The sequence below is a fragment of the Arvicola amphibius genome, chromosome 2 (assembly GCF_903992535.2).
Source record: "Arvicola amphibius chromosome 2, mArvAmp1.2, whole genome shotgun sequence".
In the NCBI taxonomy this organism is placed as follows: domain Eukaryota; kingdom Metazoa; phylum Chordata; class Mammalia; order Rodentia; family Cricetidae; genus Arvicola; species Arvicola amphibius.
In genome coordinates, this window is record NC_052048.2 from 1459597 (window position 1) to 1590201 (window position 130605).

Genomic DNA, 130605 nt, shown 5'->3' on the forward strand with positions numbered 1-130605 from the left:
AGCTACCGAAGGAACAATAGGTAGTGTTGGTTGAAGACAAGGAACAGAATTGTGTCAACAAGCATAGTAGGTCAGAGGACAAACTGGAAGACAAAAAGCAGAAAAGGATGTGTAGTCTGCAAGAAATAGTTCAAGAACTAAGGGACGAGTGAGTTGAATAGGTGTAGTGTTTCTAAGGGGAAGATAGAATAGGTGATGTGGGGTTACGAACAAACAGCCTCCACCTAACAAACAGGTTTTATGTAGTAAGGAGTACATTGAAGTGAGGCTCAGGATGGGAATATCAGCACTGGAAAGACCGAAGCAGCAGGCTTGCCAAAAGTTTGAGACCAGCTATGAAGAGAGATCGTGTACCAAAACACAGGGAGAAAAGTCTCTTAGAGTTAAGATTTCACAAGTAAGGGAAATTGAGGGTTGGGGTAGGAAAGGCAGTGTTTCAAACTGAAAATGCGTTTTCATTCTGATGGCTGAGCGGATAAAGGACTGAGATGGGAAATGCTGAAAGCAGTCCCCATATCGCACACACTCTCTCTCATTTTGTATCTTCTTTAGGTTTTTCAAGACACGGTTTCTTTGTGAAGCCTTGGCTGTTCTGGAACTCACTTTGTAGACCAAGCTGGCCTCAAACTCAGAGATCCACCTGCTTCTGCCTCCGGATTGCTGGGATTAAAGGCGTGTGCCACTACTGCCGGCTTTACTGCCTCCACCTTTCCCCAAACCCAGTTAATTGAACCAATATGTCTTGATTATTGCTCCTGGGAGGATCACGGCCTCTCAGCAGTATTTGCCCACAGTCATCTTTACTGTGTGTATTTAGAACCGTCTTTTGGGTTCACCGGAAGCAAATTTTGTTGATATTTGTATGTGTTGCAGTTGCAGATGGAAATAGTGTGACCTTTCCTGCCTTTCACGTTGAAAGTTTGGACAGTTTTTAGCACTCTTAGTCATAAGGTTTTTCTACATATGGATATTTGATTACCTTTCTATTAGATTGTGAGTTCTTCCATACAAACTTGCAATTGAATTTCGATATCTGAAAATTATAGTATTCTGTTTGTAAACACATTTTTAAAACATGTTCAAAGAGCGAATGCAGGATGAAGGGTGTCTCTCATACACTGAAGGAACCTTTTCCGGAGGTTTTATGATTTCAAGGTCCCAGCAAGTTTGTCTTGAAACAGTTCAATTGTGATGCCCAGAGGTCTTGAACAAGAGGTGCCTCTCCACTTAAATATGCCTAATTTGCAGCATCTGTAAGTAGATGCCAGGCCAAGTAACTTACCTTGATTACACTGGTGGGCGGGCAGGCTAGGGTTTCCGTACAACATAATGGCGGCCGTCTGCGGGAGTTCAGGGGGCGGAACGAATCAGAGCGCCTTTCTGCAAAGCCATGTCAGCATCCTGCAGGAGCACAACCATGCTATGTCGGCTACTGACAAGCGTAGAGCGTTTTCCGTACAGCATCATGGCGTCCCCCAGAGGAGCCGGTCAGCGTAGCACGCGCCAGGGGAAGAGGCGGTCGTAAAGGAGTCGCCACTTCCTCTTCTCCCACCTCCCACCGGCTGTCGTAAAGGGTGAATGGAGAGAGAGTTGTGGGGGGGGGCGAAGGAGGGAGGACAGGGGGCGCGGAGTCAGAGTGGCGCAGCAAGTAGCTGCAGGCGGCTGTGTTGGCTGCTGGGGGTTTGGGTAACGTGGTTTCCTGTGGCGTCCGGGACCGAAAGGGGCAGGAGATAGCCCGGCTGCTACCCGGCCTGCTGGCCCTGGGGCCGGAGTCCCCGCCCGGGGCCATGGACCTCAACCGGATCATCCAGGCGCTGAAGGGCACCATAGACCCGAAGCTGAGGATTGCGGCCGAGACGGAGCTGAATCAGGTGAGCAGCGGGCCTGCTTTTTCCTCCTCTTCTCCCTTCCCTGCCTCCCGCCTCCCACCGCAGCCTGAGACTCGGACCCCTGCGGAGCTGCTGGAGCACCTGTTGGGCATCCGGTCCATTCTCGGTGCGCTTGTCCAGCCCACTTGGACAGCACAAAGAAGCTATGAAGCCCTTGCCAGTGTTCTTTGGGTGTGATTTCTTTTAGCGCGCTTAACGCGGGGACGCGGTGGGAAAATTCACTGGAGCTGAGCTAGCTTTTCTCCGGACCCGCCCTTTTCAGGTGTTGCTGTTGGAAACCCGGTCCCTCGCCTGCTGCTGGCGTGGGGCAGAGTTTTGCTGGAGCTCTGGGCAGTGCTGTCAGGCTTCTAGGGAGAGCACGCGGGTTCCATGTACCACGTACCCTTTCAAAGACCGGGCTATAATACATATTTGAGGCATTTCTTTCCAGTGCTGAAATGTGTGTTACTTTCCTTACTTTACCTTTCTTTCCTTTCTTCTTTTTGATTTTTCTTTCTTTGCGGGGACAGGGTCTCACTATGTAGTTAAACAGGCTGGCCTGGAACTCAGAGATCCGCCTGCTGCTTCTGCCTCTGCCCCTAGACTTCTTGTATTAAAGGTGTGTGCTACCACATCTGGCCCAACATTTCAAGACTGTAATAGTCATAAGCTCTGTTTCTGCACATAGAAGAGGGACCATGGGCCCCTTATTAAAAAGTACAAATTAAAATCTCCTTGCATGACTTGACAGTTGTTTGAGGTTGCTACAAGTGTGAGTGATACTACTTAGTCTATCTTGAGGGGTCGCCAGGACCAGTAGCCTCGGCTTCTCTGAATTATGGGGCTTCATCCATGATGTAGACTCTAAAAAGCTGGGAGTGGTAACAGGTTTGTATTTTTACTGGCTCCCCCAAGGTGAGTCTGTGCCTCCTAAAAGTGTAGGCCGGTGTGTCTGTTCTAGTGGAGTTTTCAAAGCATGTCTATTCGAATCTTTGAAAGTAATACTATTAACTGAAAATCTGTGTGAAGTTTGAGGTACATGTGAATCCAGGATCCCCAAGAGATAAGCAGGAAAGCTGAGATTCTGTTACTATCTATTTGGCTCTGCTGTAGAATGTTCAAGAAATTTTGAGGGAGGCCCTATTTGGTTTCCAGCCCTGCTCAAGCCTGTAATCCTAACACACACAAAGTTGTGTTGAATGAAAGGCTAAGAAGGATGCTTTGATGTTTCAAAAAGGAGCGTGACAGTCACCATAGAGTCACTTAAAGTCAGTGCCTGTCTCAGACTTTGTAGAGTACTGTCTGGAGCAACAGTCGTTAGGTACATCCTAGTGACTGTTAGTACATCTTACTAGCTACGTGTTAGAAGGAATGCCATGAGGGCAGGACTTGCAGCTTGCTGGTGTGCACACGGACGGCTTCTCGTTTGACACTGCTCTCACCACAGAGCAAGAGGTCCTTTGATAGTGATAACAGGGAACATAACTTTCATGTTATGTTATGCTCTTTGCCCATAGCCTAACCTTGCCTTCCGATTTGCCAGCATATAAGTGCAGCTTTGTTTGGAAAGCAGAAAAGGCTTGAAGCCTGCAGAACCGAGAGAGGTTTGATCCCATGCTCTCTTCATAGTATTTTAATCCAAATTCTGTCTTTACTCTTCCCTGCCCCATACCTGTTCTCACCAGAGACCATTTTCTCTGTTACTTTTATTTTAAAGTGTGATACCCTGGGCTCATCCCTAGCACCACAAAAATCAAACCAAAACGAGGTAGCATTGTTGTATCATTCATTGAGCATCTGTATCTTGTACCACGTTTTGGATTATAATATGCCTTCAATAAGTTTTTGTACTTGGAGTAGAAAGACTAGATGTGATGTTATTTTATTGTTCATAAGATGTGATTTTGGTATTGGGTTTCGCATCCTTGTCCCTTAGTAGCCCTGTGTCATCCTGTCTTGCTGCACGGATGAATAAGTATCTGCTGTAAGGGATTAGAGCTTAGCTCTTTCACATCCTCCCTCCCCGCAGTGGGGCGTCTCATATAGCCTAGACTGTCTCCACCTTGCTGTGTAACTGAGAATGCTCTTGTACTTCTGATCCTCCTGTGTTCACCTCCTGAGTGTGGTTCGTGTGGAGCTGGCTCTGGAGCTTGGGGCTTTGGGCATGCCAGGCAAGCACTGTGCCAGCTGAGCTACACTCCTCCCATCTGTTTTTTCCTTGTATATTTACTCCTTCTCTTCCTCCTCCTCTTCCCTCCCCCATCTCTTGAGATAGTGACTTGCCATATAGCCTAGTCCTCCTACCTCAGCCTCCTGTGTGGTGGGATTATTATAGGTGTGTACTGTCAGGCCTGGCTTTTTGTTTCTTCTGGTGGGAGAGGGGTTTGAACCCAGTATTTTGCTCATGCTAGGTTAACCGTTTACCACTGAGCTCTTATTCTCAGCCTTAAAACATTTACTTTCATTGCCAATTTCTGGAATCCCTACTTTATAGATGTGTGTGTATGTTTTTTATCTTTTTGTGGTGGTGCTTATTGAACCCAAGGTCACACAGGTGAGACATGCCCCAAGCTGCATCCTCAGGACCCATCATTTTTTTTGTCCTTTAAGGGAGTTTGCTTTTAGGAATAACGAGTTACATGCTGAGTTGTGCTCTTAGGCATTGGAGCAAGACTCTGCTTAGGAGCTCACACGCTAGTTGGAGACAGGTTATGAGTTCTGTAGGGAGCAGTCTGCAAGTGTGCTGGGATAAATGGATGGGATGGTCACTTTCTAAGGGCGGCAGTGCTGGAGACTGGGAGGCTGGAAGAAGAGAGGCTGGCCAAGCACAGGGCAGGAGCAGAGGGTACAGCAGGTTGAGAAACACTTCATCCGTCCATCCCACCAGCTGGGGTTTGAGGGGTTAGTAGGTCAGAGACCAGGAATCTCAAGTCTTGGCATTGTATGAGTTTTCATAAACCATAGGATTTAAGTAAGAAACACAACAGTTTATGTTCAGAAGTCTTCACAGATACAAAGCAGATAGACCCACAAAGTCGTTGAGAAATGACTCCTCTTATTTGTTAGAAAACTTGGAGCCCAAAGAGGAACAGTGATAGGGTGTGATTTGTGAGGGACGTCACATGGGAACGCATCTGCATTTGCCCTGAAGTTTTAGCTTGCCAAATTAACATTAGTCAAATCAACAAAGAAGTCCATGTCTCAAAGTTCCTTAAAATGGTCAGCGGTTGCAAAATAGCAGTTCCGAAATGTGTACAGTGGCCACAGTTTTAATAAGAAGTATTAGTCTAAGTGTGCAGGTTATTTTCTGTGTGTATAACAGGTTTGAAGAATTGTGGGGTGGTGGTGGCGCACGCCTTTAATCCCAACACTTGGGAGGCAGAGGCAGGTGAATCTCTCAGTTTGAGGCCAGCTTAGTCTACAGAACAAGTTCCAGGACAGCTAAGGCTGTTACACAGAGAAGCCCTGTCTCCAAAAACAAAACAGAACAAAAACAAAAACAAACAAACAAAAACCCCCAGCAAAAAACAAAACTAAAAAACCGAAGTCAGTTTTTATGATTATATTAAACTATAGATGTTTATTTTTGATTTGATCTTTTTTTCACTTTTCAAAAAGCTATAAACCTGAATTATTTTTATAACATATATATTGAAACTATAGAAGACTGAGTTAAATTCATATATTAAATTTCCCCCATAAAAACTACTGTTAAGCTGTACATGGTGGCACACGCTTTTAATCCCATCACTCAGGAGGCAGAGGCAGGTGGGTCTTTGTGAGTTCGAGACCAGCCTGGTCTATGGAGCGAGTTCCAGGACAGCCGGGGCTACACAGTGAACCCAGTCTCAAAAAACAAACTGCTGTTAAAAGCACATCTTTTTTCAAGTCAAGACTTTTTTGAGATCAAGTCTCACTGTATAGCTCTGATTGGTCTGGAACTTGCTAGATAGATCAGATCCACCTACCTCTGCCTCCAAGTGCTGGGATTAAAGTCATGTGTATATGCATAAATAATGTGTATGGGTATGTACACGTGAATGCAGGCTGCGGAGGCCAGAGCCGTCAGTCTCCTGGAGCTTGAGCTACAGGCGGGTATTGGAACCTGAACTCAGGTTCTCTGCTCTGTAAGGGCAGCGAGCACTCTTAATGCTGAGCCACCTCTCCAGTTCCCATACCTGTTTATTTTCAGACAGGATCTCATGTAACCCAGGCTAACAAATCTGTTTTTATTTAATCTTAGTTTAAGTTTATATATATTTTTAGTTCTGTGGATGTATATGGGTATATGCAGGTGCCTGAGAAGGCTGGAGTCGCCAGAACCCATGGAGTTGGAGTTACAGGCACCTGTGAGCGACTTGATGCGGGTGCTGGGAACTGAACCTGGATCCTCTGAAGGAGTGGAAGCTGCTCCTACTTCTGAGCTCGCTCACCAAAGCTGTTTTTAAACATGTTTATTTACGTGTGTGCTGTGTGTGTGGGTCCTGAGAAGGCCAGAAGAAGGTCTTTGCTACCCTGGAGTTGGAGTTAGGGATGTTTGTGAACCACCTGATGTGGGTATTGGTGACTGAGCTTGGGTCCTCTGGAAGTTAAGAGCAAGTGCTCTTAACTACTGTGCCATTCCTCCAGTCTCCCATACCTGCTTTTAAAAAAACTACTTAAATTTTTTTTGTAGTTTCAATTATGAATTAAAAGGAATGTATCTTTTTTTGATTGATTGATTTATTGATCGATTGAGATAAGAATAGCCCTCCGTGGCCTGGAACTTGTAGGCTGCCTTAAAAATGACAGAGATCTACCTGCTTCTGCCCCATGAGCGCCAGGATTAAAGTGTATACCCCTGCATCTAATTGGAAAAGTCGTTTTTAAAAAAATTGAGTAGGGCCTGGAGAGATAGATTAGCAATTAAGAGCTGTTGCAGGATATTTGATTATGCTGTGAACCCTGAGATTATATTTACTGGAAAAACCTGTTTTCTAGTTGTGGCGTGGCTCAGCCCTAGCACATACCTTTAATCCAAGAAATTTTCTGCTTCAATACTGTAAACAGGATTAAATAAAATGAACCATAGATCAAGAGATGGAGCAGGCAACCAGTTGACAGACAGTGAATATAGGAATATTAAGAAAAACTGTAGAGGGTAAGAGGGAGTCAGGAGGACAGATAGACTCACAGGAAGTAGAAGGGAGGGACATTTAGTTTAAAGAGTTATTTTGAGATGGAGTAGAAGGGAGAGGCTTCTGGGACTTTGGCTGAGGAGGAAGGTCACCTGGGTGCGTTTTCTGAGCTAGAAAACTTTGACCCTAGCATCTGGCTCCCAAGTCCTTGTTAAAATTGAATGGTTGACATCTTGTTACAAACAACACTGGATGCTTTTCCAGAGGACCTGAGTTCAGTTCCCAGCACCCGCATGGTGGCCGACAACCATTTGTAACTCCAGTTCCAGGGAATCTGACTCCCTCTTCTGACCTCTGTGGAGACCAGGCACATACGTGGTACACAGACATACATGCAAGTAAAGAATTTATACACATAAAAATAGATTAAAAAATTCGAGTGGGCTGGCAGCAAGATGACTTAGTGGGTAAAAGTGCTTGCCTTCCAAACCTGATGCCCAGAGGTTGATCCCTAGAGCTCATGTAAAGATAGAAAGAGAGATTAGACGCCATGGGTTATCTTCTGACCTCTGCATGGACGCGCGCGCGTGCACACACACACACACACACACACACACACACACACAGAGAGAGAGAGAGAGAGAGAGAGAGAGAGAGAGAGAGAGAGGAGAGAGAGAGAGAGAGAGAGAAAGAGAAAGAGAGAATATACATTTTTGAGAAAAATGGAGAGGCTGTACTAACCTCGCTGTGTCTCAAAGGGTGATATTGCCTGTATAGGCTTTAGAAGACGTCAAACTGAATGGACCCTGCTGAGTGTTCAAGGTCTGGTTTCTCTCCTTGAGAATTTTTGAGGCTTCTAGGAATGTCAGTGGGCAGGTCAAGCAGAGCTGCAGGAATGTGCAAGCTGTGGGATGGTTCGATAGTAGACATCTATGCAAAAATATGGTCAGAAGGAATGGGGTTCTGTGTTGGTTGTGCCCATGGCCAGACCCAGAAGCAGATCAGACAACAACCTACGGATTAAACAACCTACAGATGAAATGGCCCAGGCAGCGGGCTGAACAGGAAGTTGTTAGCATGGACTCTTGAGGCATTGTGATATTGAGAAGACGGTGCCTGGGGATGCCTGTCCTCTGTGCTGTCCATGGTTCACGGTGCCTCTGGACCAGCCTCTCTCTACAGCACGTGGATTCACTGTGCCTCTGGACCAGCCTCTCTCTACAGCCCGTGGATTCACGGTGCCTCTGGACCAGCCTCTCTCTACAGCCCGTGGATTCACGGTGCCTCTGGACCAGCCTCTCTCTACAGCCCGTGGATTCACGGTGCCTCTGGACCAGCCTCTCTCTACAGCCCGTGGATTCACGGTGCCTCTGGACCAGCCTCTCTCTACAGCCCGTGGATTCACGGTGCCTCTGGACCAGCCTCTCTCTACAGCCCGTGGATTCACGGTGCCTCTGGACCAGCCTCTCTCTACAGCCCGTGGATTCACGGTGCCTCTGGACCAGCCTCTCTCTACAGCCCGTGGATTCACGGTGCCTCTGGACCAGCCTCTCTCTACAGCCCGTGGATTCACGGTGCCTCTGGACCAGCCTCTCTCTACAGCCCGTGGATTCACGGTGCCTCTGGACCAGCCTCTCTCTACAGCCCGTGGATTCACGGTGCCTCTGGACCAGCCTCTCTCTACAGCCCGTGGATTCACGGTGCCTCTGGACCAGCCTCTCTCTACAGCCCGTGGATTCACGGTGCCTCTGGACCAGCCTCTCTCTACAGCCCGTGGATTCACGGTGCCTCTGGACCAGCCTCTCTCTACAGCCCGTGGATTCACTGTGCCTCTGGACCAGCCTCTCTCTACAGCCCGTGGATTCACTGTGCCTCTGGACCAGCCTCTCTCTACAGCCCGTGGATTCACAGTGCCTCTGGACCAGCCTCTCTCTACAGCCCGTGGATTCACTGTGCCTCTGGACCAGCCTCTCTCTACAGCCCGTGGATTCACGGTGCCTCTGGACCAGCCTCTCTCTACAGCCCGTGGATTCACGGTGCCTCTGGACCAGCCTCTCTCTACAGCCCGTGGATTCACTGTGCCTCTGGACCAGCCTCTCTCTACAGCCCGTGGATTCACTGTGCCTCTGGACCAGCCTCTCTCTACAGCCCGTGGATTCACTGTGCCTCTGGACCAGCCTCTCTCTACAGCCCGTGGATTCACTGTGCCTCTGGACCAGCCTCTCTCTACAGCCCGTGGATTCACTGTGCCTCTGGACCAGCCTCTCTCTACAGCCCGTGGATTCACTGTCTCTCTGGACCAGCCTCTTTCTTTCTTTCTTTTTTTTTTTTTGGTTTTTTGAGACAGGGTTTCTCTGCAGCTTTAGAGCCTGTTCTGGAGCTAGCTCTTGTAGACCAGGCTGGTCTTGAACTCACAGAGATCCGCCTGCCTCTGCCTCCCGAGTGCTGGTATTAAAGGCGTGCGCCACCACCGCCCGGCACCAGCCTCTTTCTATAGCCCATGGAATTCACTGTCTCTCTGGACCAGCCTCTCTCTGCAGCACGTGGAATTCACTGTCTCTCTGGACCAGCCTCTCTCTACAGCACGTGGAATTCACTGTCTGTCTCTCTGGACCAGCCTCTCTCTATAGCATGTGGAATTCATTATCAACATGTTTTATCTTTTTCTCCTGTGCTGGGGCTTCTGGTTTCTGAAGATGACATTTTATTTTGTTTTCTGTTTGTCAAAAATGCATATCAAGAAAATTAAAGCTCAGATAATCTGGGAGGAAACATTTGTGGTGAGTGGGTTATAATAGTTGCTTTTCTTCTTCTAGTAACAGTATATGATAAAAGAAACTTAAGGGAGGAAGGGTGTATTGAGGGTATAGTCCATCATGGTGGGGAAGGCCTGGCATTCAGAACTTTAAACAGTTGGTCACATTGCAGTCCACAGTAATGAAACAGAGAGAGCTAAATGCTGGTGCCAAGCTGGCTTGCTTCTTTTTCTTCAGTCCAGGACCCCAGCCCTGTAAGGGTGTCTTCCCATCTCCATTAACTCAACCACAGGTTCCTTCAGATATGTCCAGAGGCTTGTCTCTGAGGCAGATCCTGTCATGAAGACAGCCAATATTGACTCCACAGAGGTCCAATAAAAGATTGAGATTGTAAATCCATTAATAACTCTTAGAGTTGATCAATAAAAAATGAAATACCTCCTTTCAAAGGATAAAGGGTATAAGAAATTTGTAGAGGAAATGAATGGTCAACAGAGGAAGTATCTTTTAAAGTAGTAATAAGATTTTAAAGTTTTAAAGGCTCCTGAGGTAGGTGAATGAGCACTCCTGTGCAGGTGTTAGAGACTGCTGTGCAGGTGTTAGAGAGCTACCTAGACTGCTGTGCAGGTGTTAGAGACTGCTGTGCAGGTGTTAGAGAGCTACCTAGACTGCTTTGTGGAGAACATTATAAAAGTATTCACATTTTTGTTAAAGTATTTTCACAACCTTCATTTTACCCCAGAATTTCTCTAATTGTTTATAGTTTCTCTTTCTTGTATTCTGTAATTTCTTGTATTCTGAGTGCCCTATTTTTGTTTTTTTTTTGGTTTGTTTTTTTTTTGTTTTTTTTTTTTTTGTTGTTGTTTTTTGTTTTTTTGTTTTTTGTTTTTTTGTTTTTTCAAGAGTGGGTTCAGAGTGCCCTATTTTTACAAACATTTCTTTGTAATTTCAGTCCTACAAGATTATTAATTTTGCCCCCAGCTTGCTTGGGATCATAGTCTCCGACCATGTGGAGTTCCCAGTGCGTCAGGCAGGTAAGTTGCCTTTTCAAGTCAATGAGAGTTCTACTTTAAATCTAAATAGTTAAATGTACTGTACAATACCTGCAAAATGAAAACATTTACTTAATAATCATTAAAAAACCTTCCAAAAAAGAGAGAGAGAGAGACTTGTATAAGATCTTGACAGTCAGAATTCCAGCATAGATGCAGGGATGATCCTTAAAGCCCCTCCCCTAGTGGAAGAGCTGCCAGCAGTTGATGGCTGCTGAGGAGTCACTCTCCCTTGGGGATGTGGCTCTGTTAAGTTGCTCGTGCCTCCCTGGATGTCCACACACCCATGCTCATAGAGCATCTCTAATTAGACTCAGGGCTAAAATAACAACAGCAAAACATAAAGAGGACACGAAGATGGGAGGGCGATGCCATCGTGGTCCCCGGGGGAGCTGAAGGGAAGTAGTGGTGGGCAGATATGAGCAGTTCACGTTATCCATGGTTGGACTGCTCAGTACACGTTATCCATGGTTGGATTGCTCAGTACACGTTATCTGTGGTCAGATTGCTCAGTACATGTTATCCATGGTTGGATTGCTCAGTACATGTTATCCATGGTTGGATTGCTCAGTACATGTTATCCATGGTTGGATTGCTCAGTACACGTTATTCGTGGTCGGATTGCTCAGTACACGTTATCCGTGGTCAGATTGCTCAGTACACGTTATCCATGGTCGGATTGCTCAGTACACGTTATCCATGGTCAGATTGCTCAGTACACGTTATCCATGGTCGGATTGCTCAGTACACGTTATCCATGGTTGGATTGCTCAGTACACATTATCCATGGTTGGATTTTTTTCGTCGCAACCCATCAGCTCCTTAATAATGACATGGAGATATTATTAGTTATGAAAGCTTGGCCAATAGTTTAGGCTTGTTTCTAACTAGCTCTTATAATGTAAATTAACCCATATCTTTTAATCTATTCTTTTGCATGGCTAGGTTACCTTCACTCTGTACTGCGTCTCCTGGTGTCTCCACCCTTGTTCTCAGTGTCCTCTGCCTAGAAAATCTACCTACTTATTGTTCAGCTTTTTAATTAAACCAGTCAGAGTGGCACATATTCACAGTGTACACTAAGATTATTCCACAACAATTTCCTGATGTCATGTGTTTATGCTCATTCTGAAAACGTTTATGATTTCCAGGTCATTTCTGTGTCATTTAGGGATGTCCTCCAGCTTAATGTTGCTGCTTTGACTCCCATATGAAACTCTTGGATTCTTCCCATCTCCCCTTCCCAAGTTGGCTTTTTGTACCTGTAAGGTTTTTCATCTCTGTTGGACATTGCATTCCTCATGGAAGGCTGTTTAGCCTTTGAGCTCCGTGAGATTGAGTTGAAGTGGTCTTTCTGATTCCAACACATCTGCTTTTCTCTTAAACTCAGCTGCCATCTACTTGAAGAACATGGTGACACAGTACTGGCCGGACAGGGAGCCTCCACCAGGAGAAGTGATCTTTCCATTCAATATCCATGAGAACGACCGACAGCAAATACGTGACAACATCGTGGAGGGGATAATTCGGTCCCCGGATCTGGTGAGGTAGGCCACGCCTGTCTGTGATTTGAGGGGGCATTCGGCCTCCTTGGTTGGGACTGACTCTTGGGTGTAGTTTTCCGCTCGCTCTCTCTGTCTGTCTGTCTCTCTCTCTGTCTCTGTCTCTGTCTCTGTCTCTGTGTGGTGTGTGTGTGTGTGTGTGTGTGTGTGTGTGTGTCTGAGAGAGAGAGAGAGAGAGAGAGAGAGAGAGAGAGAGAGAGAGAGAGAGAGAGAGAGAGAGAGAGAGAGACAGGTCCCTTGTACCCCAGACTGGTCTCAAGTGTGCTTTGTGACCAGTGCTGACCTTGAGCTTCTAGTCCTCCTGTCTACATTCTCAAGCACTGGAACTACAGGTGTACGATGGATATATGCGGAGTTGGAGCTTCATTCTGGGCAAGGTTTTACCAACTGAGCTACGTCTCCAACCCAGGAAATAAGTTTTTAGTGCCGTGTATTGGACAGCTTAGCTGTGGAATCATGCATCTTGTAATCTTAAAATAGAAATAAATTTACTTCAGCATATGATCCAGTCATTAAGTTTTCTCTGCAAATGGAGGGGAGGTCAACAGTTGAAATGGTGGTGAGGCATAAGGTTGTTTAATATCAGATATTAAGAACAATCATGATGAAAACAGGAAAAGAAAGGAAACTTGAGGGAGGCGGTAGCAGGAAGAACAGGTGTTGAGTTGTGGTGTGGTTATTTTCTCAGCTAGGAGAACACAGGTGTGTGCGCTAAAGAAAACCTCCTTATTCTCACTGGTTGCCTACAGGTCAGTAGTGTTCCAGGAACCTCTCAAAACCATTGTATGTTCATCTGTGAAGATGCTTGTTTCTTGATCTCCAGAATCTCCCAGTGTTTCTACAGCAACACATAGGAGTAGCTTCTCCTGCCAGTCTTACACTTGGCTGGGAGTGAGAAATGGATCATGAGGCCCATCTCAAGGTGAAATCTTAAAAAAAAAAATGAAAACTTTTAGCTATGCTTTACATCAGTGTTGTTTAAAGGAACAGCTGCTGGTAGTGGACAGGGACCCCTGTTTGCTGAGACAGTCCTCTGTGGCTTTGCTCTTCCGATGCCCTAAAGACCCCTGAAGACGCTTGTTCTCATTGTCTGATTTTGTCTGAAAGTATTGCAGAGAAGACTGATTTGGTACCATAAGGAAGACAGAATATGCTGTTTAAGTTTTCTGGGTTTTGTGGATCTAAGTTATTGGATGTTCAACTGAACACCAGTTTATCATTTTTTTTTCAGTCTGGAATCCTGGGACTGAGGATGCAGCCCAGCTGGTGCAGGGCTCTCCTAGTATGAGGTGCTGGGCTCGTTCCCAGCACTGTGTACAATGGTGTGGTGCAGTGGTGCATGTGTGGATCCCAGCACTGCGTACAATGGTGTGGTGCATGTGTGGATCCCAGCACTGCGTACAATGGTGTGGTACATGTTGGTGCATGTGTGGATCTCAGCGCTTGAGATGTAGCAGCAGGAGCGTCAGAAGTGTAAGGTCATCTTCAGCTACATATTGCATTGGATGTCAGTCTGGGGTACATAAAACCTTCTCACAAGTAAACAACCCACCAAAAACTACAGTTTGGAATGCTAATTTTGTCAGGTTAATTTTCTAATCAAACAGCCTCATGTGGACATACTTGGTAATAACAGTGGTCATTTGTAGAAGGGACACTTTTTCCCCTTCGTTATCTTCTCAATATTAATCACAAATGAAACCCCACTGAAGAAGTGATGTCTGCACCAAGTGCCGTGGGATAGCATCTTGCATCTTTTTTGCTAAAGCGGAGGAGGTATTCCTCTCTTTCTGTTTTATTTCTTTGGTTGATTTTTTCCCCCACTTATTTCTTTGGAGGTGCTGATTCCCCATTTGTAGAAATTCCCTAGCAAATCCATATTTGTTTTATTCAAAGTACAAAATTTAGTGTGTGTTTTCACTTTGTTTATCCACTTGATAGATATGTGTCTATGTATACATAAACCTTGTACTTAGAGAGGTGCTCTACCAACAAGCCACACACCAGCCCTAGGCTTGCCCATTGGGGAGATATATGTGTATCTGTGTGACTGCCTATCTATCTGTATTTGGGTGCCTGCCTGCCTGCCTGTCTGTCTGTCTTTCTGTCTGTCTACCTATCTATCTTCTATATGTTTGCATGTCTCTCTGTATATATTTATGTGTATGTATGTATCACCTATCTATCTCTGAGTGTGTATACATAATCTATATCTTATTTCTTCTCTCTGTGTGTCTCTGTCTCTCTATTTGTCTTTCTCTCTCTCTGTGTGTGTGTGTGTGTGTGCTATAGATCAGACCCAAGACCCTATACATGCCTCTCCTTCTGGATATGAGGAACCAAATATAAAATAAGTAAGAATTTTTACAGAGTTGAGATAGATTTTCTGCATACTGTGATTTTTTTTGATAGTCTTTTTAAATTAATGAATTTTTAAAATTTTATTTATACTTTTATGTATGAGTGCTCTCCTTGTATAACTGTGTGCCAGAAGAGGGCATCAGGTCCTGTTATAGATGGTTGTGAGCCACCATGTGGTTGCTGGGAATTGAACTCAGGACCTCTCAAAGAGCAGCCAGTGCTCTTAACCACTGAGCCATCTCTCCAGCCCTTGAATTTATTTTTAAGTTCATTAGAAAATATCTTTAGATAAGATGAAGGTTTCATATATTTGAAGAGTTCCCCAATTCTGTTTATTTTCAGTAGATTGAGCCACTGAGGTTTTTAATAGGATCACTTTTCCTTACACCCCACCACGTATACAGTAGTTTCTGTTTACAGTATATACATTGTATCCCATGTGATTACATCCCTCTAGATGCATCTAGATGAACATCTTAGGTTATGAAGATACACTCTGGTGTTCTCACAAGTTTGAACTTACTAATGACACATTTCTCAGTGTTGTTCATGTTCAGTGGTGCCTCACTGTAGGTGAATAACAGGGAAAGGGATTTACAGAACTTGATAACAGTATTGTAGTTCTTTCGTGGACGATGCTCCTGATTGCTTGCATGTGGACATTTTCTTTCCCGCCCTATAGAGTCCAGTTAACAATGTGTCTCCGAGTCATCATTAAGCACGATTTTCCTGGTCATTGGCCTGCAGTGGTTGACAAGATAGACTTCTACTTACGGTCACCCAACAGTGGGAACTGGCTTGGCAGTTTGCTGTGCCTCTATCAGCTGGTGAAGACCTATGAGTAAGTTCATCCCTCCTGGCCAGGGGCCGGGCTCATAGAGTGACCGTCACTGTGGGAGATGCTGAGCCAGACATGTGAATATGTTCCCTTGCTGCAATAGCTTGGTGGCTCTCAGGTGTACACTGATGATTTCTGAGGATGATTTCTTAGTTTTTTTTTGGGGGGGGGGGTTTAGAATGAATGTTGCTTTTGTATGTGCAATCCTGTAGTTTTCCTTTGTTTTGAGACAGGCTATTACTTGGTAGCTCCAACTGGCTTTGAACTCACAGCCATCCTCCTGCTTCAGTTTCCTGAGTGCTGACATTACAACCCAGGTAGTTTTCCTTCTTTAAGCTTTATAGGATTTCTGTTTAGAAAATATTTTAGTTTGGCAGCAATAGAAGTGATTAGTGAGCACCCAGGCTTATAAAGTACATTCACTCTCAAGTAGGATGATACGAGAAAGTTTTCTCTGTTGTTTGCTATATAATATCACGTTTAAACTGGCAGATCAGTTTTCATTTTATAGAATGAATTATGGTTTGATATTAATTACTAGAAAACTTCCCATATAAAATTACTAGATAGTTGGACTTTTCTTTCTTTTCTTCTTTCTCTCTCTCTCTCCAAAAAATATAATTAACTGCCATCCAAGTCTTATACCTCACCCCAACTTTCATGGAAATGTCCCGACGAACTTTTACATTTTCTACCTTTTCCTACCAGAAAAGTATCTGATTTCTGTGTCTGAGGTCTATCTACAGCAGCTGCTAAAGAAAGTATGTTCTACTTCATGATATGCGCTCTCTCTCTCTCTCTCTCTCTCTCTCTCTCTCTCTCTCTCTCTCTCTCTCTCTCTCCCCCTCCCTCCCTCCCCACCTACCTCTCTCTCCTCCTCCTCTCCATCCCTTCTTTTTTCACTGATGCACAGCAAACCAATCCAGGACCTTTTACTGGAGCCACATTTCCAGCCCTTGGCATTGAGACAGGGTTTGCTTTATAAGTTCAGGCTGGCCTTGAAATCGTCATCCTTCTGACTTTACCTCCCAAGAACTGGGATCGCAGGTGTTGAGTTTGAGACTCTTAAACTAGTCCGAACCTTTTAAGAAGGATTTTTTTTTTTTTTTTTTTTTGGTTTTTCGAGACAGGGTTTCTCTGCAGCTTTAGAGCCTGTCCTGGAGCTAGCTCTTGTAGACCAGGCTGGTCTTGAACTCACAGAGATCCGCCTGCCTCTGCCTCCCGAGTGCTGGGATTAAAGGCGTGCGCCACCACCGCCCGGCTTAAGAAGGATTTTGTGTCTGCCTAAAGCAAGACCTTATCCTTCCAACCTTATTGCAGCAACTACATAGAAAATTGAGGCTCGCGTTTTGCATGTTTCTGGTTTCATGAGGTTCATCATTGTTTATAGCTCACTGGGAAGGAGAGAAGTCATCACCTTCTTTATTCTGTCTTCCTTCACTCATGCAGATATAAGAAAGCAGAGGAAAGAGAGCCTCTCCTGGCAGCCATGCAGATATTTCTGCCTCGAATTCAGCAGCAAATCCTGCAGCTACTCCCCGATGCCTCCCATTACTCCGTGTCGCTGCAGAAACAGATTCTGAAAATCTTCTATGCGCTCGTTCAGGTCAGTTCTACTTCAGAAGATAAACTTGGAGCCTTGTCATTATTTAGAATCACATATTTTAAGGTTTATTTATTTTTATTTCATGCGCATTAGTGTTTTGCCTGCATATATGTTTGTCTCAAGGTGTCAGATCCCCGGAATTGTAGTCACAGACAGTTGTGAGTTGCTATGTGGGTGCTGGGAATTGAACCTAGCTCCTCTGGGAAAACAGACAGTGCTTTTAACAACTAAGCCACCTCTCAAGCCCCAAGAATGGTATATTTTTACCATAGGAGAATCAGGCTCCCAGAAATTAACTCAGCCACGATCACTGAGTATCCAAGGTTCAGTCTGGTGTCCGTGGGCTGTTTTCTCAGAACCCAGGTGTTGCTTGAGCTTAAATTCAAGGTGCCCTTCTGCAGGTCAGCTGTGTTTAGAGGAGGAGGAGGACACAGTCCTTCATGGGAAATCACACGGATTGCCTTCCTCTTCTTCAGCCAACTTTAAGCCAATACAGATTTAGCTGGTTATTTTTGTGGGAGGGTCCCTGTAGGCTTTACAGCAGGCAGGGTCAGAGACAGTCATGGTGGTAAGAATAAAACTCGGCTCAGCCGGGTTTGGTAACCAATGGTGGGCCAAGACTTCTTGGAGTCTGACCCAGATCATTTGACTTTTGTCATATTTAATCACAGCACAATTTTGGAAAAAGTATCCAGATAACAATTAACTCAGCCCCATGAGTATGACAGAGCTTAAGACATGTTTACCTTGAAGTTCTTAGCAAAGTACATATGACTTAATCCACAAGATGGTTTCTTGTTGTCTTAGAAACAGTGCTCAGGATAAGGGTGTCTGAGGTAAACATAACACCTGCAGGAGTCAGGATAACGTAGAAGTAGAAGTCACACAGGCTGTTGTAAAGTACAGATGACGTCTGTCAAGAGTGTTTTCCTGGTTTCAGGGGGAAAGTCTGGGATAAACAATAGTCTGGGGCCTACAGGCGGAGCCGGCCTCAGCAGGTAGCAAAGGATTGTCAACGTGTAAACTATATTTGCCTCCAGCATTCCAGAAGAAACAGAAGGAGAGAGCAGCTATGTGTCTAACTTCCCTGTATTTCCAGTGCTTATCTGGGTGCACAAGGCCTTTCTGCTCTCCACGTATTTTCTCTGATTTAAGCCAATCCCCTTTTCTTATGTGGAAATTATAAGGGATACTAATATGGTAATTAAAAATAATTAGAAGATAAAGATGGAATGTCTTTAAAATTTGAGAATATTTAACAATGAATCCTTGAAAAACTTGAGTAAATGATTTTGGCCTGGGAAGAAGCATTGGGGTCAGCCTAATTGTGATGATGGATTAAAGGCTCTTTTCTGTGCTTTCTTGATAATTTCTTGTGACTTGAGGGTGGTTTAGTTTAGCTAGGGAGGCAGGGGAGGTTGGAGAAGCTCATTTCATTTTGACTTGGGTGTCTTCTCTCATAAAATTAAAAAAAAAATTTTGGGGGGGGTTTTCTGAGATAGGGTCTCTCTGTGTAGCCCTGACTGTCCTGGAACACAGAGACCTGCCTGCCTCTGTCCCCCGAGTACTGGGAGTAAATGTGTGGCCACCTCACCTGGCCTCATAATTGTTTAATAAAGGCAGATTTTTTTTTTCCAGAACAAAAGGAAGGAAGGTGATCTCACAAGAGAGAAGAAAGTAGGCTATCATCAGGGAAATAGATTCCCCCATATTTCTGAAGTGTTGGGGAGGAAAGCTGCATGTCTGTCTTGTAGAGTTAGTGTTAGAGCTCTCTCCCAGCAAACCTTCTTTATGCTTGGGCATTGTAACAACAATAACAGTCCATGTGCCTTTCCTACTGGGTAAACAGAGCCCAGGCACTGGTCGGTACCGTGAAGGCTCCTGGCGTGAGTTTTCTGTGGTGGTTTTATCTACTTGGCTCATTAATAGGGCAAAAAAAAAATCTTTTAAACACATAAAAAGAAAACAAAAGACTAACCACCCTAACATCTTTAACTGTTTTGGTAATCTGTCATTTATAAATACAGCAGTGTGCTCCTTTGCAGACAAAATTAAAATAATTGAGACACGAAACTGCAATCATGATGTGAGAGAGAATTGCCTGGCAGGAATATAGAAGGCCCAGATGAACCGCTCTTAAATGTCTAATTCCGTGAGGCTGGTTTTGTCTTACACAGCATTTCTTTGTGCAGAGGAACTCGGTTCCTCCAAACATTTGCCAGGAGTCACCACTTTGTGCCTAACCCCCTCCACAGTGTAGTCTAGGTGGGCCTCAGACTCACAGTCTTCCAGCCTCAGCCTTCTGAGTGATGGGATTACATGTGTGAGCCACCATGCCTGGCTTGTAAATATGAACTTAACATCATGGTCACCTCTCTCCCCTTCACTATTTGCCCCTCCTGCTCTTGTCTCAGGTTCTCCAGCTGCAGTGTGAGTTGTGTGGGGCAGCAGCGATATCTCTTTTAGGGTAATGTCCTCAGCTCTTAGCTAGGGCTGTGGAACAGTGGACGTGGAGGTGGGTCCCCACAGCTCACGACATAGCAGGGGTGATGGGAGCCTGAGCAATAGTCATTCTCAGTGTTGGGCCACACACTAGAGGACGGGAATTGAAAAAGAGCTTCATGTGTGTTCATGAAGGGAAGGTTTTCATCAGAGTGCTTATAATTACAAGTTGGATACATGAAGTAAAAGAACTCAATGTTACGTGAAATAAATGGGACATTATTGATAGTAAATCTTTCTTTTTAAAGGTAGACAGGGGAAACAACTAATGTGTGTATTTCTAAATTTAAAAGATTTATGTATAAAATACAGGGGTGGGTTGTACGTGTCTGTGATCCTCCTGTTTGCTGAGTAGAGGTGGAAGATTAGGATCTCAAGGCTCTCTTTGGCTCCGATGAAGCCTGCTTGGGTTACAAGAGACCCTGTTTCAAAACGTATCCAACCAGCCAACCTGACAGACAAAAAAAGAGGCTGGGGAGTAGCCCATGTGTTAGAGTTCTTACCTAGAATGTAGGAACCCTGGGGTCAGTCCCCTGTGCTGCATAGAACTAGGTACAGTGGCAAACACCTGTAATTTGAGAACGCAGGAGGTGGAGGCAGGAGGGTCAGGAGTTCAAGGTCACCCTCCTTGGGTGATTTTGAGGCTAGCCTAGGATGTGTGAGCACTTGTTGCCTCCCATCCCCCAAAAGTATATATTTGATTATGGATTTTTTAAAGGTAAATTTTAGGTTGAATCACAAATTGCTGTTTTTTGTTCAAATATTCGATATTTTGTATATTTTAACCTGATATAAAGCGCTGATTTTACGGGCAGGAGGGATGACTTTCTACTGCTGCTCTGTTTTCCAGTATGCACTGCCTCTTCAGCTGGTGACTCACCAGACCATGACAACCTGGATGGAGATCTTTCGGACCATCATTGACAGGACGGTCCCTCCGGTATGCGGGGCTCCAAGGAAGCCTGCAGATGTGTTGGGGTTCTTACGCTGGCTCACTGTCTGGTTTGCTCTTTGGAAAACAAAAACCACTGTCATATTAACTAATAAAAATAACATGATACATAATTAATAATGTTCACTTTTAGAAGGTCAGATCAGCAAGAATATTAAAACAGTAACTGTTTACTTAAACTGGCTAAAACATTTTAAACCTTGCTACATATCTCTCTAGTCTTTTTTCCTGCATGTATGTTTAGAATTTTACTTATGTAGCTATACCTTCATTTTTTTTTGCCAAAAGTGAAATATAAATATTAATACTTTTCTGGTTATAACTTATTTAAAATTAATTTTTATTTTACATTTAAAATTTCTTTTTAGTGAGTGTGTATATAGGTGGTATGTTGTTTGGGAGTACACCATGGTGTATGTGTAGAGGTCAGAGGACCCTTGTGGGTCTTTCTTTCCACCTTGTGGTTATTGGGCTCAAACTCAGATCATCAAGGTTGGTAGTAGGCGCCTTTACCTACCGAACCATCTTGCTGGCCCTCGACTGTTTTTAGACTGTCATATTTATGGAATGCCTCATTGCTGGATATTTGGGTAGTTTTAACGTCTAAGCTTTTATCTCTAAGAATGTAGTTTCGTGCTTGGCTGGAGTGGAACTCAGTGGCAGAGTGGTTGCTTCCTGAAATGTTGGGCTTTTGGCGGGCTGTGCAAAGCAGAAACAAGGCTTAGGTGTGTACTTTGATAAACAGTGGCTGAGAGCTTGCAGCAAGTGCGCACTTGGTTCTAAGCCACCTGTATGACAGGTAGAAAAGGTATCTCAGTGTGATCTGTGGTAGCAATAATAGTACCTTTTCATCTGTCAAATTAATCTTTGTATTTTAAAAACTTGAGTTGGCCTGAGGATGTTCACTAGTCTTTTTGCATCGGTATCTTTTATTTATTTACATATTTAGGTTGAGCCCAGGGACTTTCACATGCTGATCATACTGCTCCTTGTTGTCCTTATCTTCTCCATTGTCCATATCTGAAACAGGTTATTTCAGGTTTTAGTGTGTCCATAGAGGCAGGACCCAGTGCCTCCGTGTTTGTGTTGCCTCCGTCAAAACTCAGAACCTTCTCATCCTCTCAGAGTTCATCCAGTAGTTTGGTGCTTGTGTTTTGTTTCTGCTTCCTTGCTTCCCTGAAGATCAGTGGGAACACCAGCATTGCTGGGAACGATTTACTTAGCTTATTTTATTCTTAACTAGCTACGGCTTGATCTGTACCAATATTTATGCTGTTTTTGTAAACCAGCCTAGGAAAAAACAATCTGATTTGGATGTTCCCCCAGGAGACGCTTCAGATCGAGGAGGACGACCGGCCAGAGCTGGTGTGGTGGAAGTGCAAGAAGTGGGCTCTGCACATCGTCGCTCGGCTCTTTGAGCGGTACCGCCCCCCCCCTTACTGTATTGATGATGCTGAGTGGTACCGTCCCCCACTTACTGTATTGACGATGCTGAGCGGTACCGTCCCCCCACTTACTGTATTGACGATGCTGAGCGGTACCGTCCCCTTCACTTAACTGTATTGACGATGCTGAGCAGTACCGTCCCCCACTCACTGTATTGACAATGCTGAGCTGTGCCGTCCCCCACTTACTGTATTGACGATGCTGAGCGGTACCGTCCCCCCACTTACTGTATTGACGATGCTGAGCAGTACCGTCCCCTCCACTTACTGTATTGACGATGCTGAGATGCTGAGCGGTACCGTCCCCTCCACTTACTATATTGACAATGCTGCAGTTGGCGTCTTGGTGTTGGGTATACTAGAACTGAGTGGCTCCCTGGTGTTCTACAGAATACGATTTTCTTTTCCCAAAGACCCAGAGAGTAGCTGGGCATACTGATGTATACTTCTATTCTGAGTCTTAGGGAACTGGAGGGAGGAGGATCACAAATTCAGAACCATTCTCAGCTACATAGTGAGTTGCAGGCCAGCCTGACCTATAGGAGACCCTGCCTCATAAACCAAAAACCAAACCAAATCAAAAAACACACAGAGGGCAAAGCTTTGCCACCTGTTCAAACTAGGCTTGTGCCCACTGTCTTAGAAATCATTACAAAGTGGGCAGCCTTCTCTGGCTCTTTTTTACTCTGTGCAAAACATGGAAAGTGTTTTGTTTTGTTTTTTCCCATTGGAAATATCCAGAAATTATCTAAGAAGGTGCATATGGATACTTGGCTCCATAAAAAAGCAAATTTAATTTTAAAAGCTTTTATTGAAAAGCATGTTAGGTATAACATATTTTTATTCCTTCTAGGTTTAGAAGTTAAAGTTTCTGTCCGAAATGTTACCTGTGCCGTGGAGTCCAGGAGTTCCTCCTGATATGTATTGTGTCTAGTAGAAAAAGAGAACATGTTAGTTTTCTGGCCCAGTAGAATACATCTCTTAATATCTGTGTTTAGAACAGCAAGGATGTTTTGTTCTTAAACTTCACAGTACTTAGATGTGTCTTTTTTCGAATTTTAAGGTATGGAAGCCCTGGAAATGTCACAAAAGAATACTTCGAATTTTCTGAATTTTTTTTGAAAACATATGCAGTCGGGATTCAGCAGGTAATAAACTTATGGTTATTACCGAGTGCTATTTCCATCTGTTTTAAAGTAGCTTGCTAATGGTGATTCATTGCACACTGAAAGAGGACGAAATGGCAGCTATGGGGGCTGACACAGGACAGCTAGCTCGAGAACCCAGTGTCCTCTGTCCGCTGACACAGGACAGCTAGCTCGAGAACCCAGTGTCCTCTGTCCGCTGACACAGGACAGCTAGCTCGAGAACCCAGTGCCCTCTGTCCGCTGACACAGGACAGCTAGCTCGAGAACCCAGTGCCCTCTGTCCGCTGACACAGGACAACTAGCTCGAGAACCCAGTGACCTCTGTCCGCTGACACAGGACAGCTAGCTCGAGAACCCAGTGCCCTCTGTCCGCTTCCACCTGGAAGGAAGCCTCAAGCCTCAGATGCTGATGTAGCCTCTCTGTCTTCTTAGAAGTTTTGTATTTCTTTCAACTTTCCCTTGTTTATTTGAGGATTTATATAATATGAGTAAATCTATTTCAAGAGTAGCCAAGCTTAGACATTAATGAAGACTTTCAGGTAAGAACATACATGTGTTTATAGAAGTTGGAGTATCTGTTCCACATGAGGAAAATGTGGAACTCATGAGACTGTTGATGTTAATATTTAAAAATTAAAAACTGACGGTGGACTCTGGTTCATCAACTATTGCTAACTGAATCATGATATGTTTGCTATTTTTTTAAAGTGAGAGTTGGTAATTAGCTGTGCCAGGGTCTTTGTAGGAAAGCCAGGACTGTTTAGTCACACACAATCCAAGACTTGAATGATACAGAAAGTGTCTATAGATTTTTCATAATATCTCGGTAATGTGAAATTAAGAATTTCAGGTGAAAGGGTTTCTGAAAAGTGCTTTGATAGGGTGCCTATAAGGTACTCTGTAGAGGAAATTAGTAAATAAAAAATGAAATTTTCTGTCTAGATAGTCAAAACAGATACTAGCCTGATCCGGAAATGGATCAGTTGTGTCTTTGGCTCTATTCTGCTGCTGTTAAACTCCAAGAAGTGTCTTAATGTTGATATCTCTTGAAGTGTGTTTACAATTTTCTCATCTAAGCATGCATGTGTACATACATGCATATATTTGTATTTAAAAATAAATGCCATATGGGTTCATGTGTCTTTGCCAGAAATGTTACCTAAGACATATCCTCTTGATATTTAAAATTAGTTTCCTTGCCAAAACTGTCAACTGCTGCTGTCTTGAATCTCCCCTATTCTGCCCTGAGGACCAACCCACAGCAGCACAGGAATTGAGGGGGATCCAGCGGGGTTGGAGAACTAATCAGTCTTCTTGACTTTTCTGTCTGAGGGAGTAGAACTTAATTTTCAGGGAACAGCAAAAAAGGGAAACACAGACACACATACACAGATAATACGCACACAGACACACAGAGACACACACGACACACAGATACACACACACAGTCACAGACACACAAGCAGACACACACACACACACACACAGACACAGAGACACAGACACACAGATACACAGACACAGACACACAAGCAGACACACACACACATCTCCAGTGTGTCAGGCTCTCACCTAGACTGCTGATGAAGAGAAAGCCGTCAGCAGGTCAGAGACACTGAAGCAATGCGGAGCAGGTGAACGACTGGATGGACAGACAGGCACGTGGGGACTTTTCTGAGAACCAGAGCTTAGTTCTCCATCTTACTGTTCTTACTGTTGTTTGTTCTGCTGTTTTCCTACCCTGATGCTCCCCTTCTGTCTGTCCTCTAGCGCTCCTACATCTTTCCTGCTGTCTTCCTTTTCTCATGTCTTTTTTTTCCCTTAAAGCTCATATATCCCAGCAGAATCTTTCAAGGAATATAAAAATTACTGTGTGTTTATATACTGTTTTTTAAGTGAATGATTACAATGAATACACATAAAAGACAACATGTCTTTCATATCCCGTACATGTTTAAACAAATTGTTCCAAGAACTCACATACATTCATGTCCAAGCAACTTGTTATAGATTAACAGAGTGTAACCAAGCAAGGTATTTTTCTCAGTCAGTTCTTTTGCTAGCAGGTTGCATTTTGTGGTTGCAAAGAAAGGACCAATTATTTTATTATTTGTCTTAAAAGGTAATCTTGTAAAAAATATTAAAGGAACTACAAATCTAAACTTTTATACATGGGAAGCAGTCGGCTCTACTTTAAATCCTCAGGGTGCATGCCATTCATCAACAGTTTTTTATCAGGAAGCTGAGGGCAGAAATGGGTGTAAGGAATTAATCTTACCCTTGACTACAAACCCATCCTAGGAAGAAAGGTGCATCAGCCAGCAGTAGCCAGGCTGCGGTTGTTCTTGTTTCCTGACCTCAGTGAGTCCCTCGCTTGGCTATTTAAAGTATGCCTTTAAATTGTTTGTCAAGATTCTTTTTTAACCTCAAAACCATTAACAAAAACATGTTAATATAACCTTAAATTATTTTTTTAAAGCTCCATTTCAGCTATGATGCACACAGAAACCTGTGAATATTCCCCCCGCCCCCACCCCAAACATTAAGATTAAAAGAACTTGAGCTAACTGGGCTTCTGGGACTCAGCTGTTTTTCTTTTTCTTTTGTTTTTTTTGAGACAGGGTTTCTCTGTGGCTTTGGAGCCTGTCCTGGAACTAGCTCTTGTAGACCAGGCTGGCCTCGAACTCACAGAGATCCGCCTGCCTCTGCCTCCTGAGTGCTGGGATTAAAGGGGTGTGCCACCACCGCCCGGCTTCACCTGTTTTTCTTAATCATAAATCTTAACCACAGTCTATATGGCTCCTCAAGAAAAACTGGCTGTGTGACAAACATTTACTTGTTCTCGTTTTCTGTCCTCTACAGCCTCTGCTTTATCAGGGCAGGGCAAGGGCAACACCATATCTTGCTTTTATCTATATTAATTTTCCCACTAAGATAACTTTTGTCATAATCCCTTACTATATTTATTAAAGACCCCCCAGTCATCAAAGTCTTTTTAAACTAATACTATTATTGTATAAAATCATTGCTTCAGTTAAGCAGTTCAGCTTAAGAGGAAATCATCTTCATAATAAGTCAAAGGTAAAAATGTAAAATGGGATCATCCATGTTATAAACCCACTACGTTAAAGACAGTGGGGATCTCCCCACATCCATTCACACCATGGCAGATACCAGAGAAAAATGTCAGTGGCAAACATGCAAAGACACAGCAGGAGCAAGAGACGTTCTGGGGCTGAGGTGCTCAGGGCCTTGCCTACCTGAGGTTTACCCCTCAGTGCCTTGCATGCTGGTGGACTGATCCCCAGTGTCAGCTGTCACCTGCTGCTCCTCTGACATGGCCACCACACTTGTGTGCACCCAGCTGTATCAGGACAGTCCTGTTCCTCAGCTGCCATCGCTGGAGCTTCTAGGTGGCAGTTGGCCTCAGACCAATTTTGTTAACCTAGATTTTAGGTAAGTTGGGTAAAATTCACATTCTGGTTTATAAATTTTGTACATGTTTTGAAAGATTTAGCAACTCTCTCATAAGCTTGACACAGTGACGTGGTGAGGACCAGGAAATAGGATGGGAGGAGCCTTGTGCTGTCTCTGTAGGCCCTTGAGTCAGTCATAGACACTTTTCAAGGTTCTTATAAACGCAATTGTAGCCGGCCCATAAAAAATCTAGGAACTCCGTGCCTAGGGTTTTTAACTGCTGAAGTGTTTACCTCTCTGGAGTTTATTTTGGTATGAAGGTTAGTTAGGGATCCAGTTATTTCAACGGGTAATTGGTGATAAGAGAACTGTTTAGTGTTTATCCTCCGATTAAGGTCTGAGCTTTGGTGCTGCTGTTATATAAAATTTTGAAATGTTTATTTACTCAGTCAGATCTGTAGTTTTACTGAAACTAGGAGAAACTAGCTGTCTTAGTCAAAGTAAAAAGACAGCATACCATGGCAACTCTTGTAGAGGAGAGCATTTACTTGGGCTGGCTTACAGTTCAGAGGTTTATTCCATTATCCTAATGGCAGGGAGCAGGTGGCACTCAAACAGGCATGGTACTGGAGAGGGACCTCAGAGTTCTACATCTGGATTGGCAGTCAGCAGGAAGAGAGAATGGCACTGGGTCTGTCTTGAGCATCTGAAACCTCAAAGCCCACCACCAGTGACAAGTTCCCTTCGACAAGGCCACACCCCTAAGAGTGCCACACCTATAAGCCTGTAGGGGCCATGTTCACTGAAGCCACCAGACTAGCCATGGACTAGAACACAGACTTATTCTGAACAGCATATAGTTTAGAAGAACAAATGCCTAAAGTTCAGTGTGGCATCTCTTAGCTCAGTGTAACATACAGACCTATCTAAAAAGTAAAAAGCCTGCGTGAGCTTCCTCACAATATCTCCCCCGTCTACACAGTATTTATGCCATGCCTCAAACATTCATTTGCCCTTTAACATAGTAATTGCTCTATCTTCATCCCTTCCAATCCCCACCCATTTTCCTACAGGTCCTACTAAAAATTTTAGACCAATACAGACAAAAAGAATATGTAGCCCCCCGTGTTCTTCAGCAAGCATTGCACTATCTCAACCAAGGGGTTGTCCATGCTGTGACCTGGAAGCAGATGAAGCCGCATATACAGGTTAGTGTTGGTGGCTCTCTAAACCATGGCCAGTTAAGTTGGGTTTTTTAGAGAAAGCAGGTATTGTTTATACCTGTGTTTCTGTTTAATCTCTGTTTCCGCTAACAATAATTTCTAACAAGTGCATTCTTACATTACGAAGGGCTTCCAAAGTTTAAGCATTTGAGAAGAGAGAGATCTTCAGGTTTGTGAATTGGGAGGGTTGGTGTCAGTTGTCATTCATTCATTTAGCCTTGGTTTCTGGTCTGTTAAGGCAGATTGTAATGTTTTTTTTTGACCTTTGTGTGAAAACATTTTGAAAGCTGCCAGCAGGGCTTTACAAAGGGAGTATTATTTTGCAGAAGATGAAGCCTGATGAATGACTTTTTAAAAAATATTTATTTATTTATTATGTATACAATATTCTGTCTGCGTGTATGCCTGCAGGCCAGAAGAGGGCACCAGACCCCATTACAGATGGTTGTGAGCCACCATGTGGTTGCTGGGAATTGAACTCAGGACCTCTGGAAGAACAGGCAATGCTCTTAATCTCTGAGCCGTCCCTCCAGCCCCATGAATGACTTTTCTTTTGTGGATAAGCACCAGAAGGCTGGCCTGCCTGCCTGCCTGCCTGCCTGCCTGCCGTCCTTCCTCCCTCCCTCCCTCCCTCCCTCCCTTCCTCCTTCCTTTCTTCCTTCCTCTCTTCTTTGATTCAGAGAAGTTGAAGTTTTGTTTTATTAAAAACAGCTTTACTTTTTGTTAAAACTGGTAACAGCTAACCCTGCTTTTAATACCAGCTGGTTTTTTTAGATAGAATTCAGCATTGTCATTTGTTAAAATAACGAACAAATCGGAATGGAAAATGATGGGATATATACACTTTATTTGCACATGAATATCTGCGTAATTTAAAGACATTAAGAACTGGCTCTCCACTTCCAATAAACTCTTGAGTTCTTGGTATAAAACATTTTTTCCCCTTTTGAGACAAGGTCTCTCTCTGTAGCCCTCGCTGTCCTGGAACTCACTCTGTAGACCAGGCTGACTTTGAACTCACAGAGATCCACCGGCCTCTGCCCCCTAAGTGCTGGGATTAATTCATGTGTCACCATGCCAGGTTTAATTTAATGACCTTGAGCTTCTCATCCTCCTGTCCCTACCTCCTAAAGTTGAGATTGCAGGCATGCACCACTGCACCTGCCATATCTGATCTGTGGGGTGATGGGGATTGAACTGAAGGCTTCAAGAGCCTCATGCTAGGCAAGCGCTTTGTCAACTAAGCTACATTCCCAACCCCTTGTTCTTAAATTCTGTAAGTTGGTTATGACAAGAAAATCAGTTGCTTTACTTTCATGGTATCTAGGATAGAGTTTAGGTAGTATTATCTTTTTGTTTTATTTTTTAACAATGTCTTGCTATACAGTCTGTCCATGAACTCATCGTTTTTCTTCTTCTACTTTCTGAATGCTAGGACTGCATTTGTTACTATACCCAGCTTTGGTTAGCATTATCTGAACACAAGTCTTACATACGTAAGACTTTTTAAAAAATAATTTAACTTTATGTGTAGTGGTGTGAGGGTGTCAGATCATCTTGTCCTGAAGTTACAGAGAGCTGTGAGCTGCCTTGTGGGTGCTGGGAGTTGAACCCGGGTCCTCTGGAAGAACAGCCAGTGCTCTTAACCATTGAGCCATCTCTCCAGCCCCCTGTAGGATCTTTTAAATTTGTGAACTGTGGGCTCTTTGTAACTATTTGCCTATGTACTGTCATCAAGTAGTGGTAATTTCTTTGCAATAAAGGTAATGTTTTCATTTTGCTTACTCTATACCTGTAATTGTAAAGGTGACATGAAATATGAAAAAGCATCTTTTCCTTTGGCCTTATTTTTACATTGCTCCACATAGAAAGTTTCAGGAAAATACTGACCTTTAGGCTGAATTTCAACTAAGTGATAAGAAATGATCCTTTAAAAAAAAGATGTTTTTATTTTTATTTTGTATGTATGGATGTTTTGCTGCATTTTTATCTCTGAATTGTGTGCATGCCTGGTGCCCAAAAAGGTCAGAAAGTCTTTGGGTCCTCTAGAACTGTGGGTGTTGGGAATAAATCCCAGGTTCCTTCTAGCCCAGGCCATGTTTTTATGTGAGTAGTCACTAGAATACAGAGGGCCTGCTTCAGCTTAGCTGCTGTGCACAGACTGCTTAGGGAACTTCTCTGAAACACATGGCTGTGGAGTAGAGCACTGGGGCTTGGGAGATGGAGCAGACAAGGAACAAATGTTGCTGTATTGATGCTTGGGGCCAACATGGACACACGAAGCATTTTCAGAATGAGAACTATAACAATAGTAAATATAACCCTGGTGACATTTTTCTTCCACAGGAAATCAAGGTGTATTTAATGTTGGTCTGTTAGTGAAGTTCTTTTGTTCCTGTCCTTACTTCAAGGGACATCACTGGTTTTCCTGCTTCTAACCTCCGGCTTCTACGTGTTCAGTCTGTCTGAGTCTTCAGCTATGGCTGTCCTTGCTGATGTGAATGCAGGCTGAGCAGGATTACTGTAACTCTGGAAAATCTAATGTCATGAGTCTTGCTGGAATGGCCGTACTCAATTGTGTTGTTTGTTTCTCATCTTAGACTATCTCTGAAGATGTGATCTTTTCTGTGATGTGTTACAAAGACGAGGATGAAGAGCTGTGGCAAGAAGACCCATATGAGTACATAAGGATGAAATTTGGTAATTGAGATGAGTTTTCCTTCATCAGTTCCTTCATACAACACACACACACACACACACACACACACACACACACACACACACACATAATTAAGACTAAATTTATATTCCCAAGCAGTCTGCTCTGTATGGTGAACTCTGAAATTCAGCAAAGTTTAATGTTATCTTGCACCAAGGAGCTTGATGCTTTTGAGTGCAGGTGATGAAAAGAACCCTTACTCATCTCTTCCGTCAGGGCTAAGGCCCCTGCCGAGTGGTTTGTTACCCAGACCGTGGGAGTGAAACGGAGGGACTGGCTTTTCTGTGCTGTGTTACCACATAGCACTCATTCTGGGATAATTTTGGGTTCGTGCTGTTTTCAGAAGCACCTCCGCTTGATTTGCTTCCCTTCCTTTGCACCTTTCCTATTCCACCAGGAAACAGGATTTCCTTCATCTGCCTCTCTGTATGTGGCCCAGGTCCTTTGGGGATCTTTTTGATTTGCATCTTTCTAGAAGCTGTAGTACTGAGTAGGTTGCCTGATAATGACTCCCGCTTTCTCTGGGTAAAGCCTTGTGCAGATGTTGATGTGTAACTCTGTATCCATAGCTGAGGTATGTGGGAGCAAGAAGGCTGCTGTATTTATTTGCTTTATTTTATATTCTTCTTTCCTTTCTCATGTCTTTATTCTCCTGGTCTTGATTGGCACAACTAAGGTATGTGAGGGTGCTGTGGGAAAGTTGTTTTACTGTTTGAGTCAGGTGTATAAAGTTCCATATTGCAGCTTAAACTCCTGCCAAGGCCCACCCTGTGGGACCTCGAGCAACAGAGCTCAGCGTGCTTCGACTCCAGGAGAGCAAGGGAAGGAGCAGCACTGACAATCTCCATTCTCTCTCCATTCTGCCTTTTCCTTTGAAACGTCCTTGTCCTGTGCGGGGTTTGTTTCCTCCTCCTCCGGTGTCCACCCCTCTCCTTGTTTGCTAAGACAGCATAATGAAGTCATTCTCCCTTCTGTTTAAGGCTTTGTGAGATAAGTTCTCACTCACTTGTCCAGTCAGGCCCAGAACTTACTGTGTAGGCTGGTCTCAGATTTCTGACAGTCTTAATGGCTCAACTCTCTGAGGGCAGCATTTATAGGTGTAGCCATCTTGCCTGGAAAGGTGTGCTGGGATTGAGTGTGGGGCTCTGTGTGTGCTAAGCAAGTCGTTTACACTGAGCTAACCTCCACTCTAGCGCATTCTTCAGATGCTCAGCATTTTCTATTTTATTTTTAAGACATTTTTTCTATGAATGTGTGGATGCCCGAGAAGGCCAGAAGACAGTGTCGTATTCTTCCTTAGAGCTGTAGGGAGAGGTCATCGTGAGCTGCAAGTGTTCTAAACCACTGAGCCATCTCTCCAGCCCCATGTTAACTGCTCAGCCGTCCCTCCACCCCGTGTTGACTGCTCAGCCGTCCCTCCACCCCGTGTTAGCTGCTCAGCCGTCCCTCCACCCCGTGTTAGCTGCTCAGCCGTCCCTCCACCCCGTGTTAACTGCTCAGCCATCCCTCCACCCCGTGTTAGCTGCTCAGCCGTCCCTCCACCCCGTGTTGACTGCTCAGCCGTCCCTCCACCCCGTGTTAACTGCTCAGCCGTCCCTCCACCCCATGTTAACTGCTCAACCATTCCTTCAGCCCTTCTTTTTCTTTTGACTTTGTGAGAGTCTCTGTGTTCTCAGGCTTGCCTTGAACTTGCAGCAATCTAGCCACGGCCTCCCCACCACTGGATTATATGTGTGCCACCGTGCCCAACGTCGTACCTTTTCCTCCAGCCCCTGTTTGTAATGTACAGCGTATTTACTTAACTTTTAGAAATCTAACATTATTTAATTTATTCTTTGTTTTGGTAAAATGGTATCTTCATTTTTTGTTTTGTTTTAGTTTTTTTTAAAAATATAACAACTAATAGTTCTAGTATCTTTATGCTGTAATACAATAAAAAAACAAACCCTTTTATGTTTGCTCTCAGCCTGCTTGCTATAGTGAGTAGTTCCAAATTTCACCAACTGGGGCTGGAGAAATGGCTCAGCAGTTAAGAGAACTGGATGCTCTTCCAGAGAATCCAGGTTTAATTTCCAGCACCCACAAGGTCACTCACAACTATCTGTAACTCCAGTTTCAGGGGGTCTGACACCCTCTTACAGCTTCCCTGGACAACAGGCATGATGGGTATCCTGACATGCATGAAGGCAAAATCTCATGCACATATAATTTATTTTTTAATTGCAAGTTGGTTAGAAGAGTATTGGCAACTGAAAAAGTCACCGAGGAGCTTTCCCCTTGCTTATTCTCTCCTGGCATGATCGAGAGGTCCTGCCAGTCATTTGACATAGGCGCTATGTTTCCAAATGACGATAGGGAAGAAGATCACTACATTCCTGTCTAAATGTATTGATTAATATTGAATGTTGATGGATCTATAGATGGAGCAGTGGGGCTACGTCCCGCCACCCGGCTAGCTTTACCTGAAATAATTACACAGAAACTGTATTCTTTTAAATACTGCCTGGCCCCTGGTCTGTTATCTGTAGCTTCTTATTGGTTGATTCTCATATCTTGCTTTAACCCATATTTAGTAATTTATATAGCACCACGAGGTGGATCGCTTACCAGGAGAGATCCTAACCTGCGTCCATCTTGGAGAGGAGAGGCATGGTGACTCACTATGGCGACTGCCTGAAGCGTCTCCCCTCTCTTTCCCACAATTCTGTTCTGTCTACTCCGCCTACCTAATTTTCTGTCTCTTAAAAGGCCAAGGCAGTTTCTTTATTAATAAATGAAAGTAACACATAGACACTCCTCCATCAATTGAAACTGATGTGTTTTTTTTTTTTTTTTATCATATTCTGTAATCAGATTCATCCAGTTCCCAAGAGTAATGGTTTTAGATTTGGTAGAAGCTGATCTGAGCTCGGGCTTTGATGCTGTGGAGGTGTGAGGTGAGCGCCACAAGCTTGCATCCCTGTGTGCCTGTGGCTCAGCCTCTGTGAGGGGCAGTGTTTTCACCTGTGAGCAGGGTACAAAGACAACTGTGAATACCAATTAAGGAGCTGGAATCTTAGTGTAAAATTGTAGTACAGTACTCAGCATGGAGTGGTACTGAGTGGGGGAGGTGTAGGAGGGGCTTTGAGACAGGGTTTCTCCGTGTAGCCCTGGCTGTCTTTGAACTCACTCTGTAGACCAGGCTGGCCTCGAAGTCACGGAGATCCACCTGCCCCTGCCTCCTGAGTGCTGGGAGTGAAGGCGTGCACCAGCAGCAGGTTTTTAGATTCTTAATGACACAGCCTGCTGTGAAGCTGTGGAAGTCTCCGTGGTATTACGTAGTACTTAAGAACTTCCCCTGTTCAACAAGGAATCTGTCGGATGCTGTAAAGGGCCAGGCCCTCCTAGAATTCTTCCCCCACTGTTTCCTCTGCCTACCTGCTGTAGTCCCTTCGTGTAATCTCTATCTCTTTCTTGACGTGTAAGCTTCTGTGTTCAAACCTTTATCCCCAGAGTCTAGAGCAGTGCCTGGCATAGAACACTCTGAGTAAGTTCCTGTTGCATTTTGATAGAGGTGAAGTACATTCCCTGTGTTCAGGAAAATAGATACCTGAGACATATTGCTTTTCCTTAGTCTTATCTCTTGAAAGGTTGAGCACATGGTGTTTGCTAAACATGCTAAATCATAAATTAGATTATGCATCAAAACCGTGGGATCTTTACTCTGCAATCCGCTGCACAGGCTTAAATCTGTATAATAAAGAATTGTATTTTTATTAACAAGATTTACTTTGACATTTTAGATATTTTTGAAGATTATGCATCTCCCACCACTGCAGCCCAAACCCTCTTGTACACAGCTGCGAAGAAAAGGAAAGAGGTATGCAGTCGTTCTTAACCGAAAAGTAGCTTGTATTATTTGGCGTTCTAACATGTCCTCAATATTTATCAATTTATATCATTATTACTTACAACTTATCACTTTAAATAGTTTTTTTAAAGTAAAGGATTGAAATATCTTTGATACCTTTCTTTTTGAGCTTATAGTTGATGAATAAAACACAGTAAATGGCTTTAATTTTGAAAATTAAATTTGAAAATGCACATCGTATTTAACATGGTGGTAATAAGATGGAGATTCATGCAGATTGAAATGGATTCTTCTGTTTCTTTAGGTGTTGCCAAAAATGATGGCGTTCTGTTATCAAATACTAACAGACCTGAACTTTGACCCTAGGAAGAAAGATGGAGCCTTGCATGTGATTGGTTCCCTGGCTGAGATTTTGTTGAAGGTTAAGACTATCAGTTTCTTTTTTTTTCTTTCATATGTTGGAAGGTATTTGTGTAGTGTTTGTGTGATAGTGTGTGTTCATGTGATTTGGAGGCCAGAGTGAGGTGCCTTCCTCTATGACTCCCCTTATTTTTGTTACTTTACTCACTTTTATGTGTATGGGTATCTGTCTGCATGTGTGTCTGTGTACATATGTGTGCCTGGTGCCTGAAGAGCTAGAAGAAGGTGTCAGACTCACTGAAGCAGGAGTTACGGATGGCTATGAGGGGCCGTGTGAGTACTGAACTGAACCGGGGTCCTCTGGTAAAGGAGCCAGTTCTCTCCACTGCTGAGCTCTCTCTCCAGCTGCTGTTTGTTTATTTTTAGACAGGTCCCTCATTAGCTTGGAACTTACAATTGCTAGACTGGCCATTGAGCTTTGGGAATCTCCCATGCTTGGATTACGAATATGCACGGGTACACCATTACTCTGGCCGCTTTGAGAGTTTCAGCTCAGGTCCTCGTGCTTGTGTGGCAGAGAGTTCACCAACTGAGCCGTTTTCCCAGCTCGGATTATCAACATTTAACTTCAAGCTGTGACTCTCAAGTCAATATAAGCATGAAAGTTCTTGGTGACCAATTCTGCTGATTGACTTTTCTGTAAATATCCTTTCCATTGTAGCCTATATACATTTAAAAATATGTAGTTATTATTTTTCTGTTTGGGATTTAAAGTATTTTTATTACATCTTCCAACATAATATTTTTATTGATTATATGGGAATTTTACATCGTGTACCACGATCACACTCACTTCCCAGTCCTCCGCAGCCCACCGCCACCCTTCTGATTTCCCCCCGACAAAAGGAGAGTTTTTATTGCGTTTTATTTACTGATTTTGAGTGCGTGTGCCTGTCCTTTGCATGTGTGCCCCATAACACAGGCATGGAGGTCAGAGGAAGATGTGTGGGGGTTGGGAGTCAGTTCTTGCCTGTCTCTGTGTGGGTTCTAGGGATCAAAATCAGGTGATTGGCTTTGTGGCAGACATTTTTATTTGCTGAGCCTTCTCACCAGCTGTTTCACACTTTCCTAACTAAAAAGAAAATTTTCTTTTGCCAGTTTTTCAGTGTGGAACTATAGCTCTGTAAAAAAGATCTGAAAGGATTTAGTATAATTTCTTCTTTGTACAAAAATCAATTAATACAAAATCGTTCTAAGATACTATTTCTGACTTGCTTTAATGATGTAGATCAGTTTTACAAAACTGGACATTAACTGCAGGTCACTATAAACACACTTTTGGGACGTGGCTCTTACGTATGGTGGAATCATTGGCCACTGACATTGACTTTTTGTTTTTTTCACTTTCTGTTCTTAACAGAAGAGTTTATTCAAGGACCAAATTGAGCTGTTCCTACAGAACCACGTATTTCCATTATTACTGTCTAACCTGGGATATCTGCGAGCTAGAGTAAGTTTTCTTCTTCTCTTCCCTGTTACGAATCTTGAGATCTCACCTGTAGTATAGTTTGTGAAGTAGTGTGATGATTCAAAGACTTTTCACGTGTGCACTGTTCATGTGTGACACTGTTCATGTGTGCACTGTTCATGTGTGCACTGTTCATGGGCGACACTGTTCATGGGTGACACTGTTCATGGGCGACACTTTTCACAGGGTGCCATCACCCTGTCTCTGTCCTGACACTGTCACAGAGTACCGTCACCCCTCCCGGCTCTGTCCTGACACTGTCACAGAGTACCGTCACTCCGTCTCTGTCCTGACACTGTCACAGAGTACCGTCACCCCTCCCGTCTCTGTCCTGACACTGTCACAGAGTACCGTCACCCCGTCTCTGTCCTGACACTGTCACAGAGTACCGTCATCCCTCCCGTCTCTGTCCTGACACTGTCACAGAGTACCGTCACCCCGTCTCTGTCCTGACACTGTCACAGAGTACCGTCACCCCGTCTCTGTCCTGACACTGTCACAGAGTACCGTCACCCCTCCTGTCTCTGTCCTGACACTGTCACAGAGTACCGTCACCCCTCCCGTCTCTGTCCTGACACTGTCACAGAGTACCGTCACCCCGTCTCTGTCCTGACACTGTCACAGAGTACCGTCACCCCCGTCTCTGTCCTGACACTGTCACAGAGTACCGTCACCCCGTCTCTGTCCTGACACTGTCACAGAGTACCGTCACCCCTCCCGTCTCTGTCCTGACACTGTCACAGAGTACCGTCACCCAGTCTCTGTCCTGACACTGTCACAGAGTACCGTCACCCCTCCCGTCTCTGTCCTGACACTGTCACAGAGTACCGTCACCCCGTCTCTGTCCTGACACTGTCACAGAGTACCGTCACCCCGTCTCTGTCCTGACACTGTCACAGAGTACCGTCACCCCTCCTGTCTCTGTCCTGACACTGTCACAGAGTACCGTCACCCCTCCCGTCTCTGTCCTGACACTGTCACAGAGTACCGTCACCCCGTCTCTGTCCTGACACTGTCACAGAGTACCGTCACCCCGTCTCTGTCCTGACACTGTCACAGAGTACCGTCACCCCTCCTGTCTCTGTCCTGACACTGTCACAGAGTACCGTCACCCCTCCCGTCTCTGTCCTGACACTGTCACAGAGTACCGTCACCCTGTCTCTGTCCTGACACTGTCACAGAGTACCGTCACCCCGTCTCTGTCCTGACACTGTCACAGAGTACCGTCACTCCAGTCTCTACCCCTTCTTTTATTGCAGTCCTGCTGGGTGCTGCACGCATTTAGTTCTCTGAAGTTTCATAATGAGCTCAACCTCAGAAATGCTGTTGAACTAGCGAAGAAGAGCCTGATTGAAGATGAGGAGATGCCCGTCAAGGTCGAAGCTGCGCTTGCACTGCAGTCCCTGATCTCTAACCAGGCCCAAGGTGATACTGCCTTTTTTTTTTTTTTTTTTTTTTGGTTTTCCGAGACAGGGTTTCTCTGCAGCTTTAGAGCCTGTCCTGGAGCTAGCTCTTGTAGACCAGGCTGGTCTCGAACTCACAGAGATCCAAAGCTTTTTTTTTTTTTTTTTTGGTTTTTCGAGACAGGGTTTCCCTGTAGTTTCTAGAGCCTGTCCTGGAACTAGCTCTGTAGACCAGGCTGGCCTCGAACTCAGAGATCCGCCTGCCTCTGCCTCCCGAGTGCTGGGATTAAAGGCATGCGCCACCACCGCCCTGATGCTGCCTTTTTAAATCATCCGTTTCTTCCCTAAAGGAGATTTCTAAGTCTGAGGATCCAGTTTAGATTTCTTGTCCTATTCTGAATTTTATAGGTACTTATTCTACCTGCTTTAGGAGCTCTGTTAGTGTGGTTTCCAGTTAAAAATTGTGGATACTGGGGTAAGCTGGGCCTTAAAACACCTGGACCATTGGTGCTCTCTTGCCTGGCTACATGAAGTGGGGAAGGCATCTGATGGCTTCTCTCTGAAGCTTAACAAAGCTGACAAGGCTCTAATCCTTTCTCCTGTTTCAGTTTAAGAAGTTAGCGTGGACAGCACCAAGATTCAGCTCCAGGGTCTCTATGGTTCTACCAGTTCAGAAATTAGCAAGTAATATTTCCACTGGGCAGTGACATAGGTGTTTTGTTTGTTCACAAAGATCTAAATAACCTTTGCAATTAAGTTCAGCTTCATGAGAACATGAGCTTGTGTCCTGTTTTAGTGGGAAGACTGGATGAGGTGTAAAGATCTGCTGGGGGATGGGGTTGGTAGAGATGGGTCAGCATAGCGACAGCCCCATCAGAGCTGACCATGGCATCTGTGGGTAGAGATGGGTCAGGACAGCGACAGCCCCATCAGAGCTGACCATGGCGTCTGTGGGCAGGAGTTCTCATACTTGTCATGTGGGTACAGTCAGGCTGATGACACAACATTTGTGTAATAGAATTTCTTAGGGTGTAGGACAGCTCTTCTTAGGCAGAGCACACGTCCTGATGCTGTGGGACTCTAGGAGAGTCACAGCTTTGTCACTGGCTCAGCACAGCACAGCACAGCACAGCAGCGTCTAGAACCTTATCTGGGTTACAACGTGTGAGCGTTCAACTCTTGCTGACTTCATTTACCTGCCTGCGTTAGCCAAGGAGCACATGAAACCATACGTGAGGCCCATCATGCAGGAGCTGCTGCATATCGTCAGAGAGACGGAGAATGATGATGTCACTAACGTCATCCAGAAGATGATCTGTGAGTACAGTCATGAGGTGACCTCCATCGCTGTCGACACAACCCAGCACTTGGTAAGTGTCGGATGACTTCCGCTGGGAAGGTATGAACAAGCCTCTGTGCATCCCAAATAGGGCACTGATGACAGACTAAAGAAATGATTCTATTCAAGCCTAGCTTAGTGAACCAGTGAGTTTATTGGGGTTACTTAAAGGAGAGTGGCAGATTCAAGGCAGTGGCGTCATTGAAAAGCCTATCCTGACGTGGGTGACTGGAAGCTGCATCCCTGGAGCTCCCTGTGTAACTTCCAGGCAACTCACTCTCTTCCCCAGTACTTACTGTGTTATGATTTGGAGAAGAGCCTTGTGAATTCTGTTTTGTGAGCCTTGTAAGGTTTGTTTGCTTCCTGAGTCTTCTCTTCACTCCCTTTAAGAAGAAATAGCCACATAGCAACAGTAAGAATGAGCTAAGTGTATACTAGTTTTGTAAAGAACCCTTAATGGGGGCTGGAGAGATGGCTCAGTGGTTAAGAGCACTGACTGCTCTTCCAGAGGTCCTGGGTTCAACTCCCAGCACCCACACGGCAGCTCACAACTGTCTGTAATTCCAGATGGCATCAGCCATGTGCGTGTTTGTTGTACAGACATATATGCAGGCAAAACACCTATATACATTAAAAATAAAAGCCCAGAGGAGTCTAAATAAGGCCACCCTCCTAAATAAATTAAACTCCAGAATTTGGAGTTGTTTTATTTATATATAAAATCTTAACATGACAGCATTTGCCTCGGTCAATAAGGTATTCCTGAGTTTGGGTTGATCAGCCTTAAATTAACCCCATTGAAGATAGTCTTTTCACCTGTAATATATAGAAATGCCCTAACAACACTTTTGATATGAGTCATTTGAACTCTTACTTTTGTACTTGAAATTGGAATTTCATTTCCCTTCTTTGGAAAGTTTAAAATTTATTTTTATTGTATATGTTCTTGGTGTGTGTGTGTGTGTGTGTGTGTGTGTGTGTGTGTGTGTGATGCAGAACGTGGGGGTTCAAGGACAATTCTATAAAATTGTTTTTCTTCTTCCATCTTTATGTATGTCCTGGGCATTGAACTCCTGTTACCAACCTTGTGTGGCAAGTGCCTTTGCCCACAGAACCATCTTGCTAGTTCAGGAGAATGTTTTTTGTTGCCTCTTTGATAAAAATGTTCCTATTGTTTTCTCCCCTCTCCTGTGCTTCCTGATGTGGAATATCAGACCAGAACTGGGTCCTCCCATAGCTTTTCTTCTCTTTTTTTTCTGTATCTGTTTTTGTTTCATTTTCTGAGTGATCTTTGGTTTCATCTTCTAAATGTTCTGTTACATCTTTCCTTTTAGAAACACTTATTTTCAGTGTTTCTAGAATTTGATTTAGTCTAAAGATTACTAGAAGTTAAATATTAGTCAATGGTTATAATAGCTCATGTGTGTTTTATGTCAGTGATTATAACGGATGCAGAAGGGTGTTCATATAAGCATGACATGATCTGCCATTGCAAGAGAAAAGGTGATTCAGTCAACAAAGTGTAGAACATAGTGTCTGAGAAATGCTTGCCTTTGGGTGTGCAGCCCCTCCTCCATGGTGCAGTGATACCAGATAGTGAGTGTTCTGATGTAATTTTTATACAGGCTGAGATATTTGGTAAAGTTCTTCAAAGTGATGAGTATGAAGAAGTTGAAGACAAAACTGTCATGGCTATGGGGATTCTGCATGCTATCGACACTGTCCTGACAGTCGTGGAAGACCATCAAGAGGTGGGCCTCCCCGTGTTCTATTATAGGGGTTTTATTAACTAAAATTTATATGACCTGTGGTTATGAATTCTTGTCTTGGTGTGTGTGTGTGTGTGTGTGTGTGTGTGTGTGTGTGCTCACCGTGGCGTGTGTATGGAAGAGGACAGCTCTTGTGTTTTCTTCTTCCATTGTAGGTTTTGGGGACTGAACTCAGGTGGCCAGGCATTTGTGGCAAATGAATTTTTTTCCTTTAATCTATTTTTAAAATTTGTATTTGTTGTGTGTATATTGAATGTATACACATACCTGGGTATTCTTAGAGGCCAGAAGAGGGCCTTGGATTTCCTGGAACTGGAGTTATCCGCAGTTGTGGGCACCTGTTATGGGTGCTGGGATAGGAACCCAGGTCCGCTGAAAAAGCAGCATTTTTAACCATTGAGATATTTCACCTCCTGAGCCATCTCACCAGCCTAAAGTCTTGGTGTTAAAGAGTTGTATTTATTGTATTGGTAAGTTTTAAGAATTGTCCTCACCAAATCACAATCCCAGAGAACCTAGACAACAATGAGGACCCTAAGAGAGATATACATAGGTCTAATTGATATGGGAAGTAGAAAAAGACAAGATCTCCTGAGTAAATTGGGAGCATGGGGACTTTGGGAAAGGGGAGGGGAGAGGAAAGGAGGAGAGCAGAGAAAAATGTAGAACTCAATAAAATCAATAAACTTAAAAAAAACCAGGCTGAGCAAGACATAGGGAGCAAGCCAGTAAGCAGCATTCCTCCATGGCCTCTGCATCAGTTCCTGCCTCTAGATTCCTGCCCTGTTTGAGTTCCTGTCCTAACTTCCTTCAGTTAGGAATCAGTTATATCCTCATAATTGAGCATTTATACAGGAACCAGGATTTGGTAGTGAAATCCTTTGTCTAAACACACAGAGAAATAAATTGAATTTCTCTCAAGTTTTAAAGTAATGTATTCAGATGATTGAGGAGGGAAGTTACACATTTATTGAAAGTGACCTGCATACACCTTTGTATTAACCTGAGACTAGGTCATCATATCTCCTGTGTGTCAGGCTAGGTTTCTGTGAATTCCAGATTGAAAAGAACAAGGGACTTGCCCGCTAGGACCGCACAGTCTAATCTTAGTGGAGAGAGATGGACTCTCAGTTACAGTGGCAGGTGATGTGGGAACGCACCTTCAGGCAGGTTTAGTACAGGAGCAGGGTTGTGGTGCCAAAGGCACAATAAGGATGGGGAGGTGTATCCCAGAGGATCATTGAGCTATAGAATTAATTTTTTGAGACAGGGTTCATGCCACCTGGGCTGATCCCAAACTTACTCGTAGCCAAGGATGGCCTTGAACTCCGGGTCCTCCTGCCCTTACCTCTTTACCTTGTGCTGGGACAGAACAGGTGTGTTTCATCACATGCTTTTTATGCAGTGCTGGGGGATGGAACCCAGGGCTTCGTGCTTGCTAGGCAGTCACTCCACCAACTGGCCCAGGGACAAGAGTTTAGACATTCTGTTCAGTGCTCACCCCTTCGCTGGCTAAAGAATGCCAAGAGGTAATGGAGTCTCCTTTGCAGAGGCAGAAATGTGAGGGTCAGGGGGACTCTTGTACCTGGTCACAGCTGGTCAGGTATAGGTTTAGATTTGTCCTTGGGATGTTCTTGTCACACATCACCCACAGTCCACCTGGGTTCTCCTTTCCAAGTGGTGCGTGGTCTTTCCTTAGTGAAGATTAGCCACGTGTTCGTTGCATCTGTGAGCACAGGCTGCTGTGTTTAGCAGTGACAGATCTGCTCGGTGAGGGTTTGGGAAGCAGGTGCCAGCTCTTTACAGTGCACTGTTAGCCACGTGACTACAAGTTCATCCCATGTTCGTAAGGCACCCAGATTGCTGAGACCTTCCTGCACCTTAGGACTTTATGTAAAATTTTAATTTCCATATTCAATATTTTAGTTTTGTGTTTTCATGTTGAAAATCTGGTCTTCTTGGTGACAGTGAGTTAATTAACTTAGAATAGCTGTACTTAAGCTAGCTATACTTCTTTTACTCTTGTATTTTCAATCTCATGAGACCTAAGAAATCACTAAACTCAGTTTTTCCTAATATGGATATGGTGAGGAGAGGAAACCGCAGGATTATTTTAGAAACAATAGCTCTTTGTCTTTTGCTTAATCTTTCTGATCTTGATATTAATTTTTTGAGCTTCAAGTAATGTTGAGCATTCAAAGTTAACTATAGTCATCAAAGGAGGCATGAGTTAAAGTTGAGACACATTAAGCAAATCACATCTGGCTTCCTGCCTAGAGATGAAAGTATAAAACCTTCAGGATAATTAGAGGCAAACCTGGCTGCGATCTGGCTTCCTGGTCACCTGTTCTTACTTTTATTGTTTCTCTGGTCCTTTTCCTCCCTGCAGACCCTCCCATATGCTCCCCTCTCTTTCATCAATTGTTGCGTGCATATGTGTATATCTTAGTTATATATGTGTGCATGTGTCTACACATGGGTATGTGCACATAGATGTATTGAATCCCCAGGAACTGGAGTTACTACAGGCAGTTGTGCTCTGCCCAGCATCTGTGCTGGGAGCTGAACTGGAGTTCTCACACACTCTTGACTGCTGAGATCTCTCTCCTGCCCCATTCATTAACTTTGAACTTTCATGTAGTGAAGGTGAACTCTGGAAGCCAGACTTCTCTCAAAGAAGAACACATCTATGGTTGGTTAAAAAGGGCAAAATTGGAAATCCAGAATGGGTACTCAAGCAGGTTCATTTTTATTTGATGTTTTAAGGATATTGGTAGAGTCCAGATTTTGGATTATTTGAACTTCAAAATAATAGTTTAACATATATCAAATTATCAAGCCATACCTACAAATTATTTTAATTAAATAAAATACCCAAAATGAAATTAAAATTGAGTGTTAGAATATGTTCTAAGGTTGAAATATAAATTTACATGAAAGTGTATTTCAGCACTGATTTTAACTTTTATTCACTTAAAAAAATACCTGATGCAAAATAGTATCATACAGGAATAGTATCGTACACTTTTAATCCCAGCACTTGGGAGGCAGAGGCAGGCAGATTTCTGTGAGATCAAGACCAGTCTGGTATACAGAGTGAGTTCCAGGAACAGCCAGAGATAGAGTAAGACCCTGTCTTGGTGGAAAAAAAAATCTGATACAACAGCTAGTTTCTGGAAGCAAAGACGGGAAGGTGATTCTCTATACATTTGAGGCCAACCGGGTCTACTTTAGTAGGTCTACTACGTAGATAGTGAGTCCTAGGTCAGCCGGGTCTACTTTAGTAGGTCTACTACGTAGGTAGTGAGTCCTAGGTCAGCCGGGTCTACTTTAGTAGGTCTACTACGTAGGTAGTGAGTCCTAGGTCAGCCGGGTCTACTTTAGTAGGTCTACTACGTAGGTAGTGAGTCCTAGGTCAGCCGGGTCTACATTAGTAGGTCTACTACGTAGGTAGTGAGTCCTAGGTCAGCCGGGTCTACTTTAGTAGGTCTACTACGTAGGCAGTGAGTCCTAGGCCAGCTGGGTCTACACAGTGAGACTGAGCATGGGTGCAGTCTGAGTATATGTTGAATACTGAACAGTTAAAGTGTTGAAAAGGTCCTTGTCAAACTCACTGCTTACTCAGTTCTCCAGTTACCGTACATTGCTCTTCTCAGAGGTGTAGTTTTTATCAGTTTTTTCTTTTGCCATACTAGCAAAACATGAGTACATGTATATGTCTTTCATGAAGATGATAGTATATTTTGCTAGAATTCCTTCCTGGGGGAGGAGTATGAACAGCACCTCTCTCCCTCCCTCCATCTAAGGTCCCAGTGACACCAGAGTGTGATTCCACCACAGTTACCCTGCAGAATCATTGAGTTTATTGAGCTTAGATCATATGCTGTGTAATGTTTCCTTACACTGTGAAAAGATGTATCATTGTGATTGATTAATAAAGAGCTGAATGGCCAATAACTAGGAAGGACGAGGTTAGGTTGGACTTTGGGGACAAAGAGTACTCTGGGAAGAGCCAGGAGATGCAGAACAAGCAGAAAGTACAGGAGGCCACGAGCCATGTGACAGAATGTAGATTATTATAAATAGGTTAATTTAAGTTATAAGAGCTGGTTAGGAACAACCCTAAGCTATAGGCCAAACTTTGGTAATTAGTAAGAAGTCTCTTATCCGGGGCTGGCATGACAGAGGAAGACTTGTTACAATGTGGGGAGCCCAGTGTAGCCACACTGGAACTCAGCACGGATGCTGGCTTCCTCACAAATGGAGTTCTCTTCAGTTACCCCTCCCCTACTTCAACCTATGTCCTTAGCCCCTTCCCAAGACCCCAAAACCACGTGCATTTAGGGCAGAATTAAATATATATGGCTAGAAGGATTCTCAAGTTCCGGTCCAATGACTGCCCCATACCCTCCTTTGAGGAATGTTGGTAGTTGGCAGGTCCACTCCTGGTGGACTCTTGACTCTTAGTCACTGCTGATCTGATGAAGATGGGAGTTGTTCTGCTCAGGAGGTAGAGCTGCATAACAACAAATCGTGCAGTAGTTTTAACTGACATGTTCTACTCAGCATCTCGTGATTCTTCCGTATCAGTCAGTAAGCATATAGTTTTAGTGGTTTTAATAGTATTTGTAGAGGTAAGAACTAGTAGCTGGCTGCTCTGCTTCTCTGATCTTTCAGCATTTATCCCTGTATCTGACTCAGTTTTTATTATTAAAACAAGTTAGAACATTAAAAAAATACCAGAAAAAGTAAAAGAATTATTGTATAACCCTAAGGAAGTAAAGAAAGTCACAACCAAAGTAAGAAACCACCTGACTGCAAAACTGTCAAGCATGTGAGTGTGCAATCCTGAGATCAGAGCGCCTGTCCTCCTGCCCCTCACTTCTGACACAGCCGTATCGTGTCATACTCGTCATGTGTGAGGGTGACAGTCTCTTCGTGAGCTTGAGGCTCTTCTTTATTATTGTTTTATAGGCTTAGTTGCTTTTCTGTCAAGTTGTTAGAGTTCATGTATAAGGGGAATTTAATGTTGTTTGCGATACCACGGGACTGTTTCATTCTGTGTGCCCTTGTCTTGGTCTTCTCCTGCCCCTGGGCGGGAGTACTTGACAGTGTTGCAGTCAGGTGGTTTCTTACTTTGGCTGTGACTTTCTTTACTTCCTTATGGTTATACAAGAATTCTTTTACTTTTTCTGCTTTTATTTTTCTGTTAAGCTTTTTGCATAGAAATAGTTGATCCATTAGGAATAATTTGCTGTAGAATATGAGGTAGGAAAGTATCTAATTCTCATTTTCCATGGATTTAACTTCCATTCCTATCATTGGTCTGCTTTCAGAATTCTCTTGTATTTTTACGTATTTAATTTTCACATGGAGATTATAACTTCCCTGAAAAATATCTGTGGATATTTTATTGGTATAATATTAATTTAGAATGACTACAGTAAATTTTAGACTCTGTAAAATTTGTCTTTAGATCATACAGCAGTTGGAGAACATCTGCCTGAGAATCATCGACCTTGTTTTACGGAAGCATGTCATTGGTAAGTTCAGAGGTCAGAGAAAAGGTAAACTGAGATTTTTTTTTTTCAATTTGATGAACTCAAAAAGTACACTCTTTTAGCTCTTTAAACTTAGGCAGACAGTTTTGAGAGAGTGGAACTTGCGTTCCTTAAACTTGAGGCTCAGCTTTCTGATATTAACGAGGTATATTCTCATTCAGTGGTGAACTCCTAATGTGTCCAGAGAAGAATTTTTGTTTTTAGGAAATTTAAAGGATGGTGAATGTAGTGTCTGCATTTTCAGTAGAACTGTGGTGGGGCTGGGGATGCAGGTCAGTTTGTACCCAGCACCAACAGACCCCGATGTGGGTGGGACTTGCCTGAGTTCTCAGCTTCTCAGGAGCTGGAGGAAGATCAGAAGTTGGCTACACAGTGAGTTTGAGGCCAGCCTGGGCTACTTGAGACCCTAGTGTGGAGGGGCAGAGGGAGAAGGAAAGAAGTGGGGGAAGGAGAGAGAGAGAGACAGGGAGGGAGGAGGGAGGGAGGAGACTGGGGTGACGTTTATCTGGGATTTGAAAAGTGCACATGACTAGACAGCTGTTTCACCAGGAGTATACATTAACCAAAAAGCTGTGAGCTTCCAAGGTACACACTAGGAAAAGCAGAGTTTAGAAGTTAGATATCTCTGCTTGGAAGTAAGAGTCGTGCGTTTTCTGATGAAATATTTAGATACAGTTTTCTTTTGACCAAGAGTCATGATAGTGCGTATGAATACATAGCATTTCTTTGGGCCTCTTATGGTGGGTATAAAGTGTTCTGGGGTAAATAAAGAATATTGTAAGTTCTATAACTTGAAGAAATGCTCTTTTATAATTATTAGTAAAACTATAAACGAGATAGTAATGTATATTATCTCTGTATCATTAAGCTCTCCAAAAAATTACTAATAGTTTATACATTTTAATCTACATGATAGAGGTATGCTAATACAGTTATCTTATATACTTGCAATATGAATTTATAGATAGAAATTCTATTTTATGCTATAAAATAAAAATTTGGTTCTCTTGTTATTGGTTTTTTTTTGTTTTTGTTTGTTTTTTTTGAGACAGGGTCTCACTATATAGCTCTGGCTATACTGGAACTCTTCTTTGTAGCCCAGGCTGGCCTCCAGACATCCATCTGCCTCTGCCTCCTGAGTACTGGGGTTAAAGATGTGTGCCACTATGCCTGGCTGAAATTTGATTTCTTTTTTTTTTCTCCACAGGATTTCACTATGTTGTCTTGGCTTTGCCTGGAACTTGCTATGTATACCAGGCTGGCCTTGATCTTAGAGATCTTCTGCCTCTGCCTCCAGAGTGCTGGGACTAAAGGCCACTATACATGTGCCACTATACCTAGCCTGAAATAGAAATTCTAGGCTGTTGTTGTTTTAGCAGTGTGAGCAGATTGCCGCTTTGCCTTGTTGAGTAGAGGATAGATTTTAGAGTTGAAGGAGCCTCGCTTATGCTTCTGAGGAAGCTGTTCAGGAAGCTGGTGGCTCATGGGAGCAATGTTTTTAGTCCTCTGTGTGGTCCCTTTGATCTCTTGTTTCCTCCCATTCTAACGAGAGGTTTTTCCCTTCTAGAATTCTATGAGGAAATCCTCTCTCTGGCGTACAGTTTAACCTGCCGTGCCATCTCCCCACAGATGTGGCAGCTCCTGGGCATTTTATATGAAGTTTTCCAGCAGGATTCCTTCGAGTACTTTACAGGCACGTAACGGTCACACTGCAGCTCTTCTTTAGACACACTCCCTTAGCGACTGATGATTAGTACTAACCAGATGCGGGGTGCTTGTAGCAGTGTTCCAGCCCTCAGGCAGGTAGAGGAGGTGGCTTTGCCTTGTTTCTTATGTTCGTTTGCAGCCAGAGCATATATCCATGTGTTAATCGAGTAAATATTTCTGAACACAGCTATGTTCTAAGCACTGCTTGCAGCCCAGCCATCTGGCAGTGAACAGCTGAGCCCTTCTCTAGTTTTCATTCTTGTGGAAGCGGGGGTTGGCAAGGGTGAACTAAAGGCAACCACTGAGAACCTTGGCAGTGTGTCGGGTCGTGCTGCTAAGGGAGACGCGGTGTCTGAGTGCTGCAGCAGTGCTGCGGGAGACGGTGTCTGGGTGCTGCAGCAGGGCTGAGGGAGACGGTGTCTGGGTGCTGCAGCAGGGCTGAGGGAGACGGTGTCTGGGTGCTGCAGCAGTGCTGCGGGAGACGGTGTCTGGGTGCTGCAGCAGGGCTGAGGGAGACGGTGTCTGGGTGCTGCAGCAGTGCTGCGGGAGACGGTGTCTGAGTGCTGCAGCAGGGCTGCGGGAGACGCGGTGTCTGAGTGCTGCAGCAGTGCTGAGGGAGACGGTGTCTGGGTGCTACAGCAGGGCTGAGGGAGATGTGGTGTCTGGGTGCTGCAGCAGGGCTGAGGGAGACGGTGTCTGAGTGCTGCAGCAGGGCTGAGGGAGACGGTGTCTGGGTGCTGCAGCAGTGCTGAGGGAGACGGTGTCTGAGTGCTGCAGCAGGGCTGAGGGAGACGGTGTCTGGGTGCTGCAGCAGTGCTGAGGGAGACGGTGTCTGGGTGCTGCAGCAGTGCTGAGGGAGACGGTGTCTGAGTGCTGCAGCAGGGCTGAGGGAGACGGTGTCTGGGTGCTGCAGCAGGGCTGAGGGAGACGGTGTCTGGGTGCTGCAGCAGTGCTGCTAAGGGAGACGCAGTGTCTGAGTGCAGCAGTGCTGCAGGAGACGGTGTCTGGGTGCTGCAGCAGTGCTGCGGGAGATGCGGTGTCTGAGTGCTGCAGCAGGGCTGAGGGAGACGGTGTCTGGGTGCTGCAGCAGGGCTGAGGGAGACGGTGTCTGGGTGCTGCAGCAGGGCTGAGGGAGATGTGGTGTCTGGGTGCTGCAGCAGGGCTGAGGGAGATGCGGTGTCTGGGTGCTGCAGCAGGGCTCTAGTGGGAACATTCATTTCTGCTCCTGTTGCACACATCTCAGTGGGCTTCTGGATCTTTCCCCAGACATGATGCCGCTCTTGCATAATTATGTGACAGTAGATACCAACATGCTGCTGTCCAATCCAAAGCACTTGGAAGTCCTGTTCTCGATGTGCAGGAAGGTAGGTGCAGCCTCAGCTGTCACGTGAGTCTTGGCAACATCTGGTGTTTAGTTTACCGGAATAGACTTGTCAGTTTCATTTTAAAAATTAATTTGTGATTGTTGTAATTTTAAAGTTTCACAATATGTGTTATACGTTTTACTTACGAGTGTCACTTCTGTATTTATGTACTTTGAAAATTTTAAGTAAATACAGCCATCTCTCTGTACCCATGGAGACCCTGTGGATGTCAGACTCTGTGGTCCTCCAGCCTCATAACTGACAAGTATGGTATCTGCCCATAGCCCCCGTGCACATCCCGCTGTGCACTCAACCCACCTTTATAATAGCACCCAGTACAATGTGATGTACAGGTGTTAAACAATGTGGGCCAGAGAATCAGGACCAGCAGAAGAATCTACAAAGTTAGTGTAGACTGAGTTCTAAGAAAACATTTGACTTATGGTTGGCTGAACCCATGGATAGAGACTCAGCCTCCTGTGGCTGTGGAGGGCCAGCACTCTACTCTTCCTTCCATTCTTTTCCTTTCTACAGTATAAACTTGTGGGTGCTGGAGCGATGGCTCAGTGCTCAAGAGCCCTGTTGCTCTTGCAGAGGACTCAGAGTCAGGTTTGGTTCTCAGCACCCACGTGGTAGCTCACAGCCATCTGTAACTCTAGTACCTGTGGATTTGAACGCCTTTTTCTGGCCTCTGTGGGCACCAGACATGTACATGATGCACATACTTACATGAAAGCCATACACTTACATAGATAAAATTAAATAAATCTAAAAAGAAAATTTAAAAACATAAACTTGTGGATTTAAAGTGATGGGAAAACTAATGATACAGTTTGCCAGTCTGTGAGAGAATGGCACCAATCTTTACCTTTAATTAATTGTATATTGAAGCCACCTGTGTACCTAGATGTAGTTAATTTGAACATAAGCAGCATAAAACAATGATAAAAGTTTCAAAAGCATACTTTGTGATAATTCATTGATGCTTATGCAGAGACATAATTGTCCACTATGTTAACTTAATCCTCATTTGGTTACATCCTAAGAAGTTTTTGATGACTAAGTCATGTTTACCTCCTTCAGGTAAGTGTGTGTGTGTAAATATCAAGCTGGCAGGCAGATTGTGGAAAGTTCAACTAGTCAGAAACCAAGAAATTTAGCTGTGGAATTAGAGGGAAAGTAGCTATAATGCAGCCCATGTTCTCATTAGCAGGTAGGTGTATTGGGGCTGGTGAGAGTGCTCAGCTGGTAACTAGTGTCTCTGGTTTAGGTCCCAGCTAGATTATAAACAGCTTACAAAGTTGTGCAGATGTCTTATCCATCCGAGATTTTAAACCTTCTGTAGCTCTGTGATAGCCCCTTGATGGAACCATTCCCACCTGTTGGTCTTCAGGTTTAAGCCCTGGGTCATGGGGTGTTGAGGAAAGGGGGACGGAGAGCTGCAGTAAATCAGACAGTTGTGTCCCATTGCAGTTCTGCTCCTGCAGCAGACAAAGGCCAGGCAGTGTTCACAGCGGGGTTCTTGTCAAGTAGGTGACATGTAGCTCATTTTTAGTTCTAATACTAGCTCATATTTAAAGAATTCTTGCAATGCATCAGGCATTTCCTGTGTGCTTTAAAAATATTTAAGTGTGTGTGTGTGTGTGTGTGTGTGTGTGTGTGTGAGACTGTATTGCTCAAGGAGGCTAGAAGAAAGCATCAGGTCCCCCGGAGCTGGTGTTACAGGTGGTTATGAGTGTCCCAGTGTGGGTTCTGAGAACCAAATTCTGGTCCTCTGCCAGAGCATTCTTAACTACCGAGACATCTCTGTAGGCCGTCCCCCACCTTCCCTCCCCAATATTCTGTTGAGACAGGGTTCTACTGTGTAGCTCTGACTGGCCTGGAACTCATTTTGTTTACCAGGCTGGTTTGGAACTCACAGAGATCCACCTGCCTCTGCCTTCTGAATGCTGGGATTAAAGGCATGTGACACCATGACAGACTCTTTTAAAAATGTTTTTGATAACATGAATTAATTATACATAGTAATGTTTCATTATAACATTATTTTCATACATGCACTTGTATGTCAGTCATAATTACTCATTATTGCCCCCACTTGTCTGGCTCCAACTCCCCGTGACTCCTTCTGTCCCAGACTGGTGTCCTGTGTCCTCCCACACCTCAGTCCTATGAACGTTCATGCCTGCTCCCCTTTCTGTGACCCAGTCAGTTTTCTTAGGGTTGTGTACATGAGCACTGGCCTCTTGCCAATGGCTACACCTGTGAAGAAAAAATCTCTTGTTTAGCAACAATTCTGGGCTTTTTGATCCTATTTAGCCCTAAGACATTCGAGAACCCTACTTTTATCACTGGGCTGCTGCTTAGTAACCAGGTTTCAGAGCTTCTGTGTTGGAGCCAAGTTTGAACTCAGGTGTGTGGCTCCACAGCCTGTTTGTAAATTACCTTTTTGCAAACAAAGATCAGACAGGCTTTGGGCTCAGAGAGAACTGCCTGCCTCTGCCTTCCAATGCTGGGATTAAAGGTGTGCACTACCACACCTGCCTAGCCAATTTCTTTTCTAAAAACTGTGATCCCTGCAGGGTTGATGGCACAGGCCTTTAATCCCAGCACTTGAAAGGCAGAGACAGGTGGAGTTCTCTGCGTCTGATGCAGGCAGTCCACACAGTGAGTTCCAGGCTAGCCAGGGCTACATAGAGATCGTGTCTCAAAAAACAACAAAGCTTATTTCTGTGACTGAATTCACAGGGGTTTGCTTCCTCTGACACTCATGCTGAGCTAACTTGTTACTCTAGGTACTGTGTGGAGACTCGGGAGAGGACGCCGAGTGCCATGCTGCCAAACTCCTGGAAGTCATCATCCTTCAGTGCAAGGGAAGGGGAATTGACCAGGTGATACACGTTAGGAACGCCTCCTCCTGGACACTTATGTAAACATGTCCATGCCTGACTGATATTCTACTTATATTTTGATGGAAAGGTAAAAAGGCAGCCATAGTTTGTGTTTGCTGATGCAAATCCTATTTGAATGATAGAAAAAAAAAAGACTCAAACATTTGTGGCAATGTTAACAATAACGGAAGACAAACAGGAGCACGTGCAATAGAGGTCAAATGTGGCTTGCAGCGTAGGAATCGTGGGCTAGCTCCTGCTCTGAGCAGTTAAACAGAGCCCGCGAGCCGAGAAATGACAAGGGCAGAGGCCAGGGTTTCGGTTGCTGAGTGTGCTACCAATGAGCTGGTGTTCTGTAGATGAGCGAGGAGGGAGGCTGGGAAGGGAAGAGCAGGATCTGCAGCAGGAGCTTCTGTAGAAGGCATGAGGTGGGAGAGCTGGGTAAGGGCAAACACCTCGGTTTGCCTGCGGAACCTGCCCTGGGTAAGGAGGCCATGGGCAGCAGCTGGTGGGAGCAGGGCTGTGCTACCCACACTCACTGCCTGCAGGTGGTCATAGATGTTCATTAAACACGTTTTCTAGGGCCAAATCTAGGGAAATGAGCCACACAGAAGCCGACAGAGTCCCTTGCTGTGCTACTGACGTGTGTCCAGGAAGCTGGGTTTATATTGTTTTCCAAGTTAACTGTGGGATGTTTTCGCTTCTGAGCCCTAGGGCCTATTGATTTTTGTCTTGAGATAGAAAGATGGGATGTGATGACTTCATCTCGTCACCAGCTTAGGAGAGTTGTATTGGGTGGGAAACGGTGACAGCTTCCGTTTGGAGGGATGTGGTTAGTAGGAAGAAGCTGGATAAGTGCCGTCATCTGGACCAACCTTGTATAGTCAGCAAGAGTCTGCAGCGTGATACAGTGAGTGTGTGCTAGTCCTGGACTGTGGAGGGAAGCTCGTGACACTGTGCCGGCCAGCTAGGACTGTAGGTGATGGACACCGCATAGCACCCCCCGCTGTAGCCTGGACAGAGCTCCTCTGGGCTTCCTGTCGGCGAGAGGAAGCCTTGTGAGTTATTTCTACCAGAAGGGCTGGTGTATCTCGTCTGGGATGCCAGTGCTGCTGCTGCTGGTCTTTCATTCATTTATTTATTCATTTCTTATTGGATAATGTATTTCTGTGAATATATTTTCCTAAGTTGTCAGTCTTCTTTTTAATTTAACAGAAGGGATAATTGTTATATTAATTTTAAAACCTAAAGGTTTCTTTAACTCTTGGTGGCTTTACATATGATAGAAATTCATTAACTTTAGTTTTTAAACATGTCAGAAAGGTTTTTTTTTTTTTTTTTTTTGCAGGGAGGTTCTTGAGACAGGGTTTTTCTAAAACTTGCTCTGTAGACCAGGCTGGCCTCAACTCATAGATTCCCCCTGCCTCTGCCTCCTGAGTGCTAGGATTAAAGGCATGTATCACCATGGCTGGCTTTCCTTGTGATTTTACTGATTTTTAGATAATTATTTCACCATGACTTGTGATTCTTAATGTAGATGGTATCAGACATGTGTGACACAATGCAATCCAATAACAGTGAGTTTCTAAATGAGAATCAATGCTTGAGTTAGCATTGCAGTCAGGGACTTGAGATCCACAGTATTTTTGTTTTCCCCATCATTTTTGAGCTTTCATGTGTAGCAGTAAGATTTTGTTTTTCAAGAGACAAATGGATCATGGCATAGTCTCATCATCTATTTCCAAATTGGCATCAACCCTGTCTTTGTCATTTACCTTGAACATGGAAGTGGCTGGGTGAACGAGCTGTTTCCCGTGACTGCAGTGTGGACATTAAAGGGAATGAGACTGTCACGTTTTGTCTACTTGGTCCCTTGGTCTCTCTGAGTTTGGGAATATATGTCTTTAAATATCCTACACACAGTTGAAATAAGCACTTTATTTAGTCACAAAGACAGATTCCTTGGGGACACAGCCAGCATCAGCCTTCGGGAAGGCTCTTGGCTGCAGAGTGTGGTGACTCTTGCTTCCGTCCCACCCTCCAGTGTATCCCGCTGTTCGTTCAACTTGCCCTGGAGAGATTGACCCGTGGGGTCAAGACCAGCGAGCTGCGCACGATGTGTCTTCAGGTGGCAATCGCTGCTCTCTACTACAGCCCCGAGCTGCTGTTCCACACTCTGGAGCAAGTCCAGCTGCCACACAACCCAGGACCCGTCACCTCGCAGTTCATAAACCAGTGGATGAGTGACACAGATTACTTCCTTGGGTATGTGCCCTGTGGGTTTTACACGGCCTTGATGCTTTGGGAAGGTTTAGTTTTTAAACAGTGATGTGTTGAGAGATAATCTTTAAATTTTGGGGTCTATTTTTAGTGTATTATTATTTAAATTTTTGAAAATTAGGAATATTTAAAAAGATACTCTGTATCTGTGCCAGTGTATGTGTGTGGGCACAGTGTGTCATGCCGTGTGTGTAGAGGATGTCTGAGGACAGCTTTTAGGAGTGATTTTGTTCTTAAGTCATGTGGGTCCAGCACCTTTGCCTGCTAATCCATCACTTTAATCCAGAAAATTAGGAATGTGTTTTGAAGTATAACCTGATGGAAAGATATATTATATAATATAGAATATAGAATAGTTGTTTTTAATTTTGTTTTCAAGAAAGATTTCATGTGCCCAGGTTGGCCTTGAATGCTTGATCCTCCTGCCTCTACCTTCTGAGTACTGGGCTTGTAAGATTCAGTTTTATTCATGTATATGTGTGCACCTCTGTGGATGCTTACTGCGTGTATGAATCATGTGTATGTGTGCATCTCTGTGGATGCTTACCGTGTGTATGAGTCATGTGTATGCGTGCATCTCTGTGGATGCTTACTGTGTGTATACTGTGCAGGGTGGGTACCCTCAGAGGCCGGAAGAAGTGTTGGGTTCTCTGGAGCTGGTGTTGTGGATCCTGGGCATCAATCTCAAGTCCTCTTAGAAGAACAGCAATTGCTCTTAACACTGAGTCCACCCCCAACTTTTGTCTTAATTTTTGATGTCTTTTTTTTCTTACGCCACAAGAGGGCGTGGGAAACCTCACACACGGGACACAGACGGTCCACGCTGCTCTGTGACAGAATCGAACACGGGACCAGACCTGGGTTTCGAACCCGGGCCCTCGGACTCGCAAGCGCTGCGCTTAACAGGCCGAGCTATTGAATTTTTGATGTCTTTAAACAAAGGAAATAATTTCATAGAAAAATATGTCTAACATAAAATAGCCAATCATTTTTACCTTTGGAATTAAAATTTTCTCATCTGTCGGTAGATGTGTATGTGTAGCCACCTAGCATGCTGACTTTTTGAAATACTGTTTGGACCTGGGGTTGGTGTGGATGGAGCATCTCTGCCAAGAGAGCACAGTCTGGAGAGCCCTTCATTTCTCCCATTGTATGCAGTCTTACGCTGCTGAGCAGACATTTCAGCTCTGACAACCTCAGATATAGCTCTTTCATTAATCATAAGTGGTTACAGCAAGATGACTCTGTTCCTGAAATCAGGTCTTTTTATAGAGCTTAGGCTGGCCTGGAATTGCTCTGTAGTTGAAATTTATCTGGAGTTTGCAGTACCCCTGCCTCAGCCTCCTCAGTGTTGTGGCAAGAGCTGGCTGGTTGGTTGGTTGGTTTGTAGAATTTGGTTTATAAGGATTTTACTTGCTTTAGTTTTTCTAGAGCAGTGGTTCGCAACCTCTTTGACCTCTATCTCCAAAATAATACATAATGATTCATAACATTAGTAGGAAAAGTACAGTTATGAAGTAGCAGTGAGATTAGTTTATGTCTGGGGGTCCCCACAACACAAGGAGCCATAGTAAAGGGTCACAGCACTATGGAAGGTTGAGAACCATGGCTCTAGAGTTTCCCTCTGACCGCATCTGCATGGTTTTCAACATTCGCAGACACCACGACCGGAAGATGTGTATAATAGGACTGAGCATCCTCTTGGAGCTGCAGAACCGACCTCCTGCTGTGGATGCCGTGGCTGCACAGATCCTGCCCTCCATCCTCTTCCTGTTCCTCGGCCTGAAGCAAGTCTGTGCAACACGACAGATGGTCAGCCGTGGAGATCCCGCAAAAGCACAGAAAGCCAACATAGAGGAAGATGGTAAAGCCTACTTATGATTTGTACTCTAGTTGATTTTACTTTTAAAAGTAATTTATCATTAATTTGTTACTATAAAAATTAAATTATTTTATGTGCATGAGTGTTTGCCAGCAGGCATGTTTGTTTGTTCTATGTGTGCCTGATATCTGTAGAGGCCAGAAGAAGGCGCTGGATCTTCTAGAACTGAATTTAGATCACTGTGAACCAGGCCAGAAGGAGACGCTGGATCTCCTGGAACTGATTTTAGATCATTGTGAACCACCATGTGGGTTCTGAGAACCAAACTTTGGTCCTCTGCAAGAGGCCCACTGAGCTATCTCTCCAGCCCCAGATTTTGCTTTAAAAATTTTTAAAAAAGGGCTGGAGAGATGGCTCAGAGGTTAAGAGCACTGGCTGCTCTTCCAGGGGTCCTGAGTTCAATTCCCAGCAACCACATGGTGGCTCACAACCATCTGTAATGAGATCTGGTGCCCTCTTCTGGTGTGTGGGCATACACGGAGGCAGAATGTTGTATACATAATAAATAAATAAATCTTTTTAAAAAATTAAAAAAAAATACTTACACTTGTTTGTGTGTGCATGTGTGTGGAAGTCAGAAAATAGTGTACCGGGGTTGGTTCTCTCTGTCTACCACGTGGGTCCTGGGGATTGAACTCAGATCTTCAGGCTTGGGGGCAAGCGCCTCACTCACCGAGCTGTCTCACTGGCCGTGCGTGACTTACAGATTTTATTGTGTGGAGTACATTTAGATCTGTGCCCCTTGATTCTTAAAACTCTGTGACTTCTAAGTGGAGCGTAGAAGGTGGTGTTCTGCCTTGAAAAGCGTACATGTGAGACTCAGATGGTCTTGACCATGCGTTAGCAACTGAAGACTTACTTTTGTGTATATACTAACAAGCTCAGTGAAAGTAGCCACCATTAACTGATTGACTCCCAAGATTAGGTGTACCCTGTCAGGACAAGAGTTTTATAGACATTTTTTTAATGGTTCTTAGGTAATTTATTTTAAAAATTAAAATTTTGAGAGGTTTAAGGTTTAAACAAATTTAGTTTAAAATGGATGAATGCAGGCAGTTCAGTCAGTCAAGAATCACAGGGCTGGCAAGATATTTCAGTGGATAAACATGCTTGCTGCCGAGCCTTATGATCTGAGTTCAAGCTCCACAACCCACATGTCAGGGAGGGAACTGATTCCTGAAAGGTGTACTGTTGTATCTGGGGTAGACATTAGAGTGAATAACTATTGTCTAGAAGTACTTTGACCTTGAAGAACCATTGGAGTAAACAGTAAAGAATCGTTGCTTCTTTATAATTTCTTACTTTCTTACCTGTTTATTGGTTCATAACTAGTATGGTCTTGGGGATACCCCAGACCTGGGAGTTGAGTCATTGGGAACGGGAGCCATTCTGCGTTTCTTCCATGAGAAGACAGGGCGGTCTGCAGCTCAGCAGGGTGTGAGCAGGCGAGCCCGGCAGCATTCGTGATGTGCAGTCTGAGCTGCCGAGTTTGAGAGGGAGATGCAGTCAGTCTGCTACGGTGAGGAGAAGCTGATAGTTTAGATAGATCCTGTGCTGGTTTCACATTTCCGGATTACTTCATTATCCTTGTTCTCACTCTTTACACGACGACTGGGTCCGCAGAGGAGATCTCCAGTGAGGAGGAGGGGACGGACGTCTCGGCTCCAGCCGTGCAGTCGCACGCCGGCAGAGGCGAGGAGGAGGAGGACGACGACTGGGATGAAGACGTGCTGGAGGAGACGGCCCTGGAGGGCTTCAGCACCCCGCTGGACCTCAGCAACAGTGTGGACGAGTACCAGTTTTTTACACACGCTCTACTGAGTATGTCTTCGCCTCCCCCACCTCCGTTCCTCAAACCTGAAGATTTTTTTCAAACATCTTTAATTTCTTCCTGTTAGAAGGTGTTTTTGGATCTGCCCCCATCTTGGTATAGACTCTTTAAGATTTTTTTCTTTTGCTTTAGAAATATCCAAACACATTTCAAATGATAAAGGTTAGAACAGTAAACACCGAAAGCCACCCTAAACCCCCATTGCCGTAGCAGCAGCGTCAAGCTGAGCCTGCCAGCCGTCTTCACAGACGTCATTTTAGGCACAAGTGTCTACATGTTGTGCTTGGTCTCAGACAAGAATGGCCTTTTGTTCTCTTTCACAGCTGAGATTTTATTGGTTGAGGTGCATGCCTTTATTCCCAGCACTCAAGAGGCCGAGGCAGACTGATCTCTGAGTTCCAGGACAGGCTCCAAAGCTACACAGAGAAGCCCTGTCTCAAAAAACCAGGGGTTACTGTATACGGCTGTAAACACTGGGTGGCAGGAGTTGGGAGGAGCTAGGGTAGACACTGTCTGCATGCACTGTCAGTGTTGGCACATGGGCCCGAGGAAAGCTTTGCCATTCTCCGAGCCTCATCTGGGGAAAACTTTGCCACTCCCATGGGGCTGAGGCACTGGGGTCCTTGACTTAGCTATGCTCATGGCAACAACACACATTCAATCCAGAGCTGCAGTTGCTTCCTACAGATAAAAATAAAGAATAAGTCAATGAAATCCTTTGCAAATTATTAATATAACCGTTGTACTGAAAAAAAAATCCTTAACTTATGTCTCTTATTTGCTTTATGGTTAAATAGTAGTTCTGTGGTTATGTTATCTTTTTTTTTTTTGAAGACAAAATTTCTTTATTTGTATATCTGTACCTTTATATTTATCTTCAAGTTCTATAATTTCTTTTTTTAATTTATTTTTTATTTTTCCATTCAAAAATTTACACTTCCTCCCCTCTTCCCAATCCTCTCCCGCTCCCCTACTCACCCTCCTTCCTCCCCCTCTCTGCTTGAGAGAGGGCAAGGAACCCTGCCCTGTGGGAAGTTCAAGGCCCTCCCCCTACATCCAGGCCTAGGAAGCTGTGCATCCATATAGACTAGGGTTCTAAAAAGCCAGAACATGCCGTAAAAACAAGTCCCAGTGCCTTTATCAATGGCTTCTCAGTCAGCCTCCATTGTCAGCCACAATCAGGGAGTGGGGTTTGATCACATGCTCCTTCAGTCCCGGTCCAGCTGTATTTGGTGAGCTCCCATTGGAACAGGCACACTGCCTCAGTTGGTGGACCAACCCCTTGTGGTCCTGACTTCCTTGTTCATCTTTTCCCTCCTTCTGCCCTTCAAGTGGACCTCTTTAGTTTCTACTGTTGGATCTTTAAAATTCTCATGTGTGCATTCTATTTTTGCCAACTAGGCAATGCCAACATAACACACCACCATTGTTTAGTTCTGACACAGTGTACACTCTGAAAGCCAGCCGTGAAGCTAGAAACAGGAAAGTGTGCTCCAGGATGTCATGTGTAGATACAGCATGTATCCTGACCACGGCAGGAGCTCTGTAGATACAGCATGTATCCTGATCGGGGCAGGAGCTTTCGGGTCTGTACAACCTGAACATGCTCAACAGTTGAGAAGCTCCTCTCGTGGGGTTGCACAGCCATCTGTTGGGAAGCTTGAATAGACCACTAAGAAGCCTCTGAGGAGTTCCTGGGAAGGATGGCATAGGACTGAGGGTGACTGCCTTGAATATGGGCTCTTTTTGCCCAGTGCAGAGTGGCTATAAGCTGTTGATCTATTATGGTATTTTATTTCTGGAAGTAATTAGGTTTGAAGCTCAGGAGTAGAACAGTATGGAATTCGATGAGAAGAGTGTGTAGGTGTGTAGGTGTGTAGTGTGTAAGTGTGTAGTGTGTAGTTGTGTAGTGTGTAGGTGGAGGACTTTAAGAGACAGGCAGAAGGTTTGATGTGGGATGGGGAAGCTTTGCAGTGGTTTCCTGAGAGACCAGAAGAGCTCTAGTGATTGAAATGGGAAGTTGAGAGCATTTAGAAAGAATATGTTAAACTTTGTTTCAGTTGTGTTAAATTTGAAGGGTTTAGCTGGAAAGGTCCAGGAAGAGAAGGGAAGGGTTTTTGCACAAGGCTGCAGATTTGGGTCCTCAGTGTAGAAACAGCTGTTGTGGATGGTCTTAGGAAGAGTGTCCGAGGAGAATGGTAACAGTGAGCCCGGTGTTTCCCAGGGTCAGAATTTTAGGGAATATATATATATTCCATATATATATGAAAAACTTCAGAAGAAGATAGACAAAATTAGGGGAAACCACAGATTTGTAAAGGGGACTTTAGTTGGTAAATGGGGTCTGAAACGATGGTCTGTGGGGATCAGTTTCATCACCCTGTCTTATTGCCCAAAATAGTTTTATTAAGATTTGATCATACTACCTACTTTTCCTGAGATATTAATGGTCACTGGCTTTCTTACCTCCTCTCCTCCAAACCCCCTGCAATGCTGTAGCTGTGCAGAATCGGGATGCTGCCTGGTATCAGCTGCTGGTGGCACCGCTCAGTGAGGACCAGAAGAGAAAGCTGCAGGAGGTGTACACATTTGCGGAGCATCGGAGGACAATGGGAGGTCAGCCATCCTTTCCACACTGTGTGTCAGGGGGTCACCATCCACCTCGCTTGATTGGCTGAGGGCCACCATCTGCCTCGCTTGATTGGCTGAGGGCCACCATCCACCTCGCTTGATTGGCTGAGGGCCACCATCCACCTCGCTTGGTTGGCTGAGGGCCACCATCCACCTCGCTTGGTTGGCTGAGGGCCACCATCCACCTCGCTTGGTTGGCTGAGGGCCACCATCCGCCTCGCTTGGTTGGCTGAAGAGTAGCCCTTCAAGATAATGAAGAATTCCATTGCCATGTGGCTGTTCTTCCTTTGATTTCATGATAGGCTCTTGCTGTGCAGCCTAGACCTCCCTGAACTTGTAATCCTTCTATTTTGAACTGTATGTTACTGGTATGTGCTCCTTCTTCTGGACTGTATTGTAGGTGGAGGCTGCTTATTTCTTTCCTGGCCGCCCAAACCCAAATAATCTCTCAGAAACTATATTAATTACATCACTGCTTAGCCTATTAGCTTGTGCATATTTCTGGCTAGCTCTTACATCTTGAATTGACTCATTTCTATTAATCTGTGCTTTATCACGAGATTGTGGCCTACCGGCAAGGTTCCAACATCTGTCTCCTCCGGCTGCTGCAGGGTGTCTCCTGACTCCACCTACTCTCTCCTCCTCTATCTGCTTGGAATTCCCATCTTGCCCTAGGAATCAAAGCAGCTTCTTTATTCACCGGTGGTATTCATAGCACACACAGGGGAATCCCACATCACCTCCCTTTTTCTGTCTAAATAAAAAGGAAGATTTTTAACTTTAACATAGTAAAATTATATATACAAAACAGTTATCAAGCAAGAATTATAGTTACAATATTTAGTCCATTTACATTTGGCAAATTAAGAAAAATTCGCTATCATCTATCCTATCTTTGTGAGTCTAAAGTCTTTAACGTTACGTTCAGTGCTCTTGCCTTAAGCATCCTTTTATGTCTTCCCTTCCCTCTTTTCAGTAGCAGGGAGGCTTCACATTTGAGGACAAGAGCATCTTCTCTGTGTTTATCTTTGGGGTCGCGCCCAGCAACAACTGAAAGGCGTGTCTACCGTTCACCGACCAGCATCACCGCTGCTGCTGCCTTCACGGACTGCGTGAGGCCAAGAGGGGACAAGGGGCTGTGTCATCGGCATCAGGCAGGCAGCCACGGACTCGCTCGCCCTTCCCTTGATCCTTCTTAACCTGGAGTATGTACTTTTCAACGGCTACTGTAATGTATGAAATTAAAGAAAAGCAGAGTCATTGAGTGGAAAGGACAAAGCATCTGGTCTGAAGGCCAAACGCTGAGGGGTTAGATTAGGTATCAGCGCATGCGTCTCAGGTTTTTGCCTTGCAGAATCAGTGGATTTATGCGGATAACAGTGCCTTCTGTTGTACATGAATTATCAGAAACAAATTTTTTTGGAGTGCGTTGCAATTTTTTTAAATCACAAAACATATTTCTAGATATCCTGTAAACCTTGGTTATATGTCACTTCATTCTTCATTTTCCTCTGCATCGACTGTCAGGCAGTTAGTGCGAGTCTAGCTCTGGTTTCAGAAACATCCTTGCTCCTTTGACCACCCTGTGCCCAGTGGCTTTCTTCAGGGGTCGGAGCTTCGGCCGTGACTGGCTCTTCCTAAGACATCCATGGCTTTCCAGAGAACTGCTCTATTCCCTTCTCCGTCACATTTTCCCTCGTGACTGGGGTGATGTTTCTTTCAGGATCACAGATGTATTGATTATGTCGGTCACCTGCTAAGTTCAGGCTTTCCCCACTTCTGGGCACCAGCAGCAGGGGCCTGTTAGTCACTGGGCTTAGCAGCAAGACTGAAGTTCTTATGAATCACATGTTTAACTATACTGTACGGGTTGGGGGGCATCCAAATACGAAGGCAATTTCTGGGGGAGGACTTGGTCGCTACTTACCATTCCAGCCACGGTAGACAGGGCCCAAAGCATTTTATAATTTTTTTCTTTTCTCCTTCCAGCCCTCCCTCCTTTCTTTTTAGATAGTCTTGCGCTGTATGCAACTCAGGCTGGCCTCAAAGTTGCATCCCTCTTGACTGCTGTTGACAGTCCCAGCTGATTTTTAACTTCTTTTTAAGTTGGAGTCTTGCTACACAGTTCTGGCTGGACTGGAACTCTGCGCAGCCTAGTCTGGCCTCAGACTTGCGGCAGTCCTCCTGCCTCAGCTTCCCAGGGGTTGGAGTTATGGCCCACTTCAGGTGACCCAGCAGATCTCACTACCTGCTTTCTCAGAGTCTGAAATTTCTCCAGCCTGATTTAGCTTGTTCTCTATTATGGCTCAGTTGGTTTTTAAAAATTCTCCAAGGGTTGGTCTTTTGGTCAGCTGGGTTTATAGGTGAATGATGTCAGTATTGTAGATGACTTTTTCCTGAACTGTTCAAAAGCCGAATATGAACCCCACAGTGCTTTTATTTAGGAAAATGAAAATATGTCATCAGGACTTGATGTATTTCTGGATGTGATACAAATTTTGTTTCTGTGAAATGTCTACAGTGTAAATTTCCATCAGCAGCTGGCAGAATTTTCTGGATGCTTCCTGAATTGCCAACCCTTGCTCATATATTTTATTTTAAAATTTAGGTTATTTAATTTTTCTTTTAAAGAAGTATCTTGAAAAGCCATAGGTTTCAGAGTGAAATGGCCCTGCATTTCCCCACCCCTCATTTTTCAGGGCATCAGAGCTGCATGACCCCCAGCAATTAGAAGGGAAAGATTGCATTGTGGGGGATTTTAGATCTTTGAAATTGTTTGGTCTCCCCCATGTCTCATGCGGTTTAATTGTAACGTAGGTGATATGCCTTCACACTGGATCTCGGGGGCATGGGTTTTAGAGATGTTGCTTTGTGGTGGATTGTCATCTGCAGTTGTAAAGGGAAGGGAGACTCCTGCACACCACCACACCTTGTTTTTGAAGCCAGAGTTATTGTATGATTTTATTACCAGAAGTGCTAACCGGAATGTGATCTGGTTACCTTGGAAATGCAGGAACTTACATGAATGTACTGTAAAATAAAGTGTGGGCTGATTCCCACCAACTGAACTCTGCTGTGTGGACTGTCTCCTGGAGCGTGGAGGTGACAACTTGTTGGCACGTTTTCCTAACTTCCAGGAACCTGAAACAAGAGGGTTGTTGGTATTGAGGGGAGAGCAGGTAACATCAGAACCACAGGTCTCCTCGTGAACAGTGTGAGCGTGAGAGTACTTCTATAGGCCACGGGAGTACGTCCTGGTAGGCAGATGCTAAAGAGGATGAGAAAGAACCACGGGTTTGAGGTCATCCTACACTGTACTTTAGGAGCCTGTAAAGGTGACACATATCTGCAGCCCGTGGTAGCAGGCAGGAAGATCAGAGGTTCAAGGCCATCCTCACCCACATGGTGAGTTAGAGGCCAGCCTGGGTCATGTATGACTAGCTCAAAAAAAAATGTATAAGAATTTAAAATATTAAAAATTGAATTGAATAGCAGAAAAGGATTATACTCTGTGGTCACACGGAATTCATCTTAAGGGATCTGAGAATGGTTTGACCCTATAAACATACCTGCAGGACCAAACCATCATCATTTCGAACAGTATTGTGAAAGTATTTGATAAAATTTAGCATCCTCCAATAATAAAAACTTTAAAAATCAGGTATAGTAAGAATTTGCCTCAACATAATTTTATATATAATATATTCAGATAATACCATATCATAATATAATATATTCAGATAACACCATATTAAATGGGGGAAAGTTGAAAGCCTGCCTTCTGAGAACTAGAATAAGACAAGGTTCTAACTTGGTCTGTTGTTATAGTTCTGAGAAATTAGGCAAGAGAAAGAAATGAAGGGCACCCCAGATCAGAAAGAGGACTCTTTATTATTATTAGCTTTCTTTTTTTGTGACTTTTTGTCACATCTTGCATCTCAATCCCATTCATTTCCCGCTGCTTTGTACTGCCCTCTGCCCTTGCAAACCTACCCCTCAATAAAATAAAACTTGAAAAGAAAAATCTCATCATGGAAACTGTAGTGTGACACAGTGAGTCACACAGTAAACCCTTTTATCCGAATATCTAAAAATCTCATCGTGGAAACTGTAGTGTGACACAGTGAGTCACACAGTAAACCCTTTTATCTGTATATCTTTATTTGCAAATGCTTATTGCAAAAAGTCATTGGTCTGGTTGGAGGCCTCTGGTTTCTGCTACACTGTAGATGCTGGATTCCTCTTGGGTCTCCTGTTGTTTGTTGCCCGGTGTCATGGAGATCCTGCAGCTTTGGGTCTGTGGGTCAGGCCCCTTCATGTGCTCCAGCAGATCACAGATGGGGTGGGTGTTAGGGTGCGCCAGCTCATAGCCCTGGTTGTCAGCCTGCCAGCTCTCGCCCTGTCTTCACCGCCAGGATGAGCTCTCCAGCATCACCCCAGATAGTTCACCCCTTGCAGTCATGAGCAAGGGGCGGGGGCGGTTCTACTGTTTTCACGCCCTCAGGATCAGCTCTCCACACCTACACCATCAGGGCCAGCTCTCCTGTGTTGCCCAGGCAAAGTGCAGGGGCCATTTCCCAGAATGCTGCGGACCGTGAGGGGAAGGGGCAGCTCTCCACCTGCCATAGGTGTTGAGGGGTGGGGGAGGGCAGTCCTTCCCTACCCACACCACCACATGGCAAATGAAGAGCGGGACCAGATCTGTGCTCATATTCTCAGGGCCAGCTCCCTCACCGCTATCATTAGGGTGCGCTCTACCGTGTTGCACAGACAGGTACTGGGTTCACAGAAAGAGGACTCTATCTCTGTTGCAAATAGCATGATTTTTAAATTTTTATTAATTTTAAATTTTTATAGGGTATTTTTGACAATTTTTTAGTGTAGTATATTCTGATTATGCCTTTTCCCTCCTCCAATTCCTCCCAGAACAGCCCCAGGATTTATTTTTTTTGTTATATTTAATGTGTGTCCTACCACAAAGTTTCTAGGATTAAATTCAGATTTTCAGGCTTGGCAGCAATCACCTTGCAGCAATCACCTTACCTGATGAGCTATGTTGGGGGCTTAGCATGATCTTAATGAAGAAAAATCTAAAAAGACATAACTAAAACCCGTTAGGAGACTGAAAAGTTCAGTTAAGCTGCAGAATATGAGATTTACCTATCAAATTAGCCTATCTATACATGAATAATAAACTAGTTGGAAATCAAGAGAATAAGAGTTACAAAAATAAATATAACCCCAAAACCTATAATAAATTTAACTGAGAAGGCAAACAAGCTATAATGAAGATAAGCCACTGATAAAAGAAACTGAAGACACACACATAGAAAGGTGCTCCATGTTCACATTGGAAGACTGTTGTGTATGTACATGCATGTACACATGTGCATACACATGTGGAAGCCAGAGGCTAACACTGGCTATCTTCAATTGATCCCCACTTTATTTTTTAAGACATTGTCTATTCTCTAAATCTACAGCTCATCAATTGGCTAGATTGGCTGGTCAGTGAGCTCTGAGGATCTGCTTGTCTTCCCTATCTACTACCAATGCTGGGGCATGTGCTGTCTACTACATGATGTTCCTTGATTCCAAGATGGCCTTTGTAGGTGGAGGCTGGTTGTTCGTTCCTGGCAGCCCAGACCTGAAATAATTACACAGAAACTATAATATTTAAAACACTGCTTGGCCAATACCTTAAGTGTATTTCTAGCTAGCTCTTATATCTTAAGTTAATCAATTTCTATTATTTTATATTTTACCATGAGGCTCGTAGTATACCGGTAAAGTTCCTGGGCATCTGTCTCCTTTGGCAGGGGTTAACATGGTGTCTCCCTGACTCTGCCTACTCTCTCCATCTCTGCTTGGATTTCCTGCCTGGCTTTACTCTGTTAAGCCATTGACTCAAAACAGCTTTATTTATTAACCAATAAAAGCAACACATAGAAGGACCTCCCACACTATTTCCCCTTTTCTATTTAAATAAAGAGAAAGGTTTTAACTTTAACATAGTAAAATTAAATATAACAAAGTAGGTATCAAGCAAAAATTACAGTTACAATATTTATATCTACTAAGGAAAACTATAATTATAACTATTTTTCAACTCCATGAAAGACCCCAGAAGGATATAGTATTACCTAAGTAAACAGAAAGTGCATTATAAGCAACTTCTAAACTCTAGAATTGACAGAGACATCTTGCTGCCTGGACAGTCACCCAAAGTTCTTCTGTACTGTTGGGACATCCATCTTCAGCCTACAGGCCCATAGTGTCCAGAAGACTTTTCCATGAAGCAGGGAATTTCAAGAGCTGTTCTGCCATGACAAAGTCTTTCAGTTGCTTTTTTCTGTGTCCTGCAGAATGTCTAGCAGACTCTTTCAAGAAGCAGCAATCCTGAAGGACGGTCTCACCTTTAGGCAAGTTCAGCAGTTATTTCTCTGTGGGTCCTGCATGTCCAGTTCATACAGCATAACATCAAGCAGTCCAGGAAAGAGCAGTTTCTTGCCCAAATGGCTAACAAACTCCATAAGGAGCCTCTTCAATGCCCATCTTCCTCTTGAAGTAGATTGGTGCTGCCAGGAGGAGATGTGTCTCATTATTATGAAAAGTCCTAAGTTTTTAAACATTTTAAATGCCATATTCCTTAGGTCTTTGAGAGGCTTGAAGATTATCTAACTGAAATATATCTATTTATCTATTTATATATCTAGAAAAACCTAACATGACTATAAGCTTGACTATTATAGATGACTATTAACCCATATTTTTAAATTATACATTACATTTTTAAATGAGCTGTACACACAATACCTTAATCAAGAGCAGAAATATACATATAACAAATTGATCTTAAATTTGTATCAATAGACCAAGATCCATACCAATGCAAAGTATTCATCTCTACAGCATAGCTCCCTTTAAATGTAAACAAATGTTTACAAACAATAATTTGGGGAATTTGGGCATAGTTCTCTCCAAACTGCTTCCTGCTTTTTGTTGGGTAAAGTATTTTCTTTTGGGGAGTTCACAGAGACCTTTTGGGGGATCTTGGTCCATCAAATCACATTAGTCTGGAAGGAATCCATGGGTTCTCATTCTCTGTGGAAACAAAAGCAGAACTTCTTTTCCAAAGCAGCATATCCTTAGACCCAAATTTTGAAGTCAAGATACCTTTAAAGTACATATGTTAGTTTAGCTTAGCAGCACGTACAATGAAATGTCCCTCTGTATTTAGCTCATTCACAGTCAAAAAATTCAATGAAAACATAATATGCATAATCCAGACTCTTTGTGTAGTTTCCATCTTTACATGGCTTATTTTTCTGAGTCACGGAGGCAATCTTAAAGTTATGAGGGCCTGATGGGAACCTCCTTCAGCCAATGGCCTTTGAGAGGCCAGACCAGGTTGGGTGTGGCCTTGGGTACCTAGAAGGGCACATTCAGTCTGCTTCCTCTCTCCTCTATCTCCTCCTCAGTCTACAGATTGGCATGCCAATGTGTACCAGCTAAATCCACATAAAATCCGAGAGAGCTTGGAAAGAAATTCTAGACACAGAAAAATGAAGTTTAGCAGCATTTTTTTCCAGATAAACTCTGTTTGCTGGCAGTGAACAAGGGTGCTACAGCTCCTTTAAGAGAGGTCTTCCTGATTCAGTATTAGCAGCAAAAAAAAAAAAAAAAAAAAAAAAAAAAAAAAGAACCATGGGGGCTTCTGGTTCATGCTACCAGCATGAACGCTGGATCTTTCAGGAGGTCAAGCACTTGAATGTGATAGCAAGTTACTTGGTGGCAACATGGGCCAACTGCTTACCAGAGTTGAGGTGGTGAGCGTGGCTCCCTCCTGGCCATCCCAGAGCTTGCAGTAAATTACCTCAGCCATGTTAAAAAGCTGTAAGAGGTGGAGCCTGCATCCAGGGCCTCTGCAACCAAGCTGCTTTCCATTTTAAAAGTGCTCCTGGCCAAAAATTATTACAGATACACAATGAAGACAGATTCTGACAGAAGATGACTGCCAATGATCCTGTCCAATTGTCATATATCTCTGCGGCAATGCTAATGGCAAACAGGAGGCTTTGCAGCACAGTCTTTTAAAGGTTCTGTCATTAAAAACCTGTGACTTCCATCTTAGATGGATGCTTTTTTTTTTCCTGTCTCTGTGTTGTGTAATTTGCTCTGATGGGAACCTTGCCTCAAGCAGCTCTATGGGGAAGGCCATTTAGCTCAAATCATCAGCTTCCTGATGATGGACACAGGAGTTTGGTGTATGTTTCATCCCTTGTCAAGAATTCAAAAACTATGCTTAGTGTATAGCCCTGAATCATGATCAGCCACCATGCACCATGGACTTCTGGCCCTCAGGAATGGTGTCTCAGTGGCTACGTTTGAGGGCAACTGGTTACAGGCATTTTATCATGTATTGCTTCAGTCAATTGGTTTAATTTGATGGCTTAAATAAGATTTTAGGGCTGGAGAGAGATGGTTAAGAGAGCTTACTGTTCTTACCGAAGATCTAGATTCAGTTCCCAGCACCCACACGGTGCCTCGTAACTGTGACTCCAGTTCCAGAGAATCTGATGCCCTCTTCTGGCCTCCTGGGGTACCAGGCATGCACTCAGTGCATACACATGTATGCAGGCCAAACACTCATGCACATAAACTAAATAAATATTAAAATAGAAACAAGGTTGTTCCCCTTTTTCATTCTGAATTGGCTAGGTGGCGTTATTTTGCCTAATCAGGGTTCATTCACACCTGCACGTAGCTGTTTGGCTGCCCGGGGGTGGGATCAGCAGGGACAGCTACACCTCTTTCTCCATGTGATCATTTATCCTCCCCCTTTTGAGACAGGGTCTTACTGTGTAGCCCATGCTGGCCTGAAACTGGAATTTTCCCTGCTTCACTTCTTCCAAGTGTTGGGATACAGCTGTGTACCACCTTACCTGTCCAAACATTTTCACACAGTGACAGCAGCTTTGAGGGAGTCTAAACTGAAAAGCTGCATCATGTTGTGGTCTAACCACTGACATCTAAGTGTAGTAAGAGGTCACTTGTTTGTTTCCCAACCGCCCGGCAGATCAGACCTGATATAACCACACAGATGATGGAGCAGGGTCATCTGTCTAGGTTACTTTCATTGGTTATTAAAGAAACTGCCTTGGCCCATTGATAGGACAGAAAATTAGGTAGGTGGAGTAGACCGAACAAAATTCTGGGAAGAAGAAGACAGATGCCTCAGGCAGATGCCATAGCTCTCCTCTCCGAGATGGAAGCAGGTTAAGAATCTTCCCGGTAAGACACCACCTCGTGATGCTACACAGATTACTCAATATGGGTTAAAGCAAGATATGAAAATTAGCCAATAAGAGGCTAGAGCTAATGGGCCAAACAGTGTTTAAAAGAATACAGTTTCCATGTAATTATTTCGGATAAAGCTAGCTGATGATATGGGAGCCGGGTGGCGGAACGCAGCCTGCCCCTCCTTTACACACAGAAACTGTATTAATTAAATCACTGCTTGGCCCGTTAGCTCTAGCTTCTTATTTGCTAACTCTTACATATAAATTTAACCCATCTCCATTAATCTGTGTATCACCACGAGGCTGTGGCTTACTGGGTAAAGTTCTGGCATCTGTCTCGAGTGGGGCTACATGGCTTCTCTTGACTCCGCCTTCTTAATCCCAGCATTCAGTTTAGTTTTCCCTGCCTAGCTCTGATCTACCTGATCACAGGCCTAAGACAGTTTCTTTATTAACCAATGGTGTTCACAGCATACAGAGGGAATCCCACATCATCTAAGGATCACTCATGCTATGATTTACCATACAAAACAAGCCCAGCTCAGACAAAAGAGAGAAGATGGGACATCTGGATGAGTGAATAAGAAAGTCACATTGCAAGAATGTGGGCACAGGCTGCTACAGTTTTGGGGAGCTATTACAGTAAATATTCGCCATTGTCTGCACTCCTTAGTAGCTCAAGTCCCTTCTACGTAAAAAATACACTCACTTCTTCTCAAGATCCCTGAAGTCTCATTATTTTATAATTGGCGTTACATGCAAAAATGTTTTGTGCTGTTTTTGATATAGAGACATGAGAACTAAGAGGTTTTCTGCAGACACACACAGTACACACACACACACACACACACACCTCCATGTAACATACACAGGTGAGGTAGAGTGTGTCTACTAATAGACTCATTAGAAAGTGGGAGGAAAGGGAAGATACTTCGTGACTAGTTCCCACTTGAGGAGAGGGTCTCCTTCAGAGATGGGTTGGCCGCTCTGGCCCTCTGTCTTCTTATCACCCTGTAATTTCCTTTTTAGCTTTTGGAAGTATTCTGCTGAACTTAGCTGCTTTTGAAAAACTTCTATTCAAGTTTCTGTGTCTTCTAGTGTCACAAAACTTGGGCTTGTGCCTTTAAAAAAATTATCTGTCGCTCTGTGTGTGTGTGTGTGTGTGTGTGTGTGTGTGTTTTATTCCAGAGAAGCTGTCTTTAGAGATGCTACCACCGAGCTTACACCAAATGATCTGCAACTTTATGAGAAAAGGCTGACATTGTCAAATTCTAGTGTTTAGAAGCATGATGGGAGCGTGTACCACTGTGTCAGCTTACGGTTTGACTCTTGTATCTTCAGTGCACAACTTTAGCACCACTCAGGATGACAGAGTAAGAGACGAGTAGGGAAAGTCACTTAAAATGGTCAGTAATGAGGGCTGGAGATATGGCTTAGGGGTTAAGAGCACTGACTGCTCTTCCAGAGGTCCTTAGTTCAATTCCCAGCAACCACATGATCTCATCTGTAATGAGATCTGGCGCCCTCTTCTGGCCCGCAGGCACACATGGAGGCAGAATGTTGTATACATAATAAATAAATAAGTCTTTTAAAAAAATGGTCAGTAGCATGGAAAATAGTGTAGTTTCTCTACTTTCTTGGTGATTTTCTTCCATTAATCTCAGAGAAAGAAGTCAGATGGTATCTAAGATGACTGTGAGAGTTTCAGTTGCTCCAAATTCACACTTGATAGTGTTGATTATTTTATTGAGTCGATATTAAGATTTTGTTACATATTACAGATGAAAATTATTTATTAACTATGTGTCTGTGTCTGACATTTATTTTTCTTTTTTTTGTGAGTCAGTGTCTCACCATATAGCCCTGAACAGTCTGAACTGCTATGTTGATACAGGCAAGTTTCAATCTCATCCTTCTGCTTTTTGCCTCCCAAGGTTTGCTGTTACAAATACACACCTCCATGCCTGGACCAATAGTGTTTTTTCAGCAGCAGAATTTTGATACCATCCAATTAATCAATTAACTTTTTATAGCTTATGATAAGTTTTTGCCCAAATAGGATACTACTGTGGGATAAGCTTTGCTTCTCAAATAAATTGAGGCCCTCTCACCCAATATTTCAGGATGTGATCTCATTGAGGCAAGAAGGCTCACAGAGGGTTAAGCTGAAATTGGGTTACTGAGGAACATACCAATTCTAATGCCTGGTATCCTTATATGAAAGAGAAATTTGGCAGCAAATAGAATGCCACCTAAACATAAATATAGAGATTGGAGTGTGTGTGTGTGTGTTTGTGTGTGTGTGTGTATTATACCTTAATAAACGAGAAATTTCCAGATCGATGGCAGAGTTCTAGAAGAGGAGAGATGCATGGAACCAGAAGGTTCTAACAGACTACACCTGGATTTGGGATCATCACCTCCAGGACCACAAAATGTTGTCATTTAGAACGTTCATTTTGGGTACGAATGGCTGTCTGTAAACAGCTTTCTGCACAAGCATGAGGATCTGTGTTCAGTCCCCAGAACACATGAGTAAAAGATGCATGGGTCATGTGTGCTTGCAATCTCAGTGCTGAGGAGGTGAAGGCAGGTGGATCCCTGGGGTTCGACAGCTAGCCAATCTAACTAGCCCAGTCAGTGAGCTCCAGGTCAAGATGAGACCTTGCCTTAAAGGAGGTGAATTTTATCCCTGAAAATGACATCTGAGGTTATTCTCCACAAATAAACACAAAAAATGCATATCCACACATTCATGCTCTTGAATGAACATGCATGTGCACGTGTGCATGCATGCGTGCACACACACACACACACACACTCATTCACTCACTAAAAGAATCTTCACTTCGTGAGACTTTGCTATCACGGCCCTAGCAATGATCACTAAGCCATGAAAATGTCTTATCTTTTTTAAAAGGAAGTCTAGCATTTTGATGAGCCCAATCTTGAAGAGGCGTCAAAGAGTTCTTTAGTTCAGAATATTTCAGCGTGTCCTTAAAAGCTGGAAGATGCTGATAGTGCTAACATTTTTATTGGAATGAAGATCTTGCCTTGCTTCTGGTAAGCAGCATGATTTCATCTTCAGAGGTTCAGAAAGTGCATTTTGGTGGCAAGACGCTACAGTGTAAGCTATCATTCTGTTTTTGTTGAAGAAATGGTTTACTTTTTTATTGGTAGCCCCCTGACAGAAGATTCTGGGGAATGAAGGGAGAAAGTACTAAAGTGTGCCTGTAGTAACATGCATGAGCTAGAAGTCCTGTGTTAAATTTCAGCAGAGGCGGAGTTGTGTCTCTACAGTGTTTAATGCCACCATCAGCGTGTCTTCCTGAAACCACAGGGACTTTAGAGATTCAACTAGACAAGGGACTCACTGTATCTTCTTTCTTATTAAGATAGACAGGAACCCATAAGATGAAGCCCAGTACTTATGAAATATGTATAACCACTTCTGTGATTCTCATACTTTCTTATGACAGTCTCTCTGTGGAATGATCTTTCTGTATGCTGAGAATATGCATTGCTCTCGTTGGTTGATAAATAAAGCTGCTTTGGCCTACGACAAGGCAGGATAGAGTCAGGTGGGAAATCCAAGTTGAGATACAGGTGAAGAAGGGTGGAGTCGAGGAGATGCCAGCCAGCTGCCACGGAAGCAAGACATTTAGAAAATGAGGTAACAAGCCACAAACCACATGGCAAAGCATAGATAAGAAATATGGGTTAATTTAAATTTAAATATAAGAGCTAGCTAGTAATAAGCCTGAGCCATTGCCCAAACATTTATAATTAATATAAGCCTCTGAGTGCTTATTAGGGAAATGATGGGCAGGAGAGAAATCTCCAATTACACAGTCTTGAGGAAAAGCCCATGCTGGAATGCTTAATAAAGACTTGTAAACATGTAGTGATATTTTGTGTTTTAACAAATAAAGCTCACCTGAAGATCAGAGTGCAGAGCTAAGCCACTAGAAGCTAGAGAGTGGTGGCACACACTGTTAATCACAGGACTTGGGAGACAGAGGCAGAGGGATCTGTTAGTTCAAGGCCACCCTGGGCTACATGAGATTGAATCTGTCTAAAAGAAAAACAGAGCTCACACAAAGGTGATTCCAGCACTTGGGATCTCATGCCTTTAATCACAGCGTCAGGGAGGTGGAGACAGGAGTGATGTGACTGGGCAGAGAAAGGAAGATAAGGCGGGAGGAGACAGGAGCTCAGATGCAGTCTGAGAATCACCCCTGTAGTCTAAGGAGACAGTCTGAGAACAGGATCATCCCTGCAGTCTGAACATTGGTAGAGGTGGGTTTCAGGACAGCCAGGGCTGTTACACAAAGAAACCCTGTATTGTAAAACAAAGAAAGTCATGTTAGCAAGGATATGGAGAAAGTGAACCCATGTCCTTCTTAGTGGAAACGAACCTCTTTCTTACTTGCTGTTAGAAAGTTGAGGACTTTCTAACAAAAAGCAAAGAAAAGAGACCACCACTCTTTTTTTGTTTGTTTGTTTTTGAGACAAGGTTTTTCTGTCTCAAAAGAGCCTGCCCTGGAACTAGCTCTTGTAGAGTAGGCTTGCTTTGAACTCACAGAGATCCACCTGTCCCTGCCTCCTGAGTGCTGGGATTAAAGGTGTGAGCCACCACTCTTGTCTTAAGAGGTTGTACTTAGAAGAGGGAACATAGAGAGACAGAAGGCACATTTGGTTTTTATTCTAACTCAGGTGGTGACTGTCTTTTCCCCCTTGACTGGGGTCTGCCTTCACAGTCTTAATTCAGTTGGCTAGTATGAAAAAATTGGCTCACAGGAAATGAAGGATGGGGAAAGGAATCAGTACTCTAAGGAGAAAAGGGGTCACTGTTCCAAACCATCAAATTCCTGGAATATAACAGTGGGCTTTTACCTAAATAAAGGTTTTACTCTCTCTGTGTGTGGGAGGGGGGATTGAAACATTTGCATAAATGTCTTACAAAGTATTTGATAGAAAAGACTCATGTTTGATATTTCTTATAGCACCATGGAAAATGCAGAGGTTCTTTAAAGAAAGATGAACTAGACTTATAGATAATGCAACAACCCCACTTCTGGGCAGATATTAAAGGACAGACCCCACTATGCTGAAGTGATCTGCAGTCTAGCTGCTAATGGGAATCATTGCAAGATTCAAGATACAGAAAAGGCTCAGCTATACCCTTGTAGATGAATACATAAAGAAAACATGGTATTGATGAAGGAAAATTCCAATTTAATAGAATTGGTGTTACAAAGAATTTGCTAATAGATTTGTTTAGGAGACATTAAATTACATAAAGTAGGATTTAGTTAAGGGAGCATTATCCCCCACAGACACCCCAAAGATAAGGAGTCTGCTCATCAGGCTGTTAGAGATAAGCAAAATTCACGATAACTGATTAGTCATTAGGCCTGTCCCAAAAGAACATGCCTCTAATGGGAAGCTGAAGGAGACAGCTCAGGGTCACAGCCAATGTTGTAAAGGCACCCAGCTCTCTTTTTTGAGAAAAACATAGCTCTCCTGATGGGTAAGATGACCCCAGGTAGCAACTATTCCCAAAAGAACAATACTGGTGTTATCTTTGCTGTGCCATATCTCCCATCTGACCGAGTGCCAAGACTTGCTGTTTCCTGTCTCTGTTTAAATTCTTCAGAGTGTAACCTGGGGCTGGAACCAAAAAGACATTTAAGGATGACAGCATCTGTAAATCACACAAGCCTAAAGTCCAACACAATGCTACAGATCCCACTTAACTGCAGAACTTAAAAGCATGAATCTAGAATTAGAGAGCACTGTGGTGGTTTCCAGGGATGGTCCGGTGAAGGGCTAGATATTGGTCAAAAGGCACAAAGTTTCAGTTACTCAGGATGAATAGTTCTGGAGACTTTAGCATGGTTATTCTAGTTAACATATGCATTCTTGAAACTTAGAGCACATCTCCAGTATTCTCACTCTGAAAACAGAAGAAACCAGAACAGTGGTAGGTATTGGAGGTAACTGAGTGTCAATTAGGTTGGTTAAGTCAGACATCTGCAATGTACTCAGACCTCATGCAATACACATTTAACTATTTATAGTCTTTGTTGGTCATTTTTCCATAAATCTGTACTGAGATTCATCCTGAGAGATCCTGTGTATGTGAGTATTTCATGAAGGTTGTGTGTGTGTGTGTGTGTGTGTGTGTGTGTGTGATAAAAATGTTGACGGAGGTTTCTGTCCTGCCCGGTCCCAGAGTGCAGTTGTTCAGTTCCAAAGAAATACACAGAGGTCTACTAAATTAATTATAAACTGGTTGACCAATAGCTCAGGCTTCTTATTAACTCTTATAACTTTTATTAGACCATAATTCTTGTCTAAACTGATTGGCCTATTAGCTCAGGCTTCTTATTAACGTAACTTTTATTAGGTCATAATTCTTGTCTGTGTTAGCCACGTGGCTTAGTACCTTTTTTGCTTCCTCTGGGACTGAACAGCTGTGGGACCTGGTGGGACAGAAACCTCTGTCAACAAATGGTCCCCACATGGACAACTGCATCCACATAAAACCTGCGAGAGTTTGGGAAGTAATTCTATACACAAAATAATAGCGTTAAGCATGGTTTCTTAGTAGCAGCAATTTCTCAGGTTTTCTCTCTTTGCTAGAGGCAAGTGCATCTCATTCAAGAGAGGCTTCTTGACTCAGCTTTAGCTGCAAAATTTTGCAGCTCTTTTAAGAGGCCCTGCCACTAAACATTTAATTGGTGTTTATGAATAGCCAACAGCATGCTTCTTGGTGGTAGAGAGACCTTGAAACTCCACAGAGTTGTGGCAATAAACATGGCTCAGCCAGTACCTCTACCATGAAGCTAGGCTCTCAGAAAGCTAAGGAATGAGTTGGATCCAGCCGTCAAAGCCATGGCTTTAATCCTAGCATATCACTTAGCCAATTAAAGACTCATGTAGTCAGAAAAAAAGAAATATACATTAAAGATAGATTCAGATGAAGAAAACCTCTAAATGGTTTTCAGTGTGTATAAAAATATATGTAGGCTTATAAGAGAAAAGAAAAAGGATGAAGTCCTTAAAATAAAAGAGAAAAAGAGGGGGCTGGAGAGATGGCTCAGTGGTTAAGAGCACTGGCTGCTCTTCCGTAGGTCCTGAGTTCAATTCCCAGCAACCACATGGTGGCTTACATCTGGTGCCCTCCTCTGGCGTGTGGGCATACACGGAGGTAGAATATTGTATACATAATATATAAAAAAAATCTTTTTAAAAAAAAAGAGAAAAAGAGTAGTTGGGTGTGGTGGCACACACCTTTAATCCTAACACTTGGGAGTCAGAGGCAGGCAGATCTCTGGTCTACAGAGTGAGTGCCAGGACAACCAAAGATACACAGAAAAACCTTGTATATCAAAAATAAAAATAAAAGAAATAGAGTTTAAAATAAAGCCATGTAAAGATGAAGGATACACAGAGAGTCTGGATACTGCATGTTATTGTGTTGTCTTTAAATTGTTTGATGACTGAGGAAGGAGCAAAAGTTGCTAAAAGACATTTGATTATAAATGCTGCTGGATTAATGCAACATATATATTTTGAAAATGCCTTGCCTTCAAAATTTAAGTCAAAATGTATGTTACTTTAGAGAAGAGGTTTTGCTTTTGTTTCCACAGGAAATGAGAGGCTGTTTATTCATTTTAAGCTAAGAAAAATCAGGTTTGATCAAGGAAAATTCCCTGAGAGATAGGAGCGGATGGCCCAGATGTCTGAGTTCTACATCCAGAACAGCCACAAAACTGATGGCTGAGATGGTCAAGACTCACAGTGTAGGCCCATATTTTGGTATGGCACAAGAGCCATAGGCCCGGTCTGAGGTGGTCACATAGCTTTACAGACAAGCTGTCTCAGCCTAACAACCACCTGGATGTGCTGCTCCTACTTTCTTTTGTTATTAATGTAGATCACCTGAGGAGAGGTGTTAGCTGAAGCTGATCAGGATGTTTGGTGCTCCTTCCTATCGTAATTTGGAGGATGTCTTATAGAGATGCTAATTCATGGCCTACATGACAGCTAGCATACTCACAAACAGGGAGATGTGTACGTGACAGAAGGCCATTCACCTGGTTACCTAGGATACAGCCTAATGTGTTTTCCCCGCTCAGTTGTTGTGATGATATATAAACTGTTTGAAAAATAAATAGAGAGATCTTTCCCTTCAAGGATGACCTTGTAAGTTGTGTCCTATTATTCTTCATGACTCCATTCCAGTCTAGTTAGGGAAAATAGTTATCTATGTTGGGACCTACACGGCCCTCGACACACAGACTATTCCAGCCAGGACCTGACCATAATTCTAAATTTTCTTTAGGTCCCCATAAGATTATCAGCACCCCCAATCAGCAGGAAGTAGCCTGGAAAACTATGCCCACATTCCCCCAAAAAATGGACTTTGGATATTTATCTTTGTTTAGAGTGTTAGTTACAAGATGTTATGGATAATGGCCTAGACACAAAGCTAAACTAAGGATATTAGATTCAGAGTTCTTGTTTTTTTGTCTTTTTGTTTTTTTTTTTAGAGGGGTTAAGTACTGTGGGACAATGGTCTTTTTTCATGTCATTTGTATTATTTTTAATAAAATGCTGATTGGCCAGTAGCCAGGCAGGAAGTATAGGTGGGAAAGGGAACAGGAGAATGCTGGGAAGAAAGGTCAGTCTGTAGTTGTCATCCAGACACAGAGGAAGCAAGATGCTACTGCCTCACTGAATAAAGGTACCAAGTCACGTGGCTAACACAGACAAGTTATAAGAGTTAATAAGAAGCCTGAGCTAATAGGTCAATCAGTTTAGACAAGAATTATGGGCTAATGTAAATTAAAAGAGTTAATAAGAAGCCTGAGTTACTAGGCCAACCAGTTTATTATTAATGTAGACCTCTGTGTGTTTCTTTGGGACTGAATGGCTGTGGGACTGGGCAGGACAGAAATCTCGGTCAGCATAAAGATTGTGGGGACATTGATAAAGATTGTGGGTCCACTGAAGTTCATGAAGATTATGGGCAAGACTTTTTGTGTTTTCCTTACTTTGCCACATTTCCAGAGCCCTATGCTGCAGCACACTAAAATCTCTTCTTGAAATGGCCAACTTGCATTCCCCCTACTCCCAACTCTGCTCTGGGCAGGACACAAATCCCCAGTGGGTCCATCTGAGTGAGTGGCATCATTGTCCCTCTGTGTAGACAGAGACCGCTCATTCGTTTCCTTACTGTTCAGACCCAAATAATCACGCAGAAACTGGATTAATTTCAATACTGTTTGCCAATGATTCAGGCATATTTCTAGCTAACTCTTACACCTTGAATTAACTCATTTCTATTAATCTATGTGTTGCCATGAGGCTGTGGCTTACTGGTAGTAATCCGACATTTGTCTCCTTTGGCAATTACATGGTGTCTCCTTGACTTTGTCTACTCTCTTCTATATCTCTGTTAGGATTTCCTACCTGGCTTTACTCTGCTAAGCCATTGGCCGAAACAACTTTTTTATTAACCATTGGTAATGAAACACATTCACAGCATTCAGAGGGGAGTCCCACATCACCACTGTGTACTTCAGCATTGTTGCCTTTAGCTCATGTGATATCTATTGATGTGTATCCCTCCAGGAAGGACTGGTCCATGATCATACTGTCTAGGTCAGAGAATGCACAGAAATAAATGTACTGTGGCTAGTTAGTCTCGCTTATAACATGAATTAACTTTTAAAATCAGTTGCAAACATAGAATTTTTTCATGGGACTAGCTTTTTGACTCCTTTTGAAAAGCTGGAAGATTTGGCATTTCAGGTCTCATGGTTGTTTAATAGACGCACTGAACCGGGCTGACTATGTTAGATTAAGCAACGATCTTTAGCTCAATTAATTAGCAGCCTGGAGGCATTCACATGTGGAACTGGGAGACTCCACCAGGCTTCAAATTCATTGTTGGATGAATCACATTAACAGCAAAGTAAGCTTGTCTTCTTGCTGATAAACCGCTATGCTAGTTCATAGTACCTGCCTGCTTCTGGGCTTTTCACAGACTAAAAAGTTACAGGACAACATTCAACCTCTTCTAATTCAAACCCTCACACATTAAACAGAACCCATCCCTGGTTACGGTTCTGCAGGTTTCAAGAGTAGCCTGTGCTTATATTCCTTTTAACCATAGTCTCAGGAGTGTTCTACCCCTGCTGATTAATTCACTTTTAAGTGGTTTTTCTTTTCTTTCCTTCTTCCTTTTTTTTGGGGGGAGGGCAGGACTGGGGTTTTCTATGAAGTATTTTCTCCTTGCTTCAAACAAATACCTGACAAGCACTTAATGGAGGAAGAGTGTGCTCTGACTTGTGGTTTGAGCAGATGTGGTCTACTATGTTGAGGAAGGCAAAGTGGCAGGGGCTCCCTGGCAGCAGGATCGTGAGACTGAGTCCTCGCATGTTGGTAGAACAGGAAGTAGATGATGAATGTTAGTCCTCTCCTCTTACTCTTTTTATTTAGTCAAGGACCATATCCTGTGGAACAATGCCCCCCTGTTAGGTTGGACCTTCCTTCCTCAGTTAAATCTCTCCGGAAATGCCCTCCCAGACATGCACAGAGATGCTTCTCCTAGGTGACTCCAAATCCAGCCATGTGGACAGTAATTAACCATGGCAAGATTGAATCTAAGATCTTGCACAAGGTTAATTTGCTTTTTAGAGGAAGTTTTGAGTCCATTTAAGGAAGCCTTCTGGGTAGCTCTGACTTAGCTAGGTTCTTTTAAGTTTGTCTATACTACTTTGGTCTGTGTTTTTAACCAACCTGAGGCAGGACAATGTGCTCCAATGGGAAGCCAGTCAAAGATCCATGTTGTGAGTCACCTGAGACCACCAACCTCTTGGTGAGGGCTGCTTTAATTATTATTCCTCAAAAGAACATTGTGCTCTGCAGAAAAGGAATATAGACACAGCACCCTGTGCCTGACCTGTATCTACCAATCAGGTACTCTTTGTAAGAACAATAATGCTGTAAGCCTGTAGATTTCACACTACACATTTATAAACAAAGATCATCTGCCAGATTTGTTTTTACTTTTACATTATAGTTGGTGGAAGGGAACTGGTAATTTTTAAACTCCTGAGGCTCTATCTTAATTCAACACTTCCACTACTTCCTCATGAAGGTCAAGTCCAAGCATTGAGGCAGCATAATCCTCCAGCAATGTTTTCTTCAGTATGCTCGGAGAATTTTTCATTACTAGATGACAACTTGCTACTATGAAATATTCAACCAGAAAAATGAAAAGGGAACGGAAGAGCGAAAATTAAATTAACACATTCTCAGAGATAACACCTCTAGCTCATGAATAAAGATGTGTCAGAAATCCACATTAGGTGTTGTCAAGATCTAGATGTCACCTTTACCTTCTGCATCTGTTACCATCGATGCTACCTCTTCAACACAGAGCTTAAAAATAATCTGAAGAGACCCGGGATTTCAAGAGCACAGATCATACCACACATTGAAATTGATTTTTCCTGAAAAGATACATTAAAATTAACTCTCTAATACCATACCTTCAAGAAGTAAAATATAACAGAAAACAGTAGTGAAACTATCAAGCTTAATTTTCATTCCCCAAACATGTAAAAAAAATTATTAATGTAAAAATGTAGCTCTGACCTGTCCTGGAAGTTATGTAGACCAGGCTGGACTTGAACTTACATAGATTCACTTGCCCCTGCCTCTTGGTTGCTGGAATTAAAGGTGTGGCACATATTGTATGTTTTAAACTAAAATGTTTTGTGCTATTTATGGATATCTGAGACAGTTTTCAACTTTTTTTGTTTGTTTCTTGTGTTTTATATTTTTGAGTCAAGGTTTCTCTGTAGCTTTGGTGTCTGTCCTGGAACTAGCTCTTGTAGACCAGGCTGGTCTCGAACTCACAGAGATCCGCCTGCCTCTGCCTCCTGAGTGCTGGGATTAAAGGTGTGCACCACCACCATCAGGCCAGTTTTCAACTTTTGGGACCACGAAAAGGTAACAAAGTATTCAAAGTGACCATGCATTTTAGGGGTAAATGATCTCTCCCATGGCTTCAATTTCAAGAGTGCCCATAAAATAGTATTGCAGAAACAAGTGCTGCCTGCGACTGGCCTTCTTCCTCTTTCTCACAGGTATAAACTGAGTGAGCAAAGAGCTACTCTTATGATCCATGAAGGGGCCAGGTATAGGGCTCACATATAATCCCAGCAATTGGAGGCCGAGACAGGAGGATTGCTGTGAGTTTAAGAACAGTGTATTAGTTGCTTTTATGTTGCTGTGGTAGAATATCATGACGAAAAGAACCTTAAGGAAGAGTTTATTTTAGCTTACAGTTCCAGAGGGGGCAAGCAGAACATGGTGGCAGAGACAGGAAGGAGGGGGAGGAAGCGAGGGAGGAGGGAGGGAAAGAGAGACAGAGAGAGACATGAGAGAGAGGGGGGAGGGAAGGAGGGAGGGAGTGAGAGAAAGATAAAGGGAGAGAAGGAAATGGGGGACCCTATACCCAGTGACATTCTCCAGCAAGACGTCACCTCTGAAAGCTTCTGTAACCTGGCCCAATGTTCTTTTTAATCCATGTGCTGGGTAAAGACAAAACACCAAAATACATTCAAGGAAAATATCCAATTAGATGTGCTGTTAATTCTTCTAGTTTTTCCAACACTTCACAAACTTGGGGCTAGTCAGCCATAAGGCAGGCAGTATCACAGAAAAGTTTGGTTATTTTTAATATTATTGCATGAGACTATGGGGCAGAAGTAAGCAGCTTGTAAGTGTTTATGAGTCACTGTGAGAAGCTGGCTCAGACCTGAAGGAGGCTCAGAGGACATCCTGTGATTTAAGAAATAGTCCCTTCAAATCCAACATTTTCCCTTTCTCAGAGGTTTTCTTTTAGCTTGGTTTGCTTACTATCTATTTATGAAAATCCTACATGTGTATTTCTAGATCCAGTTTATCTCGCTTCAAACAGTCCAGCTGCCATCACTATATAAAGGTCCCGTTCTAATTCAGACCCAATTGTCAAGCCTTGACAGTGAGAGTAGGAATCGGTACCCGCTCCTGGAAGCAAACTAATAACCTGAGCCCATGAAATATATTCATACTGTCTATTCAGGCATTTCAATTCTGGGAATCCGTCATAAGAAATTAATTCAATGTAGACTTTGGGGAAACCCAAAATGTAAACGTATTCAAAACTGAAAAGACTCTAAATGACCAACAACAGGGAACTTAAGTAACTCTTGAAACATTATTTTTACTGGTACCACAGTATTACATATAACAACGTACTTGCCTATGAGCCGGACACCACAGTTTTTGCAGGAAACAAAGCAGAATGATGGCTGTCCTGTGTAAGCAGCAGGCGGCATATGAGTGTTCAGTGTGTGCTTTTCCTTTTCTGGGGAAAAATATCTGTATATCTCTATTTGTGTAACTGCGGAAGAAAAAAATCAGGGCTGAAACTCGATCTTGTTTCCGTCTTTCTTCCACACTGACCTGCTTCGACTGCTCATGTCTTCACAGACCTCTAGGGCAGTGGTTCTCAACCTCCCTAATACCACAGCCCTTGAATACAGACCCTCATGTTGTGGTGACCCCTAAGCATAAAGTTATTTCTGGTGCTACTTCATTCTGCTGCTGCTGGGAATCGTAATGTAAATATCTGATGCACAGCATGGTCTTAGGCGACCCCAGTTAAAGAATCATCTGACTCCCAAAGGGGTCAAAATCCACAGTTTGAGAACGACTGCCCCAGGGGCTCTGCTCTAGAGATAATCCCTCCCTCTTTCACTCCTCTCTCTCTCTCTCTCTCTCTCTCTCTCTCTCTCTCTCTGTCTCTGTGTGTGTGTATGTGTGTGTGCATGTTCACATGTGTCTCCAGGTGCCTGTGGAGGCCAGAATAGGGCATCAGATCCTTTGATGCTGGAGTTACCCTGGTGGTTATGAGATGCCCTGTCTGTGTTCAGGGGACTGAACTCAGGTCCTTGTAACTGAGCAGCAAGCTCCCGCTCTGGCTTTTTTTTTCCTTTATATCTTATGCTCCACCAACCCCATGAAATTCTCTACAGTAGATTTTACCTGTGCCGAACTCTCTGCCGCAAACTGAGCTCAGTCTTTGTGGTTAGAATGTATCGTGCAAATCTGCCAAAACCCTAAACATTTCTTTCCCTATAGACTTACCTTGGCTGTCTCTTATCTGCATGTCATTTTCAAATTTGGACTCCATTGTGGTCTTTCTGCTCTTCTTTGTCAGACATTTCCCTTTCCAGCTTGACTCAAGTGTGACCATCTAGGAATTTCTGCCTCAGTCAGTGCTCTTTGGGGTCCCTCTTCCTGATGTTGTATCCTTGACTCTTCTTGGTTCTTTACTGAAAAACCCACTCTCTAGGTCACGTGAATTTTCATCTACACATTTGGGTTATCTTACCCATGTATCCTCATTGCCTGGATCTCATTTCCTATGCGGAGCTTGGGCTGCACTGGAATCAGAGCTAGCGTTCTCTTAAGGTCCCCAGAGGGCTGGTTTCAGCAGCATATTCTGTGAAGGGTCTGGACAAACCCTGAAAGTCTCTGGAGGATCTACAGAGGGAAGTTTCTCCGTTTGATTCTATGAACTTTCATGATGTTATACCCAAGCAAGCTTATTCCCAGGCCGTTCATCTCAAGAGCCATTTGCTATGACACATTTTGAAAACTGTATTTTTTTTTTTTCCAAAATGACTTCACACTTTTTGTAACTGCTCTGTGTGGGGCTAGGTGAAGTGCGGATCTTGGCAGTTTCTCGGGGAGATCATGATTTTGGCCCATTTCTGGTTTTAAAGTTACAGGTTTATAATCAAGTTGCACCTGCATCTCTCTGCTTACAAATGATTGTTAACTGAAGTCACCGCTCCCTAGGACAGGTCTGAGGTCTGCCAGTCCTTACTCTAGCATCTTTCGAACTGGAAGAACTTCTCTTAGCTACACTTAGCCAGCAGTGGGGTGCATTCTCACACCCTCCTGAGACTCCCTGGATTGTACTTCATAGGGTTTCTCAAGTGTTTTGGATGGGAGGGAAGCCACCGCGATGTTTGGGTTGGAAGCATCACCCCAGCTCCTGGCATCATCCTTGGGGCGCCAAAGGAGCAGGAATGGACCAGAAAACTCCATTTCAAGCCCCCTCCCTGGGAGTCGCTTTTGGTTGAATTCCACCTCAGGGAAAGCCCGCCAAGCAGTGATCCCTCCCCAGGGAGGGTCAGGGCCACGCCCACAGGCTATTTAGGCCCGTGGACTCCGGGTTTTGCGTGATCGTGGTCTTTTCTGCTCTTTTCCCCTCTCCATGCTTTCTCAGGCCACCCGGGAGCACTGTATTAAACATGGGCATCTTTTATTTGGCCTAATTTGGTTTGATGGGAATTATTTGCGTCGGTGGAGAGGCTTGTCTTAAGAATATACCTAACACACAGCACTGATACCTGTTCTGGTAGTAGGTGTGAATCGACATCTAGGTGTATCTGTTATGCCCAAATCTGTGGGTCCCCACAAAAGCCAACAAAGGAGACCGAGTCCCATATGTAAAAGCAAAGAACCTTTATTTTAATCAAGTTTGCAAACTTGGTCTCTCTGCATGTCCAACATATTGAAATATCCAGAGAGCCCCGAGCTCAATTAGAATTGGGTTTTTAAAGTAGTAAAGGTGAGGGGTGAGGGGTCTCTGAGACTCAGGACCCCTGTTTGGCTGACATTTGTCTAGGGGTGTCCTGGTGAAGTGCCAGCAGGTGTTTCTATTTACTATGCTTGGAATGCCAGGAATTTCCTTTGAATGGTCTGCTCTTGGATGGTGGTCAGGTAAACTCAGCCTGCCAGGCATTGTCTCAGGGTAAACTATTGAGGCTCTAGACTCCATTTAAATTTATCAATGGCCAGAGTCCCAGGTGATAAAGGTTGGAGGAAGTAAAGAACTTCCTTTCTGCCCAGACTTACATTATCATGGCTGGCCCTCACAGTATCTAGGTATGAATTGTCCTGCCGGAGAGCAGGCTCTGGGGATGGTAAGAACTCACCAGGAACTCCTCTGTCCTCAGACTCCACTGCAGAGAGCCTGGCTGCTAATAACTATCTCCAGCATCAGCCTGCTTGCTGGCTTCCGGCTCAAGGCTATCAGCTCCAGATAGATTCTTAATTGATGAGAGTCAGCTCTGAGGGTGGGGTTCTCTTCTTCCCTATACAGTTCTCTGGAATCATCAGCATCTGGCTCTCCACACGGGCTGTGTCCCAGGGTCGTCTCTCCTCCTGGGCTGTGGCATGTTGACTTTGTGTTTCCTGGCTGGTGATTCTTCCTTGCCACTCAAGTGCTCAAAAATAGGTTCCCTCTCAAGCTGGTGCGGGCACAGACCTCTGAACCATGAGTATCCCTCCCCACTGCTGGCTGACCCAGATGCTGGAGAAGTCACCATCTCAGCAAGACCCACAGCTGGATTAAGGCTTTGAGGGTTGTGAGTTGTTCCTAGGGATGCTTGCATCACCTTTTCTATGAATCTTCTGTTTCGCCTCACCCCACCAGAGAGCCCTGGAGATCAGTTTCCTTGTTTTGGGTGTTTGTTTCTCTGAAGTTTTTAGCTGTTCTGTTACTTCTTTTGTGACTTTCTGAAGTTCTTCCTCTTTTCTCTTTGGAACAGAATTTTTTTCTCTCCCTCTCCCTCTTTTAGGTTTATTTTTTCTTTAAATTGGTGATTGTTCCTTGTTCTCAGGTCCCGTGTGTGTGTGTGTGTGTGTGTGTGTGTGTGTGTGTGTGTGTGAGAGAGAGAGAGAGAGAGAGAGAGAGAGAGAGAGAGAGAGAGAGAGAGAGAGAGAGAGAGAGAGAGAGTTGTGTGCAGTGTTCAAAGAGGCCAGAAGAGGATGCTCCTGCAGCTCAAGTTATAGGCAGTTGCCAGCTGTTCAGCCTAGGTGTTGAGAACTGATCTTGGGCCTTCTGGATAAACGGTAAATGCTCTTATCCATTGAGTTATCTCTCCAGCCCCTAGAACCTAGTTTTTCTTATCCTGATCTTCCTGCTTCTCTAAGTTGCACAGACAGTGTCTAGTCTGCAATCTTCTCTATGTTCCAAGGAAGGATCTTCAACTCAGGAAACCAACGATGAAATTATGTCTCTTAGAACACAGCGTGATTGGACTCAGGTGTTATTCCAACCTTGCTAAGGAGGTGTATTTTCAATATTCCTTATTCCCACTTCAAATGGAACTCTAAGTCTCTATATCAAGTCTCATAGAGTAATGTTCTTATAAGTTAGCAAATTTAAATGCTTGGAGTCCTCCATAAACACCAAAGTCTAAAACGACACCTCGAAGGAACCCTGAAAGGAGCTGGAGAGATGACTTAGAGCACTTGCTGCTGTCCCAGAGGACTCAGGTTTGAGTCCCAGAACCCACACACACCCATAACTGTCTGTACTTCCAGTTCAGGAGGTCTGATGCCCTCTTTTGACATATGTGGGCACCAGACACTTAACACGGTATGCACATACATATGTAGATAAAACAACTATAAACAGAAAACAAATGAATAAGTAAACCCCACAAAACCTTGAGAGATGTCATCTTTCTGGCTCAAAGGGGAGGCCGGGAGGACCGCTTTGAATATTTGGTTTTATATGGGAATATTAAAACTTGTGTGTTTAAGTGTGAGATTTCTGAACTTTGCATGCCAGAATAACCTTGCTTTGGAGGGGAGAGTTGTTTAGGGATTTTATCTTAATTCCTAGATTTATTCATTTTATGTGAGACTGTTTTGCCTGCATGCATGTCTGTACATCAGATGTATACTTGGTGCCTAAGGAAGTCAGAAGAAGGAGTTGGATCCCCTAGAACTGGCATTACAGATGACTGTAAACCACCGTGTGGGTGCAGGGAATCCAATCTGAGTCCTTTGCAAAAGCAACAAGTGCTCTTAACTGCTGAGCAATATTTCTCATCTTGCTTTGGGATTTTAAATCCCCATGGACTTTTTTGAGACAAGGTTTCTCTATTACGGAGCTCTGGCTGTCTTGTAACTCACTGTGTAGATTAGACTGGCTTTTAAGTCACATAGATCTACCTGCCTCCGCCTCCTGAGGCACACGCCACCACCTCTGATCAATCCCTTTTTTTTCTTTCTGTTTTTTTGACAGGGTCTCTCTGTAGCTTTGGAGCCTGTCCTGGAACTAGCTCTTGTATACCAGGCTGACCTCGAATTCATAGAGATCCACCTACCTCTGCCTCCTGAGTGCTGGGATTAAAGGCATGCACCACCACTGCCAGGTAATTCCAGTGTTCTTGAAGGAAGACTTTTGTAGTTCCCTGTGTTCAATGACTCTTAGGTTATGACTAGTGTTCTCTAATGGAGGATCCTAGGCTTTTTCTTTTACATTATGGAATTCCCTGAAGCACTTAAAATTTTTGAGAGATGGCTCAGAGGTTAAAAGCACTGATTGTTCTTCCAGAGGTCCTGAGTTCAATTCCCAGAAATGACATGGTGGCTCATAACCATCTGCAGTGAGATCTGGTGCCCTCTTCTGGCTAGCAGGCACACATGCAGACATAACACTGTAAACAAAATAAAAAAAATTCACAACTAGGTTACCTCTAATACTCTTAGTGTCCATAGTATCAAGATATCCAAGATCCAGGTCTCAAGATGTCAAAAAATACTCCTTTATTGGTTTTATTTTTTCATAGCTAAATTTGTCAGTCAGCTCTAGTGGGTGGATAACTTGCCCTTACAAGGGTGTTGTGTGCATGTATGCCTTAGCATGTGTGTGTGCTGATGTTCGTGTGTACTTGTGTGTACAGGTGTGTGAAGAATAACCTGGGTTGTCCTTCCTTAGACATCATCCCTGCTCTTTTCAGACAAGCCTCTTTCAGGGCTGGAACTTGCCAAGTAGGCTAGGCTGACTAGCTAGGGAGCCCCAAAAGTGCTCCTGTTTCTGCTTTCCGAGTGTTAGGGATTACACACTGATGTCACCAAACCTGGCTTTTTAAAAAACATGGATTCTGGGGGCTGAACTCAGGTCTCCCTGCTTGCAAATCAAACATTTTACTATCTTCCCAGCCCCACAAGAGGCTTAACACCGTCTTTAGTAGGATTTAAGAAGCAGTAGTTATAGAATCAAATGGATCTCACAAACCACTTGGTGGCAGTCAGCTCTCGGCATCTGCAGGAAAGATCTGAACTGGAAGACTTTTTTTTTGAATGCCTGTTTCTTTGTGGTTACCTCCTCCAGCCTGAATCAACACTGCAGAAGTGGCATCTCTTGCATGCTCAGAATACCACAATACCACGTAAAAATATCAGATGTTCTATAGAAATATCTTTTGACTTTCTTTAAAATAAATTATCAAGTGCTTTTTTCACCTTTTGTTTATTTAAAGGGCCAGCGAGATACCTAAACATACATTTATTTATTTAGCGTGCGTTCATTTGTGATGGTAGACTGTGTAGAGGGAGGTCTGAGGACAACTTGTAACACCTAGTTTCTCTTCATGTGCCAAGTGGGTCCTGGGGATGGGACTCAGGATGTCAGTCCTGGCAGCAGGTGCCTTTTCCCACTGACCCATCTTGCGGGTCCCTAAAATATAATTCCATACTAATTCTAAATGACTAGATTAGGAGCTGGATTAGTCTAACTGAAAATCTTGAGTTTGGTGCTAGGAACCTACAATAGGATCATTATGTTGTAAGTGAATTTAGTGCTGAAGCCAGCTCTGGTGACAGTGACAGTCACTGGTTATTTACGACACGCAAGTCCAGCCCAGAGCTTGTCATCAACTGGCTCTAAAAGCTGAGTTAGGGCCACACAAACTCTCTGAGCTGTGGTTTCTCATTTGAAAAAGATTAGGCCAGGCAGATCTGTCACAGGGTCCTTTTTCTTTCTTCAACAAAACTATGAAGATAAACTAATAACTTTTTAAAGAACATCCCTGGGAAATAACCTGGACGTGTAACGCCTAGTGCAGGGTTTCTTCAGAGCAGATGCTGTCAGTCGGACACCATCTATGGGGATTCTCTAAAGGCTGTACATCCATCCACGTGCTGGTGGTGAGAGAAACTTTACTCAGTTATGAAATCAGAAAGGAAGCCAGTCATTTTTTCTTTGTCCCAAGAGTCAAGCTTCAGGCTGTTACTGGGGTCCTGTGAGGCAGCCTGGAGGCTCATCTTACTGCGGAGTAAGTCTCTCTTCCACATGGACCATGCCTCCATGTAAGGAGACGCTGACAAGGAGATGACCTCATCTAGCGGCTGGCAGTAATTTTAGTCTCAACCCTGTCATCAATGGCTTTGAATTCTCTCAAACTTGCCAACTCTTTGAGGCAATTGCTTGCTGTGCATGGGTGGGCTGCAGAAGAGGCAATGCTAGTTTTGTGTCGGTGGTGACCACACTCGGGGAAGTTAGTCCCAACCTACAAACAGCTAATTACTAGAGGAGGAAAAGACAATTTATTCAGTGGCGTAACTGGTAAATTGCCTGTGCTCCTGTGAATCTTTGACATGTGACCTGCAAACCACTTTAATTAATCACGTGCTCATATACACAAGGACATGGAAGAAGAAGAAGGCAGACCAGTTGGGAAGAATTATGTGGCAGGAGAACAAGGGAGAATAATGGGGTAAATATATTGAAATGCATTATATATGTGTGAAAATGTAATAATGTTATTAAATATAATTTATTTTAAAAGATTATTTTGTTTTATGTGTATTAATGTCTTGTCTGTATGTATCTATGTGCATTACCTGCATACCTGGTAGCTGTAGCGGTCAGAAGTGGGTATTGGATCCTTTAGAACTGGAGTTACAGATGGCCGTGAGTTGCCATGTGGATGCTGAGTCCTCTGTGAGAGTATCAAGTGCTCTTAGCTGCTGAGCTGTCTCTCTAACTTTATTATGTATAATTTATACAATCTCACACAACATTAATAATGTATGTTAATATTGATACCAAAGCATTCTATGATTGGATGGAAAATATTGAAAATGACACCCCTGCAATTGACAGAAAATTTGTGACATAATGAGTCTTTGTGGTTATTACAGCCCAAGCCTTTGCATTTCCTCTAAATCCATAAGCTGAAACCCCCTGGGGGAGGGGCTAGGAGGTCAGACCCTTAAGTGATTATCAGGTCATGAGGAGAGAGATTTCATGAATGAGATAGCATCCTTAATAAAGAAGTTCAGAAGAGTTTGTCCTTTCCACATCGTGAAGACATAACAAGAATCCTCTATAAGCAAGAAAGCATTGAACACGTATTCTGCCTTGGCACTGGTCCTCCAAGACTTTAGAGCTATGAGAAATAAAGTTGTTTATATTTCAGTTTTATATTTTGATTGATGTAGGTGTGTCTTCTATGTATCTGATGATTTCATTGGTTAATTAGTAAAGAAACTGCTTGGCCTCATAGGTTAGAACATAGGTGGGTGGAGTAGACAGAACAGGAAGAAGGAAGTGAGGTAAATGGCTCAGGCAATTGCCCTGCCTCTGCTCTCTGAACCAGATGTGATGAAGCCAGCCGCCAGGTCAGACATGCTGAATCTTTCCCGGTAAGACACCACTTGTGGTGTTACACAGATTATTTGATATGGGTTAGTCTAAATGTGAGTAAGAGGCTGAAACTAATTGGCCAGGCAGTGTTTAAATGAATACAGTTTGTGTGTTGTTATTTCGGGGCATAAGCTAGCCGGTGGCCAGGAGCCGGGCAGGATGAAAAGCAGGCCTGCCCGCAGTGCCTCACTACAGAAGGAATGCAGCCCGCTCAGCTCCACACTACAATCGATAATAATCAGAATCAACTAAGAACATGGTCAAAGACTAACACTGGGAAAAAGGCAAATATTGCAACTTAACATTGTACTGGAGGTCTCAGATAGTGTGACAAGATAAGAAAAATTTAAAGTTGTGCATACTGACAAGCAGAAGTGAACTTGTCCTTATCTACAGATGGCTTCAAAATATACAAAGAACCCAGTATTGTATAAACAATTCAACAAAGCACAACTCAACTACAAATAGTCAACTTAGCTAGGTTTCTAAGCAAAAGAACAATATTCCATGATTGCTGATGGGGATGAAACTCAGGTTGTCAGGCTTAATGGCAAGTGCCTTTACCAGAGCCATGGTGCCTGACCAGGATAATCTTTCCAGTATGTGGTAGTGTAATAATGACACCACTTGTCACAAAACTAAAAATTTCAATATAAATGTATTCCTCAGGCAAAAATGAACTAAGTGTGTATTATAGAGATGAAGTGTGACACTTCAGAAAGCTTAAAAGAAAACACACAAAAATCTTCAGGATTTGGTGAAGAATTCTTACATGTGACATCAAAAGCTCAAGAAGAAAGACAGAGTTATGGAAAATTGGATTTCACAGAAATTTAAATTTTTGTACTTTAAAGGATACCTATCAAGAAAGTGAAAAGACAGCTCACAAAATATTTGTTCCAGGAGAAAATTATCACAAATCAGGTATCTGATAATAGCCCCTAAAATCCGTGAAGGATTTTTCCAGTGCAATAGAGAAAGACAAGCCAGTTAAACAAGGAGCAAAAGATGTAAGTGAGCACTTCATGAGACAAGAAGTATAGATGGCCGAATGCTCATGAGAAGATGCTCACTAGACAAATTCCATAAGAAGCATAGTGATACACTGGCTGGTTAGGCCAGCCACAATGAAATGCTGGACAAGGATCAGTGCCTGAGAGGATGTGAGGAATCAGAGCATCTTCAGAACGCCAGGGAACATCTACAGAGGGAGCCACTGTGAAGACACATTTGTAGCTCCTCAAAATGGTACACCCAAGAGTTCCATCTCTAGACACTAACACCAGAGAAGTAGAAGGGCATTTATACCAAAGCTCTGACATGAGGCAGTATCCATAGTAGCCCAACAGTGGAAACAATCTGGTGTCCACCAACAGATGGATAAAGATGTGGTATCCACACAATGGAGTATTATTTGGTCAGTCAGGAATGAAGTACTGATATGTGCTGCAACGTAGATGAACCCAGAAAATGTGCTGAGCAGAAGAAACCAAACACATACTGTATATTTCAGTATATGAATGTTCAGAATAGACCAACCATGGGGACAGAAAGGGGGATTACTGATGGCTGTAACCTAGTGCAAGTAACTTTATACAACAAATACCCACTGTAAATACTGAATCCTGCATACAGATATTGCTTGATAAATGGTATGGTTGCAATACTGAATACTTCAGGGTCAGTTAGTGATATGGGATTTCCCTTCTTATGCCGTGAATATGTTGTATTACCATAGGTTAATAAAAAACTGCTTTGGCCTGTGGCAGGGCAGAATAGAGCAAGGTGGGAAAACTAAATCGAATACTGGGAGAAAGTAGGCGGAGTCAGAGAGATGCCATATAGCTGACAAAGATAACAGCCCCCAGAACCTTACTGTAAACCATGAGCCTCATGGTAAAATATAAAATAATAAAAATGGGTAAATGTAAAATGTAAGAGTTAGCTAAAAATATACCTAAGCTATTGGCCAAACAGTGTTGTAATTGATATAGTTTCTGTGTTACTATTCGGGTCTGGGCAGCCAGGAACGAACAAGCACCCTCCGCCTACAAGTTAGGGTCAGTTGGAGTAAATAGCTTAATTTTTTGGAAAACTCTGTTAAAGATTTCTGTAAACTATGACTTATATATGCCCCATGTAATGTTTTCCTGCTGTCCAACAAATTCAGAGCAAAACCACTTGTTAGGGTTAGTATTCAGCACACAGAAGAGGGACAGTCAGACATCAGGCAGGCATAGATAAGACACACAGCAGACATACTACAGACAAGCTAAGAAAACACAAGCTACAGACTGATGGAAAACACAGGGAGCAAAGCTGAGAATTCAAACTTGTGCTGGCCCTTGGTCAAATTAGTTCCAGGGGATGTGATGAGCTTTCTTTCCTTAATGCCCACAGTTCTCTGCCTTTAACATTTTAACCAATGTGTTTTGGTGCTTAATACATTTAATAGATCCACATCAAGACCCCTTAGGGAAGTCTTAGAGAAGAAGGGGACCCTGTCATTTGTGACTGTCTCCACTGCCGTCACTTGAGGAAGTTGGAACCCATATAAAGTGCCTGTGCTGAAGCTTGAACACAGTAAGGATCCTATCACCGAAAAACTGGATGAGAACATCTGAGGATCTAAGATGCTTGGCCATTAGAAAAGAGGCACCTGGGTGAGCTGAGATGTGCACTCACCATGGTGACCTGCACAGCACAATCGTCTCTTGAACAGACTGCCAGACCAGGTACTTTTATGGTCTTCATGGAGATCAAGACAGAGGCCAGTTTCCTCCATCCTGGTCCATGAATGAACCTGTTGCTAAGCAGACTTTATAGAGGAGCCACTTGAAACTATGACAGTGGACAGCCCGAAAACCTGGCAAGCTGCAAGCTGGATTCCAGTTCAGTTCAATAGGAGGGGCACATGGCTGACTCACATTTTCAAGGAGCCTCTGACTGTGATGACCCCAGTTACTAACATGATGGTTTCTGACAGCTCACCCCTAGATTCTGCATCTCCTGCACCTTTGTGATCCAAATCAACATAGTTTATCAAAGCTTTAAAGATGTGTTTTAAAGTGTGGAGTGGCAGAACAACATCCCTTTAAGCCTGTCAGTGAGAAAGAATAGCCTGGGTTACACAGCAAGATCCTATCACAACACCTCCAACTAAACCAAAGCAAACAACTAAACAGACCACCTAACCAGAGCGACTGACCCAGCTGTGAGTAGGGGGAGCGAGCTTCTGTGGCACTCACAGTCTTTCCTGTGACTTGTTCACTAGAAACAGAGGAGGCTGAGAGGGCAGTGGGAAGCCGTTCTTGCCTCTGCACCTCTCTTCTTGAATCAGGTCATGAAACCAGGAATGGAACTCTCTGATACACCGAGAAGATCTTCCTGTACTGGATATCCTGCTTATATGTGGAGGTCTTATTATCATTAAATCTTTTTTGTCTACCCTATTCCTGCAGAGCTGTGTATAAAAGTAAAGATTTCTTCCTCATGATCCTTCGTTTCCTTATGATGCCCCCAAATAAATAGAACCCAAATATCTATGAACTGATGAATAAAAGACGGTATATCCATACAACAGAATATTATTTAACTATGAAGAGGCACGAGGTTTTGAGGTATGCTATAAGGAGAGGGAATCTTGAAAACACACAAAGCAAAAGAAGTCAGCTCCATGCATCTATATTTCCTATATTCTATTTAGATGAATTTCTAAGAATAGGCAAGTCTATGGACAGAAGATAGTTATTAACTTATGCTGTACAGGGAGAGTGGTGGCTGCTGTGGGAACTCTTTGGGGGAGATGAAAATGTTCTGGAACTAGACACAGCAGTAGCTGCAGAGTGACTGCTTGATCAGTCATTGCTTTCGAGACTTAAATGGGTAAACTATATAATATGAAAATGATACCTTAATAAAGCTACAGAAATAAAAAGGAGGAGCCAGTAGGATGGTCACTGTCACAAAACAAACATAAAACCAGTGCTGATATAAAACTCTAATGATCAGAAAGTAATACATGCTATCAGTGAGGGATACAGAAAAATTAGAAGCTCTGCACAATCTTGGAAAGACTGTGAAATGGTCACTGAGGAAGATGGTGTGATGATTCTTTGATGTTTAATACCCTCTGTATGCTATGAATAGACTTTATTACCATTGGTTAATAAATAATCTGATATGGCCAATACCCAGGCAGAGTAGAGCTAGGAAGGAAATTCAAGCAAAGATACAGGGTAAAAGAAGGAGGAATCAGGTAGACACTAGTAGCTGTTGGAGAAGCAAAGTGTGAGGTAATGATCCACAAGCTTCTTGGTAAAATATAGAATAATAGAAATGGGTTAATTTAAGTTGTAAGAGTTAGCTAATAATAACCATGAGCTAATAGGTCAAACAATTATAATTAATATTAAGCCTCAGAGTGGTTGTTCGAGAACTGGTGGGCAGGAGAGAAACCTCCAGTTACAGTTTGTCAAAATTTAGAAATAGAATCATCAAAGTAGGGATGTAAAAATGCTTTATAATTATGCTCATAGTATTATTATTGGCTTTGGCCAAAAGCAACCCAGGCATCCGATGCCAGATGCGTGGATAAAAAGAATGTCTGTGTGTGTAAGTGAGATAATATGTAGCCTTGAAAAGGAAGGAAATTCAAATGTATATTGTAATGTGGTTGAACCTTGAGGACATTGTGGAAAATAAAACAAGCTGTCACCAAAGGCTAGATAATACATGCAACACCCTTTTCATGTGTGCATTTTATTTTACTCCACTAAAAACATTAAAAGACTTGCATTTGGAGCTTACACTGGAGAAAAAACTTAGGATCTGGGAGTTCAGTAGTCTGGGCTTTGTCTTACAGGGTCTGTGGCCATGGGCAGGTCATGCAAGCCTTTTGATGCTGGGCCTTTATTAACAGGACATGGTGTTTTTGTACCTCACAGGGTTGTAATCAGAGCACTTGAAATAAATGTCAGGTGACTATTGGTGTCTGTCAGGTGTGGTGTCATCAGAGGTGGAGCCAAGAGGGTAGATGTGAACTTGGGGACACCCTGCTAGCTCAGTGTCTGTGAGACAAGACAAGTTTCATGAATATGCATAAAGCAAACCCCACTCATGACAGTTACGTGTTGTGGAATATTTAACTATCTATAGATGTGTTACGTTTGTTTATGCCGTGGAATATTACCCTGTGTAAAGGTATTTTATTTGTTTCTGTTGCATTTGTTTAGTTATGAAAAGATGCGTAGCATTTGGTTCATCTTGCCTGCCTCAGGCTCCTGATTGGTCTAATAAAGAACTGAACAGCCAATAGCTGAATGGCAGGAGAAAGGGTAGGTGAGGTTGGCGAGCAGAGAGATCAAATAGGAGAACAATCTAGGTGAGAATGAGAGGAAGAAGTCAGGAAGTCACCAGGCAGTCGCTAGCCAGCCAGACATGAGAAAAAGTGAAGGTAAGATATATAGAAGGAAAGAAAAGTAAAAAGTCCTGAGGCAAAAGATAGGTAAAGAGAATCGTTCTAAATTAAGTTAAAAGAGCAAGCCAGAAACAAGCCTAAGCTAGGCCAAGCATTCATAACTAATAAGTCTCTGTGTCGTGATGTGGGAGCTGGTTGGTGGCCCAAAAGAAAAAAGCCTAGTACGGTTATGATTTACCCAATTTATTTAATTTAGAGGGCAATCATTTGCCTTTTAAGATTTTCTGAAAGTATTCTTAAAAAGGCAACTTCCCGGTAGGATACTATTTATTTCAAGAAGTTTTTATTTGCTTAACCATCAGGCTATGATCCAGCTCTGGAACCCCGGTGACGTTCTGTCAGCTGGTAAATCTTGGCCTGTTCTTAGCAGCCAAGCTGCCTCTTCCTAAACTTCTGGGCATCCAGAACTTGGCTCTGGTGGTGCTTACTCTGTACCCCCTGGTTGGCTGGAGCTCATATCCCATCTGCATATGCTTCCCCTGGTTTTCATCCTGGTGAACTTCTTATCCTGATTAGGACACCCCTTGCTTCCCAGTGCAGCCTACGCTGTGGCTTCCAGACTACTTCTTCCTGCCACCACGGCCCCTTTAGAGAGCACTATGTCACAGGAAGCCCTCCTCCCTGACTTACTCTGGAGGTCTCAGAGAAAGAAGAGGAAGAGGGAGAGAAAGGGAGGAGGGAGAAGAGGGGAAGAAGGAGAAAGAGAAAGAAGAGGAAGAGGGAGAGAAAAGGAGGAGGGAGAAGAGGAAGAAACATGAAGGAGGAGGTACAAGTGTCACGTAAAGATTTGAATGATTATTTTATTTAATCTTAATTTTGTCATGTAAGGATATCAACAAATAAAGCAACTATATCATTTGCCCTCATTATAATTTTGTAAGAGAAACAACACTCTCGTAGCACTAAATTGAAACAAACATAATTTAATAATTTAGAAACTGCACAAATTAACTTTATGAAGAATTCATGACATTGTCTGCTAATTTCCATTTGGTTACAGACGTGCAGAACCCTGTCAAGAACTGAGAGTCCACAGCCGTCCTTTCCTTCAAACAACATTCGGGGTGGAAGACTGGCCTTCATTTTATAGATTGGCAGTGCGCCAAATCCCAATTATTTTCCAAGGTAATGAACCAGATTGGCATTCTTTGGGCCGCATTTGCAAAACTTGGTTTCTGATCACATGAAAACTCTCCCTGTTGATGTTAACCTTGACAAAAACTAGGCTCATTCTTAATTCACTATTTTTTTCTACATCTCCCAGACAGCAGAGGTTAACACGCAGACGCAAAATGAACCCCACACGCCAGGTATGGCATTCTTCATGTCTCATCTCAAGAAAGAAACACCAGGGCTGCCTCTTCAGGGAGGCCCCCATTCATAATTTTTCATTTAATGTTGATAAATATCTTTAGAAATTTTATCTTCAATAGAAAATAACAAAGAAATTAATTAAATTAAATTAAATTAATGCCATATTATGGAACAGCAAGAGGGGCAACAAGATGCTGATGTGGGAGGGTCTTCTGTTTGAGTTGATTTCATTGGTTAATGAAGAAACTGCCTGGCCCATTTGATTGGCCAGCCCTTAGGTGGGCGGAGTAGACAGAACAGAATGCTGGGAAGGGAAGTTAATAAATTGCCATGCCTCTGCTCTCTGAGCCAGACCGCCGTGCTCTCCTCAGGGAGACAGATGCGATGAAGCCAGCCACCAGGTCAGACATGCTGAACCTTTCCCGGTAAGACACCACTCATGGTGTTACATAGATTATTAGATATGGGTTAGTCAAGATGTGAGTAAGAGGCTGAAACTAATGGTCCAGGCAGTGTTTAAAAGAATACAGTTTGTGTGTTGTTATTTCGCGTGTAAAGCAAGCCGTGTGGGAGCCGGGTGGGACGAAAAGCAGGTCTGCCTGCCACTCATCATTACAAGATGCCCATACATACAAGGGGCCAGACAGTGAGATACTGGGTCATTTTCTATGGCCACAATAGAATACAACAGAACGGGTAAAATATAAAGAAAACACTTTCTCATGATTCTTGCTGCCCTCTTGCTGTTCCATTATACGGCAGTAATTAAATTAAATTAAAAAGTTCTTTGTTATTTTCTATTGAAGATATAATTTAAATTAAATTATTGATTTAATATAATAATGTTAAAATTCCCTATGTTTCAAGTGTCTTCACTTTTGGAGCCCCATAGTAGGAACCACCCCTTTTATGGTGACTATTTTTAGTTTTTCCTCTTTCCCTAAATATTTACAGCAACTCTTTATCTGCATTCTGCTAGTCTAAATTCTTTTCCAAGTCATGACATCTGTTTTTGTAAATTTGATTTTTCCCTGTTCCAACCTACACTATGTTCTTATTAGTTTAGCATCTTCTTCCTCTCTCCTTTGAAAGATTTATTTTAACTATGTGTGTGTGTGTGTGTGTGTGTGCGCGCGCATGTATCTGTGTGGTTAGTTCATGTGAGTGGAAGAAGATGAGAGGCCCAGGATTCCCTGGAGTTGGCGTTACCAGCAGTGTTTAGCCTCCCAGGTGGAGCCAATCTCTCCAGTCCTGAAGTTTCTCTTTAGTACTGGAAAGAGTGAACTGTCTTATAATGTGGGTGTTTTATCAGAATCTATTGCTTATCTGCTGTTTCTTGCCGTTTCAACTTTTCCAACCATAAGACACGTTAGTCATTTGAAATATAGCTAAATCTCGAGGAAAAGATCTGAAGTTTTATGTCTCCTTAGATTAAAATTAGGGCCTCAGTTTATGGCGTGAACATGTCATAATGCCTGCCTGTCCACAAAGGACACCTGCAAGGCGACTCTTGTCACCAGAAAGATGGATCATTCTCATATGTTTCACCAATAAAAGTCTTGACCCTGGGACTATACAGTGAGGTCGTGGGTCATTTTTTGTGACCACAACAGAATACAAAAGTCTGAGCAAAATATAAAGAAAACACCTTCTCATGATTCTGAAGGCCCCAAAGACAGATACCCTGGAGCCAACATCTTGCTGCCCTCTTGCTGTTCGATAATACAGCAGCCTGTAGCTTGTCTGTCTTCCTTGTCTGGCAAAGTTACAGATCTCACTATGACTTCATTCAATACCGGTTACCTTGCAAACATCCTACCACAAAGTTTGACCAATCTGTAAATTTGGGGCTGAATTTTTGGAGCATTGAATCTGGAGCCCCAGCCCATGGGGGTGCCACACACTTGTGTTGTTTCTACTCAGTGAACCTCTGTAGGAGGCACAGACACGCCTACAGTTGTCTCCTAGGTGATTCTAAGTCTTGTTAAGATGACAACCAAGAGTGGACTCTACAGCACTGACTCTTCTCTATAGTCTGCTGCCTTCTAACCATGGACCAGAACCTCTAAAAACACAAAAGCAAGGTCCCTCCTGGGGTTCTTAGTCTCATTAATAAAAGAATTACTAATTATTAATTAATAAAAGAACACTCACTCAGGGGCTAGAGAGATGCCTCAGCACTTGGTGCCCCTTCAGAGGAACAGAATTCAGTTGTCAGCACCCACATTGGTGGCTCACAGCTGCCTGTAACACCAGTTCTAGGGCATCTAGAACCTTCTGTCCTCTGTGGGAACACACTTGTATATTTACACATACATGTTCACATACCTAGACACACATGCATACACATTAATTTTTTTTTTAAAAAGGACTCAAACAGAAGTTCGAGGATAATTTTTAATCAGTTAAAAAAACTCCTGATGTGGGAGAATTTTCTGTTTGTGTTGATTTCATTTGTTAATAAAGAAACTGCCTTGGCCCATTTAATAGGCCAGCCCTTAGGTGGGTGGAGTAGACAGAACAGGAAGAAGGAAGTGAAGTAGAGCCTTGGGCAGTCGCCATGCCTCTCCTCTCCAAGACAGATGCAGGTTAAGATCTCTCCTGGTAAGCCACCTCTTGTGGTGCTACACAGATTACTAAATATGGGTTAAAGCAAAATATGAGAATTAGTCAATAAGAGGCTAGAGATAATGGGCCAAGCAGTGTTTAAAAGAATACAATTTCTGTGTAATTATTTCGGGGCATAAACTAGCCAGGTATCCAGGAGCTGGGCCGGAATGCAGCCCGCTGCTCATCACTACAAACTCCTACCCTGATCCAGGCAAGCTGTAAATCTCAGCAACTGTGTGGAGGAGAGAGGGAAAAAGGCCATGCTTTCTAAACTAGTCAGACACGTGGCTGATAAGCAGTTATATGGCAGGGAAGGAGGCTTAGGAGAGATTTGGAAGCCTAGAGTATCAGAGAAAGCTTACTTAGGTGTTGGGACTAATGAGTCCTGGCCTTCAGCTGCTTTTCCCTCCTAGAACCTTCTAATTGAAGTTACTAGAAGCTGTGCCTAGTTTAGAGGATCAGAGGATGGGATTTTCACCTGTTGGCCATTGACTGCAGTGTATGTAAGCCTCCATGGTGCTATTAAAGAAAGGCTTTGGTATCAGTGTTTGAAGGTCTGTGTGTTGGTCTGTCTCTGCGTGTGTATTCTCAACCTCCAGCCCCTTGCCCGAAGCTCGCGAACTGGGGTCTAGCGCATAGAGCGCAGACTGGGACCGCGGTGCGCTGCACTTAGGTCCTGACCAGCACCCGAAAGAATGAGAGAAAACAAAGGTTTTGCATTTCTGTCTGACTCAGGCTTCAGAAAGGTAGACAGATCTAGCCGAGCCTCCTTGGTGGCATATAGGGACTGTGCTGAAGTAGAGAGTGATATGGGATTCTGGGAAGGAAAGTGTAGAAAAAAATAGATGTTTGGCCCGAGGTTTTTTTCTTGACAAGAAGGATTCTTTTTTCCTTTATTGGGCTTTTACTGCTACTATTGCTACTATTACAGATTGAAGGACTGAACAGATCAAACTGAGCTATGGCCACGTCTGTGGGGATTTTCTTGGTAATTGATATAGGACAGCCCCGTTCACTGTGGGCAGTACCATTCCCTGGCTAGGCGGTGCTGGGCTATGTCAGAAATCTAGCTGAACACGAAGCCATGTGCAAGCCCGCAAAAATCTTTCCTTCCTGGTTTCTGCTCAAACTTCTGCCTCAGTTCCTGCTCTGACTTCCCTCAGTGATGGACCTTGACCCATAAGCCGAAATAAACCCTTTGTCCCCTTAGTTGGTTTTGGTCAAAATGTTTTATATTATAGAAGCAGAGATGAAGCTAGAGCTGGAAGGTGCTAGTGTCTTCCCTGTGGCCGGAATGCTGGGCTTGAACTTTCCTTTTTGCCTTGGGAGGTTACAGGAAAGCATCCCCAGGAACCTCCAGGAGTTGACCTTTTCTCTCAACACTCTTGCTACTGTCTCCAAGGCGACCAAGTGTGAGTGAGTCACACGTGTTGCTAAATAGCTCAGAGGAGAGCAGCAGCCTTTCTCAGGCTACAAATTACCAGAGATGAGTCATAGCATCCACACCTGGTGTCCTGGATGCTCCTTTATCTGTCTTTCCTATAGCTCAGCTTCCAGAGCTTGACATACAGCCAAGGAAGCAAAGAAGGATGCAGATTAAGAGGCAGATGCAAATGTATAAACTGGACTACTCAGACTGCCGTGCAGAGGCAGCAGGTTAAAGAGCCGGATGCTCCTTCTAGGAAGTTAGATTATTCAAACCACAGCTAATTGCTTGTGCCTCTGGCCGAGACCCACGTTTAGGTCTACACAGCCATGTGAGCACAGGCCACACCTGGCTCAAACGCAGAGCTATGGAGGACCACATATTCTGTATTCCCAAAGTGACAGGACAGGGTTGGAAGAAATGATGGCTTAGAGGTTTCCATAGCAGGGTACCATGCCTGAGGCTTGTTGCCTGATTTGGCTCCAAACTTTACTGACAAAGTATAAATGAGAAAGTAGACCCCCGGGAGGTTATTTTAGACAATTCCAAAGAACACTTTTCTGAGTCCAAACTTTTTCCTCCAAGAGATTGCAATGAATGCAAATAAAAACAGATTACTTATGTTTCCAAACACACCTCATTTTTTCTATTTATTGACTACCGCATAGACAATAGTGTACTGGCTTTGCAATCTGAAATTGATAAGAAAAAACTACCCCAAATGACATAAATCCTTTAAAAACTGGGTTTCCTGAAGGTAGCCAAATGTTCACTGCAGTTATACAAATCTTTTCCAGCAACAAGATGCTAATTCCTGGCTTACTTCAAGCCACATGAAAGAAACAATAAATCCCTGAAAGTTTCCATTTTAATGGTTGAGAGAGGAGATAAAGACATGTTTGTGTAAACGGCTTCTGGGAAAGGCACTTTCGTAGTGGACTTGATTCCTGCTATCCAACTGTATTCATGCAAAGCAAAATCTGTAATCAAAACATGTTGCCTCTCTTTGGGCAAAGCCTTGTGTCTTACAACTGAGACGCATGGTAATAAAAATATAGTGGATTATGTTATGTCTGAAGAGTTTAAGAAGGTCCTTATAGGGGCCTGAGGAGGTAACTGAGTTGACAGGGAGCTTGCCCAGCCTGCAGAAAGTTCAGGGTTCAATTCCAATGCTGCCTAAGTTGGGTATGGTAGGAGGATCAGAGGTTCAAGGCCATTCTCAGCTACTGAGGGAGTTTGAGGCAAGTCTGGACCACAGAACCCATGCAAATAAATAAATAAAATAAAGCAATAAAGCAAGCAAGCAAGCTACTTTCACAAATTGCCACAAGATCAACTCACTTCCTCCAAACTAAGCATGAATGAGGACAGCTTACCTCTTCACTTCAGACGGACTGTAACCGATTCATGGCATGTGGCAACAAAGAAAAAAACCACACATGACATCAAAGATATGGAAGATGCCCCAGAAAAAGACGTCTATAAATTAGTATCTATCAGTTTTTGAAAAAAAAATTTTTTTGTGGTATGTGTATAGGTATGTCTCCATCTAAGGTATATGCACATGAATGCAGTTGGCCACAGAGGCCAGAGGGAAGTTTATTAGAAGGCTGGATGGGCTTAGTGGCTAAGAGTCTTGCTACTGCAGAAGACTTAGGTCCAAGTCCCAGCACCCACATGGTGGGTCACAACCATCTATAGCATCAGTTTTAGGGGAATCTGATGCCTTCTTCTGACCTTCATGGGTACCAGGAGCATGTGTGGGCTAAACACTTATACACACAAAGGAAAAAACAAATTAAAAAATACTCTAAAATCATTTACTTAAAAAATTGAAGAGTAGCTGGAGCTACAGACAGTTGTGAGCCACCTGATGTGGATGCTGGGACCTCTGTAAGAGCAGCAAGTGCTCTTAGCCACTGAACCATGTTGCCTGGTCCCATGAAAAGGTATCAAATTAAATGCTAAATGCTAAAATGTATTAAGAGAGGCAACTTTACATGATCTCTGAGAAGTTTCAAGACACGATAAAGAGGCAATGAGAACTGAACACATCGTGAGGGTTTTTTTTTTTCATAGAAATTCCTTCAAGACAGTAGAAACACACACTTGACTAAAAACAAAGGAAAAAAACTGAAAAAATTCCAACACTTGGATGGCATAGAGTTATTACACAAAGAATGAATGAATGATGAAAAGAACCAAAGAACTCCCCTCCCTGTCAAATAAGGTTTGTATCTTTATGTAATATCTTTACATAGATGATTAGCGTCTACTGGGTAAATTTACTAGTGTCAAAAGCAATTTTAGTAGATTTGAATGACTAGAATTTTCCCAGTGGTCCTGGAAGTCTGATTTACAAAATAGTCCTGTCATTGGGTTATTGCAAATCATCAATACTGGAGTCCTAATATTGGGAATTCACTTAAACTGCCCTGGCTGCCTTGAGATGCATGACCTTCACAAACACTGCTGGTCAGTGGTGTTGGGAGCCAGATGGGCTGTAACACAGAAATCAAGACTTGAATAAAATGCAGTTGGAAGTACAAATATTTATTAGCAAACAAGTACAAAGTGAGGTTTACACCATCTGTTCTCACAAGCTCACAGTCCCTGCTCTAATGGCTGTCCTCCCCTGCCTCACACAGAAGGGTGTCTGGGAATGATTATGTATCTCCACGGAGGAATGGTTCATCTTCCAGTCACACTGGGCTCAGAGCCTTTGGGAAGGATGGAGACCAGGTAGGGTTGGGTTCAGTGCAGGGAGGCTGATGAGCTCATGGCCTGACCAGCCTCCACTTTCTTCCATCTGGGGATGATGGTGTCAGCACAACCTGTCTAGATAACTCCTCAGTTTGATTACTACCAAATTAACGGGTGTAAAATTACCTCTGGACACTCCTCACCCTGATAAACCTCTGACACTGGTATTTTGACAGCAGTTTGGAAATGCCGTGGCAGCCCTCGAGGGCATAGGTGGCAGGTAAGCTGTGTTTATACCAATCAACTGGCTGTGGGTGTGATTTCAATGAACACACATGGTTGTAGCTCAGTGTTAGCACCAATAAGTTTTCAATGGCTGAGGGGTGAGGATGACACAGGAGAGGCAGTTCACACAAACCACCCAGTTGTTAGAAACTTTGAAAATATCTATAAAGTCAAATAAAAAAGTAAAAAAAAAAAACCAAATAAATGTGTGCGTGCTGTGCTGCTCCAGGTTCTAGGATGCCTTATTGTGCAGAGCCGTAGGAGAGGGGTTTGCGTAAGGCTGAACCCCGGACAGGAAAATAATCTCAGTGCTGACCTCCTGTTCACTGTTGATGGAAAGGAACACTTTACAAAGACAGACTTTCTGCCTTTCAGGAATGTAAAGCTGAATTTCTAGCATTCATTTTGTTTGGGACCTACGACTGAGGGGTTTGGGAAACCTGTAACAGATCTGATGATAAACCCCAGACTGATTTATTCCTGTCTCCTGGTTGTTTTTTCTTAAACTTATACTCGTTAAAAAAATACAAACAGTACTTCCCTCTGTGCTTGTACTCAGAGACTGCAAGTCTGTTTTTCAAGGAAGTCACTGGATCTTCACCATTCTTGGTTTCATGAGCCGTGTATGTTGAGTTCCTCCGGTGCTGGTGCTGGGTGTGGAACCCAGGGCCTCCTGCAAGCGCAACCCTTTTGTGATGGCTAAAGAAATTCCATTCTACGTTGGTTATCCATCTTGACGCCCACAGGTGTTCTGTCTCTGACAAAGCTGACCATCTGCTTTTTTGGCTTTTGAAACCTGCTTATGCAGACAGTCAAGGACTATTTTGAGGTTGCCTTCTCTATCCAAGCTTGGTAGAGCAGAGCAGCCCTTGGTTTGCTTGTACAGATACTCGAGATCTTCCTGTGGTTTTCACCTTTAAGAATCCTCCCCTCAGCCATTTTACTCGGCACACTTCTGATTTGGCTTAGAGACTGTGGCCCTGCCGGGCGGTGGTGGCACACACCTTTAATCCCAGCACTCGGGAGGCAGAGGCAGGCGGATCTCTGTGAGTTTGAGGCCAGCCTGGTCTACAAGAGCTAGTTCCAGGACAGGCTCTAAAGCTGCAGAGAAACCCTGTCTCGAAAAACCAAAAGAAAAAAAAAAAAAAAAAAGAAAAAAAAAGAGACTGTGGCCCTGCTAGAACTTTTAATAAATTTGAGTAATTATAAAGTGAATTAAGTCTGGTGGTCTTTTCCTGGGGGTCCTGAACTCTGTAACACTATAAGAATTTCAGCTCTAACAGGAAGGTTTGATGTTATCCTGCCCTTCAGTTACATCTGTACATATTATCATCCCAACTGAAGCATAAGCATCAAAACTCAAAGTATGTCATCAGTATTGAGTTTTAGGATAGGGATTCATGTCGTCGGATCCACACTGGGGGAGGAGAAGGCACTGGGCTAATTTTCACCACATGTATATTTGGATCATGTCTGGATCTTGAAATTCACAATTTAAAAGGCTAATCAGTTGAGCTGCCTTCCTTCTTGATTTCCTGGCATTTGTAAAGATGTGTTCCTGGAATTGTGCCCCTTTGAGGAGGTTGTGACCACGACAAGGATCACAGCCAGACTCTGTGAGCAGTGGGTGTGTATTTAGTGCTCCACTGACACACCATGAAGGCCACTGTGTTGAGAGCACCTCAAGGCATGGTATACCCTTCTCTGACCTCACAGCATGGTATAGAAAGGCTGAGGTTCAGGGAGCTCACACAACTGTCCAGCTGCAGAGCCTGGCCTCCAGCTCAGACCTCCCCTCCCCTCCTTCCAGCTACAGGACATTTGACCTAGATCTTGAGTTGAGGCAATTCTTCCCCTATGCACACCAGGCCTCATCAAAGAGGCAGCTGGTGTAAACTATCTTTCTGGGGACACTGGTAGATGAGTCTGCTTCCTGCAGAGCTAGAAGGGCTCTTGGCCAGCAATCCAGTTTCTTTACTCTGTAACCAAGGAAACACACACTGTTGGGAATGAAGGTGGGAAGAGAGAAATCAGGGCTACAGAAGATTGGCATGCAGAGGGACTTAGGAGGAACTCAAGGAACAGGAAGCATGTGGTTGAATGGCTATGGCTGTCTGTTCTTGGATGTGATGAGACGGGCTGCCTTGAGTCCTTGCCCCGACTTCCCTTTAATGATGAATCATGACCTAGAATTGTGAGTGGAATTAAATGTTTTCTTCCCTAACTTGCTTTTTGCCAGGATATTTTACCACAGCAGCAGAGATAAAACTAGGGCAGTATCCAAAAAGGAACTCTGCAGGAAGTCAGTCATAAAGTGACATACCGGATTGCGAACTGGGGAAGGGCGGTTTCTAGAGCTTTCTTAGGAATATGTATCCCCTTCCTTTCTGAAGCAAAGGAAGAAAAGCAGCTGGCACAGTAATCACACTAAGAATTCCGAGGCAGTATCTGGAAAGGGAAAATGGAAAACCACCACACAGTCCCTGAGCCGAAGACTGCAGCAGTGGCTCTGAGGTAATGTGTACAGTGTGTGTGCCAATAAATCACCGGAAAGAAAGACCAAGTGTGGAGGAAAGATGTTATCTCCTGGGCATGTGGAGTTATTGAGTATCTGAGCCAGGGAGCAGGGTTTTGTGGGAAGGCAATTTCCTGGGTCTGCTCACAAGGGCAATGAATCATGGCTGAGACCTGCAACTCTTGGGCAGAAAGCCAGCGGGTGACATGTCCAGGAAACTTGAGGTGACTGACAAGCACTCATGTAAGACTTTGGGGCCACTTTCTGGAGCTGCATGTCAATGCTGCACTCAGCTCTGAGTGTGGGATGGCCCACGCCACCCCAGCTTGCTTGTAGGAGCTCAAACTAGTTGCTGCTGTTCTTACATTCTCGGCTCATTCCCAGTCTTATTCTGCCCCTTGGGAAAGTCCCCACATAGGCTTCTTCCTAAATCATACTTACCCATCACTTAGGGGTAGAAGCCACAGAGGCTATCTGTGTGGGTAATTAATGCTAATTAAAACAGATAAAAACTTTGAGACATGGTCTTTCTGTGCAGCTTTATGGTCTTGAATTGATGGAACTCCTTTTGCCTTGGCCTCTCAAGTACTGAGATGACAGATATTAGCGCTGTATCTGACTGTTAGTGTTAATTTGAAGTCTCCTCTGTGAAGGCTCAGCAGCCAGTGACAAGCAGGAGAACATCCTCAACAGGGATTGTGTCTGGTCACTGTGGGCTGGCTTGTTCAGGGCTCAGGGCTGTGAGGCCAGGAGAGCTGAGACATGGGTGGGATAATTCCTGACCCTTCGCCACCTGTTTTCCTCAGTGGATGGTTACTGTGGGGGGTGAGCAGGGAGCTGGGCAGGTGGGAGTGTGCTGTCTCCATTCCCAGTGAAACGGAAAGCCAAGCCATCAGCTGAGTGATGGGGGAACTTGAGATGAAAGACAATGGCGTGACAGATGGCGTGACACGGCTGTCTATAGAGCAAGAGGTTGTGGCAGTGGCAAGGGTCCCTCTGAAGCGGGCAGCTGTGAGTAGAAGGAGGGAACCCACATAGAGGAGAAGTAGAAGCTGAGTCAGTCTGCATCACAGCAGCAACCATGAGGGAGAGTGCTGTGGGACAATGCCCTTGTACACTGTACAGATTTGTGAGTCATATTGCTTTAATAAAATGCTGATTGGCTAGTAGCCAGGCAGGAAGTATAGGTGGGGTGACCAGACTAGGAGAATTCTGGGAAGGGGAAAGGCAGAGAGTCAGTCACCAGCCAAACAGAGGAAGCACGATGAGAATGCCTGAGAACAGATTCCAAACCATGTGGCTAAGCAGAAATAAGAATTATGGGTTAATTTAAGCTGTAACAGCTAGTTAATAATAAGCCTGAGCTAATAGACCAAGCAGTTTATAATTAATATTCTTGCTGAGTTCAGGAAGGGGAGGAAAGCCTGGTGCATGGAGCGAGTGATTAGTACCAGGGGTGTCGCTGCAGATCCCTTCGGTGCTCCCCCGCTTCACTTTCCTGAATGCAACCTTTACTTTCCACTCTGTATATTGGAACATGGTGCCTATTCCACTAGGCTTTGAGAGTGATTTCTCTGGATTGGCAGTAATGTCAGCTTCCTCTTTGCTTTCTTGTCCATGCTTTTGCAGTACAGTGGTCTGTCTTATTGAACTATCTATCTGTCATCAGTCCTTTCTGGATGAAGATGAGTTATTAATGCAATAAATAAGGAATCCTCTTGCAGCAGTGGGGTGGAAAGACTCTTAGCTGACTCCCATTGTCTCCTAAGGCTGTAGAAGGAGCTGCGGGCCACTTCCCACCACCTGGCTAGCTTTACCCAAAATAATTACATGGAAACTGTATTCTTTTATACACTGCCTGGTCCATTAGTTTCAGCCTCTTATTGGCTAACTCTCACATCTTGATTAATGCATATTTAGTAATCTGTGTATCACCACGAGGTGGTGGCTTACCAGGAGAGATCTTAACCTGTGTCTGTCTCGGAGAGGAGAGGTATGGCGTCTACCTGAGGCATCTGCCTGACTCTGCTTTCTTTCTCCCACAATTCTGTTCTGTCTACTCTGCCTACCTAATTTTCTGTCCTATTAAAGGGCCAAGGCAGTTTCTTTATCAACCAGTGAAAGTAACGCATAGACAGGTGACCCTGCTCCATCATAAGGCCCCTGCCTCCCGTTGTCCCTGTCTTTGTGGTTTCCTTCCTAGGTATTAGCCTCTGGTGAAAGTTCCTGTTCCTCATGATTCCACATACTGTGTGAGTTTTCATCTGGCTACCGTGGGCTGCTTGTTAGGGCATGTCTCTTCTCTGGCTTTGGAGAAGGCTGCTTGCTGCCCTGTTGTAAAACAGCCTATGTGGTAAGGAACTGGAAGAAGGCTTTCACCAAGGAGAGGGGCCCAGCACAGCAGTCAGCAAGATGTTGGGGACTTAGTTTGCAGCAAGGACATGAACGTTACCAGGAGGTGAATGAAGTCAGACCATCGCAGCCAAGCCTTCAGACCAACACAAAGCCTTGCAGATAGACCCAGATAACCATGCCTGGACTCCTAGCCCACAGAGGTTGTAGGTAATAAAATGTGTGCTCCTTTCATCTACTAAGTTCATATTTTAAACAGCAGATAAAATAATGGTACTCTATATTCTATTTTTGTTTTCTCTTTAAGATGTATTTGGGGCCCAGGGAAGCACTGTTTGTCTTTCTGGTGATCTTTGTCAGAGAGATGTAGGGTCATAACTAGGCAAGCCTGATCTTCTCTCCCCACAACCCCATCCAAGCCTCTGCATCTACAGGCATGCCTCATCTCAAGATAGCCCGTGAGCATGTGATGGAAAGTCACTTCCAAACACACTGCTCATCAATAACCGTCAGCGATTTGGCTTCTAGTGGTGCAGGGGAGCTATATTACAGAACACAGAGGCAGGGAACTGTAAAAAATAGAAGCGATGGCATTAATTCCCTTAAACAATCAACGTTGGGCCGGCTATTTTCCTGATTTATGTCACCCTTTATTGCAAAACAGCATGCCTCGTCCAGCTTAAATCTGAAAGAGCCACTAGGGAAACTCAAGTACATCTTCAGCCTGTGTTCCTCCTGGGTATAAACTAACAGCTCACAAGAAAATAGAATAAGCAGCCCTCACTGCTTAAATACTGTTTATTTCTGCTGTGCTTACCTTCCACTGGGGGTGATTATTCTAATCACAAGCATTGAGAGCAAATTAGTTCATCTTAAAATTCATTATTGACAATGGACTTAGTTCAATAGTGAATTTCTAAACACATTTCTGCATCTAGTAAAGTTGAATCTGGCCCTGGTGTATCCAGAGAATGAATGGAGGGAAGGTAGGTGGGTAACAGAGAGCCAGGGTTGCCCAGGTTGGGAGCAGTCTCCATTTCTTTAAAAATGTTTTAAGTTAATTTTTAAGTTAGCATGCCATGTAATAGGTTTCATGATGGCATTTTCGTATCTATATCATTACGCTTTGTTCTTACCTGAGTACCCACTGCTGCCCCACTGCATTCCCTTCTTCCTCTGAGATCTCTTGCTGTTCCTTTTCTTCCCCTGCTGAGTCCCCATGTGCTTTTATACCACCTCTTTCCCCGCCCTTTAGACCTCTTCCCTCTCATGACCTCCTTTCTACCTCTCTCTCTCTTTCTCACACACACATGCATGCATGCACACACATGCACGCACATGCATGCACACGTGCACACACATGCACGCACATGCACACACATGCATGTACACTTGCACAACGCATGCAGTGCATACACATGCACACACATGTATGCACACACATGCACACACATGCACACAGACATACACACACATGCGCGCACACACAGACACATGCACACACATGCACACACATGCACACACATACACACACATGCGCGTGCGCACACACACACACACATGCATGCACACTTCCAGACATTACACCCAGCCATGACTCACTCTCCACCAGCTGTGGCAGTCTCTCTGCTGTCTGGAATGTTCTCCACAACTCAGGGCCTTGGTATTTATTTTCCTTTTACTTGGAATATATTCTCCAAGTACCCACATGGCTAATTCCTTCATTTTCTTTATGTTTTTGTTCAAATGTCTCTCGAATTCTCTGAGCCTCACTCTGTTTCATGCAGCATGGGAGACAGTGACACAGATGGAGAGGAAGTGTAATAGTTCATTCAATGTGCTTAGCACGCTGCCTGCCTCGTGTGGAAAACATCAAGCAGGAGCACGAGGGGACGTGAGAGAACGGGCAGTGTGCTTCCATGTAAAACAAAATAAAGGACTGGAGAGATGGCTCAGCAGGTAAGAGCGTTGGCTGCTCTTCCAGAGGTCCTGAGTTCAAATCCCAGCAACCACATGATGGTTTACAACCATCTGTACTGAGACCTGGTGCCCCCTTCTGGTGTGCGGGTGTACATGCAGACAGAACTCTGTATGCATAATAAATAAATAAACAAATAAATCTTTCAAAACCAAAAGAAAAAGAAACCAAAATACGTTGGTATATTAACTACTTTGTTGTTGGATGCAGGTCAGTAGGGCAGCAGCATCGTGGTGGGAGGGGTTCCCGGCTATGGTGGGGCAGCAGGCATGGTGAGGGAGGGGTTCCCGGCTGTGGTGGGGCAGCAGGCATGGTGAGGGAGGGGTTCCCGGCTGTGGTGGGGCAGCAGGCATGGTGAGGGAGGGGTTCCCGGCTGTGGTGGGGCAGCAGGCATGGTGAGGGAGGGGTTCCCGGCTGTGGTGGGGCAGCAGGCATGGGGAGGGAGGGGTTCCCGGCTGTGGTGGGGCAGCAGGCATGGGGAGGGAGGGGTTCCCGGCTGTGGTGGGGCAGCAGGCATGGGGAGGGAGGGGTTCCCGGCTGTGGTGATGGGAGGAGAGAGAGGTGTTAGTCCACATGTGACTGGAAGTCTCATTTCCCCGCTTTCATCCGGTCCTGAACCCGAACCTAGGCATTTCTTAGTCCAGTCGACTTGACCATCAGAATTAACCATCATCAAAGCATCTCGTGGTACCCAAACAAGTGTTACCAATCCACAACAATTGAGCTGAAAATTTCGAGGAAATATATCACAGAGTTCCAAAAGGAAAGCATAAAAGTAAAGTCCGGGGCAGGGGCAAGCAGTGACACCTAACTATCAGAGGAATTCAGATGCTGAGCTACAAACAGGTGACACTTTCGTAGACACTTGCCCAATTTCCAAATGGCCTTAAAATTAAAAAAAAATTGGATTTCCTAAAAAAAAAAAAAAAACATAATGCTTTAAATAACTTTAATTCTCTACTGTCTTTGCCTATAAGAGTGCCCTGGTTTTCTAATGATATGATATCCACAAAGCATAAAATATGTTTTCAGTATATATAGGAAGAAAATGGGGTGAGGCGAGGTGCAGCCCACAGCACAAGAAGATCTCCATCTCGACCTAAGCTGCTTCAAGAAGGGTCATCAGCAGGGTGGTCTCTTTATAGACAAGCTTTTCAATCTAGAGTTAATGACACCCCCTTTTAGTAAAGCAAAGAGTTTGTAGTTGCTTTCTGCTTCTCTGATTCATCTCTCCTTTCCAACAACTGGACAGTCTCTCACTACCTTCTGATACACTATGCCATATCCTGCCTGCACTACTGTGCTGGGGTCTGTGTCCAGGCCTGTGGAAGGGCACAGCCATCCCTTGTAAGTCTCTGTTTCTTTGGATCCTGATGCCTGTCAGTTGGTCTATAGCTACTCTTTTTTTTTTTTCTGCAGTCAGAGAAACCATTTTTCTGGTTGACAATAAAGTTGAACCTCACACCTCATGTTTGTCAATAAGCTGGGCCTCAAATCTCCTTGGTATGACCTACTTGGATTCCTAGGAGATTTTTTGCAGATCTCGAAGTATATGGCATACATTTTACAGGAGAGGAAGCCCCTTAAGAGATTTGGGCAGAGTGAGGAAACTGTCCGGGAAAGGACCCCCCAAGGGATAGAGGGGGGAGAGACTGCCAAGCAGGGCTGGGAATAGAGCCTGCGTCTAGCAGCCAGACTGGAAAAAGACTCACAAATCCCTGAGACCGGGAAAAGTGTTCAGGAGATATTTCAATAGTGAAAAATTAATTGTATGGCCTGGGCACCATTTCAGAATGTCCAACTACTTTTCCAGGTCCTAAAAGACCTAGAAACAGCTAACTATGCCAATTACATAACGACATAGGAGAAAAAAAGCCCAGGACAGTTTGAAAGCATCCAAACATTTCCATCACCCAACAAAGTGACTTTCACAAAGTCTGTCTGGCCTCTAATCAGAGGCCATGTTGCAGGCCAAGGAAGAAAACACAGACCTCAATCCAGAAAAGGGTCAGTTACAACCAGCTTAGAACTGGCCCCAGTGCTAGAATTAGCTGCCAGCTTGAAATAAACCTCTGCTGAGGGTTTATTTGGGAATAATAATAAGAGGTTGAGCTCACACAACAGAGGGAAAGGGGATAGGGCCCAAAGAGTCTATGGGATAAACTGGTGCTGGCTAAGTCTTAAATAGTTCGAGTTCTGATTGGCAAATGTTAATTGTTGTTAGGTAGGATTTGGAGCTGAGTTCTGATTAGAACCCCATAGATTTAGTTTAGGGGTATAAGATGAGTTTTGAAACAGGAGTCAGCACCCTATGTTCTTCCCATGGCCCCCCAACTCTGGTTTGGTTGGTGGCCATACTTTGTGTTAGTAGTTTTTGAAGGGCAACAGAGACACTGCAAATGTCCCAGCAATGTTGTCACCTAAGCTGAATACTGAAAACAGTGTGTTCACACAGATGGATAAACAGACATTTAGAAAGAAACAACTTTCTCAGGTTGGAGAGAACGCTCAGTGTTAAGAGCACTGTCTGTTCTTTCCCAGGACCGAGGTTCCATTCCCAGCACCCACATGGCAACCATGTATAATTTCAGTCCTGTGGGATTTAACCCCCTTTACTGGCCTCCACAGACACTGAATGCACACGGTGCATAGATGTCCATGCAGGTGAAGCATCAAAATGAATAAATAAAAATAAGTAAATCTTAAAAAAAAATCAAATCCTTTAATGTGAAACAGTGTAAGAGGCAGGATATTAAAGAGTACACTGCCACTATCGTAGCGGCTCATGCCAGTAATTCCAGCACTTGAGAGGCTGGAGTAGGAGAATTGTGATGGTTTTGAGGCTAGCCTGGGCTACAAAGTGAGACCCTGTTTCAAAACAAAAACAAAAACAAGAAAATCAACAAAACCAAACAATACCATACAATTTCAGCTGAAATTCTCACACAGGTAAAATATGAGAATAGAAATCTGGTAGTTTCTGGAGTATGGGATCATAGAAGTAAAGAACACAAGAGAACACTGAGGAAGATCAGGTATTCTCTGAGTTGTGCAAGCTACGGGAGAGTCTGCAGTTATAACAATGGATTGGACTGTCCAGTTCTTGGAATAAGAATTTTTATTAGTGTGTCAATAAGCCAAGAGGAAAGCCACACTTCATGTAGAAGTGGATACAATAGCAACGATGAACATTTGAAGACATGCTCATATCGTTAGGATTCTTGATAACGAGCAGAACCACAGCCAGGAAATGCTTTATACCTGCCAGGTTTGTGATATTTTCAAACTTTATCATATTTTCGACACCTCTTATCACATTCTTTGTTGATGTAGGGTAATATATAGAGGGATCAAGTTATGAAATATTGTGGTTGATTTGTGCCACTAAATACCACTCCCATGAGTATTTCTGTAAAAAATGACTTGATTATTAAGATATATAGAATTTATGGGACTCCAGACAAATGGTATAGTTTAATATGTGTTGAGTACAACCATCAGAAGTGTAATTTGTTGCGGCTACATAGATAACATAGGTAAATCTCACGGTGTATCACTGACTGAGAAAGCTGGTCTCCAAATGTAGAATGAATTGATGTCTACTGTTGCGGAATATTATTTTCAGGTGTGTGATTTTTGTTTATGCTCCTTTTGTTTAACTCTGTGAAGCTGTGTTACTGTGCCTGTCCGAAGCGTCTGATGGTCCCAATAAAGAGATGAACGTCCAATAGCGAAGCAGGAGTAAGCCTAGGCGGGGCTAGTAGGCAGAGAGGGTAAACAGAAGGAGACCTGAGCTGGAGGACAGTGAGGAGCAGCAAGAGAACAAGGAGAGGAGGACATCAGGGGCCAGTCATGTACACAGAAAGTCATGGAGAAAGAAATAAAAAAAGAGGTATACAAAAATAGAGAAAGATAAAAGTCCAGAGGCAAAGAGTAGTTGGGATAATTTAAGACAAGAAAAGCTGGCAAGAAAAATGCCACACCAAGACTGGGCATTTATAAGTAATAATAAGCCTCCCTGTGATTTATTTGGGAGCTGGGTGGTGGGCCCCTCAAGAAGCCAAAACAGTAAAGTACACTACAATAGTCTACCTACCTGTCCACCTATCAGTCTGTCATCTATTTAGCAACATACAAAACTAAACTGTATGAGGTTTAGAGGCATAAGCATGGTAACTGATGTGGGATGTCCTTCTGGAAACAATGAAAAGAATTATGGAAGCAGAGAAGAATGCAAAGATGCTTGTTTCTTTATTTCTTCCCCTTTTCCTTCTGCTTTCTTCTCCCCAACCTCTTCTCTTCTCCTTTGCTTTGGTAAGGTCTTGACATATACCCCAGTTGGGTTCCTTATCTTCCTGCCTCAGTCCTAATATCATGTTGGTACTCTATTCTTTAAACTTGACATAGTCTCTGCAGAAATTCTTTCTCGTTCCCTTAATGTTTCACATGGGATTTAGTAAAAGAGCAAAAAAATTGTAGTGATTGGGAGCGGCGGGCTGCATTCCCTCCCAGCTCCCAGCCGCCTGGCTAGCTTATGCCCTGAAATAACAACACACAAACTGTATCCTTTTAAACACTGCCTGGCCCATTAGTTCCAGCCTCTTACTCACATCTTGATTAACCCATATCTAATAATCTGTGTAGCACCATGAAGTGGTGCCTTAACGGGAAGATTCTAGAGTACGTCCATCTTGGGCCGGAGCTTCATCGCATCTGACCCAGAGAGGAGAGGCATCACGATTTATTAACTTCCCTTCCCAGCATTCTGTTCTGTCTACTCCACCCACCTAAGGGCTGGCCAATCAAATGGGCCGAGGCAGTTTCTTTATTAACCAATGAAATCAACACAAACAGAAGACTCACCCACATCAAAAAATAATATTGGAGAGTCAATCAAAGGTTATAGAGTAAAATGATATATATATAAAAACTTTAAAATTATCAATGACAACGTAAAAACCTTTATGAAACTCAATTTAAACCGGCCTATTTTTCCAATTGTGAAATGTCCTCATTTAGATTAATAAGATGAAGCTGTCTAAAGGCAGAACTGAAAGGCATGAATGATGTTGTTAATGAAATAATGCATGGGGTAAATTTGAGGTATTATGAACATGTTACTGATTCCCGGATCATAATTAGCTGAGAACTGGAGGTGAAGTGATTGAGTGTGAAGATTTTGGTTGTTTCTCTGAAGATGCTCACTTGGGCTCCTCACAACAGTTCACCACGGGCAGTGAGATTCATCTCTCTTGCAGAACCTTTCACGTCATTGGTGGGACACAGGGAGTGCCATTGGTGGTGGGGGACACCCAACACTAAATCCCATTTTTGAGAACCCAATATTTAAGTTGAAATGTTATTCTATCTCTTCTGAAGACTGATGTCCCCCTGGGGTGTTTGTGTCCTTTCCACACGCCAGCAGTTTCTGAAAGAAATGACCTGAATCTGAAGGATACATTGCCTATAAAAGGAGATAAGTTCCATTCTGAATTTTTGGTCTTTTGCAAGACCAGCATGGTCATGTGCAGAGCCATTTAGGAGTCTGCATCTGACTGAGTGGCTGAGCATCAGCTCCTAAGGAAGAGAAAAAAATCAGACACAGTTCTGGGTGATCTAAAAATGCTTCCAAAACCACATGTGGCCCAGGTGAAAGACTGCTTGCCTAGTATGCATGAGACCCTGGTTTCGGACATCACCACATGAACTGGGCTTGGAAACATACACCTATAATCCCAGTAGTTGGAGGTGGAGGCAGCAGGAATGAGTGCTCGTCCACCTTTGGCTACATAGAAAGTTCAAGGTCAGCCTGGGACACAGGAGACTTTGTCTCAAGGAATAGAGAAGGAAAGGAAGGAAAGAGGAAAGGAAGCCCCTCTCTCAAGGACCTATAAACAGTTAACGGTTTATGGGTGGAATAGAATCACAGTTCTTAGAGGTGCAGCCACTGGATGTTGACCTTCCACCTCCACTCACTTTAGCAACGCTAACGGAATGCAAAGGGCCACAAAATGGCATGAAGGGGGCACTTGTTGGGTAAAGAAAGGGGTTTGCTCTGTGTGGTGTGTGTGTGTGTGTGTGTGTGTGTGTGTCGGGGGAATAAGGAGATAATGGGGTGGGATATCAAAGAGCATTATATATATGTGTGTGTGTGTGTGGTGTATGTGTGTATGTGTGTGTTGGGTAATGTTACCTTAAGGTGTGCTGCTTTTGTTTATGCTGCATTTGTTTAACTCTGTGAAGCTGTGATTCTTTGTCTAAAACACCTGATGGTCTAATAAAGAGCTGAATGACCAATAGCCAGGCAGGAGCAAGGATAGGCAGGCCTGGCAGACAGAGAGAATAAATAGAAGGAGAAATGAGGAAGAGGATCAAGGGAGAGAACAAGGGGAGAAAGACATCAGGGGCCAGCCATCTAGTACACAGCAAGTAGCAGAGAAAGACATAAAGGTATACGGAAATAGAGAAAGATAAAAGCCCAGAGGTAAAAGGTAGTCAGGGTAATTTAAGAAAAGTGGACAAGAAACAAGCCAAGCTAAGGCTAGACATTTCTAAGAATAAGCCTCTGTGTGTGATTTATTTGGGAATTGGGTGATGGACTCCCCAAAAGAGTCAAAAGAGTAAAACGTCACACAACATATATATATATATATATATACATATGTACATATATATATGAATTATGAAGGAATGGTAAAAATATGAGCACTCTGATTATAGAAATCAAATAGTTTTAGCTGGGCGGTGGTGGCGCACGCCTTTAATCCCAGCACTGGGGAGGCAGAAGCAGGTGGATCTCTATGAGTTCAAGGCCAGCCTGGTCTACAAGAGCTGGTTCCAGGACAGGCTCCAAAGGTGCAGAGAAACCCTGTCTCAAAACAAACAAACAAAAATAGTTTCTTGTGGAAATCACAGCGAGATTTGGAAGAAAGAGCGTCCCTTGAATGTCAGGCCCACCAGGATCGGAAAGCAGGATTCTCAGAGGCACAAACGAGGGGAGGCAGGTTCTGGGAGACACTTTAGGCCGGGGAAGAAACAGTAACAGACCAGGTTCTAAGAATCTGGGGTGGGTGAAGGTGGTGATGGCGGGGAGATATTGAAAGTCTGTGTCAGTTCCTGCTCATTCAATGCAGGCTTCATACGAGCTTCCTCCAGTGCAGTAACCACTTTCTGACCTTCCCTTGCATGCCTGGGAGGAAAACCTAGCACATCTGCTGTGCATCGTACCACCGTGTCTTGGCCTATTCACGTGTGTAAACAGTCTGTGAAAATGCCTCCAGTAATCCCAATTTGAACTTTTTAATTTTTCTCCAATTTTTTTGTTTCTTGTCAGTAGACCATACAAATCTTTAATTTTTTTTTTTACATCTGCACCAAACATGGCAGGAATTTATAAGTAAGTTAGGAAATGAGTATTAGTTTAAAAGAATCACCTTAGAGCAGAAATTTCTGCAAAAAAAAAAAGACTTTGGAGATTGTTCTTAAAGATTTCACCTCTGAGCCAGACAAGGTAGTTCACAGCTATAACCCAACATTTGGGAGGCTGAGGCAAGATCAGATACCAGCCTGGGCTGCTTGATGAGCTGCAGGGTATCTGTGCCTACAGAATGAGACTGTCTCAACAAATACACAGTATTTTCTTTGATACTGCACTGATCGGAGGAGTGGCCATTTCTTGAAGATTTGAGAAAATTTGGGCTCTGGAACCCTACTAAATGAACCTCTGACATCTTGTAATATTGAAATATTAGCTATTTTATTATCACAATTCTGCTATGTCACCTTTCATTTGTGAACCACTGATTCACTTAATTATGCAAATTCCCTGAATTATAAATCATTTCATTACATAGCATCAAAATTTACGTTCATTAGCACTCAGTCTATGTTGCCCAAAAATGTTTATAGGATTAGGTATAGGTGCAGATTTTCCAAGATTCTAATTTTCAGTTTAAAGGACAGAATTTTCCTTGGTCAATAAATGCTATCAGTTGTTTTCTTCCAACACCCTTCATCCATTTCCTTGGCAAACACTATCAAATCTAAACCAGGCTGGTCTACATAGTGAGCTCCAGGCAAGCAAGTGAGACTGTGACCTGAAAAGTCAAACCAAACCCCAGGTAATAGCCCTAAGGTAAAGGCAACACACAGTGCATAGCTAATCTGCCAGCCAGTCTTTCAAACAAGACTTTCCTGGAGAGCGAGTGCCTTTGCCTGAGCTACCCCAGGAGTGTTTTCCTCTGCGGGCCATCTGTCCTGTGAAGCCGTGAAGGAACTGCTTTGTGCATACATCTGATATCACCCACTAAAGATAAAAGGCTCTAGAGGCAGAGATTTAATAAAACCAACATTCCCCCTGCAAGTTCCTGACAGTAAGGACATACAATTGTCATTGCCTTGGTTTGGGCCAAGAGCAATTTCCTCCACTATTGCTTTTGCTCAGCCACTGCAAGATCAGCCCAGCAACAAAGGCAGACAGTTCACTGAAGACTTTTCATTCTGAGAACACATCTGTGAAGGTCATTTTGACGGTCAGCTTGATCGACTAAGATGTACCTAGGACGCAGTGAGACTCGCCTATGGCTGCTGTCAGAGAGGGTTAATGTGGTGGTGTGTGACACCCATCATGAATGTGGCTTGGGACCCTAGATTTAATAAGGGAAAAAGGACAAAACCACCTGAACCCCATTCTTGTTTGAATGTTTCCTGGTCTGTTGAGATGTGAGCAAGAAGTTTACCACTGTAGGCAGGGGCTAGTCCTGCTTCCTTGCCATTCCTGATGTGGTGGACTGTATCCCTTGAACTGTGAACCATCCCTCAAGTTGCTTCTTGTTAGATAGGTGGTCATGGCAATAAGAAAAGTCAGTAACGTAGTGCTGAAAAGCTCTTGTGGACCCCACCCCTTGCCCAGTCTCTGAAGGAGCACTGACTGCTTTAGAAGGGAAAAAGAGCCTCTAATTGAGATTTGCATGGGGGCCTGAAGGTTGCTAAGCAGCAGTTCCCAGCCAACGCTGAGCAAGTGATCCAACAACACCAGCAGCCAACTACTGTCCATAAATTAAAAGGAATTTGCGTCTTAGCATGTGATTTATCTGGAAGAGGCTTTTAGTGTTGAGTTCTGGAAGAAGCCAAGAGGAGTTTTATTACGGTGATCTATTTTAATATTGAGCTCAGTTCAGCCATCAAAGCCATTTTCAATAAGCTTTCAGAAAACACATGGATGTGTCTTCTCTGGGGCTGCTTCAGAAAGGAAATAAATCTTCTGCTAATGTTTAGGAAATGACGGTGACTTCAACTTCCCTAAAACTTCTCTCAAGCTTTGTAGCCTTGATAAGGAATAGCTCTCTGGGAAAGTTCTGCACATTTGTAGATTTATTTTAAAGCAAATTGCAAATTGAGATTCAGATTTGGGTAATTCAATTAATATATAGAATCTTAAGGTCTGGGTAACTTTGTAGGATGCAATCTTGTTTTCTTTTCTTTTTGTTTTTGAGACAGAGTTTCTGTGTAGCTTTGGAGCCTGTCCTGGAACTTGCTTTGTAGACCAGGTTGGCCTTGAACTCATGGAGATCTGCCTGGTCTCTGCCTCCCGAGGGCTAGGATTAAAGACATGTGCCACCACCGCCTGGCTGTAATCATGTTCCCCCCCCCAACTATTCTTTTTCCTATTATTTTTATTGAGCTATATATTTTTCTCTGCTACCTCCCTTTCTCCCCCCTCCCTTTCTACCCTTTCTCATGATCTCCACACTTCCAATTTACTCAGGAGATCTTGTCTTTTTTGCAATCCTGTTTTCTATTGGTTCTTACAAACAGAGATAAAGAAGCCAGGAAGGCCACACTAATACAAACCATTTTTAATAGTTTACAATAGCCCCTATCATTTCTGCCTCTTCTATGACAAAATAAGAAAATTTGGTCCTCCTACCCAGTAATATATTCCCATCATCCAACTCTTCTTGCACGGTCTCAGCACACATTAGTCTTGTCTATATTCCAGGACACCAAGTGTTGGCAGAAGCCATCTTCATTCCACTCTGTTGAACAGATGCATTTTTTTGTAAATGGTGCAGAAGAATTGGGTGCATTTGGAACTGAAGATCTGGAAAGGGTATGAGGAAATGGGAAGTATATTCAGATGGTGGAATCACGTGTAAATGATATAAACTTGTTCTGTGACAATGGTAACAGTTGGTTTGATGCTAAATATTGCCTGGAAGTTGCTGCGTCTTTGGGTTTCAGTATCATCACTTTCCTTCCACCAAAGATCCCAGTTACAGTAGGTATAGCCAACGTGAGATCTACGTGAGAGACCCACGTAGTCCTACAATGCAAGAAAAGAAAGACTCCCACATATTCGTAAACAAAGGACATTCATGTGAGAATGCACTAAAGGAGTTGAGGGCAAAAGAAGAGGAACTTTGCAAAATTAAAAAAAACGTGGTCCAAGAAAAGCAGTAAAAAGCTGAGGTTCGGTTCAATGGTAAAGCCCTTGCCTAGCCTGATTAAAGCTTAATCCCTTATACGATTGCAAAAAATAAACATAAATAACTGGCGGGCCCTCTTCACTTTGGGATCTACCCATCTATTAGGTTAAGTTTTATCAAGGTATTGAAAATTATGGGGTGTGTGGGTATTGAAACATGGCTGTAGATTCTTTGATGCCTCTTCATGGAGAGGCAGGGTCTGTCTACTTCCATTGTGGCAAGCTCGTAACTGCCTAAGCCAGTGTAGCACAGTTGTGGAGACACATGATAACTAAGCAGTGGCCACTGCACTCTCTGGGGACATTCGCTCTGGAGAACTGAGGCACTGTAGAAGGAGTCTGGACACCGTACAGCACCGTGTTAGAGATACCGTACAGAGTCATTCTGCTTCTCAGCCCAGATGTGATTTCACACCAGCATCCCAGTTCCAGTGAAGATAATATGGAAGTGATCTCTACCCATTACCAGCCAGTTTATCCCTCACAACACAGCCATCATAGATGGGGTTCAGTCAGACAGTGGAGCTAAGAAGATGCTTCCTTGGGGTACCTCTTCTAAGTTCTTCACCTCCACCCCACCACAGGAACTATAGAGTAGCATGGTGGTTGTTGGCTAACGCCACTGAGTTCCGAGATGGTTGGTTACTTATGGTAGACAGTAGGCGAGGGTAGCCTCTACAAGCCTATAATATCTGATACTTCCTATATCTGATGGTTCTATCATCTCCCTCATATCTGGTTCAGATAGTCAGTTCATCGAAGGTCACAGTCAAGTAAGACTGAGATGGCCCAGGATCGGGCCATGGGGGAAAGCATCAAAAATTCATTGATTTCCTCTCAACACTAACACATGGCTGACATCAGCGACTTTGCCAACCTTAGTTACCATGTTTGCCTTGAAAACTCAGAAGCTCACCTTGGATATTTTAAGCATGACTATGCAAATCTTGCAGGATTTTTTTTTCAAGGTAAGGCCTGTGAAAACGAAACGTTAAGATGATCCTTAAAAACGCCAGCTAAGCATTCCATCAGTGAAGGTCACAGTATTTATAGGCCTGCTTCAGTCTCCTGAATTTTAAATACCCTATGGTTTTAATTTAGTACCCAGCATGAAGCTGTTTTCTGCTCTCTAACCTCTCTTAATGTCTTGATTTACTTGACTATGTAAAGGTAATTATAAGACTTTTTTAGAGTCCCTGTCTCATCCACATAGGAAAATATTTAGAGCAAATTGGTGGTGATTGCTATCTAATTTCTGAGAACTACGCTTTGTTGTGTGTTCTGCTCTGGCTCCCAGCACCTAGCATGGTGATTAGCATGTCATAAATATTTAAGAAGAGTTTGTTGATTAAATATAACTGATGCTACTGAGTGGGTACTGAACAAAAAGAGAGAAGTAGCCACAAATTATTAGACTTAGTTCTTTGAGTAAAAAATTGTTTACTATAAACAGGCATGATGGTCCATACTGGTAATCCCAGCACTAAGAAGGCTGAGGCAGGAGCATTGTCTATTAGTTTGAGGTAATCTTGGGCTACGTAGTGAATTCCAGGGAGGCTTGAGCTACAGAGTGAGATCCTGTCCCAAGAAAACAAAATAAAACAAAATGAAAACATTTGCTTTTTGCATATATTGGCTACTATCTAGTGAAAGTGAAGTCAGTCAGAAGAATATATAGATGAGTTTTCCTGTCCCACCAGCCCACTCCTAAATTACCAAACAGAGACTTAATATTAATTACAAATGTTTGGCCAATAGCTCAGGCTTATCACTAACTAGCTGTTAACACTTAAATCAAGCTATTTCTGTTAATCTATGTGTTGCCATGTGGCTCATGGCTTGTTACCTTATTTTGTCCTGCCTCTCTGCATCTGGCTGACAACTCCTCCAACTCCACCGTCCTTCCTAGCCTTCTCTGTATCTGGCTGTCCTGCCTATACCTGTCTAGCTACAGACCAGCCAGTCTTCTATTGAATTAATTCAAATGACAAATCTTTACAGTGTACAAAAGGATTATTCCACAGCAAGAACATATATGTAACATACATGTAAATAGGCTGGCGGTGTAACCCTGTTGCCCAGCTCATGAAGACACTGCAGCTATGGCTCCACAGGACCAGTTCCTTCACGTGTTCCAGCAGGTCATACATGGGGTAGATGTTGGGGTGGGTCATCTCAAAGCCGTAAACATGAAGTGTTCACACACAAGCCTGTGGATAGTTCAAGCATCAGGCTACTGATGCCTCTCCTCCTTCTCCATCCTTCTGAGGAAATATGTAAATCCTCTGCTATTTCTTGCAAATCTCATGCCTTCTGAAGGTTTCTCATCTTTTAAGCCTTTTTCAGAAAATTCCTCTCTAATTTTTCTTTCTTTTTTTTTAAAAAAGATTTATTTATTTGTTATGTATACAACATTCCTTCCATGTATGCTTACATGCCAGAAGAGGGCACCAGATCTCATTCTAGATGCCTGTGAGCCACCATGTGGTTGCTGGGAATTGAACTCAGGACTTCTGGAAGAACAGTCAGTGCTCTTAACCTCTGAGCCACCTCTCCAGCCCTCTAGTCTTTCTTTTTCTCTCCACACAATTAAGTCTCTCACTCAGGAATGCTGGAATTTCTTTTCTCCCTCATTCTATCCATTAGCAGATCATTTCATTCTATAAAGAAATGTACCCTTAAGTCCCTATTGTCCCTTCCTTGCCATAACCCAGAATCTTTCATATCTTACTGGCATCACAACTATCTGTGATGCGGGAGAATTGTCTGTAATCTGTCAATCATGTTTTAAATAAAACGCTGATTGGCCAGGCAGAAAGTATAGGCAGGAAAACCAGACAGGAAGTAGAAATGATGTAATGAGAACAGGAGAATGATGGGAAGAAGGGAAGTGAGGCAACCGCCATGAAGCAGTTGCCATGACTCTCCTCTCCGAGATGGATGTAGGCTAGACTCTTCCAGGTAAGCCACCAACTTGTGGTGCTACACAGATTACTAAATATGGGTTAATCAAGATGTGAGAGTTAGCCAGTAAGAGGCTAGAGCTAATGGGCCAAGCAGTGTTTAAAATAATACAATTTGTGTGTTGTTATTTCTGGGGCTAAGCTAGCTATGTGGGAGCCAGGTGGGATGAAAAGCAGGCCAGCCCACAGCTCATCACTACATACCTGCTACCTGCTTCCTTGTTTCAAACAGCCATTGACTATTACAATAGAAATGACGCTTATTTATTGTACATATCTGTGTGACTGTGGAGGTCAGAGGACAGTTTGCTCCTTCCACCAAGTGGATCCCAGGGATTGAACTCAGGTTGTCAGGCTTGGCAGCAAGCAACCCATGGAACCACTTATTGATCTTTGATTGAACTTAAAAATAAAGCAAACTTATTCATCACTCCAATATGTAAACACCAAAGTTTAACGAACCCAAGGCTTCTCATTCCACTCAGAGGAAACCTTCACTGGGCTTCAAGGCTGACTCCTGACCCTTCTCCCACCCCCTACCTGTACACTGCCCTCAAATCTGGAGCCCTGTGGCAGAGCCCTGCGGGACTGGCTGCCGCTCACAGGGTGTGGGGTGTTGGCTCAGACTTTGCCCTCTGAGGTCCACACAACCCGGCTGGACCTCCCTCCTTTCTGTGGTCTCCCATTTCACACTCCATCGCTGTCTTGCTCAGCTGGAAAGGAAACCACATCTTGTCTCCATGGCTCACCAGAATGTCTCGGGTTCTACAAGTTGCTGGAGAAATTGTGGACACTCGGCGTCTATTAGCTGAGCTGGAATGAGTATATGAATGGACAGGCAGACAGAGAATGACTGTGAGCATTTGCTGGGACTGAACAGAAGATGAGAATAGAAATATCCACAGTACAAACAGTTTCTGTGGTTATTAGAATACTCTAACTTGCCTATGGCTGTACACCCAATTTACAAGATGCTGCTGAATTCGGGAGTCAAAGAAAGCAAAACATTACAAAAGCTTTGAAAATTCCCATGCCCTAAAATCATCTCCTTTCTCTTCTGTCTTCCAGGCTCTTTCTCATATTTGTGTCATAATAAATTCATACCAGACATCAAGAAGAGGGAGGAAGTAGCCCCACAAAGCTGAGCATCTGCTCTCTATGCCCAGCTGGGGGCTCTTCCACCAGGGAAATAGGAGCACATTCGCTTCAAGAACATAGCTCAGCACCCCAAAGCCAGATAAGTGTTTCTTGCTATTCTTTTTTTTTTTTAATTTGCTCTTAGATGTTGGAGGAATGGAGCGGCAGAAAAAACAGTGGGAAGGGAAGAGGTCACAAAGACTCAGGGCTTCACTTTTCCAGGTGAGGAGGGCTTTGCGAGGTGGCACAGGCTACACACACACACACACACACACACACACACACACACACACACACACACGTGCGCGCGCACACACACACACTCTCGCACACACACTCTCACACACACGCACACACACACGCGCACACAAACTCTCTCACACACACACACGCGCACACACACTCTCACACACACATGCACACACACTCTCTCACACACACGTGTGTGTGTGCATATGTGCACATGGCTAGCACACACTCAGGTCCTCAGATGCCAGCAGAGGATGTCAAACCTCTTTGGGACTGGAGTGATATGAATTATCTGGTGAGGAGCTGGGAACTGAACTGGAGTCCTCTGGAAGAGCAATGCCTGCTTTGTACTGCTGGGCTACCTCGTCAGGCCCCGGGCTGGTTATTCTTGATGTCCAGTTTCCTCTTTGTGAGATGGAAATAGACACAGTCCCTGTTCGATTAGAATGTCAGACTAGCGTGTGGTCAGCACTCAGCAACCACAATGTGCTCTTCATCAGGCTCCTTGTCATATGTGTCTGGCATCATACAACGACACGTCTGAACCCTTCCATCAGCAGGGTCATGGCTGTGACCAGTTAACTCCTGAGACATGTATACCTTCTCCTTCACATGAAGATGTCTTTAAAGGTAGGAGTCATGCCTAACCTGTTCTTGGATTTGTCCCCAGTTTCCTGCAGAGTGCTAGGCATGGAATACACACTGAAAGAGAATAAAAGAGTTAATGAATGGATGAAAGAATATCCCCATATATGAAGTTGTAGGGTATAAGAGCGAACTGTTTTGAAAGGTACAGAAGTTGGTGCTGGGAATTACCGGTTTTCTCAGCTATAGGACAGCAGCCTTGCTCCGTTACAGAACTTCTGCTAGCCTAATAGGAAGGTCAGGGAAGGGTATTCTGAGAACAAAAGAGCCAATTATCCTCTTTGAGAAAAACGTGGCTCGGTGGTGACAGGATGAAGAGGAGAGAAATGAGCAGAAGAATCTGCTGGAGGAGTTCAGAGACCACAGGGATATGAGCAGCAGGACAGCGCTGACAGCACCGTGTGCAGTCCTGAGACCACAGGGATATGAGCTGGAGGTCGGTACCGTGTGCAGTCCCGAGACCACAGGGATATGAGCAGCAGGTCGGTACCGTGTGCAGTCCCGAGACCACAGGGATATGAGCTGCAGGTCGGTACCGTGTGCAGTCCCGAGACCACAGGGATATGAGCAGCAGGTCGGTACCGTGTGCAGTCCCGAGACCACAGGGATATGAGCTGGAGGTTGGTACCGTGTGCAGTCCTGAGACCACAGGGATATGAGCTGCAGGTCGGTACCATGTGCAGTCCCGAGACCACAGGGATACGTGCTGCAGGACAGTGCTGACGGTACCGTGTACAGGACGCACCTGCAGGCATCTGTCAGGCTCTTTGGCGGTCAGTGAGGAAAAGCAGAAGGGTGTTCACAAGAATCAAGCTAGAAGCAAGAGGGGTCTCCAGGCTGTTCTCTAAAGCTGAGGCAGGCTTTACGGTTACTCACAGGACCAGGACTTTGGCTCCTCCAAATTTCAGGGCACTAACCCAGCCGTTGCAGTGACACCCACACTCGACATGAACCTTTGTGGGAGTGCTAACAGCTCCTTGCACTGACCCACCGGGAGCTGCCAGAGACCCACGATATGAAGAATGCCCAAGGATCACCTGCCAGGCAGGAAGACGTTCAGAATATCTTCACTTGTCTGAGCTCATTGCCAATCATCAGTACACTTGCCGTCTTCATATCAAGAACCATAAAACACAGAACATTAAAAAACACTCAGATTTTTTGTAAGGTACATATATATATATATATATATATATATATATATATAATTTGTCTATCAAGGCTCAGCATAAATTCATCACAAAAGGAATGAGTTTTTAAAAAAGACAGGACCTTATAATTGCCGCCTTTAAGAACTTCAGTCTGGTTGTCAAATAGCTGCTATTTATGAGTATAATTGAGGAAGAAAATTTCAATGTGTTCTAACACATCTAAATTATTCTTCATGAAGTACCTACAGGTGGTATGCAGAGGCTTAATTTTTTTCATGAAAATGATTGCAAAAATAAAACTATTCTTTAATTTGAAGCTCATAAATGACTAAAAAGTTGTTTGTGGAATTCTAGTTGACTTAATTGTTGATTTTAATAGGCTTGATGATTGCTGTCTTCGACATTAGCATATATAGTGATATTTTATTTATGTTTTATTAAACAAAGCTTGCCTAAAGATCAGAAAGGCAAAGCAAGCCAGTAGAGGTCAGGCAGTGGTGGTACACGTTTTTAATCCCAGGATCTGGGAGACAGAGGAGGACGGATCTCTGTGAGTTCAAGGCCACCCTGGGCTACACAAGATCAATGAGAAACAAATCCAGGCGGTGGTAGCCTACACCTTTAATCCTAGTACTAGGGAGTCACATGCCTTTAATCCGAACTAGAGGGAATACAAAATGAGAGGAGAGAGAGGTTTAGTCTGTGGTTGCCCAGCCTTCGTAGAGTAAGATTTCTCTAGTGGCTTAGCTGCTTTTTCTGGTTTCCAGGTGAACCCCAATATCTGACTTTGGGTTTTTATTATTCATGCTACAAGCATATGTGCCTCTCACTGTCTTCTGGTCACAGGGACTTCTTGCCTTGGTATCCACACTAGGAGAAAGAAGAGATTGAAGAGGCAAAGAGAGGTAGATTTCCTGCTGAGAAGGTTCAGCTTAGGTGAGGAAAACGTGCTGGGCACAGAGGAAGCATGGGATCTTCTCATCATCACAAAAACTTTATCAGTGTGATTATGATAAACACGAGCATAATTTACCATTATGCTTTCCACAAAATGCGTCTTTTTTCCTCTCCCTGATTAGAAATTTGTACTGAGGTCTGATTGATGGATTGTGAAGGGGTGGCATGCTTGTGCCACAGCATGTGTGCAGATGCCAGGGGACAACTTTTGGGAGCTGGTTTGTCCCTTCCACCTTGTTTTCAGGCAGTGTCTCTCTTGTTTTTACTGTTCTGCCTACTCCAGGCTGACTTACAGTCTTCCAGGTGAGTCTGCCTCATCCTTTCACCTCATATAGAAGCGCTGGGTTTACAGGTGCATGCCAACACATCTAGCTTTTTAATGTGAATTCTGGGGAGCAGACTCTGGCCATGAGACTTTGTACAGGGAGAGATTTTACCTGATGAACCATCGTGATGGTCCCTAGGCTAGATACTTAAAATGAGACTGGGTCTTTCATTTTTC

The 130605-nt window shown here is 43.6% G+C and overlaps 1 protein-coding gene across 2 annotated transcripts; it reads left to right on the forward strand.

Moving 5' to 3' along the window:
• Positions 1-1569: 1569 nt before the first annotated feature.
• Ipo8 (importin 8) lies at positions 1570-64030 on the forward strand. 2 transcript variants are annotated; one of them, XM_038318845.1, is made up of 25 exons: positions 1570-1871; positions 10694-10775; positions 12184-12340; positions 15399-15557; positions 17004-17160; positions 20513-20602; positions 21941-22035; positions 23123-23207; positions 27698-27832; positions 30448-30547; positions 34349-34425; positions 34721-34837; positions 36197-36286; positions 37564-37729; positions 38917-39077; positions 40672-40797; positions 46292-46358; positions 47944-48069; positions 49350-49447; positions 52243-52338; positions 54383-54603; positions 56277-56482; positions 58124-58321; positions 60831-60947; positions 61939-64030. In XM_038318845.1, the coding sequence occupies exons 1-25, from the start codon at positions 1788-1790 to the stop codon at positions 61959-61961; spliced, it is 3033 nt and encodes a 1010-aa protein (XP_038174773.1). In that variant the 5' UTR covers positions 1570-1787; the 3' UTR covers positions 61962-64030. The 2 variants fall into 2 exon arrangements, with proteins under 2 accessions (XP_038174773.1, XP_038174774.1); XM_038318846.1 differs by having other exon boundaries at positions 61942-64030.
• The last annotated feature ends 66575 nt before the right edge of the window (positions 64031-130605 follow it).

Excerpts from the sequence above, each read along its gene's own strand:
- Ipo8 (XM_038318845.1), top strand. The coding sequence starts at position 1,788 with ATGGACCTCAACCGGATCATCCAGGCGCTGAAGGGCACCATAGACCCG. Across the intron at positions 20,603-21,940 it reads TTGACAGGACGGTCCCTCCG|GAGACGCTTCAGATCGAGGA; the intron begins GTATGCGGGGCT and ends ATGTTCCCCCAG. Across the intron at positions 36,287-37,563 it reads TGGGATATCTGCGAGCTAGA|TCCTGCTGGGTGCTGCACGC; the intron begins GTAAGTTTTCTT and ends CTTTTATTGCAG.